Below are 144179 nucleotides of genomic sequence, written 5' to 3'. Positions count from 1 at the left end.
TATGACATTTGAGGGTGAAAATAAAAAGTTGTGAAACATCATTTTTTGTGGTGGGAGGGGGTTAGTGACCACTGGGGGAGTCAGGGGAGGTCATCCCCGATTCCCTCTGGGGGTAATCTGGTCATTTAGAGCACTTTTTGGGGCCTTATTCGTGAAAAAACAGGGTCCAGGAAAAGTGGCCTAAATTCTAGCTACAAACGCATACTTTTCTTCCATTATCGGCAAAAGACGCCCATCTCTGTTCGGGTGATAACCATGCCCCAGTCCCGCCTTCACCACGCCTCCGACACGCCCCCGTCAACTTTGTACGCTTCCGCAATGGAGTGCAGTTGAAAACGTGCAAGTTCGGCTTTCGATTATACCGCGTTATTCATTTTTGGGAAATAAACGTCCATCTCCCGATTTAGGTCGCAATATAGGCGTTTTTGTCTTTCAATTATAAGCTGGATAGTACACTATTTACAGTGTCAACACAATACATAATAGAACATTTTAATTGACAGTGTAGGTTATAAGTAAAGATGGAACATATAGATAGGTAAGAGAGTAAGAGGATTTAGAAAATAAGAGCACTAATTTACAGAAAGTTCTGCATGAGGTCAGAGAGATGATTAAATGTTATCTCAGCTAGGGTAGGGGTGTTATGCTGCAGTATGTGCAGTTTGTGTCACTCCTTGTGTGTGTGTGAGTGAGACTAACAAGTTAGTTACTTATTCCATGAAAGGTCTGGTTGAAGAGCCAAGCTGTCACCTGCTTCCTGAAGTAGAGATAGTCGTGTGTTAAGCGGAGCCTTTCAGGCAATGCATTCCAGAGTGTGGGGGATAGAAGGCTCGCTTGCGGGTATCACATCATGTAATGTCTTTTGGAGAGGCTGTGATTAGTAATAGTCCTTTATAGACTGTGGTGTTTTTCATTGCCTCAATGTAAGAATTATCTAAAAGCAATGACATGTGCCTGATTCTGAGGGCAGCTAGGTCCTTTCTTTAGAGCATGATGTTGTAAAATTAACAATGTGCAGAGAGCTGAAATGGTGGTCTTAGAGCCTTTTGCTTTCCACTCTGGGGTCAGACATGACTTCATTCAATAGTTTCTTCTGGAAGACACGCTGTCCCTGCACACCGTAAGCAAGGATGAACCATACAGTATAGTCCCTTTATGTCAAAGACAGCTGCTTCCAGCTCCAATCTCAAAACTGAAAATATTGTAATGTACTCACCATGTTAGTTTACTTTAAAGATTAATAAAAATAAAACAAAAAAACAGAAAATAAGGTGATACTTTTTTATTGAACTAACCTCCTTTCTCGGGTCAGGACTTTATCAGCAAAAGATGACAATATCAGAATACATATGAAACATAAAAGCATTTCAAGGATGGGCTCAAGGGTAGGATGGGAGTATGGGTGTGGGACAGAGAGAGAGAGAGAGAGAGAGAGGTGAATAGGTGATCGGATGGTGAAAAAGCAGTAGAATTTTATGTTTTATAATTATGATAGGAAATCCAGATCTTTGTTAAGTCCTTTCTTGTTAGTTTCAAAATATCTGTTCATTTTAACATCAAAGCTCTTATATTCCTGTTGTGTTTTAAAATTTCCTCTTGAGTATTTAGATACACAAATGCCATCAGATCCTGAAAGTGATTTAAATCAGGTAAGAGAGTCTGGTGGATATTCAGTGGCACTTAGTAAAAGGGTTCCTTAATTTGGGAACTGCCATAAAGAGCACAGTATGATCACAATTCAAATAAATCTATTTAATATTGGAATCTATTTTTAGGAATAAGATGAAAGGTGATTCAAGGTGAAATTAAATTATACGATCACAGACTAGCTGCCTTCAGGGCTGGCTCAACCTATAGTCCAGGTGAGATACTGGCCCAGGGCACCAGTGATAAAGAGTGCCAAACTCCCAGTCTAGCATCGCTCCATCCCTCTTCCCTTCCCTCTGACCCTCTGCCTGTAGTTCAGTATCCACAGAATAGGAGGGAGGGGAGGGAAGAGAGAATGAGAGATGTTGAACTGGGCTTTTCATGCCCTTTATCATCAGTGTATGGGTGGAGGGTCAGCGGGAGGGGGACTTGAAAGGAGGAGATACTGCTGGATCACCAGTGGGGAAAGAGAGTGGAAGGAGAGATATCGGATTGTGGGTGGGAGCACTTATACAAAAGCTGGATGAGGGTGCCACAGTCCCTTGAGCCAGTCCTGGCTGCCTTAATGAACTAGCTTTCAGGTATTTGGTTTAAGACAGAGCTGGGCCTGGGGCAGGGCCACCGCAGCTGCCCCCGCCCCCACACTTGGGCCGCAGCTGCCACCACCGCCCTTCCACCTGAACTGCCACCGCTACTGCCCCCCACCTCACCGCTCCCTTACCTTCCTGAATCTGCTTCTCCCTCGGTCTGTCACTCTCCTGCTCCTGTGTGCCGGGACCCGGGTTATCGGGTTAATGCAATCACACGAGTCCCAACACATACGAACAAGAGAGAGACAGACCAAGGGAGCAGAACTTTCTGCCTGCCTCTGGAAGCCTTGCCGGCACCGGGCCCCCCTTGGAGGCTGGGCCTGGGGAATCTTGCCCCCCCCTCTTGGCAGCTCTGGAAAGGCTAAGGAAAACCAGATGAACAGCATATTGTGAGAAGGAAGGGGAATCCACCACAGAATATGTGCTGAAGTCTAACCAGGGCCGCTGAGAGATTGAACTGGGCCTGGGGGCAGTGCTGCCCCCCAAAATCATCATCCGCTGCCGCCCCCCCCCTCTGATCTCTGCCACCCTCCTCGATCGCTGCTGCCACTGCTGAAATACCTTGGCTGGCAGGGATCCTAGGCCCCGCCAACAGAAGATGTCTTCTTCTTCCAGCGCTGACTGCTTGCCCCGTGGCTGCTTTCCTCTCAGGGCATGCTCAGTTTCAAAACCTAGCATGCACGCCTGAGAGGAAAATCAGCCACTCAGCAACGGTCAGAAGAACAGCGCTGGAGAAAGCTCTGGAGTTTTCTCTCTCCTGCTCCTGTCAGGACACGAACACTCGGGTCCTGTCAGGAGCAGGAGCGAAAGAGAGAGATCCCGACGCCGGGCCCCTTCTGGAGGCCTGAGCCAGGGGAATTTTGCCCCCTCTTGGCGTCCCTGAATCTAACAAAAGCTTTGTTGCTTGGTTTATTGTCTGGAGATCCTGGGGGGGGGGGGTCCTTTCACAAGGTTCAATGTAGAAACTCTTGGAGATGCTGCCGCAAGATCAACATGCAAAGGATTTTATCTAGAAGGGTTTGGCTAAGTTATTAACTGTGTGCTTCTCTGTGCCCAGCTTCAAAAGAGCTGTGTAACATATTCTGAGATCACTGGGGACCTGAATCAGCGTTTTGTTCACCCTCTCTCTCTCTCTCTCTCTCTCTCTCTCTCTGTCTTTTGCTGTCAGACCATGTGGAACTCTTTCTTTTTTTTTTTACAAACATGGCCAGATTTTTGGAAAGAAACCAGGTTTTACTGTTAATGTGATTGAGCATGCTGTGCCTACAGTACAGGAGCTTAACACATTGTGTTAAATTACTAATCTACTGTACGAAAAAGGTTTTTTTTTTTTGGGGGGGGGGGGGGGGAAGGGGTTGCTATACAATGAGCAATTTACAGACTTTGCTTAGAATTAAATGGCTTCAGAATCAAAAGCCAGCAGTTTGTGTGAAAAGCTGCCCTTGCTGTCTTTCAATGCCTGACATGCCTATAGTTAACATTTGTCTTTCACAATCAAGTATTGCCACTTTCTGTGAGTTGATCACTGTCTGGGGTCTGTGACCTGCTGAAAAAGAGTTTTTCTTTAAACGGTTGTAAACTCATTTCTTGCAAGTCAAATTTTGAGCACAGAACATTTCAAAAATTCCTGCAAAATTCCATGGACCCATCTACCAGGGCCTAGAGGAAGTTTCTTTGACTTGTATGGACCTGCCTGCAGATTGCCCTTTGCCACCTGCCTATCAGCAGCCATGAAACACACTGTGAGCAGTCAGATGGGGAATCAATAGATCATTTGGAGTAAGAACTGCAATGATCTCCTCCCTTCAGGCTATGTGATTCCAGAGAAGATGCAGAAAGGACTGGTATACAGTCCTTGCTAATGGCACTTGATTCCAGCTATTGGGTTCCTATCTTTGTCCATCAGCAGGAACCATGGTTGCTGCCTCACCCCAAATCAACTGAACAGACAGATCCCATTCCTGGGTTTTCCCCACTGCATAAAGCAAATTGAAGTTCTGATTTTTGTTGTTCATTTCCCTAAGTAAATGAGAATAACAACTTTTCATGTGCAATGGAGCAAAACTAGGCCTGCATCAGACTGTTCCTTGGGTAAATATTTTTCTTGTTGATGAAGAAGGGCAGAACCTCAGATGCCCTTTTACTAAGGCGAGTAGATGCCTATGCGCATCCATCGCACGCCAAATTGGAACTACCGCCTGGTTAATGCATGGCCTGGGCGGTTATTCCATTTTTGATGGGCACCCAAAACACATGGTAGAAAATATTTTCTACCGCATGGCACTTACCCGTTGGCCACTTACTGCCTGGTTACCGCATGAGACCTTACTGCTAAGTCAATGGGTGGAGAAAAGATCTCAACCTGAAAATGGACTTTTTAATTTTGTTGTACGTTCCTTTTCGACCACAAAAAAAAAAATGCCTTTTTTTCCAGGTGTGCTGAAAAATTGACTTGTGCACATCCAAAAACACGCGCCTAGTACAGCACAGGCCACTTTTCAGCGCACCTTAGTAAAAGGGCCCCTCAGTGCTTAGAATCAAACACTACTCCACCCACCATGAGAATTTGTCCCATGGGCGGCTAGCAAATATTTGTTTCATGAAAGGACATAACGTGCCCCATTGCCTATGGGGCAAGTTATGTCCTTTCACAGAAAGTGGCTATTTGATATCAAAGTCACATAGAAATAAAGGTCAATGTCCCTTTCCACTTGTTATTTCAGTTTGCTGCTTTACTTTTTGGCGATAGTGATGCTTAGCATTGATTATATACTTCAGCCTATGTTGAATGGTCTTATCTCCTCAACCTTATGAACTTGACTAACAATATTGATATTTTTTTCTTATGTTTGTAATTGCTGCCTACTATTTTTTTCTTTGTGTTACCTGTGTTTAGTTTATGTAAATTAATGACATTTATTTTTAAAAAGTTGTGTTTACTTAGTAAATTACACCCACTCATTTCTCAGAATGACTTTCGATAGGTTCTACAGAGTTTGATTTTGTCTGGTTTGGACTACTGTAGAATTTGTTATGTAAGGTTGCCTGCTGTGCATACATAGGTATTGCAGGAAGTGATGAACTTGACAGTTTGTTTACTATTGGACTCATTTTCGAAAGAGAAGGACGTCCATCTTTCGACATAAATCGGAAGATGGACATCCTTCTCCCAGGGTCGTCCAAATCAGTATAATCGAAAGCCGATTTTGGACGCCCCCAACTGCACTCCATCGCAGGGACGGCCGAAGTTTAAGGGGGCGTATCGGAGGCATAGCGAAGGCGGGACTTCGGTGTGCCTAACACTTGGACATCCTTGACCCATATTGGAAAAAAAGAAGGACGTCCCTGACGAGCACTTGGACGTTTTCACCCGGACCTGATTTTATTACGACTAAGGCACAAAAAGGTGCCCGAACTGACCAGATGACCACCGGAGAGAATCGGGGATGACCTCCCGTTTCTCCCCCAGTGGTCACTAACCCCCTCCCACCCTCAAAAACATCTTTAAAATATTTTGTGCCAGCCTCAGATGTCATACTCAGGTCCATGACAGCAGTATGCAGGTCCCTGGAGCAGTTTTAGTGGGTGAGTGCACTTCAGACAGGGGGACCCAGCCCCATCCCTCCCTACCTGTTACATTTGTGGAAGAGACAGCAAGCCCTCCAAAACACACTACAAACCCACTGTACCCACATCTAGGTGCCCCCCTTCACCCATAAGGGCTATGGTAGTGGTGTACAGTTGTGGGTAGTGGGTTTGGGGGGGGTTGGGGGGCTCAGCACACAAGGTTAGGGTGCTATGTACCTGGGAGCAATTTATGAAGTCCACTGCAGTGCCCCCTAGGGTGCCCGGTTGGTGTCCTGGCATGTCAGGGGGACCAGTGCACTACAAATGCTGGATCCTCCCACGATCAAATGGCTTGCATTTGGTTGTTTCTGAGATGGACGTCCTTGGTTCCGAAAATCGCTGAAAATCAGAGTCGACCATGTCTAGGCACATCCATCTCTAAGGACGACCAAATTTAAGGATTTGGACGTCCCTGACGGTATTTTCGAAACAAAAGATGGATGTCCATCTTGTTTCGAAAATACTGGTTTCCCCCACCCCTGGATCGGGACGTTTTGCAAGGACGTCCAAATCGAAACGTGGACGTCCCTTTCGAAAATGCCCCTCCATATAGGCTAACTAAATATGTTCATGTTACCCCCTGTTTTCAGAAGCTGAGTTGGTTATCTATGCAGGATAGGATTAAGTTTACGCTTCTGATGATGGTTCATCAGTGTGTACATCATGACTCGTCTTCACCACAATCTCTGACAACAAACTGCACATCTTAATTATAGGGTGAGTGAAAACATACTTACTAGGATTTGTTTTAAATAGATTACCTGTTAGTTTCAGATGATGTCTCCTAGTCTCAGTACTATTTGAAAGGGTAGTAACTATAGTTCCTGCTAATGGAAGAGGGCAGGAATTACAGCTGCTTGGGGGCCCTTTTACTAAGTTACGTGAAGGTGCCTATCCTGCTTATAATCGAACGAGAAAAACGCCCAAGTTCCGACCTAAATCGGGAGATGGACGTTTATCTCACAAAAACGAATAACACAGTATAATCGAAAACCGAACTTGGACGTTTTCAACTGCACTCCATCATGGAAGCCTACAAAGTTGACGGGGGCGTGTCGGAGGCGTGGTGAAGGGGGGACTGGGGCATGGTTATCACCTGAACAGAGATGGGCGCCTTTCGCCGATAATGGAAAAAAAGTATGCGTTTGTAGCTAGAATTTAGGGCACTTTTCCTGGACCCTGTTTTTTCACGAATAAGGCCCCAAAAAGTGCCCTAAATGACCAGATTACCACCAGAGGGAATCGGGGATGACCTCCCCTGACTCCCCCAGTGGTCACTAACCCCCTCCCACCACAAAAAATGATGTTTCACAACTTTTTATTTTCACCCTCAAATGTCATACCCACCTCCCTGGCAGCAGTATGCAGGTCCCTGGAGCAGTTGTTAGGGGGTGCAGTGGACTTCAGGCAGGTGAACCCAGGCCCATCCCCCCCTACCTGTTACAATTGTGCTGCTTAATGCTTAGTCGTCCAACCCCCCCAAACCCACTGTACCCACATGTAGGTGCCCCCCTTCACCCCTTAGGGCTATAGTAATGGTGTAGACTTGTGGGCAGTGGGTTTTGAGGGGGATTTGGGGGGCTCAACACACAAGGGAAGGGTGCTACGCACCTGGGAGCTCTTTTACCTTTTTTTTTGTTTTTGTAAAAGTGCCCCCTAGGGTGCCCGGTTGGTGTCCTGGCATGTGAGGGGGACCAGTACACTTTGAATCCTGGCCCCTCCCACGAACAAATGCCTTGGATTTATTCGTTTTTGAGCCAGGCGCTTTCATTTTCCATTATCGCTGAAAAGCAAAAACGCCCAGCTCACAAATTGTCGAATAAAACATGGACGACTATTTTTTTCGAAAATACGGTTCGGTCCGCCCCTTCACGGACCCGTTCTCGGAGATCAACGCCCATGGAGATAGACGTTTTCATTCGATTTTGCCCCTCCACGTGTGCCCAACACACACCAAATTGGAGTTACTGCCCAGTTATTGCGTGGTCCTCGCGTTAATTTCAATTTTGGTGCGCATCCGCTATGCGCGTCTGAAAATTAAAAAAAAATTCTGGCATGCATCAGCTATGCGCGTCAAGTGGCAGTTGATGCGCGTAGGTCATTACCGCCCAGTTACCACGAGAGACCTTACCGCTAAGTCAATGTCTGGCAGTAAGGTCTCATACCCAAAATGGACGCGCAGCAATTTTCATTTTGCTGCACGTCCATTTTCAGCAAAAATTTTAAAAAGGCTTTTTTTGTAGGTGCGCTGAAAAATAATTCTGCGCACCCAAAACACACATCTACATTACCGCAGGCCATTTTTCAGCACACCTTAGTAAAAGGACCTCCTTGTTTCCTGTTTACCCGTTTCACCTCGATTTTATAGGTTTCTATCTTATCTCCTCTGAGACATTTCTTCTCAAAGCTAAAGAGTCACAGTCTATTTAGTTTTCACCTCTTCTTGGGAATCTGCTTTTTGTTGTGTAGCTCCTACTGTCTGGAATTTGCTCCCTTCTGATATTGCCAATGAATCATAATTACCTAAATTTAAAGTTCTTTTGAAAACCTGGTTATTCAGACAGGCCTGGAATTCATTGCCAGAGAATGTGGAAAAGGTGGTTAGCTTAGCAAGGTTTAAAAAAGGTTTGTATGGCTTCCTAAAGGAAAAGTCCATAGACCATTATTAAAATGGACTTGGGGAAACTCCACTGCTTATTTCTGTGATACAAAAAGCAAACGAAAAATGGCTCAGCTTTGTCTGTATATATTTGTAAAAATACACAACTCGAACCAGACAAAACAAATTTACTGCAACAAAGATATGTTGACTAATGAAGGTGTCTCATATCGTCACAAAAGCCTGTTTATGCCAACTTACTTTTCGGCTCACAAGCCTGTGAAAGTTTGTAATCATAGACCACCTCCAGCCAACCAGTAGTGCCCAATGTCCATCTTCTATAAAGGCCTAAGTGTCAAAGTATCTATCTATTTATTCATTAAAACATTGGTCTTCACAGTGCCAGTGGCAGCTTTACTCACTGGCTGCCACCGGCACACCCCAGGCCTTTCCCCCTCTGACCCATCCCATCCCTTCAGAAGACAGGAAGTTGAATCAAAAGGGGTGTGAAAGGTCAGAGGGAAAAGGCCCAGAGTATGCTGGAGGCAGCCAGTGAGTAAGGCTGTTGCTATCACTGGACTGCGAAGACTTCAGGACTTGAGATTACAGATGGAGCAAGTGGGCAGGGCCAGGAGTGGGGAGAAAGACACCGGATCATGTAGGGAGGAAGGGAGGGAAAGAAGCGGGAGGCATAGGCATTGGGGGCCTTGGAGAGTGAAGGATTATGTGGGGATGGACATGGCCAGGAGATAAGCTGGCCATGTGGGGGGGAGGGAGGGTGAGTCTGGATTCTCGGGTGGTCAGCACAAAAATGCGAAGGGTCTAGATTCTTGGGTGGCCTGGATTTCCATCATCTAGATTTCCAGACTTCTACTGTACCATCCACAATGACAATCAGTTGTTGACTGCTATTATGGAATCCAACATTGTGTGTCTATAGTTAGGATTATTTTTCCCTTCTTTGTACACTATTTTGGATTTGTCCATTTATATGTCCCCAACCCCCATCTAGTCTTACAAAAACTCCTTGCAGTTCCTCACAATATGGTTGTGCCTTTACATCTTTGAACAATTTTGTGGTCACTTGTGAATCTGATCACCTTACTTGTTCACTTTTCAGATGATTTCTCCATTGGGAAACTGACCATTTAGCCCTACTCTGATTCCTATCTTTTAATAAATTCTAAATCCACAATAGGACATTGCCTCCTATGCCATGACTATGAGTATCTCATGAGGGAACATTGTCAAATCCCTTCTGAATTGCCATATATGACAACAGGTAATGAAATGATGTTGATAATCTGAATAGCACTTTTCATTTAGACAGGAGCCAGCGTACCCTTTATTAACCTAGTTTTTTTTATAAACATCAATGCAATTATTCCACTCTGTGTTTGATAGCTCTGCATCAATGTTTAATGCTAAAGAATAATGCAGGAGAACTCTCACTGAAAGCTATAAAACCTTGCAAAGCTTGGATACTTGGTGCTGCCTCATAAGAAGTTATGGTAGATTAGAGATGCCCTCTGGTGCTATTTCTAGATTTACTTTAGTAAATTTTGGAGTAGAAGAAGAGGTTTATATATGAATGAGTAGCATTCCCTACCATTTCAGAGTCATTACTTTAGTCAATAATGGCACAATTAGGAGGTCTCAAGGTGCTATTTTGAAGAGGTTGGTTGGTTTGATGCTTGAATAAGAGAGAAATTCACTTGAAAAATGAAGGGAAACTCAATTGCCTTTGGTCTTGCACAGTATCTACTGCTCACTGATTTCTATATTACATAATATCTTAGAGACAACTGAGAAGATAATTTAGCTGAGCTCTCTTATTGAGGCGCGCATGTGCGTTTTGTAAATACAAGATGCATGAGTTTACTCACCACTGGCGTTCATATCCAGTGTTGTCACCTGAGAGGTGAGCAGGTCTACTTCCCAGGTCTACTTCCCAGAAGTACACTGGTGTTGCTATAACAACAAATGCTGCTTTTCCCCAATTTTTTTTTCTCATTATGAAAATGCATGGGCTTTTGTTTAATTTTATCAGCTCAATTCTACTCTTATAGTCTCAAAATCCTTATGTTGAATTCTCCCTAACTGCCAGCAACTGTCAGTTTCAGGACAAAGAAGCAAGATGAGCTGTTTCCAAGCATTGCAACCTCCTAGTTTAGTCGTTTCAAGCAAGAAGTGCATGTGAATGTACAATTCAACAGTTGTCACTGCTCTTCAAATAAGAAAAAAAAAAGTCTTCTCCATTCTGTTTTTGACACAAGCCAATGTAACTGTACTGTCCCTTCATTTACCGGATGAAGACAAAAGCAATGGTGTGATTGAAGCTGAAAGGCCAGATGGATGACATGGAAATGGGAGTTGAGGTAGCAGAGAGCGCAACATCAATTTAAGCTAGAGGTACTCAATGTCTGTCCTCGAGGGCCTTAACCCAGTCGGTTTTTCAGGATTTCTCCAATGAATATGCATGAGATCTATTTGCCTATAATGGAGGCAGTGCATGCAAGTAGATATCATGCATATTCATTAGGAAAATCCTAAAAAACCTGACTGGGTTGCAACCTTCAAGGACCAACGTTGAGCACCCCTAGCAGAAATCCAAAGAAAGAGAGAGAGAGAGAGAGAGAGACTCAGTTTAGGCAGATTTAATGGTCCCTTGGTCAACTGAAGAGAAGAGGGGAGCAACAAAAATAGATTCTTATATTACCTGTTATTCATTTTGAAGAGAGTAAAAGGATACAATGAAAGCCAAAAAGACGCCTTTCCAAAAAAAATGGCAAATGAAGAATATAGAAATGTAAAGCATTAATAAGACAGGTAAAAAGAGATTTGAAAGGAATCTTGCCAGAGGGACAAAAATTCATAATAAATGTTTTCAAGTAAAATCAAAGCAAGAACTCAGTAGTGGGGATAGGGTAATTCTATAAAGAAAGCGCCTACATTTATGCACCAAATGTGCATGCAAACCGGTAGAATACCAGAAGGATGTATGTGTGCAGATACACAGCTATATGCCAAATATGTGTCCATGCTCTATTCTATATTTATGCACATATCATCGATAGTGTGTAGTTTGAGGCTGGACATACACATAGGCGGAGTTTGGGTGGAGAGTGGGTGAAGCACACAGTTATGCCGATGATTTATGCATGCATATCTCTCTCATGCATATTTATTAGGGATATGCTGAAAATCTGATCCATTGGCAGTCCTTGAGGTCTGTGAGTGAACACCACTATTTTAGGTACTTATCTATATTAGATCTGGATGGTTCTCTATTGTTTTGGTATGATTGACTTTTTTGTGATGTACTGTAGGTTGCCCAGTGCTTGTACTGGAAGAGTGACCTATAAATGTGAGTATAAAATAAATAAGTAAATATGGAAGAACTAAGGGGGGGTACTTTCATTGGGCAGAAAAATGAAATCCCATATTTAGGAATCAAAATATCAACACAGATGGGAACATTATACCAGGTCAACATAATAACAACCTTTAAACTACAGCAGAAATTGGAAGTAAGATAACATCTTCATTTTCCTTCATGGGGCCAATGGCACTTTTTAAGATGATCCTTTTCCCAAATATTTTACTTCCCAGGGGACAAGACAATACATGGTTTTTAAAAAGTTTAAATATGATGGTGAAGAATTTAAAAATAAAATGCTTATTATTATTATTATTATTATTATTATTATTATTATTATTATTATTATTATTACGAGACTGAGAGACTGGGCATCCAAATGGCAGATGAAGTTTAATGTGAGCAAAAACAAAGGGATGCATATGGGAAAGAGGAACCCGAACTATAGTTACGTGGTGCAAGGTTCCACATGAGGAGTCACCGACCAGGAAAGGGATCTAGGTTGATGATACATTGAAACCCTCTGCTCAGTGTGCTGCAGCGGCTAAGAAAGCAAATAGAATGTTAGGTATAATTAGGAAATGAATGGAAAGCACAAATGAGGATGTTATAATGCCTTTGTATCGCTCCATGGTGCGACCACACCTCAATATTGTGTGCAATTTTGGTCACCACATCTCAAAAAAGATATAGTGGAATTAGAAAAGCTACAGAGAAGGGCGATGAAAATGATAAAGGGGATGAGACGACTTCCCTATGAAGAAAGGCTAAAGAAGGTAGGGCTCTTCAGCTTGGAGAAAAGACAGCTGAGGGGAGATATCCCTATCGGACTGACTGTTCACTTGTCCTTTAGATTGTAAGCTCTTTGAGCACGGACTGTCCTTCTATGTTTAATTGTACAGCGCTGCGTAACCCTAGTAGCACTTAAGAAATGTTAAGTAGTAGTAGTAGTAGATATGATAGAGGTCTATAAAATATCGAGTGGAGTGGAACGGGTAGACATGAATCACCTGTTTACTCTTTCCAAAAATACTAGGACTAGGGGGCATGCAATAAAGCTACAAAGTAGTAAATGTAAAATAAATCGGAGAAAATATTTCTTCACTCAACATGTAATTAAACTCTGGAATTTGTTGCTAGAGAATGTAGTAAAAGCAGTTAGCTTAATGGAGTTTAAAAAAGGTTTAGATAACTTCCTAAAAGAAAAGCCCATAAGCCATTATTAAGATGGACTTGGGGAAAATCCATTGCTTATTTCTAGGGAAAGCAGCATAAAATGTATTGTCCTGTTTTGGGATCTTGCCAGGTACTTGTAACCTGGATTGACCACTGTTGGAAGCAGGATGCTGGGCTTGATGGAACTTCAGTCTGTCCCCATATGACAACGCTTATGTTCTTACGTTTTTATTTCATTGCTCAAGTTCAGTAGACCCAAAGATTTGATAGAATTAACATCCCAGACATGTGAATATGCAAATGCAATGCAGCTTGTCAGTTTTAGATGCTAGCTGATCGGATCAGAGAAGGAGGAGGATTTACACCTATAACTATAGAAAAAGTAATCATCCATTCGTCCTTTACTGTTAATAGGGTTTGTCTATTCCAAAATACATGAAAACCCCACATTGTAATTGAGCATGTACAGTTAACTTGGACCTATCTACCCCGAGAAATGGAGATTGAGAATTAGATCCTTAGCTCTAATGTCTTTTCTGAGGATTCCTATGTTTATATCTGTTCTAGAAAATCAAATGTTCTATGGATGGAAGGAAAAGAGTATTAAAAGTAATTGCAGATCTGCCAGATAAGGGCAGTTAAATGATAGGTTTGGAAGAGCTATCATGCAGTTCATGAGAAGAATAAAGGACCTACAAAAATGTAGTTTACAGCTTGTTATAAGAAAGCAATCTTACAGAAAATTAAGCTGTCAGTATGGTATAATATTAAAAGAGGCAACACGAAGGCAATGACCTTTGAAACTTACTGTCATAACTGGGCAGAAAATCTGAACTTCCCTTCAGATAAAGATGTTGAATGCCATTTCTAGCAAATGAACAGGGTCCCAGCAGACACACAATTATATAATATACTATTAAAAATTAGTAATAACAGCACTTTTCAAAGTGAAGTTCATTGATTGATATTTGTAATAAATGTAAAGCAGATAATGGTACAAACACCACATTTAATATAAAGACACCATCCTCCAAATTCTATAAAAGTTGCTAAAAATTGCGTATGCAAATTTGAGTGCACCCAATTTGCATGCGCAATTTAATTCTGATAAATAATGAGCCAATTAGCACCAATAGTTGAGATTTTAACAAGCAATTATTGGTGCTAATTGGATTTAATTATAATTTACATGTGGAAATTTAGGCACGGGATTCACTTGTAAATTTTACATATGGGTCCAAAAAGGGGATGTGGCCACAGAAGGGTCATGGGCAGATCAGGGCATTCCTTTAATTGATGCACGTAGAATAAAGGGGATCAGCACCTAATCCCACCCCTCTTACAAAGCCACACGGTAATGCCGATCACTTTGAATGGGCTGTGATGGCATTACCACACTAGCAGCCACTAGAGCGCCTTTGTAGAAAGTGGGGTTAGGATCGGGGATTTACACCAAGGTTTCATTGAAATAAATGGTCGCACCTAAATGTAGTTGTGGTTCCCGGCGCTAAGCACTATTCTATAAACGGCACCTAACTTTAACCGCCATTTATAGAATAGTGCTAAGTGATATTTTTTTTCAGCACTGAGTTTTTTAGACACTATTTATAGAATTTAGTCCCATGTGAGGGGATTAGGGCCTTGTTGGTGTTGCTAGTGTTAGAGGATGATCTAATTTAGTTTAGTTTAACTTATATTCTGCCCAACCATTAGTTCAGGATGGACTACAGAATAAAATAGTTCAAAAAATTATCCACATAATTTATTTATTTATTTTATTTTATTTATTGGGATTTATTAACCGCCTTTATGAAGAGGTTTGCCCAAGGCGATATACATCAGGTAAAGTTTAACTTCAAACTTATAATTTTGTTAATAGTATAACAACAGTAAAATGAACAAGTATAAACCTCCCTAGGCCCACCCCCTTGCCCTCTTATTTCAAGGAAAAAAGGTAAGTGAAGAGAAAATTCAGTGAAATGAAGGGTTTCCCCCAGCAGAGGGCACTGGCACTCACTTATACCAGGAGGAGGGAGAGATGACAGAAGCGGGCGGAATAATCCAGAAAAACCCTGGTGGTACCGCCCAGTGGGGGAGAGGTTTCATAGGGAGGAGCAGGAGCTTATACTCACATTCAAGCAGAAGAGGGGAGAGGAATGAGTGAGCCCATGGAGGTCCAGGAGTATCCCAGAATGGAGGAAGTTCAAGGCTATGAGGAAGGTGAATCAGATGCCCAAAGCCCAGAAGAGGAGATGGAAGTTCAATGTATTTAACTTTCTATAAAGGTAGCGTCACAAGTTTTAAGCAGTGCTTCAGAGAAAGGAACTGAGTGAATAACCTATGATGAAATAAGTTACACCTTTGTTTTGCAAATTTTTGTTTGCTGGCAGAGGGGGACAAGTCCCAAAGCAACATAAACCTGCTGGATTGGGAGTAGAGGATTTAGGGTCTGCCAGTGTTTGAGCCCTATACTTACTAGGAGAGAGGGCTCAAACTCCTTTTCTTGTGAATAATTTTGTTTGATAAAATTAAGAAACGGCTGAGAAGGCTTGTTACCTAATGTTTTGTTTTTTGTTGAAAGACTCTGAACTGTAGTAAATACGTTAGGGAAAACACAAGAAGAGATTTCAATCAAAACTGTTGAATGATTCTGCTTAAAAAAAAAACCTGCCAGAAACAGGTGTGGAAAGTTAGACTGATCCTGGTGGAGGAGGAGAGAAGTGAATACAGGAACATGAACTAATTTACATATGGGTTCCCCCACTCTTTAATGAAGTGCACGCGTGGCTATTTTCCTTCCTTATCTTGGGGAGAATGAAAGGAGATGAACCAGAAAAGTAAGAGCCCTTTTATCACTGACCAGAAAAGAGGACCAAAGCATTGTTTACAGAACCACTCACCCTAAAGTGATCAATTTCCCTGGGGACTTCTTTTTCTGGGGAAAAGTTTCTAGCTTTCTAGCACTTCCTACTACTACTACTCATCATTTCTATAGCGCTACTAGACGTACGCAGCGCTGTACACCTGAACATGAAGAGACAGTCCCTGCTCGACAGAGCTTACAATCTAATTAGGACAGACAAACAGGACTAACAAGAGATAAGGGAATATTAAAGTGAGGATGATGAAATAAGGGTTCGAGTGGCCTAGTGGTTAGGGTGGTGGACTTTGGTCCTGGGGAACTGAGGAACTAAGTTCGATTCCCGGCACAGGCAGCTCCTTGTGACTCTGGGCAAGTCACTTAACCCTCCATTGCCTGCTGCATTGAGCCTGCCATGAGTGGGAAAAAGTGCGGGGTAAAAAAAGTAACAAAAAAAAAAAATATATATATATATATATTTGGCCTGGGCCAAATATATTCCATATACTTGTTCCGAACAAGTGAATAAGGGTTAGGAGTTAAAAGCAGCATTAAAAAGGTGGGCTTTTAGCTTAGATTTGAAGATGGCCAGAGATGGAGCTTGACGTACCAGCTCAGGAAGTCTATTCCAGGCATATAGTGCAGCAAGATAAAAGGAACGGAGTCTGGAGTTAGCGGTGGAGGAGAAGGGTGCAGATAAGAGAGATTTACCCAGTGAATGGAGTTCCAGGGGAGGAATGTAGGGAGAGATGAGAGTGGAGAGGTACTGAGGAGCTGCAGAGTGAATGCACTTCTAGGTCAATAAGAGGAGTTTGAACTGTATGTGGAAACAGATAGGAAGCCAGTGAAGTGACTTGAGGAGAGGGCTAATATGAGCATATCGACACTGGCGGAATATTAGTAGTGCAGCAGAATTATGAACAGATTGAAGAGCAGAGAGATGGCTAAGTGGGAGACCTGTGAGAAGCAAGTTGCAATAGTCTAAGCGAGAGGTGATAAGAGTGTGGGTGAGGGTTCTGGTAGTGTGTTCAGAAAGGAAAGGGCGAATTTTGGTGATATTATAGAGAAAGAAATGACAGGTTTTAGCAGTCTGCTGAATATGTGCAGAGAAGAAAATGAGAAGGCTCTTCACCAAGCTCTGCCTTCGCAAGTGCGGCGATTTATAACTATCGTTCTATATTTGGGGCAACGAACCAATACAACTTGTGTATTACAAAACCACACTTTGACCCCTGAGGCAGGCGCTGATTTGCGCTGAAACACGGCCCGTGTCGGGTCACCTATCAATAAAGAATCTCAGTTGTCCCAGTCTTGAAGGCCCAGTGTTGCTTTTTTTGGTTTGTGTGATAGCCAACATTCAAAATTTAAAATATATCTGTCCTAGATACTAATACTACTAAACCCCAGCTTTCACCCTTAATAACAACCTCATTACACAGTCAAATACTTTGTAAAAAGCCACATTTTCAAATGACAACAAACGATTACGTAGGGCTCCTTTTACAAAGCTGCGCTAATGATTAGCGGCACAATAAATGCGAAGAAGCCCACTCTATTCCCGGAGAGGAGGAATCTGGGGATAAGTTGAGACCAACACGGGGATGGGGCCAATATCGAGGCCACTGGTGGAACATAAACATTGTATCACATATGAAAAATTGGAAGCCCCTATGATTCGACATTGTGTTGAATTGAATCATTGCTTTGAGGATTTAAAATGCATTGTTTTGACCAACTTTTCAATAACAGTAGAGGGGATATTTCTAGACTTTTACATCAGCATGAACAAAGATGGATATATATACTTCAGAATGTTCATCTAGATGGGTTGAATGGGCCCATGGAAAGAGAGGCATTTTACTAGAAGGGATGGTGTATTTTAGGGCTTGGTCCTTCAAATTTTCAAGTCATCGGTGATTAGCTGGGGAGCCTCTTGTTTTAAACATGAGTACCATGTGGCCATTACCACCAAGAGCCCTTACCACCACCTATTTAGGAGGCAATAAGGGAAAGGGAAATGGGACTTGATATACTACCTTTCTGAGGTTTTTGCAACTACATTCAAAGCAGTTTACATATATTCAGAAGGACCGCGATGGACTGCAAAAAGTATAAATGAGATTGAAGTGGATTGAGCACCGTTCACGGAAGAGAGTGTGTATGAACAGCTTGAAAAGCTAAAGGTGGATAAAGCCATGGGACCGGATGGGATCCACCCCAGGATATTGAGGGAGCTCAGAGAGGTTCTGGCGGGTCCTCTTGAAAATTTGTTTAACATATCCTTGCAGACGGGAGAGGTTCCAAAGGATTGGAGAACGGCGGAGGTGGTCCCTCTTCACAAGAGTGGTGATAGGGAAGAAGCTGGAAACTACAGGCCGGTAAGCCTCACTTCGATTATTGGAAAAATAATGGAAGCGATGCTGAAGGAAAGGATAGTGAATTTCCTGGAAGCCAATAAGTTTCAAGATCCGAGACAACATGGTTTTACCAAAGGGAAATCGTGCCAAACGAATCTCATTGAGTTCTTTGATTGGGTGACAGGAGAATTGAATCAAGGACGCGCTATGGATGTAATCTACTTAGATTTCAGCAAAGCTTTTGACACGGTTCCCCACAGGAGGCTCTTAAATAAAGTGGAAGGGCTGAAGATAGGACCCGAAGTGGTGAACTGGATTAGGAACTGGTTGACGGACAGAAGCCAGAGGGTGGTGGTGAATGGAATTCACTCAGAGGAGGGAAAGGTGAGTAGAGGTGTGCCTCAGGGATCGGTGCTGGGACCGATTCTGTTCAATATATTTGTGAGTGACATTGCCGAAGGGTTAGAAGGTAAAGTTTGCCTATTTGCGGATGATACTAAGATCTGCAACAGAGTGGACACCCGGGAGGGAGTGGAAAACATGAAAAAGGATCTGAGGAAGCTAGAAGAATGGTCTAAGGTTTGGCAATTAAAATTCAATGCGAAGAAATGCAAAGTGATGCACTTAGAGGCTCATTTTCAAAGCACTTAGCCTCCCAAAGTGCTTTGAAAATATGCCTCTTAGGGAATAGAAACCCTCGGGAGATGTATGTGTTAGGCGGGGAGAATCTGATAGGTACGGATGGGGAGAGGGATCTTGGGGTGATAGTATCTGAGGATCTGAAGGCGACGAAACAGTGTGACAAGGCGGTGGCCATAGCTAGAAAGTTGTTAGGCTGTATAGAGAGAGGTGTGACCAGCAGAAGAAAGGGGGTGTTGATGCCCCTGTATAAGTCGTTGGTGAGGCCCCACCTAGAGTATTGTGTTCAGTTTTGGAGGCCGTACCTTGCGAAGGATGTAAAAAGAATTGAAGCGGTGCAAAGAAAAGCTACGAGAATGGTAAGGGATTTGCGTTACAAGACGTATGAGGAGAGACTTGATGACCTGAACATGTATACTCTGGAAGAAAGGAGAAACAGGGGTGATATGATACAGACGTTCAAATATTTGAAAGGTATTAATCCGCAAACGAACCTTTTCCGAAGGTGCGAAGGCGGTAGAACGAGAGGACATGAAATGAGATTGAAGGGGGGCAGACTCAAGAAAAATGTCAGGAAGTATTTTTTCACGGAGAGAGTAGTGGATGCTTGGAATGCCCGCCCACGGGAGGTGGTGGAAATGAAAACGGTAACAGAATTCAAACACGCATGGGATAAACATAAAGGAATCCTATTCAGAAGGAATGGATCCTAAGGAGCTTAGCCGAGATTGGGTGGCAGAGCCAGCCGGTGGTGGGAGGCGAGGATAGTGCTGGGCAGACTTATACGGTCTGTCCCAGAGCCAGTGGTGGGAGGCGGGGCTGGTGGTTGGGAGGCGGGGATAGTGCTGGACAGACTTATACGGTCTGTGCCCTGAAAAGGACAGGTACAAATCAAAGTAGGGTATACACAAAAAGTAGTACATATGAGTTTGTCTTGTTGGGCAGACTGGATGGACCATGCAGGTCTTTTTCTGCTGTCATTTACTATGTTACTATGTCAGATACTTATTTTGTACCAGGGGCAATGGAGGGTTAAGTGACTTGCCCAGATTCGCAAGGAGCTGCAGTGGGAATCAAACTCAGTTCCCCAGGATCAAGGTCCACAGCACTAACCACTAGGCTACTCCTCCACTAGCAACATTCCATGTAGAAGCCTGCCCTTGCAGATCAGCAATGTGGCTGCGCAGGCTTCTGTTTCTGTGAGTCTGACATCCTGCACGACTCAAAGAAACAGAAGCCTGCATGGCCTCATTGCTGATCTGCAAGGGCAGGCTTCTTCATGGAATGTTGCTAGTAGAATAGCAACGGCAGTCAAAAAAAGAGTATGGTGTTGTGGTCTAAGCCAATAACAAGAGACAATATGACATTTAACCTGAGTCCCTGAGGAAAGCAGTGAAACCCACGGCGTTGGGCGTGACTAGGGGAAACCTAATGGACTCAAATGTGAAAGATCGGCAGTTGAAAAACTACAAGTCATCATAAAAGGTCAATGAAAAAACAAAGATAATAAAGCTGCAAGACGGAGTCAGCTATTGAATCGCTTAAAAGATAAGTTCGTGGTGATTTTGAGCACTATTTATTAGTATTTTGTTAGCACGTTTGGCCTGTTGCAATAGCACGTATATGCACATATAAGAAATAGCCCAATGAAAGAGGTGCTGTTCCACCAGGCAAAAAAACAAATGATATTGCCTTAAAAGTGGTGGTATATTCTGAGGGCTCTTTTTAACCAACAGCTTGTGATTATTAGCAGTGGCGTACCAAGGGGGGGGCGGTCCGCCCCGGGTGCCAGTGGGTGGGGGGTGCTCCGCTCCCGCCGCCTCCCGTGGCCGTTCCCGCGGCGCCGCACATTAAAAAAAACAGCGAAGCAGCGTCGCAGGCAGCGCCTCGTGCCCTGCTTGTAAAAAAAAAATCAAATCTCCTTCCTTCTCCTCGTCTTGACGTCTTGACGTCGACTCGGGCCTTCCAATCAAATTGATTGGAAGGCCCGAGTCGACGTCAAGACGAGGAGAAGGAAGGAGATTTGATTTTTTTTTTTACAAGCAGGGCACGAGGCGCTGCCTGCGACGCTGCTTCGCCGGTTATAACGGGACTGAGGTGGGGAAGGAGAGGGGCGAAAGGGACTCGGGTGGGGGTGTTCAGAGGGGAGAAGGGGACTGGGGTGGGGATCTCAGAGGGGAGAAGGGAAGGGGAGGGGAGAAGGGGACTGGGGTGGGGGTGTTCAGAGGGGAAAAGGGGAGGGGAGAAGGGGACTGGGGTGGGGAGAAGGGGACTGGGGTGGGGGTCTCAGACGGGGGAAGGGGAGGGGAGAAGGGGACTGGGGTGGGGGTGTTCAGAGGGGAGAAGGGGACTGGGTGGGGATCTCAGACAGGGGAGGGGGAGTGGAGAAGGGGACTGGGGTGGGGATCTCAGACAGGGGAGGGGGAATGGAGAAGGGGACTGGGGTGGGGGTGTTCAGAGGGGAAAAGGGGGGGGGAGAAGGGGACTGGGGTGGGGATCTCAGAGGGGAGAAGGGGACTGGGGTGGGGGTGTTCAGAGGAGAGAAGGGGACTGGGGTGGGGGTCTCAGACAGGAGAAGGGGAGGGGAGAAGGGGACTGGGGTGGGGGTGTTCAGAGGGGAGAAGGGGGCTGAAACTGGGGGCTGAAAAAAGGGGCAGAGAGAGAGAGGGGACAGATCCTAGATGGAAGGGGGAGCGAGAGGGAGGGCAGACCCTGGATGGATGGGAGAGGGAGGGTAAATGGTGGATTGAAGGGGCAGAGAGAAAGGGCAGGCAGTGGATGGAAGGGACGGCAGAGAGGGCAGACACTGGATGGCAGAGAGAGAGAGAGTGAAGACAGATGCTGGATGGAAGGAAGACGGTGAAAAGAAGATGAGGAAAGCAGAAACCAGAGACAACAAACTGTAAATAAAATATATTTTTTAATTTTTTTTTGCTTTAGGATAAAGTATTGTAGATGTGTTAAATGTTTATAATAGAACATGTAAATAAGGTAATCGTTTTATTGGACTAATTTTAATACATTTTGACTAACTTTCGGAGAACAAAACCCCCTTCCTCAGGTCAGGATAGGATACTGTAACAGCACTATACTGTACTGACCCGAGGACGGAGGTTTTGGCCTCTGAAAGCTAAATGTATTAGTCCAATAAAATGGTATTATTTTACTTTCTATATTTGTTTTATTTCTATTTGTTAATTTGTGAAGTGGTGATTGGTACTTGTTAGTTTTTTTCAAATTTACATCTGCTGTCTTTATATTTTGCACAGTACTAGGGGACAGTTTCTGTTTCTGTGGTGTTGCATTGTATGCAGAGTCTGGCATTGGGGGTTCAGTTTAATTTTTGTCTAAATAGAAAGTTTATGATTACTTATTCTATAGTGGATTAGGGTGTATCTGTGTTTGTGAAAAAGACATGGCTTTCAGTTGGCATTGACTGTGCAGGATCTACGATCTGTACTATTCTGTCTGGTTTCGTTTTACAATAGGTAAATTGATGTTCTAGTGCTCACTGTAGTGTTTAAGATGCTTTCCTTTTCCTTGTGTGACTCGTAGAAATGACTGCTTATGGTATGGTAGAATTGCTCTATAGGTCCTGAGTGCTTTGTATTCTCGGCATGCCTAGTACTGGATTTGGGGGGGGGGGGGGGGGGTGTTAAAAAATGACCGGCCCCGGGTGTCAACTACCCTAGGTACGCCACTGATTATTAGTATTAAGTTATTAATTCATTACTTGTTTGGAGAGATTGGTGTCGACAGCCTGAACTATCAGTTTCACGTCTTTTGTTTTTGTATTGATTAGGATTGGTCTACTTAAGACATAGGGGAGGTTAAGTATGTATTGCTAGTAGAATACCAACATTCCATGTAGAATCTCCAATAGTAGCAACATTCCATGTAGAATCTCAAATAGGGAAAGGGAAATGGGACTTGATATACCGCTTTTCTGAGGTTTTTGCAACTACATTCAAAGCGGTTTACATATATTCAGGTACTTATTTTGTACCAGGGGCAATGGAGGGTTAAGTGACTTGCCCAGAGTCACAAGGAGCTGCAGTGGGAATCGAACTCAGTTCCCCAGGATCAAAGTCCACTGCACTAACCACTAGGCTACTCCTCCACTCCAAAGGCTCCTGTACCACTCCTGTGCTAATCAGGTAGTACGTGGTAATGTGCCCGCATAATCCGATTAGCGCAGGTGCACCTTCTGTCCACCCCTGAAAGCCTCCCAATATTTTTACCACAGGAGTAGTGCACACTGATGACCAAACTGCCACGGCATGCCTCAGTACGTCCTGCGGTAGTTCCCTTTTACAATGCTGTAGGCCTGCATTAGGCCTACTGCACCTTAGTAAAAGGGCCTCTTATTGGAGTGTTGAGTATGTCTTTTTTATAAATATTCAATATTGCTTTGTGTGGATTAATTCTTTTTGTAAATTGTAAGATTGAAAAACTACATAAATAATAAACACAGAAAAACAAGCCGATTTTAATTATTTCCACTTACATTTAAATTATAATGAATGAATTTGGCTTGTTTACTGCATCTATTAATTTTGATTATGGTTTTGTTAACAGTAGAAAAACAGAATACATTTTTAAAATTGTTTTCCATTTGATTTGAGGGCTTTGTGATTTTAATTGGGTGAGGGCCAACGGTTGCAAAATGAAGCCTTCCACAGATAATTGCAGCATCGTGCTTTACAGCGATCCCAACTGCGTGATACAGAGGCTCCCCCTCTAATTCCACATAAAATTCAAACTCTCTATACTTGCCTACCAATGTTCTCACTCTGCAAAACCTCATTACCTCTTCTCTCTCATTTCACTGCATACCCCTTCTCACTCCTTGGGCAAACTACTTTGATATAAACCCTTCTTCTCTATTGCTACATCTAAACTCTGTGCCTTCTAGTTTGCTGCACCAAGAGGATAATTCTTTAACAATGCACCTATATACCAGCACATATTCTATAAAGAAACGTAGGCATATATATGAGTGTATGTGCTTAGGCATGAGCACTTACACCAGTCATGGTGCAGAACAATGAAACTTGTATTTGAAAGAACCGCTGAATTGCAGTAAAATTGAGTCGGAAGACGTTGAGCCTGCCCAAAACAGCTTTTTGTGTTCAAACTGTGAGTGTAAGACTCCTGATGCAGATGGGTATGTCCCGTTGAAACATGGCCCCATGTCGGGTCAAGTACACGAGTGGTGCTGAATAAGGTTCGTTATAATTTACATCTGGCTGCGAAGTTTTCCTAGTCCACCCCTACTACTTGGATTTTTTTCTTAGATTATACATAGGGGTCTTTACCTTTACCTTTGGGTTTGGTCTTTGTCTCATACTTAAGCAGACACTCTGAAACTGGGATACCAGAATAAGAGAGACTCTAAGACTGGGCAAGTATTCAGAGTGTAAATAGAGAACTAGGGACTGGGTAAGGTAAATGAGTGGGGACTTGGGGATTAGGTGGGGTATAGTGGGGACTAAGAAACTAAGCAGAGATTAGGAATATGATGAGGACTAAGGGCTCCTTTTACTAAGCAGTGGTAAGCACTCACTGTACAGGAAGTACTGCCAGGCTACCACAGCAGCCCAGTGATACTTCCCACCCCTAGCGCACCATCATTTCTGTTGCTACGTAGTACTGGAGTATACCCAGTGGTAATCAGGCAGTGCCGCGCACTCTCCCCTGAAATGGCTGTGTGGCAAGTGCTTACTTGCTGCCTGGCCATTTCCTGTAGGAAGTTGAGACTTCCCTTTTACCAGCTGTGATAAAAGGGGGCCATGGCCCCCTTTTGCCACAGCTTGGTAAAAGTGGCCCTAAGTGGGGAGTTGAGTAAGACTGAGGATTGAGTCCTGTAAGATGAGGAGAGGATACAATCTGAAGGACTTAGGAGGGGTTGGGAGGCAGAGGGTGAAAGACAAAGGAAGGGGATAGGACTTTAAAGGATGTAAGAGCGGGTGGAAATGGGGAAGCTAAAAGTGGGAATGGAAGCTAGGATAGGTTTAAGACATCCGAAAGAGACTGGAGGTAGAGAAGGGCCAAGTGACAGGAAAAGAGCTGGAGAGGGGATAAGAAGCAGAGGAAGGCAAATGAATCTGGGGAGGTGATAAGTACAGAAGAGGGAAATGAGAGACTAGAAAGTGGGTGAAAGGGGAAGTAGGAGGCTTGTGATGGAATGAGACTGAGTTGGGAAATAGGAAGGAAGCAATGTAAAATTTGCAAGATGAAAAGGGTGATACTAAAGACTGGAGAAGGAGAAAGAGGATTGAAATCTATAAATAGATTTTTAAAAGCCCATTTAAAAAGATGGAGAAAGAAGATGAAACAGAAGGATCAGTAGAGACGGATGAAGGAAAGAAGACAGGAAAAGTAGAGAAACTGAAAAAGGAAATGAGATCCTATAGGAGAAAATCAACAAAAGGAAGTGGTAGAGAGAGACCAGAACCAACTCAACTGAAAAAAAATAAAATGATCAAATAACAAAGGTACATAAACAATTATTTTTAGTTTTTAGAGAATAAAATATGTCAGCTTTAAGTTCAGAAAATGCAAAGTCAGTTAAGCTACAACAACAGGTTCTTTCCAATCTGGGGCCATTTTGTTATGAGATCCTACATGTGGGTGATTAACCCACAAGATTGGCACCAAGATAGGGGACACAAAAGCAAAGGCAGGCTCAGAGCATCACAGCCCCATGAACCGGGCCCTGTTTGTCAGTGCTTCTTATCCACCTTGTCTGTATTATCAGACTGCAAGTTTCAAAGCTAGAGTCTGTATTGTGTCTATACAGCCTTGTGTACACTTTATAGTCCCATAAAAGTAAATGATAGATTGCCAACACTTTAGATACAATTTAAAACATGGAATGCTTAATTCATCCAATGGAACGATCAATTATAGTGAGTGCCAGCAGTCCCTGACAGCAGAACCAGACTGACTGGAAGACTCATAATTACTCTTCATGGCTACCAGCCATTCTTCATCATCTAGCTCTGCCACATAATTATAAGAGATTCCCACAAGCGTGGAACACTGCCTGGATACTTTCCAATACCCCAGAGCAACCAGGACCTCTCTATATTGTTTTATATCACCCATAAAGTCCCTCTTGAAGAAGGGCTTTGCTTGATTACAAAAGCCATGTACATGATCTTAGTGATCTGTTATGATATTCAGATAAAAAGGTACTGTGACGGGAAAATAATTATTTTACTCAAGGATTAACACAGCTGGTAGAACACTGTACACAACATTAAAAAAAACATTTTTTAAAGAGGAAAAACTGATGCAACCAATTTGGCTAGGAAAGAGCAATTACCTTTGGCCTTTGTTTGCTGCCACCTAAACTGAGATGAAAAAAAAAGAGTAGAATGCACAGTAATGAAAGGAATAAAAGAAGAGCATTATGATTAAAAGGAAAGAGACACTTTTTGCATCATCTCGGGCCATTTAAAGACCTGGCTGGGGATTTTGTTCCTGGCACATAACCTCGCTGCACATTAATGCTTTGGAACAGGAAAATGAAACCTTGACAAAATAATTATTGCAGTGATAACATTACATTTTAGCCACTATTAATAATAAACATTACCAACAACGACAACACCAATGTAGAAATACAAACACTTTTAGGAAAGCTAAAAAAAAAAAAAAGATAAATAATCTCAGACATTGCTCATGCACATCCCTGTTATATACTGTACAACTTATTTGTTTTGCTTATTTTCCTATCACAACCCCCCCCCCCCCCCAAAAAAAAAAAAAATACCAAAATATCATTTGTCATTTAAGCATGTGCTAAAGTTAAGTTCTATTTCTAAACCAAAGTACACACGTTACCAAAATGTAGCATGCGCTAAAACGATCACCAATTACTAAGGTGCCCTTTTTACTAAGCTGAGTAAGGGCCTACACGTGTACAGCACGCACCAAATCAGCCGAATTTCGCGTGTGCTGAATCCCACGGTAGAAAAGGATTTTCTATTTTCTACTGTGGGCCACTTACCCGGCGGTAAATAGCAGTTGGCGTATGCTGCATGCTTAACGTGCAGGTAGCGCATGAGACCTTACCGCTAGGTCAGTGGGTGGTGGTAAGGTCTCAGGTAGAAAATGGGCGACACGCCCCCTTTGAACTTTCGCCGGCCCCGCGACGGAAAGCAGTTGAAGCCGGCCAAAATCGCCTTTCGATTATGCCAATTTGACCGATTTCAGGAGATCACCGGCCATCTCCCGATTTGTGTTGGAAAGTGGGCGGCGATCTCTTTCGAAAATAAGCTGGATAGTGACCCTGGGTTCTTCATAGCAGTATGAATGGTACAACAATCACCCAATAACTGATTATATAGACAATATGTTCTGAAAACCTTGGCACATTTACTAACAGGAAAAGAAATCAAAACAAATTTAGCTAGTGTTTGTAGAAGTGGCATATGTGAGATTAAATTCAGCATCTTAATCAATCTGAGAGATGGAATAGATGACTGTCCAGGCTTGGAAACCAATAGCTTAAAAAAATAGAAATCGAAATATAGGCAAGTAGTATATTTATCTAGCTGTCTGATTGATGATAGCCTACCAATTTCCTGTTCACATTTTTCTAACATTCATCTCTCCTCTAGCAAAGATCTATATCTTGATTAAAGCAAGTAAACCACTTTAAAGTGTATCATATCAACATGGTTCATCCACTTATACTTTGGCTATGGCCCTAAGGCCCTCACCCACCAGAACTTTCAGTATATGTGTGAACTCACCCTGCCCTCTGTTCAGTCTCATGTAATCCTCCTCAAGTGCCATTTCCTTGTCTCATTGATAATATACCACCTTAGCCTCCAGCTATCAGATTATTTGCTTTCAATTCACTAAGGGGTCCTTTTACTAATGTGCACTGAAAAATGGCCTGCGGTAGTATAGACGCATGTTTTGGGAGCGCGCAGAATTATTTTTAGCACACCTACAAAAAATGCGCTTTTTTTGCTAAAAAAGGACGTGTGGAAAAGTGAAAATTGCTGCGCATCCATTTTGGGTCTCAGACCTTACTGCAAGCCATTGACCTAGTGGTAATGTCTCACGCAGTAACCGGGCGGTAATGGTCTACGTGCGTCAGAAAATAAAAAATATTTTTCAGATGTGCCTAGCGGACACGCGCCAAAATTGAAATTAACATAAGGTCCATGCAGTAACCAGGCGGGTGTCAGCTATCGTTGTCTAGGGTTTGTCCCGGGGTCCACTTCACAGAGGCAGTGGGTTCCCAAAGAATACGCAATCCACACGGATTTGGATATATAAAGTATATTATATTTGCAGATATGTATAGGTTCACAACATTTAGTACAGGTAACTGGTATAGGCCTGTATCTGTGTGTGTTTAAGGAAGAGAGAGAAAGAAGTAGTGAAAAAGTAATCTGGAGTTCTGTAAAGGAAATAACTGGAAAGAAAGATAAGTTTTGATCTCTTTCTGTTTTTGAGGTATAAATGCAGAGCACATGCTCAGGGCACGGCTCTCTCTCTGTCCCGGGCACTTCTCTATGTCCAGGGCACTAGGGCTCTCTCTGTCTTTCTCTGTGCAGCAGAGCACAGAGCTCAGCTTGGAGTCTACTGCTCCCCCCCTTTCTCTGTCCAGGGCACTGCTCTCTGTCCGGGGGGGGGGGGGGGGGCATCTCTGCCCTCTCTCCCTGCAAGCAAAGCACACTGGGCTCTGCATGTACTACTTCTTTCTCTCTCTTCCTTAAACACACACAGATACAGGCCTATACCAGTTACCTGTACTAAATGCTGTGAACCTATACATATCTGCAAATATAATATACTCTATATATCCAAATCCGTATGGATTGCGTATTCTTTGGGAACCTACTGCCTCTGTGAAGTGGACCCCAGGACCAACCCTAGACAACGATAGCTGACATCGGGAACTACAATTTGGTACGCGTTGGGCGCACATAGGCACCTATGCAGCATGGTAAAAGGGCCCCAAAAGCTACAGAGCACGTCCACACAAACTGAAATCCCTGCTGCGTATTTAATAATGCTCCAAGATGAGGGTGACTCATTGTAACAAAGGAAGGCTAGTCTAATTGATTTTCACAAGGTTGCATGCACTGTTCCTTCTAAGCTGAGCGGGAGTCCTCCAACTGCATTGCTGCCAGTAGGGGGCGATGCTTCAATATCATGTTTTCAATCACTTTTGATACCCCCGGCACCACCGCCACCACTTTTGACCCTCCCCCGGTGCCGCCGACCCTCCCTTTTCAACCCCTCCTCCCGCCGCCGCCACCAGGTACCTGTGCTGGCGAGGGTCCCCAACCCCTGCCAGCTGAAGTCCTCTTCAGCGCCGGTCTCCGGGCTGGCACGTTGCTGCAGCTGATCTGGAAGGATTCTGTTCTTAGTGAGTCGTCCTGCACGTTCCTACGTGCAAACGTGCAGGACATCAGGACGACTCACTAAGAACAGAATCCTTCCAGATCAGCTGCAGCAATGCACCGGTCCGGAGACCGGCGCTGAAGAGGACTTCGACTGGCAGGGGTTGGGGACCCCCACCAGCACAGGTACCTGACGGTGGCAGGGGAGGCTTGTCGGCGGCGGGAAGGGGGGGGTCGAAAGGGTCAGTAGGGGGGGCTAGGGCCAAATCTGGGGGGCCCATGCCCCCGTGGCCCCACGTAGCTACGCCCCTGGCAACAAGTGGTTCACTTACTGCACGGCCATTTCTTTTCCAGCAAAAAAACCCTCTGCAGTAAAATGAGTCTCAGCATGCATAAAACACATGCGCTGATGCTAGCGCAGGCCCCCTTTTACTGCAGCTTGGTAACAGGAGCCCTTAATGTTTTGGACAGGGTCACTTCTTCTAATACTGGGAACACGTTTGACCTTACTGTGTTTTTATGGGCTATATGCCTTATTTTGTTCATTGCTCTACTTTTGTGCACCCTACCAGCCTCCCTTACTTCCCCCCCCCCCCCCCCCCATTTACTAAGCCATGCTAAAGGCTGGTAGGCTGCGTTGGCATTGCCTCGTGGCAGCTGCTAGCACTGCTTAAACAGGGGGGTTAGGTATTTTTCCAGGGTGTGTTGCCAGTGCCTGTCCAGAGATTACCCAGAGAATATCCCTGGACTTTTTATCTTAACCCTCCATTGCCCCTGGTACAAAATAAGTACCTGAATATATGTAAACCGCTTTGAATGTAGTTGCAAAAACCTCAGAAAGGCAGTATATCAAGTATTTCCCTTTCCCTTTGTTCTGTGCACACAGGTGAAGGAAATATTGATATTTTGCCCACAGACACCAAAAGTAAGGTGTGTACACACCCCAGGGGTCATCCTTGGTCCCAACTGATTGGGGGAACTGCAGTGGCGTTCCTAGGGGGGCGGACACCCGGGGCGGCGCCCCGCCCCCCAGGTGCAGCACCCCCCCCCCCCCCGGGTGCACGCCGCTGGGGGGGGTGCCGCAGCGCGCGCCTGCTCAGAGTTCCATGACTTTGCGCGATCGCTGCAGCTCCCTTGCTCTGACCCGGAACAGGAAGTAACCTGTTCCAGGGCAGAGGGAGCTGCAGTGAAAGCGCGAAGTCAGGGAACTCAGAGCAGGCGCGCGCCGCGGCACCCCCCAGCGGCATGCACCCGGGACGGATCACCCCCACCGCCCCCCCTTGGTACGCCACTGGGGAACTGTCCTGAATAAAAATCACAAAAGATACAAACAATACTCTCTACTAACAATATACTATGTTTTTGAGGACTGTCAGAATGTATCCATTTATTTGAATTAACAGAAATGAATTTTGAGAATTGCCTTATCTGTGTATTGCCCCATTTACTAAGCTCTGCTAAGGTTTTGCCTTTACTGTGTTGTATTTGTTAAAATGACAAGCATTGTAACTGCCAAACATCAGTCTTAACTAGGTGCCTGCCCAGCATTTTGCTATGCACTTATTGATTTATTTATTTATTTATTTGCTGCACTTGTATCCCACATTTTCCCACACATTTGCAGGCTCAATGTGACCTTATATTTTGGACTAGATTCTATATATCCTGCCTAAACAAATTGGCACTGAAACAAAATGTGCCTTGGTGTATTCTATAAAGTATGCCTAAATTTAGGCGTACTTTATAGAATAAAACTACATTTCCACGTGGTTTAAAGAATATGCCCAGCACCCATCCATGTGACTAAATTTAGTTGCAGGCAGTTACGCCAAGTAAAACTTGGTATAAATGCAGACACCTAAATGATCCGTGGACCAGGTGTATTCTATAGCCACGTGCTTAGATTTTAGCAACCACAACCCGATCATTCCATGCCCATGGCCACGCCCCCTTTTGAACTATGCAACTTAGAATTTACAAACATCATGTTATAGAATAGGTTTAGACTGTTCTGTACATCAATTCTACTCAATGCCAATTAGTGTCAACAATGGATAACAATCAATTGTTGACACTAATTGGCATTAATTAGAATTTAAGTGGCAATTAATAATTAAGTGGCAATTATAGGTGCTGATTGGCTTGTTAACTAATTATGTTGCACTAGTGGAACCATGCCCATTTCCTCAACAATGAAACAGGCCCTAGGAAGGCTGTCATGTAAGCTTTTTTTTCTCTCTCCCCTGCCCTCCCCTCCATGTCCAGCAATTCTTCCCTCCCCTCCGTGTCCAGCGATTCTCCTCTTCCCTGCCCTCCCATCCGTGTCCCGCAATTCTCACCTCTACTATCTTCCCATCCCATCCATGTCCATCAATTCTCCTCTGCCCCCCCCCCCCCTTCCCTTCCTCCCCTCAATGTCCCGTGATTCTCTCCTCCCCTCGATTTGTACCTGAACGTTCTCTGGCTGGCTGGCACTGGCTTCCATTCCGTTCGTAACATCCTTCCTGACGTCAGCTCACCTCCAGCGTTCCCTTCCCTCTCACTGTTCTGCCCTCTGATGTCATTACGTCTTGACGCGAAGGCAGGACAGTGAGGGGGAATGGAACGCTGGAGGCTGGCTGACGTCAGGAGATGTTACGAACCCAGGCAGCCAGACATGGAATGTTGGAGGTGCAAATTATTATATAGGATGTGCGAAAACAGAATATCACTAAATTTGCATGCGCAAGTTAAGTCACGCTACATCGAATCCGGGGGTCAATGCAGAAGAAATTTTATTACCACATATTAACTGGGTGGAGGATAATGAGATCCATTTAACTGCACCTGTTGAGATTACATTAACTGTTAACATGGCAGATAACATAGAACATGTAACATGCAGTAATGACCTCTGCATTGACTGTAAGACGCAATCCGTGCCCATCACCTGCTTCCTCCTGCATTAGCTGTTTAATGTGGGAATTTCCATGCACTATTAAGATATCACATTAAACTTAGTATGGGGTCTGCACTGCTGACATGCAGTAACTCCCATATTGCAGCTTAGTAAATAGGCATCTCTGAAGCTTTAACAGGATTGCTCTTGAAAGTTTGGTGGTAGGATCATCAAGATTGTGAAAATTTCCCTGAGGGAGTGGTGGAAAATGATGAGCTATAGGCTTGAAAATTAATTGGGGAGAGTAGAAAAGGGCTGATCATTTGTCTACACCGAGAATACCTTCTATCAACTTTTTTTTTTCTTTTTAAAGATATTGTCAGGGGAAGGCGTGGAAAGAATTCTGTAGTTGCCTTAATTCTCTTGTGTAAACTAGTGAGATACAGAACTACAAAGACACATGGGACCTTGACTGCTTGATATTCATTGACACAACAAAACAAGCTTTGCATTTTCTCAGCCTCTGTGTGATAAGCACACTTTTAAGCACCTTACACAACACTCTCACCTGTTCAAAAGAAATGTATGAGCTGTCACTGAGTATCACAGCAGCATGTTAACTGTCAGAAACCCCCCCACCCCCCCCCACACACACACAGGCACATCACCAATGCCACCCTCTAAATGATGTTCCAAAATGAAAATAGACTTTCCTCCCAGGCTGACACACAGCTTCTTAGAGCAGATACAAAAGATGCTGGTTCTGAAACAGAAGCTGAATCTGCTGTCAAATGACGTAGACTAAGAAAAAATCGGGACCAGTAGAAGCTTCTGGATTAGATCAGGACAAAGTAGGGTTTTTCCTTTGACTGCCTGGTTGCAGGTAACACATTCTTCTAAATTGCCAGTGTCTGCATTTCTACCTCACAATTATACGCTACTGTACAAATATAACTGTACTTGGATTACATAGGGCTTTACAGTTACACATTAGAGACTGTCCTTTTTTTTTGGACGCGCTTACAGTTTTGATAAAGTGCCCTAAAAATGACTGTGAGCCTCAGGATAAAATTGCTTGCTTTTTACTAATTGCCTAATTACCAATATAGAATTCATGCTTAGCACACAGAATCCTGTGACTCATTGAGAATTACCCCCCTGAGAGATTTAGAGGGGGAAATTGCCTGTGCTTCCTTTCTGCCAATGCTTCTAAGAGGGGGGCACAGGGGGTTCATGAGGTTGCTGGGATCCAGGGTGCTGAACAAGGCCTGGACCACAGGAAAAGTGAGGTGGTGGTTTTGCCTCCTGCTATCCCTGTGGCTTAACTTCGGCTCTACCCCATGATTTAAAAAAGCATAGATTAGTGTAGTTATTGTACCCACAAGCAAAGTAACATAATTAAAAATCCAGATGCTGCTTCTGATCTACTCGGAACTACCCAGAAACGGAGAGGGCTCAATGGTGGATTTATTATCAAGGGGCCCAAAGCTTAGTGTGTTCTAACAGACATTAGCATTTGCTAAATGCTGTGTGTTCTATTTTATACCTATTAAGTGGCACTTAGTGCATGATAATGTCTGTTAGTGTGCACTAACCTTTAGTAAATGGCCCCTAAGGATGGAATAGCAAATTTTAGAATAAACTAAACAAACCTAAACTTCCCTATACAGCCCTCAGGACCTTGAGCTAGTCAGGTTTTTGAGGAAACTGATAGCATATGCATAAGCAATACTTATACTGGAGTCCCAGTATATGCCAATTTATCTCATGAATATTCTAGATATTTGGAGTAGAAATGCTTGGATGTTTTACTTATATATACTGTCATCTACCACATTTGCTTATTTCCGATCTGACGAAGAAGGGCAACCTTCAAAAGCTAATCAAGAAATGTATTAAGTTATGTCCAATAAAAAAGGTATCATCTTATTTTCTTTTCCATGTTTTATTTTGTTTGATTTCTTTTGATTACCTAGATATTTGGAAAAATAGAGGTGCTTAGCAGCATTGCTGAGGACAGGTTTCGGAGTCACTCTGACTAAGATTAATGAGAAGGTCTTCAGTGATGGACTGAATCGGGGTTTGTTCTACCCCAAACTCTGAATATTCAAACTACCTTCTAGGAACGTTGTAGCCTTTTAGCCCTGAACTCCAGTCACAGGCCCACACCATCCCTTAAGTCTCAGAAAACCATCCAGAGCAGACACATGGTGATCTTACAACTTTTCTTCAAATGCTGCGCAAGCTGGACTGTGTTTCACAGAGATATGCACAGCTAAGGCTGCAAAGGAAAAAAAGTAAGGCAGCATGTGTGTCTGAGAGTTCTCTAATAAGTATAATCACTGAGCCTTGGTACCCTTTGAAAACTGCAGTAGTTGTTCCAAATTGCTTAGTTTGCTATTTAGAAGACCAAGGCTTGCCTACGAAGGGTCCTTTGGAAAGTGCACGAGAGTATGCAGTTGACTAGGCTCAATTAATAAGACTGCTGACACCAGCTATGTTCCAATGATCATTCTGCTCCATGTACCTGATAGTCAGAGTAACCGAGAAAGAAGATGAACACCAGATCCATGTCACATTTCCATTGACTAACTCAAGATAATATCTTGCTTGGGAAAGGAGGCCTGAATAACACGGTGGGGAAACAGGGGCGCAGCCATACCATGATGGGAGGGGGGGGAGCCAGAGTCCAAAGTAGGGAGGGGCACATTTTGGCTCGCCTCCCCACCGCCACCCCCATGCCGCCACTACACGAAGGTACCTTGGCTGGCGGGGGTCCCCAACCACTGCCAGTTGAAGCGTTTATCCTGCGCTGGTGTCACATTGCCTGTCTTGTTCTCAGTTGTGCCATGCACGCTCGTTTTAATGACATTGAGCATGTGCTTATGCTCAGTTTCATTAAAACGAGTGTGCATGGCGCAACTGAGAAAAGCAGGACAGGCAATGCAGTGAGACCAGCGCGGGACAAATGCTTCCGCTGTTGGGGGTTGGGGACCCCTGCCTGCCAAACCAGAGGACCCAGAGCCAATTTTGGGGGCCCAGGCCCCCGTGGCCCCCTGTAGATACACCACTGTGAGGAAGCAGTTTAGTGAATGAATCGGCCATGGGCTGCCACTGGGGGATTCTGGGTATGAAGAGATGGAGAGGAGTTCTTGGCAAGCAAGTGGGTTATCTGACTGCAGCTATCCATGTCTCATTAAGAAAGCCTTAATCATTCAGATGTGTATGGTGTCAGGCATGATTACACTGGATTATCTCTGTGCTTGAGAAATTGGATTCAGGAAGACTACTAAGGAAGCAATACAAATTAAATGTGGCCTCCCACTTAGTCACCTCTCCCCTCTCCAGTCGGTTCAAAACTCTGCTGCCCGTCTCATCTTCCGCCAGGGTTGCTTTACTCATACTACCCCTCTCCTCAAGACCCTTCACTGGCTCCCTATCCATTTTCGCATCCTGTTCAAACTTCTTCTACTAACCTATAAATGTACTCACTCTGCTGCTCCCCAGTATCTCTCCACACTCGTCCATCCCTACACCCCTTCCCGTGCACTCCGCTCCATGGATAAATCCTTCTTATCTGTTCCCTTCTCCACTACTGCCAACTCCAGACTTCGCGCCTTCTGTCTCGCTGCACCCTACACCTGGAATAAACTTCCTGAGCCCCTACGTCTTGCCCCATCCTTGGCCACCTTTAAATATAGACTGAAAGCCCACCTCTTTAACATTGCTTTTGACTCGTAACCACTTGTAACCACTCGCCTCCACCTACCCTCCTCTCTTCCTTCCCGTTCACATTAATTGATTTGATTTGCTTACTTTATTTATTTTTTTGTCTATTAGATTGTAAGCTCTTTGAGCAGGGACTGTCTTTCTTCTATGTTTGTGCAGCGCTGCGTATGCCTTGTAGCGCTATAGAAATGCTAAATAGTAGTAGTAGTAGTAGTAGTAACATGTGATCTAAAACGATTTAATTCATACATCAGCCAAAGTTCTGTTCTTATAACTTTTTTTTGAGGGGGGGGGTTAGGAGGAGGAAGGATACCAATTTGTTAAGCAAGATTTCAAAAAGATAAACTCTCACTTATGTTTCTGTGGGTTTTGGTTGAATTTGTTCAGCTCCTGTGATATATGTTATGAGAGAGTGAAGAATGACTGATAATTTTCTGTTTGTTGTTGATATTTTTATGCCCTTTAATTCAATGTATAAGTTCAGTCTTATACTTACTTGGGAGTCCTTTATAAAGGGAATTAAGCCCTAATGTGCATTTAGGAGTCCTTTTACTAAGGTGCGGTAGGCCTAACGTGGACCTACCGTGCGCTAAAAGGGCACTATCACGGGTTGCGCTGAAGCATCCCTCAGTAGTTTCCTGCTCAGTGCACACTAATCCCATGCTGGAAAATACCATTAAAGAGCTTTATAGATTATATTTTATTTAGGGGCCCTTTTACCAAGCTGCGGGGGAAAAGGGCCCTGAGCTGGCAGCAGGGCCCTTTTTACTGCAGCTGGTAAAAAAGCAGCCAGCACACGTAGCCATGCGGTAAGAGAACTCATGGAGGTGGCGATAAGGGTTCCCGTGCTAACCCAGTGGTAACCGGACAGCATGCACCAATGCCCGATTACCGCCGGGTTACCGCCACACATTCTATTTTCAAGGATTTTCTTTTTTCCCCCAGAAATGGCGCACACTCGGGGTGGGACTACCGCTGGCGGCCACATTGGGTTGGCGACTGTCCCAAAAGAGCGAGTGGTAAGCCCCATGTTATTTATTATTATTATTATTAATTACATTTGTACCCCGCGCTTTCCCACACATAGCAGGTTCAATGCGGCTTACATAGTAAATAGAATTGCAAAGTCTTGAAGGAGAATGATACAATTTGTAGTAAACATAGTAGTAGTGGGGTTTTGAGGATATGTAAACTGATCATGGAGAGGTAAACAAAGATAGGATGAACAAAAGGAGAAGAGATTGGGAGGGGTAAGGAGTAGGAAGGATGGAGAGGAAGAGATTGATGAATGAGCATAAGGAAATTGTGAGACATGGTCAAAGGTATAATAATCGTTGAGGCAGGAATCATGTGAGTGGGTTTAAAAAGTTAAGTTGGGTCATTAGGGTAAGCTTTCTTGAAGAGATGAGTCTTCAACATTTTTCTGAATGGTAGATGGTTGTTGATTGTTCGGATGGATCTTGGGCTTACCGCCGCTCTATTTTGCAGTATTTTGCCCCTTAGCACACACTAAGCATGAGTTAACTACATTTTAAAATATTTTTGGAGGCGGGCATGTCATGGGTAGAGAATGCATGTGAAAATAACTGGCTAATGCCTAGTTTATCTCAAATGAACAATGGTATATGTAATGTACTATAGAAGTGCAAAGACAAGATATGGTTTTTCAATGATAAAAAGATCATAAACACAACTGACTGTAGTCGGCAATTCAGAACATTATTGCGACAGGAAGTGTGTAGTATGTGATATTATAGCTAATGTTTTAGTACACTGTAATTATCTGAGAAGACAAGCACATTAAAGGTTGTTTGGCCCATGATGAAGAGAGGATCATAACGATCTGATTTAGCTCTGTCAGATGCATTTGGCAACGAAGAGCTCTTTGAGGCTTTTTTCCTTTTGAAGAAAAATGTTATCTTGTGGAAATCCCCTTTGATTGTTTTTCTTGCGAATTTGTGTTTCCACACCCCACTGCTGTTTTTTTTTTTCAATGATATAATTCATCAAGAATATAGTTCATCAAAAATGGGGAGGACCATTTTCAGCAAAAAAAAAAAAAAAATAGGCCTTTTTCACAGGCATGCTGAAAAATGGATAGGTGCATGCCCAAAACCCGCGCCTACACTACCGCAAGCCATTTTTCAGCGCACCTTTTAAAAGGACCCCTCGGTGTATATAAATACATAAGTATTGCCATACTGGGAAAGACCAAAGGTCCATCGAGCCCAGCATCCTGTCTCCAACGGTGACCAATCCAGGTCACAAATACCCGGCAAAATCCCCAAAATGTACAAAACATTTTATAATGCTTACCCAAAAATAGTGGGTTTTCCCCAAGTCCATTTAATAACAGTCTATGGACTTTTCCTATTGCAGAAAGATTTTTTTTGTGAGTTTCTCTACACATTACACCAACCACAAAGCCATTTCCATATCCAAATCTGAACTATGCCTGGAAAGGTAGAAAGTCAGAGAAAATACAAATGCTACCATGGGCTTTAAAAGAGTGTCTTTAGCATGCTATAAGCCTTATGTGATTTGGAAATATGAGGAATGGGAAGGGGAAGGACAAAACACTCAGGAGAATGCATTAGAAGGTGCTCTAGAAATAAGAGGTTGGGGGGGGGGGGGGGAGGAAACCCTGCCTATAGTACTACTGAGTGGCATGGAGGAGTAGCCTAATGGTTAGTGATGTGGCCTGAGAACCAGAGGAACTGGGTTTAATTCCCACTGCAGCTCTGTGTGACTCTGGGGAAATCACTGAGGGGTCCTTTTACTAAGCCATGGCAAAAAGTAGCCCGCGCGGTAGTGTAGGCACATGTTTTTGGCATGCGCCGGGCCAGTTTTTACTATGTCTGGGGAAAAAGGGCTTTTTTTTTTTAATGGGCCAGAAAAAGGTCCTGTGGTAAAACTGAAACCAGTGCACACCTATTTACAGCTTGAGTCCTTAACGTCACCCATTGATCTAGCGGTAAGGGCTTACGCACTACACATGCAGTGACCGGTCGGCATGCACCAACTGCCAATTAACGCCAGAAACACCATGCTCGGTAGGCAATTTTAAAAAATTTGTTCTGGCAGTATGGGTGCATGCCAAATCTGAAATTACTGCCAGGGGGCACGCTAGCCTGGTGGTAGTCTCATTTTGGCATGCGCTGTGCACGCATAGAGCCTACTGTTCTTTGTAAAAAGGCCCCTTAACCCTCTATTGCCCCAGGTACAAAATATATAATATGTAAACCACTTTATTATAACCACAGAAAGGCAGTTTATCAAATCCCATTAGGGTTAGGAGTGCAGCTTGGGCAGAGCCACACTTGGTAATCTGCCAGAATACTTAGAATAAGATCTCTCATACAATGACTTTAAGAAAAATGAAAAGCCTGAGTGACTAGCCATCTCTTTACACCCACTTAGAATTTTTTAATATGAGTTGTCTTGACATATGTCTAGTGGAAGGGCATTCTAGGACACAGAGGCCAGATAGCTGAAAGCAGTATTTCGATGTGCATCCAATCTCAGTCTGGTTCAAGCAAGCCCTGGAGTACCTCCCCAGGCCAGTTGGACTTTCAGAATTTTTGTGAGCGATATTCTGAGATGTATCCAATCTTAGCCTGCTTCATGCAAGTTGGACTCTCAGGATTTCTGCGATGATCCGAGGCAGCGTATGCAAATCCATCTCATGAATAAGCATTGTGGATATGCTGAAAATCACACTGCCTAGCAAAGTACTCCAGGACCAGGGTACTTGGCGCTGCAGATGTTACAGAAATTGCTCTCAGGAACCCTTGACACTGTTCACTTTGATGTTTCAACTATCACAATTAGCTATAGGGGACTGAGGATTACTTCAGGACACTGGTGTAGCCAGAAGGAAAATTTTGGGGTGGACCAATGTGTATTTGTTTATAATTAAGAAACTTTATAGCCACCTATCTACAATTCTAGGAGGTTAACAATAAAATATGTATAATTATAATAAACACATAATACACAAATAACATGCAATACAAAGAAAATAAAATTTAAAAAATATGATGTTTGCAGTAGCTTATAGCAGCATTCATTTGCCAAGTATCTGGTAAGAGTTTCATTGGGTCAAAATGCTAGAAAATGTTTGCCTGAACAAATCAGATGGCAGAGAATTCCACTGAGCTGGGTCCACAGTATCATACATAGTTGCTCGATATTCCTCTAGCCTTGACTGCCAAAATGAAGGTACAATTCAGAGGCCTTTATCAGCAAAACACAGTGCTCTAGGTGGGTGATATATTTTCAACAGGGTTGCAAAAACAAGGGTAATTTGGGTGAGCATGCATTTCTCTCCCCACCCCTGCCTCCCCCTCCCGGACTCCTTTGCTGCCCCCTCCCCTGGCAAAAAAAAAATTAAAAATACCTTAGCTAGTGGCGGATCCCCAAGCCCCACCAGCTGAAAACTCAGCAGCCCACTAACCCCCTTCACGAAATTTGGCCACCAGTGGCAGCGCTCTGACACGCCAACACCGGCAGCTCACGCCTGCTCAGTTCTCACACATACCTGCGTTGGCAGCATTTTTTTTATTTTACGGGGTCCATGGACTGCCTAGTCTTCAGCTGGCAGGGCTCAGGGATCTCTGCCAGTTATGCTGAATGTGGCATACTACTACTTAACATTTCTATAGTGCTACTAGACGTACGCAGCGCTGTACACTTGAACATGAAGAGACAGTCCCTGCTCGACAGAGCTTACAATCTAATTAGGACAGACAAACAGGACAAACAAGAGATAAGGGAATATTAAAGTGAGGATGATGAAATAAGGGTTCTGAACAAATGAGTAAGGGTTAGGAGTTAAAAGCAGCATCAAAAAGGTGGGCTTTTAGCTTAGATTTGAAGACGGCCAGAGATGGAGCTTGAGCTACCGGCTCAGGAAGTCTATTCCAGGCATATGGTGCAGCAAGATAAAAGGAACGGAGTCTGGAGTTAGCAGTGGAGGAGAAGGGTGCAGATAAGAGAAATTTACCCAGTGAAAGGAGTTCCCATGGAGGAATGTAGGGAGAGATGAGAGTAGTGAGGTACTGAGGAGCTGCAGAGTGAATGCACTTATAGGTCAATAAGAGGAGTTTGAACTGTATGCGGAAACGGATAGGAAGCCAGTGAAGTGACTTGAGAAGAGGGCTAATATGAGCATAACGACACTGGCGGAATATTAGTCATGCAGCCAGAGGTGAAAGAGGATGGGCCCAGGGGACCCCCCCCCCCCCGGGGCGCACCTGTAATTACACCCCTGCTGCAAGCTTAGAAAACTCAGAGACTAGTCTACCTGGAAGCCCTGCCCTGATGCCTGGAGACTGATCTCCCCCTGTGAATCTCTTCTCATACTGTCCTTTGCATTCTACTTCAATGCATTTGGAGAGATTACATTCTATGAGGCTCAAACTTCCCAGGAGATAAGGTAAATAGCACTTAGGCAGGAAAAATGTAATAAACTAATGACTTTCCATTAGCTGACGCTTAGGGCAAGACTGCCATTCTACCATTTCTTTCAGATTTCTTTCATGCAAATCTCTCAAACCTAATTCCTGCCTTTAAAATTTGCCAGAGCCTTCACACTCTTGATTGTTCTCTTTGGAACATATTTTAATGCAGTTTATCACTGGTGTCCAGATTCACAGTACACAGCAGTATTTGTTTATTATAATTCTGCCCCATTTCAAGGAAACACTGGCTTTCATTTAGAATTTCATTTCTTGGTCAACAATATTAAAATGCAGAGCTTTCTACCCCTAGGACTCGATGGCATATGGGATCGGCCCAGGAACATAGAGGCTGTCACATCAAAGACCGAATGGTTCAGGGGATGGGCACGGGTATACAGAGCTTGTCACTTCTAGGACTGAAGGGCTCAAGAGTTGGTACCACAGATACAGTCTCTGTCACTTCTAGGAATGGATGGCTCAGAGGATGGGCAAAGGAATAAAGAGCCTGTAATCATCAGAACTGTATGGTCTGGAGATGGACAGGCCACAGGAGGATACAAATCCGGTCACCACTGGGAATGAAGGACTTGGTGGAGAGCAAACAATCCAGCAGCTAAAGTGACAAATGTTGTAGAAATGCCTTAAGGTAATTTGGCCCCTTAGGGCTATGACTGTCCATAAAACCTTGTCTAATGGATTAACTGCTACCTGCTCAGCAGACTGGTCAAAACACCAAATTATTTGCCTTGGTTTTAACTCAAACCAGACTAGGCTCGTTAAGAGGATCATTTTAGCATAACATACAGTGGTGTAACAATTTATTTTATATTCAGCAGTAATCCTTACAGTTCTACATGGTTAACAGTGGTAAAAAAAAAATGGACATAACCAAGAATTATAAATCACTTAAAATAATACATTGTATTAAAACAAATACAACATATGAGTCTAATACAAATATAGGGAGTCTAATACAAATATAGGGGTCCTTTTACTAAGGTGTGCCAAAATATGGCCTGTGCTGTTGTAGCGCATGTATTGGATGAATGCAGGTCCATTTGTTTGTGCACCTGCAAAAAAGGCCTTTTTGGGGGGGGGGGGGGATGAAAACGGACATGCAGCAAAATGAAAATTTGTGTGTATCCATTTTGGGCCTGAGACCTTACTGCCACCCATTGACTTAAAGATAAGGTCTCACGCATTAATCGGGTGGTAATGGTCAACACATGTACAATGCTGATTACTGCCAGGTTAGCACCACACACTGGCAAATTTCTAGTGTACCTACTGGATGTGCATTGTAAGACCACAGGGTGTTCTCTAATGTGCAGTGGCCCTCTAGTGGCTCCTACCCAGCCTCACCAGCCCTTGGCTTTAAGGAACCACCTTGCGACCAGAGTTCTCTCTGTCTCCGTTGACTCGGGCCTCTATGTTTGATCCTCCCCTTTCCCTCAGGGTGACCTCTTCATTAACCTGCAGTCCTGGCCCGGCCTCCCCGCTGTATCTCCTGGTAACCGACCCACCTTACCAGTTCGTCTGGTGGGGCCCCCGGTCACCCTTCTCTGGAAATAGCACAGCTTCCTCTGCTTGCAAAAATATGCAAATTAGCTGGTTGCATGTAAATTCATTTATTAGAGCTTGGTTACAATCTTTTGGGAACCTGGCTTTCCAACTCTTATTCTTGGACTGCGATTCACCCCCCTGAGACCATTTACTGGGGGTCATCTGGGTCTCAGGGTATAACAGCCCCTCCCCTGGATAGGACACACTTTATTCACCTTAACCTTACGGTCCTATCCTCCACCCCACGGCTGTTGGTTCTTTTTAAACCCTTCACAGTTCCACCTGCATATTTTGGGGACTTCTAACCCCAGGCTTTTGCAGCCTGCTTTACCTTGTCAGACACACAGTCCTGGACACACAGTCCGTCTCTCCTCAGCACCGGATCACACAGCCCAGGCTTCCGGCCTCCAGGCTCCCATCTTCTCTCATCGGGCAAAACTCCTTCCTCTGCTGAGAGGAAGCTATTTATGAGGTGTCCAATAAACCTTCCACCTCTTGAAACCTCGCCCCTCCGGTTCCAGAAAGATCTGGCCTAGAAGTCTCTTCTCACTCCCCCAGCTATCTCTCTGGAGCTCCCCCTACTGGCCCATACATGCCAATACACAGCTAGATCCCCGGAGCTCCCAGTTTTCCATGGGAGAGCGCCCTCTGGCGGCCTCCTCAAGTAAGGGCAGACACTGTGGTTTATCACAGCATACAAAATGAAATTACTGCCCGGGCCATGCGGTAGCTGGGCGGTAGTTCCAAATTGGACAATTAGACAAAATTGCTCTTCTCAAAATATTTGCAAATACAGGGAGTCTTTTCCAAAGGCGTGCTAACGGTTTTGCTGCATGTGAATGATTAGCACAGCTAAATGCTAGAGATGCCCATAGAAATATGTCAAATTCACTTTCATTAGTTTTTTATATTTTTTATGTTTTATATATATTATAGTGACCTCAGCGATGTTCATCGCCAGCAAAGCAAGTTTTTATGGCAACGTAAACAACATCTGCTTCTTCATTGGTTCACTCTAATACCTTTCTCTACTTTTATGAAAAACTTTTTAATATATTAATTAACTTATCTTTTTCAGTTGGACCCAGGGGTTCTATTGTCCGACATGCACGCTATATTTCTACTTTGCTGAGAAGAAATATAGCAGAGCTGGCGCTGAAAAGATTTCAGGGGTGTGTCCTTGAGACAGCTCGCTTTCGAGCGAAACATGCATGTCGGACAATAGAACCCCTGGGTCCAACTGAAAAAAGATAGTTAATTAATATATTAAAAGTTTTTCATAAAAGTAGAGAAGGTATTAGAGTGAACCAATGTAGAAGCAGATGTTGTTTACGTTGCCATAAAAACTTGCTTTGCTGGCGATGAACATCGCTGAGGTCACTATAAATACGTATATATAAAACATAAAAAATATAAAAACCTAATGAAAGTGAATTTGAAGTCTTTATTGAAGAATTGGTTTCTTTGAGTTTGACTGGATACCTGGGATTTACAGATTATATATACTGATGGTGCCAGAAATAATAGTTTGAATTAAGCCATTGTCTGAGTATTACGTAGAAATATATGGGCATCTCTAACGCTTAGCGCATGCTTATTTTTAGCGCATGCTAAAAACGCTAGCGTACCTTGGTAGAAGGACTCCTCAGTGAAGTTTATGCATAAGTACAAATGCTCTTTTAACCACCATAGTGACTTGTGGAGATGCTTTTCTCTGTGCTGACTTTTTTGCCAGATTTTCAAAACAAAGAATGGGCATATTTCCTCTTAGAAAATTTCCCCAGGAAAATGATGCACATATATATGAGTAACTCCTGTTTGGGATGCACACATTTTTCAGATTAATTTATGTGCATGTGCCGGAATTTCTTAATTATCAGCATTCACTCCCAGAGGGGCTACAACTCAAGACTACCTCTCTACTTCATGTACCATGTTGGGTAGCATCTTCAATAAAGAACTGTATTTTGTGGATTTCCCATCTTGGATCTGTTCCCTCCCCCCCCCCCCCCCCATGAGATGGGCATGGGCATGTCAGGCTGGACCTAGTGTTATGTGCACATGGCACAGAATACTAGCATTTATGCACCTAACTGCCCACAGTTAGGTGCAAGCACTTACACCAGCCATTGACATGGTGATTGGACCAGTGTGTCACAATCTTTCCTTCATACTGGGCTAGATAGACCATTGGTCTGACCCGGTATTACTACTCTTATATTTTTATGTTCTCTTATGTTCTAATTACCTGAGAATTGCCCTCAATATATTATACAACAGCTACTACTACTACTAAGTACTACTCTTACTACTAGTACTAATAAGAATTAGAATAAAAATATCTTGGCTGATATTCTCACATATATGCAGACTTACACTAGTATCTATAATGGCAACTGTTTTGTTCAATTGCTTAGTGCACTTTATCCCATCGCCTAACTTTAGGTGCTCTTTTTTGAATCTACCCCACTAATCCAACCCAGCCCTTTTTCTGCTAATAGTGTGTATGAAATGTAGCAAAATAGCAGCAGCCAGGAAATAAAGACCAGCATGGTCCATGTAGTCTGCCCAGCAAGGTGGCTTGAGTCGTGCCTGCATCTCTGTGTGGGTTACACCTTTCCATGTCATTTGCTTTCCATTGATCACACGCTTTTGGCTAGATAGGGTCATCTGTATTTATTTATTTATTTGTTGCATTTGTGCCCCACATTTTCCCACCTGTTTGCAGGCTTAATGTGGCTTACATTTATGACTTACATAAATTTATCTCACACCTTTTTGAATTTGGTCCCTATTTTTGTCCCAACCACTTCCACTAGGAGGGCATTCCAGGCAGCCACCACACTTTCTGTGGAAGAGTATTTCCTGATATTGCTTTGAAGCTTGCCTCCTTGCAGCTTCATTTCATGTCCTCTACTTCTGCTATATAGCTTCCCTGCCTTTGAAAAAGATCTGCATGCTCATTAACACCTTTCAAGTATTTAAATGTCTGTATCATAATTGAAAGGTAATAATGAGCAAACAAATCTTTTTCAAAGATGAGGAAGCTATAGAAGTACAGGATGTGAATTGATTTTGTGTTGGCAGACTTTAGGCAGAGAGGGAAGGGGAATTTTTAAACTGATTAAAATTCATGTTATTAAAATCTAATTTTAACCACATAGATGTTTTGAATATCAAGCCCTACATATCTAAAAAAAAAATATGCATGACAGTAAAAGGGAAGTCAGAATGCACCAGAAGGACACCAAGCAACTCTGCAATCACATCATGCATTTTTAGGTTTTTTTTTTAATTTTAGATGGAATTTACAGTATTGTGTGAATTATTCACTAGAAATTGAAGGATGATCTAAGTTCTATTTTTTTTTTTTTTTTAATTTTTATTGAAATTACAATTTTACCAACCATGCATCCACTTGTACAGAAAATAATAAAGAAGCAATTATTCAAACTAGTCTTAGGGCCTGTTTTACCAAACCACGCTAGTGATTCTCATGCGGCAATGCCGAGGAAGACAGGGAATGGGGGTGGGGAAGAAAACACTGGCCATTCACAGGTGATTAGCAGACTCCAGCAAATGCATTCAGTTAAAAAAAATTTTTGAGTTGCAGGTATCAGTCATAAAAGTCCAAAACAAACAAGGGTATCATGAAAGCTCAGCAGTATATAGCTATCCGTTTTTTAACAGGTGCTTTGTAGCACTGTAGGGAATAACCACAGTTTTATGTGAACAGCAGTAAACATTTGGTTCCTTCTCAGGACTTTTGGTTTATGAGTCATCTTCCATGTTACAAATCAACGTGCCAGCTCTACTCTCTGGATTCTTTCCTCTACAAGAAGAGGAGTGTGGTAGCCGTGTTAGTCCACTCTTAAGGTTATCAATAGAAATCAAACAAAATAAAACATGGAAAAGAAAATAAGATGATACCTTTTTTATTGGACATAACTTAATACATTTCTTGATTAGCTTTCGAAGGTTGCCCTTCTTCGTCAGATCGGAAATAAGCAAATGTGCTAGCTGACAGTGTATATAAGTGAAAAACATTCAAGCATTGCTATGACAGTCTGACAGGGTGGGAGGATGGGGGTAAGAAGTATGCATGGGACATCAAAGTATATCTTTGGTATTCTAACAGGGTGGTGTGCACCAGTGACTTCACAGTGAGAATCCTCAAAGGTAACTTTAAAACCATACAAACGTAAGACCTTTGAAGTCAGAATGATTGAATATTTTAACACCCAACAGAAAGGACTTAACAAGGACTGGGGTTCCTAGCCCATTATAAACCATAAAGCTGTATGTCTCTGTTGATCACCCTCCCTCACCTATCCACACCCACCCTGTCAGAATACCAAAGAGTATACTTTGATGTCCCCATGCATACTTCCTACCCACCCCCATCCTCCCAACCCTGTCAGACTGTCATATAATGCTTGAATGTTTCACTTATATACACTGTCAGCTAGCACATTGCTTATTTCCGATCTGACGAAGAAGGGCAACCTTCGAAAGCTAATCAAGAATGTATTAGTTATGTCCAATAAAAAAGGTATCATCTTATTTTCTTTGCCATGTTTATTTTGTTTGATTTCTATAGATTCTACATGGAATGTTGCTATTCCACTAGCAACATTCCATGTAGAAGTCGGCCCTTGTAGATCACCAATTGGCCGCGCAGGCTTCTGCTTCTGTGAGTCTGACGTCCTGCACGTACGTGCAGGACGTCAGACTCACAGAAACAGAAGCCTGCGCAGCCTTCTACATGGAATGTTGCTAGTGGAATAGCAACATTCCATGTAGAACTCCAATAGTAGCAACATTCCATGTAGAATCTCCAATGGTATCTATTTTACTGTCATAGTAATGCTTGAAGGTTTCACTTATATACACTGTCAGCTAGCACATTTGCTTATTTCCGATCTGACGAAGAAGGGCAACCCTTCGAAAGCTAATCAAGAAATGTATTAAGTTATGTCCAATAAAAAGGTATCATCTTATTTCTTTTCCATGTTTTATTTTGTTTGATTTCTATAGATTCTACATGGAATGTTGCTATTCCACTAGCAACATTCCATGTAGAAGTCGGCCCCTGTAGATCACCAATTTGGCTGCGCAGGCTTCTGCTTCTGTGAGTCTGACGTCCTGCACGTACGTGCAGGACGTCAGACTCACAGAAACAGAAGCCTGCGCATCCTTCTACATGGAATGTTGCTAGTGGAATAGCAACATTCCATGTAGAACCTCCAATAGTAGCAACATTCCATGTAGAATCTTCAATGGTATCTATTTTACTGTCCATAGTAATGCTTGAAGGTTTTCACTTATATACACTGTCCAGCTAGCACATTTGCTTATTTCCGATCTGACGAAGAAGGGCAACCTTCGAAAGCTAATCAAGAAATGTATTAAGTTATGTCCAATAAAAAAGGTATCATCTTATTTTCTTTTCCATGTTTTATTTTGTTTGATTTCTATAGATTCTACATGGAATGTTGCTATTCCACTAGCAACATTCCATGTAGAAGTCGGCCCCTGTAGATCACCAATTTGGCTGCGCAGGCTTCTGCTTCTGTGAGTCTGACGTGCAGGACGTCAGACTCACAGAAACAGAAGCCTGCGCATTCCTTCTACATGGAATGTTGCTAGTGGAATAGCAACATTCCATGTAGAACCTCCAATAGTAGCAACATTCCATGTAGAATCTTCAATGGTATCTATTTTACTGTCATAGTAATGCTTGAAGGTTTTCACTTATATACACTGTCAGCTAGCACATTTGCTTATTTCCGATCTGACGAAGAAGGGCAACCTTCCAAGCTAATCAAGAAATGTATTAAGTTATGTCCAATAAAAAGGTATCATCTTATTTTCTTTTCCATGTTTTATTTTGTTTGATTTCTATAGATTCTACATGGAATGTTTGCTATTCCACTAGCAACATTCCATGTAGAAGTCCGGCCCTTGTAGATCACCAATTTGGCTGCGCAGGCTTCTGCTTCTGTGAGTCTGACGTCCTGCACGTACGGTGCAGGACGTCAGGCTCACAGAAACAGAGCCTGCGCATCCTTCTACATGGAATGTTGCTAGTGGAATAGCAACATTCCATGTAGAATCTCCAATAGTAGCAACATTCCATGTAGAATCTCCAATGGATCTATTTTACTGTCATAGTAATGCTTGAATGTTTTCACTTATATACACTGTCAGCTAGCACATTTGCTTATTCCGATCTGACGAAGAAGGGCAACCTTCGAAAGCTAATCAAGAAATGTATTAAGTTATGTCCAATAAAAAAGGTATCTTCTTGTCCATGTTTTATTTTGTTTGATTTCTATTGATAACCTCTACAAGAAGAAAATAAATTCAGCCCCAAAAAGCTGCTTGCTTTGCAAAAAATGAACTGGGGTCAATTTAAAGAGAAATGTACTCATAGCATTTATTTAGATTTAGTAGTAGTGCAAGGTGAGTTACATTCAGGTACTCTAGGTATTTTCCTCTTTTACTAAACCACACTAGCGATTCCCGCACAGCAAATGAGAGGAAGCCCATTCAATTCCTACGGGTTTCCTCGCATTTCCTGTGCTGGGAATCGCTAGCACGGTTTAGTGAAAGAGGCCCTAAAGTTGTACCTGAGGCAATGGCAGGTTAAGGGGTCCTTTTACTAAGGTGCACTGAACAATGGCCTGTGGTAGTGTAGACGTGTGTTTTGGGCGCGGGCAGAATTATTTTTTAGCGCACCTACAAAAAAAGGCCCTTTTTTGCCAAAATGGATGTGCGGCAAAATGAAAATTGCCGTGCGTCCATTTTGGGTCTGAGACCTTACCGCAAGCCATTGACCCAGTGGTACGGTCTCACGCGGTAACCGGGGCGGTAATGGTCTTTGTGCGTCACATTCCACTTGACGCGCATAGCTGCCGCGCATCAGAAAATAAAAATATATTTCAGACGCACGTAGCGGATTGCGCACCAAAATTGAAATTATTGCAAGGGCCACGTGGTAACTGGGCTGTAACTCCAATTTGGCACGCGTTGGGTGGGCAAAGATGTGGGCCCCTAAGTGACTTGCCCAAAATCACAAGCAACAGAAGGATTTGAACCAGGCTTCCCTGATTGCCAGCCTTGTGCTCTAAACACAGTTCTGTCTCTTTAGGAACAGGTCTCTCTTATTTTATTATGCACCAGGGGACTGCTGTGGACCAGACTGGCAACCCCTGTGGTCATAGGCGCCCGGTATCAAAGGCTTGGGGAGGCTAAGCCTCCCCAGCCGCAGCGAGCCGGCTCCTCCCCCTCCCTCCGGATCCGTCCCATCCCTCACGTTACCGACCTGACTCTTCAGAGCTCAGCTGTCAGCGCTAACTCTCCCCCACTGGGGCTGCCGGCGTTCGCAGCTTTAAAATGGCCGCCGAGACTTCCAGAGGCGGCCTCGCAAGACTTCTGCTGAAGTCTTGGAGGCCGCCCTGTAAGTCTCGGTGGCCATTTTGAAGCGCGAACGCCGGCAGCGCCAGCGGGGGAGAGTTAGCACTGGCAGCGGGCAGGCAAGATTGCCTGCCCCGAAGAATTCGAAGAGTCAGGGTCGGTGTGAGGGACCGGATCCGGAGGGAGGAGGGAGAGGAGAGAGAATTTACCTTAGAACTCGGGAGGGGGTGGCAGGGGAGAGAAGGGAGTCGCAGGGCATTTGTGGATGGAGGGGAGAGAAGGGTCCTGGTATAATATAATGGGTTCATGCAGGGCAGGGAGAGGAGGGTCACTGCTGGACATGGGTGGATGGAGGGCAGGGGAGAGGAGGGGAGAGAGAAAAAAATGCTGGACATGGATAGAGGGGAGGGAAGAGTGAAGAAGGAGATGAGAAGAGAAAAACCATGGATGAAGAAAATAGCAGAAGCTGCGGACCAGAAATGAAGAAGAAAAGGAGGAAAGGAAAGAAAGAAATGGAAAGGAAGCCCTGGAAACGAAGTTAAGAGGACAGATAGCAGCAGAATCGGATACTGGGCCAGCATGATCAGAAAAACAGTCACCAGACAACAAAGGTAGAAAAAAAACTCATTATGTGATTGGAGTATGGCCACTTTTGAGAATCAGTGCTCAACATTAAAAGTTTATATTATTTATTTACTTATGTATGGCATTTTATCTCACATTAAACATGAATTAGGATGTTTTGTGGCTCTACATGAGAATTGTGATATTATGATCCCTTGTTTCATATTTGTTGACGGTCTGCATTTTCCGTATGGGTGGTATATTGATGTATTAGGTTCTGCCCAGTTGTAATATTATGTACAGTAAGGTTCTGAGTGTGTTTTGCACAAAGTTGTGCATAGTGTTTTGCAGTTGAGCGATTGTGGTTAGTATATGCTTTGAGCAACCACTTTATTCTTTGACATATGATACATATATAATATCTATATTTAATAAAAGGTATTAATTGTGACTTATTTTTATTTATTTATTTTTTCTGTGTGTTATCAGACAATTATGGATTTAAGCTCCACCCCTAACCCCGCCCCCTTTAGCCTCCCCAAACAGTTGGGCCACCGACCACCTATGCCTGTGGTTTCCCTTTTCCCTTTAACCCTTAGAGCAGGGATTCAAGCCTCAGATGGGCCCAATAGTGGGATAACCCACCTCCTGTATTTCTACATCTCTCTTTGCTGTGGGCCCTTCTGAGGAGGAAGATAAGACCATGCAAAAGCTAAGGGGCCCTTTTACTAAGCCGCGTAAGCATCTACGTGCGCCCAACGCACGTCCAAAATGGAGTTACTGCCCGACTACCACGTGGCTCTTGCTGTAATTTCATTTTTGGCGCGTGTCCGATATGTACGTCTGAAAAATAGTTTTTATTTTAGGCTGCGTGTAATGGACACGCGCAAGTGACATTCGGCACGCATAGGTTATTACCGCCCGATTACCGTGTGAGTCTTTACCGCCAGGTCAATGGCTGGTGGTAAGGTCTCAGACCCAAAATGGATGCGTGGCAATTTTCATTTTGCCACATGTCCATTTTCGGCAAAAAAGGCATTTTTTTACAGGCGCGCTAAAAAATGGATCGGCGCATGCCCAAAACACATGCCTACACTACTGCAAGCCATTTTCCAGCACACCTTTGTAAAAGGACACATAAGATTTCAAGCATATATTCTAAGGCCTTTTAGTGTGCAGAAGGAATGGTGTGCTATGCAGTCAGGCCTTGGCGTGCATACCAAACCAGTCATCAGGAGATGTGCTAAAACTTCTTGCTATCAGTTTTGCCAGTTTTGAATGCAGCAGTGCAACATTTTGAGGGTTTCTTTCAGTCTGCTTTTATGAATGTATATGACATCTGACAGAGCCCAGTGAGGCTAACAGACCAGGTCGAAACAGAGGCATCAGAATCAACCACAGCATTGCACAGTGCAGTGATTTCAGTGGGATATTATTTTACCTCCAGTTTCTTTCAGTACAAGAGACCCAAAGCAATATTTTATTACTTTTGACTGAATCTGGCTTGGCTACATTGAAGTGTTCCTATAAACCCTACTGCCTTTTCCTTTACAAATTGAAAATAACAGCTCTGGGTTACTGTTTTCTAAACACACTACATTCAATAATGAATCTCATTTCACAAAAGATGCTATGGAGTCCTAGAACATCAATTGTTTTCCAATACGCAGTATTTACATGGTTCCCACTTTCCTCAAGGCCTCCTTCCCCATCCCCGTAGCGGCTCTGACCTCCACTGAGATTTACAGTGAAAAACAGTGGGTTGTCCAATGTTGGAATTTTGACCAAGAGCAATGATCCCAATGCTCCATAATCTTTCTTACATGCCTTATCTTGTTCACACACCTTTCTTCTGCTGTGGCAAAAACTGCATTGCAGCAAAACTTGTCTCATCATTTAAATCTTCTAAAAGATGGGGGTGCTGGTTCCAGAAATTTCTGAATGTGTCAGATACATCATCATCCTTCACATTCAGAAATTAGTATGGGCTGCACTCTCTAAAGAGCTTCACTGTTGGTATAGGATGCTAGGCTGCTCTTTTTTTTTTTTTGAGGGCGTGATAGCAGCTTTCTCCTGCTCTTTATGATTCTAGCCCTACTACTACTACTACTAATAATAATAATCATTTCTATAGTGCTACTAGAAACTAGAACTGAGTTTCACATTGGACCAGGTGTGTCACAATCTTTCCTTTATACTGGGCTAGATAGACCATTAGTCTGACCTAGTATGGCTACTCTTATGTTCTTATGTTCTCTTATGTTCTAATTACCTGAGAATTTCCCTCAATAGTATTATACAATAGCTACTACTACTACTACTATGAGTACTACTATTACTAGTAGTAGTAATAAGAATTAGAATAAAAATATTTTGGCTGATATTCAGCCAGTAGCAGACAGCATTTTTTGTCTGCCGCCTGTGCAGGCTTTGGCATTGAATTACTAGTTTTTAAAAAGCTGGCTAGCATATGCCTAGTTAAGTCAATATTCAGATTTAACTAACCATGACCTAGTACATAAAGATAGGACAGCTATTTATGCAGTCCTATTTATGTACTAAACATGGACAATTAACTCTGAATATTGGGAACTAACCAGACTCCGCCCCTGAAATACCCCCTGAACACCCCCGACATGCCCCTGTTGTAGCTGGCTTCCACTTTGCTACTAATCGAACATTTTCAGCACCACTAACCAGTTAAGTGCCACTGAAAATAACTGGATAGATGCATACAAGCGAGTTAACCAGTTGCTGGTCGTTCCCGGCTGGCTAACTCGCTTTGAATATCGGCCAGAATATTGATGAAACATCCACTAACAGCATGTGCCACCTGTGCAAAGAAGCCAAAGAGACTATGGACCATCTAATCACTGCTTGCAAAAAGATCACCTAGACTGAGTAAAGTCAGTATAAAGTAGCGGCCAAGATACACCAGAATATCTGCTGAAAGTGGTGGAAAAAAATTTAAACTATGGTAGATAATTAAGCTAAAACTCTCTGAGACTTCAGGATACAGACTGCAAACATTTACCGTACAAGACACGTGATATTTCTGTGGTTGAAAAAAAGCAAGTGTAGATCATAGATGTGGCAATGCCAGGAGACAACCATGTTGAAGACAAACGGTTGGGGAAGATCACAAAATATCAAGACTTGCAGAATGAAGTTGACTGACTTTGGTGAAAACTTACAGTTGTGGTCCCTGTAGTAATTGGTGCTCTTAGAACAATATCAAAAGATCTGGAACAACATTTGAACACACTGGGCATTGTTAAAATTACCCTCTGTCAACTACAGAAGTCTGCACTGTTTGGAGCTGCCCACATTCTGCATCGATACTTCTGAATATTCCAGGTTCTTGAAAAGAAGCATCTGGCAGGCAGTAATAACCGCAATGATAAATATTAATAATAATAATAATAATGAAAGAAAAATATTCCCACCCCAGTCATTGCAACAACAACATCAGGCCTTCTTCCAGAAAACTTAAATGTTCTTAAACAATCAAATCACAATGTCAGATTGAGGGCTATGTAACGGAAGTACATCTACACCCAGAGGTTTTTTTTTACTTTAAGGAGAAACATCTGGCATTTTATTGTCTGCAAACATAGTTGACAATGCAATGTATCATATCTAGAAGAATGTTTCTTGCTTAATTGCACTTTTTTTGGTTGAATAAGCATAGGTACGTAACAGTTATGGGAAAGGAAAGAAGGAAAAACTGTTTTTTTTCCCCTGCAGGTGGATCACAGGGAAAAGTAATTCATCAATGACAGAGCTTTCAGTAAGGTAAGAAGAGATGCAACTGCACCCAAGCCTAAGAAGGAGAGCCGTACATTGAAGAGCAAGGGTCCTAATGGGGGCAATTCTAAAACAGGACATCTCCTTTTAAGCACCCCTTTAGGGGTGAATTCTATATATGGCACCAAAAAAATCAGCACAAAAAAAAAGTGCTATTCTGTAAGCCGAAGTTAAGCATGGTTTAAATAATAGTGCTTGCACCCGGGAATCGTGGCTAACTTTAGGAATGCAAGAGTAAACAACTATTGATCGGATTCACTCTTCAAACGTGTTACTCAACAAAAACTCACTGTGAATCATGCATTCTGTATTCTATAAACCTGCTAGTTGTATTCTATAAACCACACCTAAATCTAGGCGTGATTTATAGAATACACCTAGGCAGAATTTTTTTTCAGCACCGATTTTTCAGGCATCATATATAAATCTAGTCCAATGTGCTTTCCTGTCTTGATCACATTTTGGAGAATGTAGTAGAATGTAGGGAATGTAAAATCAGGCACTACTGTCAGGAATCCAACTGTGATAAGGTAACACGTCTTGTAGTATTTGGAATGACGTTAGAACTAGCTGAAACTGCTCTTCCTGTTCAAGAAAGCTAAGCCTGAAACCAGCCTGAAAATACTGAGAGGCCCTTTTACAAAGGTGCTGGAGGGTTAATGCACGAGCAGTGTGCAACCAATTAGCACAACCTCCAGGGCAGCGCATGCACCCGGCAGTAATTCAGAGTTTGGTGCACGCTGAATCCCACAGTAGAAAATTATTTTCTATTTTCTACTGTGAGGGAAGTTCCCAGTGGTAACCAGCAGGGCGCCCATGTTGGCACATGATGCATGGTTACCGTGTGGGTAACATGTGAGCCCTTATCGCTAGGGCAATGGATGGCGGTAAGGGCTCAGGCTGTAAATAGGCGCACGCTAGTTTTAATATTAGTGCAGAACCTTTTCCTGGCCCATTAAAAAATAGCCTTTGTCCCAGGGGCGTAGCCAGACTGGCGGGAGGGGGGGACCAGAGCCCAAAGTGAGGGGACACATTTTAGCCCCCCCCCCAGCACCGTGGATCCCCACCACCTTTGACTCCCCCCTCCAGCGCCCCTCCCCTTTTGACCCGCCTTCCCCCGTCGCCAACACTCCACCGAGTCACCCACCGCCACCATCGGTACCTGTGCTGGCGGGGGTCCACAACCCCCACCAGCCGAAGTCCTCCTCAGCTGGTCTCTCGGCCGGCGCATTGCTGCAGCTGATGTGCAAGCCTAGGATTCTGTTTCTTCTGTGTGAGTCGTCCTGACGTCCTGCATGTTGAATGTGCAGAACGTAAGGACGACTCACACAGAAACAAATCTAAGGCTTCCACATCTATTGCAGCAACACGCCGGCCCGGAGACCGGCTGAAGAGGACTTCGGCTGGCAGGGGTTGGGGACCACCGCCAGCATAGGTACCCGATGGCAGCAGCGGGGTAGAGTTAGCGGCGGCGGGAATGGGGGCCGAAAGGGTCGGCGGATGTCAGGGCCAAATCTGGGGGGCCTAGGCCGCCAGCAAAATTGAGCGGAAATCGATTGTCCAGTAATCCTGAAGCAGAATATGTAAATTCGAAACGCTGGCCGCCGTTGATCATGTTCAATATTAACAAGAAAACACAGAAATCTACTTAACAAAGCTAAGTTAATTTAATTATTTTTGGCTGAGTTTAAAGTTGAACATCGTAAGATTTAGTGAGTTTTCACCCTATACGGAGTTTTTTCTGGCCGATGATGAGGAAGTCCATGTCCCTTTAGATGTTTTTGAGTGTCAAGGAGTTTCTCGAGGCCTTTTCCTCCTAAGATTAATAAGTGTATTTGCTATAAGTACTGAGAACCTTTCATGCATTCATGTTTATTGTTCAAATAATATGTGGAGTGGCACCTAGTTAGGGTTACCATATGGCTCCAGAAAAAGGAGGACGGATTGAGCCAGCCGGGTTTTACTTCCATTGCTTTCAAGCAATGGAAGTAAAACCCGGCTGGCTCAATCCGTCCTCCTTTTTCTGGAGCCATATGGTAACCCTACACCTAGTTATATGCAAGGCCTAATTTACTTCATGGACAGGAATATGTGCTCTGGATCTAGGAAATTCCTAATTCTCAAGTATCCTAGCTATAAGAAAATTGTTTGTAAAACTTTTCATTCCTCTGGTTTGGCCTATCAGGCATCAAAATGGTGGAATTCACTAACTGGAGTTTAGAACCCAAGGTAATGACAGTTTGTTCCAAAAATTGTTGAAAATTTTCTTAACCACATAGGTGTAGGTGGTATAAAAATTTTGAAAATAAATAAATAATTTTGCAAGTTTTTATCGATAAGTTGAAATGCTTATTGGGGTAATGTGTTTGGATTGTTTTCTTCTCTCTCTGGGGCCCTTCTACTAAGCCGCAACAAAAAAGTGGCCTGAGACAGTGCAAGCACGTCTTCTGCGCGTGCGCCGGGCCAGTTTTTACCATGCCCTGGAAAAAGGGCCTTTTTTTAAGGGGCTGGAAAATAAAAATCAGCGCAGGTCCATTTTCAGCCTGAGACCTTACCACCCCCCATTGACTTAGTGGTAAGGTCTCATGCACTCCTTGGATGATAGGCATTCAGCATGCGCACACTGCCATCTACTGTCGGGTAAGTGCCATGCAGTAGAAAATAGAAACTATTTTGTACTGCGTCTTTTCGGTGCACACCAAATTCAGAATTACCGCTGGGGGGACGCAGGCGATAATACCAATTTGACGTGTGCTGGATGCACGGAGGCCCTTACGCCCCTTTGTAATAGGACCCCTCTGGGTTTTTAATTTTTGTACTAGTTGTAAGCCCTCTAACGACGGGTAATGTGGGATTGAAATGTCAATTAATGTAATGTAATATAAGGATGAATGAACTATAGGCACAAATGTGACCTTGAGAGTTGCCGATAAAGTACCTTTTCAATCTCACCCAAATGACCTGGGCAACCAACTATACCAGTAAGTATCATAACCCTCACTTTATATCTGTGACAAAATTCCACTGGAAATGAAGTCATGTGCAACTAGAAATCCACTTCAACTAGCTCTGCAACCCAGGCCAAACAGAGCTGAGGAGTGGGCAACTATGGTCTCTGAGGGCCACAATCCAGTTTATTTTCAAGATTTCCACAATGCAAACCAATCTCATATATATTCATTGTGGAAATCTTAAAAATCTGACTGGGTTGTGGCCTGTGGTTGCCTACTCCTGGTTTAGCTCATGCCTTTTCAGTAGTAGCTGCAAAGTAGTAAATTTAAAACGAACCGGAGAAAACTTTTTCTTCACTCAACGTGTAATTAAATTCTGGAATTCGTTGCCAGAGAATGTAGTAAAAGCAGTTAGCTTACCAGGGTTTAAAAAAGGTTTGGATGGTTTCCTAAAGGAAAAGTCCGTAGACCATTATTAGAATGGAGGGGGGGGGGGGGGGGGGGAATCCACTGCTTATTTCTAGGATAAATAGCATAAAATCTATTGTACTTTTTTGAGATCTTGCCAGGTACTTGTGACCTGGATTGGCCACTGTTGGAAACAGGTTGCTGGGCTTGATGGACCTTCAGCCTGTCCCAGTATGGTAATACTTATGTAAGATGAGTTATGTACAGGTGCAGTAACTATTGCCCTGCTTACTAGCTAAGCTAGTTCCTGAAGCAGGTGAGAGGTAGGTCATTTGTGCAAGATCATGAGCAGCAGTGGGGTTTAAACCCTGGCAGCCCTGCTTCTCAGCCTGTTGCTTTAACCATCAAAGCTACCCCTCCATTCCTGTGCCTTTGTGAGCTCCACTGTAAGAAGTTCATCTGCTTCATTCATGTGCATTTGCATAAAACAAGTGTATTATGCAGAATGGTAAAACAAAATGTTCTATTATGTTTTTCCCATTGTCCTGCTGTAATGAGCATTAAGAAACCCATGTGGAAGAAAAAGAAATTTGTGACAACTGAATAGTGTGTGACCTAGAAAGCATGATTGAAAAGCTTAATGTGTGCATTAGGCTGGCAGTAGCAGTGAGCTCTCTGTAGATTAATTCTTGGCATATTGCTGTTGTCTCCTCTCCGTCAGTCCAGTTATGAGTTTATCTTCCAATGACACTCTTGTGAAATGATGTGAAATCAGCTAACATGACATAACTCATTTGTCCCCAGTAATATACAGGTCCCATAGATCTCTAAGGCTCTTTTGGACTTCTGGTGAAGCTGTTCCAAAACATTCTGGTTGTACAATGCCTAATAGTGAGCAAGCCATTACTGGAGGAGTAGCCTAGTGGTTAGTGCAGTGGACTTTGATCCTGGGAACCTGAGTTCAATTCCCACTGCAGCTCTTTGTGACTCTGGGCAAGTCACTTAACCCTCCATTGCCCCTGGTACAAAATAAGTACCTGAATATATGTAAACTGCTTTGAATGTAGTTGGAAAAACCTCAGAAAGGCAGTATATCAAGTCCCATTTCCCTATCCCTTATGACATCACAATATCAGAAGTGAGCCAAGTATGGGGCAATCAAGCCATTGTGACATCACTGATAAGGTTGGCTCTTATTGGTGGAATGAGTGGAGGAGTAGCCTAGTGGTTAGTGCAGTGGACTTTGATTCTGGGGAACTGAGTTCAATTCCCACTGCAGCTCCTTGTGACTCTGGGCAAGTCACTTAACCCTCCATTGCCCCTGGTACAAAATAAGTACCTGAATATATGTAAACTGCTTTGAATGTAGTTGCAAAAACCTCAGAAAGGTGGTATATCAAGTCCCCTTTCCCTTTATATCTTATTAGTCGCAAGCATTCCCAGACTGAGTTCTGCGCGGCTTACATTAAGAGATCAAGGCCCCCTTTTGCCAAGCTGCGGTAAAAGAGGGCCTGCATTGGCGTCTGCGCATGTTTTATACGTGCGCTGAGGGCCCCTTTTACCGCAGTTGGTAAAAGGGCCAGTCTCGCTTTCCTTCAGGAAATGGCTGGGCAGCAAGTAAAGCGCTTGCCACACAGCCATTTCGGGGGAGCCCTTACTGCCACCCATTGAGGTGGCGGTAAGGGCTCCCGTGCTAACCCAGCGGTAACTGAGCAGCGCACAGCACTGCCCGATTACCACCAGGTAGTATCCAGCACTACAAATTTGCGTAGCGCTGGAAATGATGGCGTGATGGGGGGGAGTACCGCCGGGCTAATGCAGCAGCCCGGTGGTACTTCCTAAATAGCGAGTGGTAAGTCCGTGTTGGGATTACCGCTGCATAGTAAAAGGAGCCCCAGGTACCTTGTTACATTGTAGTCTCAACACATTTCAAGAAGAAAAACATCGTTACATTTTAGGTGTCATCACAGTTGTAGTTGGAGGATGTCGGGGTGCTCTACACATTATCCCTCATTCCATAATACGTATTTTCTGAATAGATGAGTCTTCAACTGTTTCAACTCTGTGAAACTGACTTGATTTGAATTGCTATGACCCCTGAGGAAGGCTCTGGGCTGAAACACGGCCCATGTGGGGTCTGGGAGTCTGCTTTTTGGCAAACAAACTTTTTGTTGCTTTTGCTGCTGTGTTTGCCTTGGTAATTTGTAACTTGCCTCACTCTCACCCTTGTTGGTGCTGAAATACATGCTGAAATGGATGTTTAAATCACTTCAAGCGCACCAAAGTTTCACAGTCTGGAATAAACATGAAAAATATCAAGCCCACGTATCCAAACCATAATTTTTTTTTCTCATAATTCATATTCACTTGAAAATAAAATAATTTTTTTTGAATGACTATCGGAATCGGTACGTAACAGACCATTGCATCAATGTGTTCCAGATCACGCTATTCTTCATGGGTCATTTCTCATTTTCTTATTTTCTTGTTTTAAATCAATATTATTCAAATCTTCAAATTTCTCATATGTCATTCTAAATGTGTGTGTTTTATGTTAATAGTAGCAGTTGCTGTGTCATGAATATATAGAATTTACTATGTGCAAACTAAGCACTTACAGTACCTTTGAAAGATGAACAGACCAAAGCCGATGTGCATGTTTTGCCGCAATCTATATCAGGGCTGGTCTTATAAGCAGAATACTTCTCTATCATGTTCTATAAATGGATGTTTATGCATCGGTGATGTGTGGCAGGATCATCCATGTTATGAAATAGAAATATAGGGAGAGATATTCAGCTGGTGGCAGTAAGCATTTTTTTTTTTTAGACACTGTGGTGTTATTCCCAAAAATTCAATGCTGAGCCATGTCTGGGCACTGGCGCTTAATATCCAGGTTTATGCAGTCGGCTATCTCTTATGCTATTAAGTGTGATATTCAGCACTTGACTGACTGCCTAAGTGACACTGCATACAGGGGTCCTTTGACTAAGCTCAGAAAAAGGGGGCCTGTGCTAGCGTCAAAGTGTGTTTAGATGCACACTGAGGTCCCCTTTTACTGCAGCTGGTAAAATGCTGTCTTTTTTTTTTTTTTTTTGAAAAGGGAGCATTTACCACCAAGAATCAAACAGTAGAGAAGAAAGAGGAACCTCTCGCAGATGGTGTCCAGGAGGGGGGAACCCAACACGCTGCGTGTTTCGGCCCTAACGGACTGCTTTAGGGGTCTAGGAATCTAACATGTCAAACATATTCCCAGATAAGTTGTGAAACCAAATCTCCTATTAGTAATCTTTCTGTGTTCAAAGAGTTTGGGCACAAACTGACTTGTAAAAACGCTGTGTAGAAGAAAGGAGGTGACAGTAAGGGATCCCGTGCTAACCTGGTGGTAACCGGGCAGTGATTACCGCAGGGTAAGCACCAGCGCTACAAAAATAGAAAATATGTTTGCAGCACCAGAAATGGTGCACGCTGGGGGTGGGAAATACTGCTGTGCTCCTGCAGTAGCCAGGTGGTAGTTATGGATTGGGAAAGCAGCAAGCCCATTACCATACGCCAAAACATTAGTTAAAGGGCCCCTAAGATAGGGCTGACTTTTATGCGGTCTGCTTCAACTGATTTAGTGGCCCTTTTACTAAGTCGCATAGGTGCCTACAAGTGTACAACATGCATCAAACTACCACCTGGCTACTGCGTGCCCCGGGTGGTAATTCTAATTTTGATGTGCGTCCAAAATGCGTGGCAGAAAATTATTTCTATTTTTTACTGCGTGGCGCTAACCGGGTGGCAATCGGCAGAGTACGCATGCTGACGATTACTGCCTGGTTAACACCTGAGACCTTACCATACAAGTGCCTACACCCAGGGGTGTGCTGGTAAATTTTTAACAACAGGCTCTTTCTCCGGACGTAGCCAGCTCTGCAGTTGGAAGGGCCAGGGGTGGCCGGGGGGAGGGGGGGAACAACACTTGCCTCTCTCTCCTCCCTCTCTTCGTGCGGGCATGCTAGGCATACCTTTGCTGGCAGCCAATAAATGGACTCCCACCACTCCCAACGTCTTGCTCAGAGCAGCATGCTGGAACTTCTCTCACATGCTCGAGAAGTCCCAGCCTGCTGCCCAGAGCTGGAAACAAGGAGCGGGGAGCAGCAGTAGTCTATTTACTTGGCTGGCAGGGCTCAGCATCCCCACCAGCAAAGTAAAAGATAATTCAGCAGGGGGCCCAAGCCCACATTTTGGGAGCCAGTTGTTAAAGTAGCCATGGAGGGCCCTACTTTAACAACCGGCTCCCAAAATTCTTAAAAACTTAACAACCGGCTCTTGCGAGCCTGTGAGAGCCTGCACCAGCACACCACTGCCTACACCAGTGGAGACCTTTTTTGCGGCACACCTTAGTAAAAGGGCCCCTTAGGCAGTGAAGTGCTGAATATCAGCTCTTAAACCAGAAAAGTGCCGACTGTGCCCCAGATCACCCACAAAATGGCCGACTTTCAGCTTAGTGATCCGTGATTATATTCATCAGCACTGGCTTAACTGGTTAAATGCTGCTCAATATCAGAAATAGCCCCACACAAGCAATTTAACTGGGCAGAAGTCTTTTCTGGCCAGTTAAATCGCTTTGAATATCAACCCCTATATAGATGTTTATATGCTTGAACATAAATATTGATGTCATCCATTCTAGAAAGAAAATGATTATTTTTCCCAACACTATCACAAAGCCTGGTATCTCTTACCAGTTTTGCTTTTTTTGGAGAGAAGGGACATTAGCCCCTGGGGATTAAGGGGTGACTACCTCTAATCACTCCAGTAAAGAACTGCTCGATAGGAACACTTTTCTGAAGCCTAGATGTCCCAGGCAGCAGATATAAATCTTGACATCTATCTTAAACATTACAGTACTGAGACAGACCGAATATCCATTAAACCCAGTATCCTGTTTCCAACAGTGGCCAATCCAGGTCGCAAGTACCTGGCAGGATCCCAAAAGAGTACCAGAGTCCATGCTGCTTATCTCAAGAATAAGCTGTGGATTTTACATAGATGTTTATTCCTCTTCTAAAATGGGGAATGATGTTTAGTTCTTAGGCTCATCCTAGACCTGCCCAAAACATACCCAGACCACGTCCCCTTGCCCTATGCACATGAGTTGATCACCTTTGCAGTATAAACATCTAAATGCCAGTTTAAACATGCCTAAACCCAATATTGCTTCTAAAATAAGCACTTTAATCTTTCTGTGAATGTGACAAAAGTGAATTCCAGATATTTGCAGAATTCTGTTTTCTAACATGCACCCCAGTCTGTTTCAATCTTAAACTACCAACAATAAACAAAGATCAGATGATAATGGCATAGTGTGTAGAACGGTGAGATTACGTCAAGGGCAGGCCCTTTGGTCAAAACAGGTCTGTGCACTTTGAATACTTATCTGTTGGTTGAAACGAAGATGTTTATGGAAATTAGTACTATATATAATTTAACCTCCATTTCCATTTCTCTCTCCCTTTCCTGTGCAACAGAGCTGAGCTGGAAAGCGACACCTGTACCTACATGGATTTCCTGAACCTGTCCTTCTACAGCGATGACATTAACAATAGGACAAATGGATCTGACGTGGACCAGAAGTTTCAGTACAATTACTATGCCATGCTGCTCACGCTGCTTATCTTTGTCATCGTCTTTGGGAACGTGCTGGTATGCATAGCTGTTTCACGTGAAAAAGCCCTCCAGACTACCACAAACTATTTGATTGTCAGCCTGGCCGTGGCAGATCTTTTGGTGGCAACGCTGGTTATGCCATGGGTGGTCTACATGGAGGTACACCTTTTCATTTCTTCTCTACACACAGTCGCATTTTCACACATCTCGTGCACCGATTTTGAACTATGAAATACAATGAAACTGTGGGAGTGTGTACTGGATGTGGAATCATGTGTGGAAATAAATAAAACCACAAGTCTGTTGTGGTTTGACTGGAAAAGTTGGGCCTTCTGATCACTGAGGGGCCCTTTTACAAAGGCATGGCAAAAAGTGGCCTGTGGTAGTGTGGGTGAGTGTATTGGACATGCGCTGGACCATTTCTTTACAGCGTATGGAAAAAAAGGGTTTTTTGGGGGGGGGCGGAAAATGGACATACAACAAAATGAAAACCAGTGCTTGTTTATTTACAGCCTGAGCCCTTAATGCCACCCATTGGCTTAGCAGTAAGGGCTCATGCATTACCCATGCGATCACCGTCCAGTGCGCACCAACTTCCGATTACCGCCAGGAACGCCCACGTAGTAGAAAATAGAAAATTTTTTTCTACTGCGGGTTTTTGGCAAGCACCCAACTCGGAATTACTGCCTGGTGCATGCGCTAGCCGGGCGATAATACCAGTTTGACACGTGCTGCATGCTTATAGGCTCTTACTCGTCTTTTTAAAAGGGTCCCTGAGTTATTGCTAGGGGAGTATGGAAAACCCCTTTCATCTGCCTTTCTGTTTTCTTTATCTCTGCATATAAGCACCTGCTAACATGCACAAACAAGATGTGATTTTGTTGGGTTTTTTTTTTTTTTGCATCATTTCAGATGGAAAATGACATAAAACAAAACAAAAATCTTGTCATGACTTCCTTGTTGTTGTTTGAAGAAGTAGCTCACCCCTAGTCATGCTCAGGAGTCATAAAGCTGAATGCTCAAATGAGATCCATGTTTGGAAAACAGCACAGATCATCAGCAAGGCGAATCCTCTGAGGTTCTTGGTTAATTCCTTATCAGCGTTGATAGGTCTAGGATAATAGCTGAGTAGGCTAGGTGTTGGCTGATTTCTAAAAATGGGCAGTCAAGTGTGAACAGTGAATGGAGGGGCACCTGAAGATTAATAAATGCATGTCAGGAATCAGCTAAAAGGAGAACAGAGAACGGAGAGTCAAAAGCTCACAAATAACTTTAATTAACAAAAATAAAAATCAATTCTTAAGGCTGAATGGGATGTTGCAAGGAGAGAGGCTCTTGTGGCAGAAGGGCAAGAAAGAAAGAGAAAATTTCATCATCACAGTTCTCAAATTGTTCAATTTATAGTGTTTGAAGGGCAGTTTTAAAGCAGGTAAACTGGCCTGTCACAAAATTGTCCTTCTCAATCCAGCTAAAAGTACATACAGGGTTCTGTAGCAGTGCAGCTACACGGGGTGCAAATAAGGAGGAGCACAAAGATTGCTTCCAGCCCATTTCCTGTTCTCAATGGTGGTGGTAAAGCAAGCAGGGTGGGAATCGGTGGGTGTACCACACAGGGTGCCACCATAGCTCAATATGGTCCTGTTCTGTAGTGTCTACATTTAAGGTGGAATGTGAGCAGGCATTCCCAAGGATGTATCTACGCCTGGAAAGGAAAGTGTGCATGCAATTATATCCCTTCTTAGCCACTCAAACAGCAGGTGCACACATAGGAGACATTTTGGGGGTAATTCTATATAGAGGGGCATAATGGAACAGAAACGCCTATCTCCATGGGCGTTAATCTCCGAGAACGGGTCCGTGAAGGGGCGGACCGAACCGTATTATCGATAAAAAATAGACGCCCATGTTTTATTCGCCAATGTGTGAGCTGGGCGTTTTTGCTTTTCAGCGATAATGGAAAAGGAAAGTGCCCAGCTCAAAAACGAATAAATCCAAGGCATTTGTTCGTGGGAGGGGCCAGGATTCGTAGTGCACTGGTCCCCCTCACATGCCAGGACACCAACCGGGCACCCTAGGGGGCACTTTTACAAAAACAAAAAAACAGGTAAAAGAGCTCCCAGGTGCATAGCACCCTTCCATTGTGTGTTGAGCCCCCCAAATCCCCCTCAAAACCCACTGCCCACAAGTCTACACCATTACTATAGCCCTAAGGGGTGAAGAGGGGCACCTACATGTGGGTACAGTGGGTTTGGGGGGGTTGGACGACTAATAAGCATTAAGCAGCACAATTGTAACAGGTAGGGGGGATGGGCCTGGGTCCACCTGCCTGACGTCCACTGCACCCCCTAACAACTGCTCCAGGGACCTGCATACTGCTGCCTGGGAGGAGGGTATGACATTTGAGGGTGAAAATAAAAAGTTGTGAAACATCATTTTTTTGTGGTGGGAGGGGGTTAGTGACCACTGGGGGAGTCAGGGGAGGTCATCCCCGATTCCCTCTGGGGGTAATCTGGTCATTTAGGGCACTTTTTGGGGCCTTATTCGTGAAAAAACAGGGTCCAGGAAAAGTGCCCTAAATTCTAGCTACAAACGCATCCATTATCGGCGAAGGGCGCCCATCTCTGTTCGGGTGATAACCACGCCCCAGTTCCGCCTTCGACACGCCTTCGACACGCCCCCGTCCACTTTGTCCGCATCCGCGACGGAGTGCAGTTGAAAGCGTCCCAAATTCGGCTTTTGATTATACCGCGTTATTCGTTTTTGTGAGATAAACGCCCATCTCCCGATTTAGGTCGGAACTTGGGCGTTTTTCTCGTTCGATTATAAGCTGGATAGTGTGCCAAAAGTGGAGGAATGGCCTAGTGGTTAGAGCACCAGGCTTCATATCCATCAGTGTTTGGTTCAAATCCCACTACTGCTCCTTGTGATCTTGGACAAGTCACTTAACCCTCCAATGCCTCAGATACAAACTTAGATTGTGAGCCCTCCAGGGAAATACCCAATGTAGCTCACCATAAGCCACTACTGAAAAAACGTGTGAACAAAATCCAAATAAATGAAAGTTAGGAGCCAAACTTTTGGCATGGCAACAGGAGTTAATGGACGTTAGGTGCCAAAATGAGGCTGAAACAGCAGTTAGCTACTATTCTATAACTTGGCATCTCAGGGGTCCTGCAGTAATGTAGGCACATGTTTTTGGCATGCGCTGGGCCATTTTTTTACCGTGGTTAGAAAAAAAGGCTTTTTTCAATGGTGCAGTAAATGGCAATGTGCTAAAATTTAAAGTATCACATAGCTGTTTACTGCCTGAGGCCTTACTGCCACCCATTGACCTAACAGTATGAGCTGACACTCTACTCATGCAGTACTCGTGCAGCGCACGCCAATGTGACCACACTACCGATTCCCACTGGGAATACCCCCATGGTACAAAATAGAAAAATGTGTTCTACCACTGGAAACAGCGCACACCAATTTTGAAATTGCCGCTGGGTGGCAGGGGCGCAGCTACGTGGGGCCACAGGGGCATGGGCCCCCGTAGATTTGGCCCTGGCCCCTCCTGCCACCAACCCTCCCCTGCCGCCGTCAGGTACCTTTGCTGGCAGGGGTCCCCAACCCCCACCAGCCAAAGTCCTCTGTTCCGGGGCGTCCGCATTGCTGATCTGCAAGGGCAGGCTTCTGTTTCTGTGAGTCTGATGTCCTGCAGGATGTCAGACTCACAGAAAAAGAAGCCTGCCCTTGCAGATCAGCAATGCGGCCGGGCCGGAGAAGAGGACTTCAGCTGACGGGGGTTGGGGACCCCCGCCAGCAAAGGTATCCGACGGTGGCATGGGAGGGTTGGCGGCAGCGGGAAGAGGGAGTCAAAAAGGTTGGCGATGGGGGGGGTCAAAGGTGGCGGCGGGGAGGTCAAAAATGGCGGGGGGGGGGTTAAAAATGGCAGGGGGGTCGGCGGCGCCGGGGGGGCTAAAATGTGCCCCCTCACCTCGGGTTCTGGACCCCCCTCCCGCTAGTCTGGCTACGCCCCTGCTGGGTGGGTGTGCTAACCAGGCATATGCTACACATGCGGCAGCCCTACTGCTGCTTTGTAAAAGGACCCCTAAGTGTTCCAGCAGGTAACTGCAAAGGGAGCGATCTCATGGAATGTGCATGGGCGGGTCATGGCTGTTACAACTATTTCAGCACACGCTTGCGTCCCCAACTGTTGATTTTAGGCATCAGCATTTACACCAGCCATAGACAAGGCGTAAGTGCTCACGCCTAAAGTTTGGGATGTAACTGCAGACTTCGCTAGTTTTCCATAACAGATTTGGCCCCTAACTCTGCTGTTACGGAATGCTAGCTTAGCACCCAGTGTTTGGGTACCTAACACTAGGTGCCATTTCTAGAATTCCCCCCTTTATGCTAGCTATATTTTCAAACAAAAACTGTCTGGGTTCTTTACCTTTGGAAAAAATATGCAGTGTGTGGTAAACATGGGCATAGGCTTTGCATTCAATTGGATTACTCCAAAAATTACCCCTCCCCCCCCCCCCATATGTGCAAAAGTCAAAATATGAAAGTTATTTCCCTTAAACATGCACAGACAAAATCTCAAGACATCAGAAACCACCGACCTGCAGTGAATGAACTAGACATATGCATCAGTGTGATAGTCGTGAGTATTCAAGAGTGTTCCCATCTATGCTAATCTTCTGTATGACTGCATCTCCTTGAAGACAAGTCAAAATGCAGGGCCATGTCATGTTCTGATTTATTGTTGCTGTAAATGCTCTTATTGTTTTTTTTTATTATTATTCTCAAATGGCTTCTTTTGTAGATCATTTTCAGTTGTTAGATAGTGTGCAAGTTGGCTTCCATATCGGTCACAGCACTGAAACTGTTTTGGTAGCAGTTCAAGATGAGGTCTTACCTCATAGAGATGAAGTGAGCAGGTGTTTTTAATTCTACTAGGACTCTCATTGGCTTTTGATCTGGTTGATAACAGTATTTTCCTTGAGCATTGTAGCTCATTTGGAATGTATGGACAGTTGCTTCAGTGCTTTTTTTTTTTTTTTAGAAGATTAAAAAGCTTTAGTAATTTTACACGGTTACATGTGCAGGGTTCAACAGGAAATATGCCTCTCCCCACTGTTATTGATCTTTTCCATTACCATTAGAGAAGTACTTCTATAAAATTCTGTGTTTACCATTTTCTTTAAGTAAGATTTTAAAATACTCTTCTATAAAATATCTTTCTACAAGCATTGAAATAGTTATTAGGGGGATGGGGCTTGATATACCACCTCTCTGTGGTTTTTGCAACTACATTCAAAGCAGTTTACATATTATATACAGGTACTTAATTGTACCTGGGGCAATGGAGGGCTAAGCAACTTGCCCAGAGTCACAAACAGCTGCTGTGGGAATCAAACCCGGTTGCCCAGGATCAAAGTCTGCTGCGCTAACCACTAGGCTACTCCTCCACTCTGTTAGTACATTCTCTGGGTTGTATATACTGATTATACGTAGCTTATTTTACCATTGGGGGACTGACTTTTCTCAGTCTGTACAATTGTCAAATCAAGGATTAGGAGCTATTGCAAATGGGCTGACAAGGAATAAACTTTTGTTAAATGTGGAGAAAATAGATATCTTCTTAGAGGTCTAGATTTATTAAAAGGTGCTACTATTTTACTATACAACTATACACTAACACATTAACAGATGTTATTTACTGTGTTTCCCTTTTTATGCAGTGGGAATTAATTATGGGCGTTAGCTGGGAGGGTGGGTTACGGGCATTCCAAAACGTTGCGCAGAGTATTATAGAATATTGGGTTTCTACATCCAACTTGGGCACCGGGATTTAAACCAGGTTTCAGCAGGTGTAAGTCTGGCACCCAGAGTTGGACATGGAAATTTATTCTAAAAAAGGGCAACCCACCCTTTATAGAATAGCACTTAGCAACGATCCTTTCCAGCATATCTTTTTTGAGCACGATTTATAGAATTCTCCCCTATGTGCGGCCCGCCGTGAATTCCTGCATTTATTTGTGGATGACTCTGTAAATAAATGAATACATGCCCCTGTCTTGTAGGTCAGCTGTGACCAGTAAGATATACCTGTGAGGGAAAGAAACAGTAACAATTTATTGACAAGCAGCAAATAAAACTTTCATGGAACCTCAGTGGCGTACCAAGGGGGGGCGGTGGGGGCGGTCCGCCCCGGGTGCACGCCGCTGGGAGGGTGCCGTGCGCCTGTCGGCTCTTCGTTTTCATGCTCCCTTTGCCCCGGAACAGGTTACTTCCTGTTCTGGGGCAGAGGGAGCATGAAAACGAAGAGCAGGCAGGCGCGCGGCACCCCCCCCCCCCCCAGCAGTGTGCACCCAGGGGGTTCTTTCGCCGGGGGGGGTCACGCTGTTCCGGGGGGGGGGGCGCTGCACCCGGGGGGCAGGGCACATCGGCGATCCGCCCCAGGTGTCAACCCCCCTAGGAATGCCACTGTGGAACCTGTCAGACTTTGATCCAGGAGTGCTAAGATTAGGCAACAAAAATCTTCTCTGAATTATAAGAGAATAGACTCCTGCCTTCTCTGTAAATGATTAATCTCATGAGCAATGGAGAAGCTCTGAGAAAATGGCTTCTCTGTCACTTTAAGACTAGAATATAGAATAAAACACAGTAAACTTATTAAAGGGCATGATTAAGCTCATCCAGAGTTCTCTGTGAGTGTTTTTTTTTTTTTAATGATGTCTGCCCAAGTGTGTTTGGAGTAATTGAAAAGTAATTAACCCTGATATGTTCCCTGTAACAAATAAACTTCACTGCCCTTTCTCCCCTTAGAGAATTAGCTGCCACAGCTTATACTTCATGCATTTCAGTATCTTGCAGAAAGAGAAGCTTCCATGTATTCTAGACCTGCATAGCATGTGCATATAGGCAAATTCCACTAATAAAAGAAAAAAGTCACCGCAAATACTGACGTGCTCTGCAAATTGAAGGAGTGTGAGGAAATGTGTGGATTATCTGCAGACAGTAGTTGGCAATCAATAAATGGCTCCATGTAGGCTTCGTCAGACACATGCCAATATAGGATCAAAAATGATGTTTCCCCCACTATTCTTACATTTATGAGATGGCATGTCTCAATGACTTCATGAGAGAAATAATACTGGATTAGTCCAATAGTTCATCAAACCCAACAATCTAAGTTGCTGAGCAGTAGTTTCCAACAGATCCTAATAGGGAGGTCCATGTCATCTTGCTCTATTGTTCACTACCAGCAGTAAGAAATGACGCCCTTTAAGTATATCAAGCAAATAGTTATTAGGGGACATATTTCCAGAATCTTGTCAACCAAGGGATAGAAGGGGTTGTCATTTTTTATACTCTTTTTTTCTAGTAGGGACTATCCATAGAATTAGCAGCTATCTTCTTGCTCCTGCCACAGTTCATCACCCCTCCGAGTTTGACCATCAACAAGAGCAAAAGGGGCCCCCTGATGGATCTCATCACACAGGATCAAAATTTAACCAATGGCTGGATCCAGTGGTAAAAGGAGGGAGTTGTAAGATCCCACTTCTCTACACTAGCTGTCTCTCAAAATGGAGAAAGCTGCAAGGCTCATTCATGAGCCCAGATGTTAGGAAAGCATTGTGGCAGCATGTTAATGAGTATGAGGCCACTTCTATACTACACTAGGCCTAAATATGGCCCTTCCCTCCTGAGTGGAGGAGTGGCCTAGTGGTTAGAGTGGTGGTCTTTGTTCCTGGGGAACTGGGTTCGATTCCCACTGCAGGCACAGGCAGCTCCTTGTGACTCTGGGCAAGTTACTTAACCCTCCATTGCCCCAGGTACAAATAAGTACCTGTATATAATATGTAAGCCACATTGAACCTGCTATGAGTGGGAAAGCGCGGGGTACAAATGTAAGAAAATAAATAAATATAGTCACTTAAACTTTAACACTCATAATCTTGATAGGTTCGGTGTTCCTAACATGCTTTCATGTAGGACCAAGATCATACTCAGGTACAGGGGGCAGTGTCTCCAAATGGATTAATTCTGTGTAGTGAAACTCACTCCTAAGCCAGAGTACATGGATTTCAGTTTCTCAGATTTACTGCTAACACTCACTGTGGTACCTGCATCATGTCAAAGAAAGCTTCATCCTAGAGTTCATGATATAGTGAGGCGTGTTTTCAAAGCACTTAGACTTACAAAGTTCCATAGTAGTCTAACCACCTTATAATTGAAAGAGAAAAACGCCTAGATTTCGACCCAAATCGGGAGATAGACGTTTATCTCACAAAAACGAATAAATCGGTATAATGGAAAGCCGATTTTGGACGTTTTCAACTGCACTCCATCGCGGAAGCGTACAAAGTTGACGGGGGCGTGTCGGAGGCGTGGCGAAGGTGGAACTGGGGCGTGGTTATCGGCCAAGGAGAGATGGGCGCCTTTCGCCGATAATAGAAAAAAAGTATGCGTTTGTAGCAAGAATTTAGGGCACTTTTCCTGGACCCTGTTTTTTCACGAATAAGGCCCCAAAAAGTGCCCTAAATGACCAGATTACCACCAGAGGGAATCGGGGATGACCTCCCCTGACTCCCCCAGTGGTCACTAACCCCCTCCCACCACAAAACATGATGTTTCACAACTTTTTATTTTCACCCTCAAATGTCATACCCACCTCCCTGGCAGCAAACCCACTGTACCCACATGTAGGTGCCCCCCTTCACCCCTTAGGGCTATAGTAATGGTGTAGACTTGTGGGCAGTGGGTTTTGAGGGGGATTTGGGGGGCTCAACACACAAGGGAAGGGTGCTATGCACCTGGGAGCTCTTTTACCTTTTTTTTTGTTTTTGTAAAAGTGCCCCCTAGGGTGCCCGGTTGGTGTCCTGGCATGTGAGGGGGACCAGTGCACTACGACTCCTGGCCCCTCCCACGAACAAATGCCTTGGATTTATTCATTTTTGAGCTGGGCGCTTTCATTTTCCATTATCACTGAAAAACAAAAACGCCCAGCTCACAAATTGTGGAATAAATAGACGTCTATTTTTTTCAAAAATACGGTTCGGTCTGCCCCTTCACGGACCCGTTCTCGGAGATAAACGCCCATGGAGATAGACATTTTCATTCAATTATGCCCCTCTAAGTGCTTTAAAAATACACCTCAACCTGTTCAGATGTGCTTGAAAATTCCTTTAAATCAAGCCTGTGGCTCCCATTACAATGGGAAATATTTCCTTATCCCTCCGTCACATTTTCTTGGTCTCTTACTGTAGCATCTCACATTTCACCAGCATGCTTTTATATTTATCAGCATATTTGTGTTTGAAATGACAATTTAAAGGGCAGGTTGTGAAGTTTTTTTCGTTTGGCCTATGCCATGAGACATGGTGTATATATAGCTTTGCTTCTTTTCCATTACCATTATAGAAGTATTTCTATAAAGGACTGTGTTTACCATTTTCTTTAAGTAAGATTTTAAAATACTCTTCTATAAAATGCAAAATCTTAACTTATGCCACTTAAAAAGCCAAATTTACACAACACAAAGGTCGAACCGGAAGTAGTAAAGTTTAAAGGAAAGTTCACACCAGCCCAGCCTAGACACCAGAGAATCTTGTGCGAAATTGTTATAGCATTCCCTTTGGAAAGAGTGCATATACAACAATTTTTCTGCTCATTTTCATTTGCCAGGCACATTAAATAATTTGGGAAATGTTATTTCAAATGAATGTACATTGCTAGAATGTACTAGGTTATTGAGGATCTCAGTGGGTTCCCCTAGCTAAAAGAAGGAAAACCATACTAGGCCCATAACATCATGCAGTTACGACCAGCTTAAGGATCACCATCATCGGCATAACATAGTAAATGATGGCAGATAAAGACCTGTATGGTCCATCCAGTCTGCCCAACAAGATAAACTCATTTTACACGGTATGCGACACTTTATACCCAAGTTTGATTTTGATTTGTCCTTGCCATTCTCAGGGCACAGACCGTAGAAGTCTGCCCAGCACTGTTCTTGTACTAAGTTCTGAAGCTAACGTTGAAACCCCTTAAAATTTACACTCCAGCCCATCCCTATCTATTCAGTCACGATCAGGGCATCGACCGTAGAAGTATGCAGAGCACCGGTTTTGCTTCCCAATTACCGGCGTCGCCACCTAATCTCTGCTAAGATTCCATGGATTCATGCCTTCTACACAGGATTCCTTTGTGTTTATCCCACACAGGTTTGAATTCCATTACCGTTTTCATCTCCACCACCTCCCGCGGGAGGGCATTCCACCTATCCACCACCCTCTCTGTGAAAAAAATAATTCCTGACATTACTCCCGAGTCTGCCCCCCTTCAACCTCAATTCATGTCCTCTAGTTCTACCACCTTCCCCATCTCTGAAAAAGGCTCGTTTGCAGATTAACACCTTTCAAATATTTGAACGTCTGTATCATGTCACCCCTGTCTCTCCTTTCCTCCAAGGTATACATGTTCAGGTTGGCAAGTCTCTTCTCGTACAGTTTGCAACGCAAATCTCATACCATTTTTGTAGCTTTTCTTTGCACCGCTTCCAGTCTTTTTACATCTTTAGCAAGATACGGCCTCCAAAACTGAACACAATACTCCATAGCTCAGACTGCTCTGCTGTTCCTGTTAAAGAAGTTGGAGCTCACAAAGAATTATATTTTCTCCCAAACTACTAGAACCCTGCATGGCAAGTATGAAGTGGTGTCCCTGATGGGGATTTTTTGAAACGGAAATTTCTTTAGGACATGGATGTGGAACTTCTTGAGAACTCATGGAGTATAATTGATCAAGATTCAGATAAGCTTCTTTCCATTTGTCCTTTTTCCAGTGCACATTTTGCAGTATACTTGTGGTCTTAGTGACCTCAGTCACTTAATTTATAAGAGTTCCTTAAGTTATACCAACAGGTTTTATTAATTTTGTGTGGGCATACATTTACGTTTGTATTTTGATTAAAGTTGCAATTTCACAAAAAATGGGGAAACACACAAAGAGAGTAAAACATAATGTATGGAGCGTGTTAGTGTTAGTGAGCCGCTTTGTGGCCAGACTCACTAAGATCAGCTCGGCTGTGGAAACAGCTCATACTGAACTCTCTGTGTACCCCTTCACGAAATATCAATCACCAATTTAAAGCTTTAAAGCAACGTTTTGGTGTATGTCCTTATAAACCTGTTGAGGGCATAGTGGGATTGACTCTTTACAGTGGATTTGGATATTGTCTCTCCCGTTGGATTTCTTTTTTTGCATTGATAATTTTTGGCAAGTATGAAAGGCATGCCCCTATAAATTTAGTATCGTGTTCAACTACAATGCCAACTGCTCATCCCCCACCACACTCACCAGCCTACTTTCAGCAATTTATTCAGAGTATAAAATCCCTTTGAGGTAAAGCATTAGATTTTTAGAAAGCTTAACTAAATATATTGCTGTCTCTTAGCTGCTATAGTAACTAATGTTAATTAATAATTAAGCAAACACAACAGCTTAAAAGGCAAATATTTATAGTTCTGTCTGTGTTTTGAAAGCAAGCATATTATATATAACACATTTAATCCATGCTAATCTTGCCTTTAGGTTATCTGAAGTACTAATCAAGCAGCTTTTAAACCTTCATTGCAGGAACCCATTTTAAAATGTATAGCTGACAAAATACTAATTACCGAAAGTAACAAAAAAAAACAAACAAACAAACAACTTTTTGATTAGTGGCATAGTTAGGACTGAATGGGCCCCGGGTGGGAAAATTAAAATGGGCCCCCTATAATACTATAATGTCATTTCTCTCAAGGTGGTGAGGACCAGAGGGTACCCTTTCAGAGGTACAGTAAACAAACCCCACAAAAAGCAAACACGTTCCAGACCTATATAGAAAATCTGTGATAGTAACAGAAACTGAAATGCACGATATCAGAGAAGCACATTTCCCACAGCTGACATATTACAATTAATAAATTAAAAAAAAAATACTTTTTTTTAAACCTTTGGTTAAAGAAATTTTGCAATACAAAAACTACATCTCAATGAGATGCAATTTATTTCTGTTGTAAATTTTGCATACCGTATTTCTGTACAGCTCATTTGCTTATATAGAAACGCTGTATAAGAAATTCCTAATCAAGCATGTAAAATGTGTTTAGCTTAACATGCAAACTTCAAATAAGTAGAGCAAGAGAAACTCACTCCCATCTTGTCCCATCTGATATCATAGGTTACTTCTATAGAAAAGAACATTCTATAGAAAAAGAGGATATTTTCATTACAGGCCTTCTGTCTACAGCAAGAAACATGTCAGGCCTCTGAACAGATGTTACTATGAGTGGAATGTCTGCTTTATAAATGTAGTTTTATAGGAAAGGAGAACTAGGGAATGCCATAGAACAAAGTGTCTGATAAAGAAGTTTGATACGGGTTTTAAAATCTAATGTGGCAATCAAGAGCTACAAGTACACTGCTGTGGATGCAGTTCTCTGGCAGACAGCAATCTTAGCTAGAGGTTCAGACCAATTAGGAGGAGCACTGGCTGTACAAACTGTTCCACAGGCAACTTTAAGCTTTCTTAGTAGCATTACTGAGCTGAGAAAGATTCATTTTTGATTGGATTGTGGCCACCGTTGCAAAGTGGTGGTGTTCACTACAGGGCCTATTTATTAAGCCATTTTAGGTATTTAACTTGACTTTTAAAGTACACTAACAGCATAGAGCAACCTTAACAGTTAATGCAGTACACTAAATGAAGAAAAAACAGTATTATGGTTTGGCTTGGACCCTTCAGTTATTCTTCAATATATTAAAGTTAATGACTGTCATGAAATGCCTAGCCACCCTCCTGGGGTTACCCCGTGGACACTCAGAGGGTATATCCCTAGCACAGTTCAGGTCTGCCTGCACCTGCTGCTCATGCTTAACACTAGTACCCTCCTCCCACCGAATGGGTCACAACTGTCTCTGGGCAAGTCTCCCGCTCTTCAATTATCCCCAATGATTTCTAGGTTACTGGGGCCACACTCCCAGTGGTCCCACAGTTCCCAGAAAGCATTCACAGACCTAACACACAAATCACCAGAATTCTTTATCAGTCCAGACAAGCAGAACGAACAAACAATTGTGTTTATTCTCAGAACTTGGAACAGTGGATAAAAATGTGCAATTGACAAACAATATTTGTATACTGGCTAAAGAGGAAGATCAGGACATATAATTCACCGAGCCTCAGCAAAGAGATCTGTTTCTCTTTCTTCCTGGCTAAAACTGAAGGCAAAATCAGTACACTCTAAAGGAAATGAGCTCATGGGCCAATCAGAGCCCAGTCAACAAGATTTTAAAGTACACTGCTGCTTGCTCCTGCTTGTGTTAAAGAAAGAGAACATTCAGGGCTTCTTTTACTAAGTTGCAGCAAAAGGAGGCCTGAGCTGGTGTCGGTGCGGTCCCCTTTTACCACGGCTGGTAAAAGGGAAGTCTCGCTTTCCTACAGAAAATGACCATGCGCTCTTGCCACGTGGCCATTTTTGGCACTAACCCAGTGGTAACCAGGCAGCTCGTGGCACTGTCTGATTACCATCAGGTACACTCTGGCGCTACAAAAATAAATAAACTTTTGTAGCGCTGGAAATGATGGCACACTAGGGGTGGGAAGTACTACTGGGCTGTTACGGTAGCCCAGTGGTACTTCCTGTATAGCGAGCAGTAAGCCCGCGTTGGGCTTACTGCTGCTTAGTAAAAGGAGCCCTCAACTCCCTATAACAGCTTTACAGCAAAGAAACATCACCTGTTAGCCAATTTGGAGAAATACACTTCGGACATATATCTAATACATTTTACAAGCTTAAAATACACAGTTTCTTCATAATGACAAACTTTCAATTCGAGTAGATTGGGAATCTAAGGTGCTAGATGTTATACTTGACTATTCACTATCTATGGAATGTCAGGTAAAGAATAATACAAGCTTAAGCAATTTTGTTTAATATGTTCTTATTTCTTATGTGAACATTTTAGGACTACAGTATAGTGCAATTATTGATTCTTCCCTTATCGGCCTATGGCAATCCTTTGTATGTGGGACTTAAGGCTAAAAAAATTAATAGGTTACAGATGATACAAAACTCGGCAGCCAGGTTGATATTTAAATGTTCGAGGTATGATAAAGTTTCCCTGTTATTGGCTAGGCTGTTTAACAGCACTGACTAGGGTTAAATTTAAGGTGTTATGTCTTGTATTTAAATGGCTTTACAGTTTTTGTTCTGCTGATCTTGTGAACAGCTTTAAGCTGCTAAAAAGCATAATATCATCAAGATCATGCAGCTGGTTAATACTGGCTTTTAAAGGAATCCGTTTTAAGTCCTTTTTTTTGTTTTCCAGTTCTTGTATCTTTTCTGCAGTTCATCTGTGGAATGATTTCCCTTCCGATCTGCACTCTTTACTAAATGTATTTGCTTTTAGAAAGGTTTTAAAAACACACTTGTTTTCTAATTAATTAGTCATGCCTGTAATAGTTCTACTTTTTAAAATTTATTGTTATATCCTGATGAAATGCATCAGCATCTTTTTGTGTCATCTTGCCTTGAATTCTGTAATTGAAAATTTGACAGGTTATAAATCCCATATACCATAACCCGCCTTGGGATAAGGTGGCATATAAAGATGATAGATAAATAAATAAATAATAAATAAATATTTAACACGGACGTTGCCATTAGGGGGCAGGAATGGCAGAGACTGTTCCTTGCAAGTAACATAAAGTTAGCACAGAACAGTTAATACTACCTTAAGAGATATAGAAAACTTCATTCCCCATTATTGGGTCCTTTAACTTGGTCCATGGAAGCCTTGACTCCCAGGGACCAAAGAGGGACAGGGGACGCTAACACCACGTCTGGAAATGCTAACTGTCCTGGAATAGCACAGCTTGTGAAGCGTACCTCTAGCTCAGGGGCATAGCTACTATGGGGCCACGGGGGCCTGGGCCCCCGTAGATTTGGCCCTGGACCCCCCTGCTGACGACCCTCTCAACCCCCCCTCCCACCGTCAACCCACCGTCGCCGTCTGCTACCTTTGCTGCTGGGGGACCCCAACCCCCACCAGCCAAAGTCTTCTTCCTGAGTCTGACGTCCTGCACGTACAACATGCAGGACGTCAGACTCACAGAAACAGAACGAAGCCCTGCAGACCACAAGGCTTAATTCTGTTTCTGTGAGTCTGACGTCCTGCACGTTGTACATGCAGGACGTCATACTCAGAAACAGAATGAAGGAAGAAGAGGGCTTCGGCTGGCGGGGGTTGGGGTCCCCCGCCTGCAAAGGTAGGCGATGGTGGGCGGGCAGGGGGGGTCAAAGTTGTTGGTGGTGGTGCTGGCGGCGGGGGGGGGGGGGGGTCAGTGGTGCCAGGGGTTGGGCTAAAATGTGCCCCCTCACCTCGGGCTCTGGACCTGCCGAAGTCTGGCTACGCCCCTGCAAAGCTGTAAGATTAGATTTGCTTAATAATAAGCTGCTTTGCATTTACTTGTACCTGATGCATCTCATTATTTTTACAACTTCCAATAAAATGGCAACCACTTATTAAGACACCAATAATACCAAATTGTACTCTTCAAGTGTCCAAAATAATATATACATAACACACTTTAAATGCAAAATTTTTTCCAACTTACATAAGTTTTTCATCAACTCATTCAATTGACCTCAGCGATGTTCATTGCCAACTATAATTTTCTTATATGGCAATGTTAATAACATCCATCATCTTCATAGGTCAGCTCTACCATCTTGAGCTTTTTAAATTTTTAAATTTCTTGTCCATAGATTAACGTTAAACTCTTTGACTTATCTTATTTCATTTATCATCGGACCCAGGGGTAAAGTTGTCCGACATATGTTTCGCTCAAACCTGCGCTGCCTCAAGGACTGTCCCCTATGAAACAAAACAGTAATTGTGTTACATTCATTGCTCAGAACCGATATCTTTTAAACGAACTTAAGCAATGAAAAACTCACCCTGAGCATTTATCTCCAAATACAAGGGGTGGCCATGGGGGCTACTTTAGCCCCTTCAGTGGCCACGTTATACATCGCTCAAATTGAATCTAAGATGATATATGTGGCTCAACAGTTTGAATCAGTTCGTCTATGGAAGCGTTTCCTTGATGATATTTTCTTTCTATGGACTGGGTCTGAACAATCTTTAACAGAGTTTGTGAGTTGGCTAAATACACTGGATATAAATATTTCTTTTACTATGTCATCTAGTAAAACAGCGATTGAATTTTTAGATCTATGGATTATAAAGAGGCAGATAAATTATTAACATCTTTATATCGCAAACCAGTGAGTCGGAATACTTTTCTACAATTCGGGAGTTTCCATCCTTATCATCTGAAATTTAATCTCCCGGTCAGTCAATTTTTGAGAATTAGGAGGGTTTGTTCTTCTTTAGCGGAGTTTAAACGTCAATCAAAAGAATTGAAAGCTAGATTTATTTCGAGGGGTTATCCAAAAGTGGCAATTAAGAAAGCTTATTTAAGAGCAAGATTTGCTCATCGTTCATGGTTGTTGACAGAAAATAATAAAGAAGAAATAGACAGCTTGACATGTGTGCTGCCCTTCTCGACTATTAGTCAACAAATAGTACAATGTATTAAAGATCACTGGCATATTCTTCAGTTATATCCATGTTTCCCTGAGGTGCCAATAATATCTTATACAAGAGGGAAATCAATAGGCGAACGTCTAGCCTATAACAAGTTTTATGATCCTGTGACCAAGGTTACTAATGGTATTCATCTTGCATGTGGGCACTGTCAATGGTGTTCACAATCAATTACTGGTAGTTCCTGGTCAGTACCAGGGAAAAATTTGATTTTGAGGTCTAATTTTATGACTAACTGTGATACAATAAATATAGTGTATGCTATAGTATGCCCTTGTGATCTTGTTTACATAGGGAGGAGTGCTCGTTCTATAAAAACCCGCCTTACAGAACAGGAAGTTGTAACAACGAAGGCAGGACTCGCAGAGGGTGAGGGAAGCTCCGACGCAGACGCCAGCCCAGACAGCCTCTTTCAATCGCTGCCGGCTGCATCGTTCGCACGTTCTGAGTCTTAAAAAAAAAAACTAAGTGCAGGACTCGCCCGAAGTGTCGCGGGGGGGAAGGATTGGGGAGAGAAAGAGGGAAACCAACAGAGGGAAGGATTGGGGAGAGAGGGAAAGAGGGAAACCAACAGAGGGAAGGATTGGGGAGAGAGAGAAAGAGGGAAACCAACAGAGGGAAGGATTGGGGAGAGAGGGAAAGAGGGAAACCAACAGAGGGAAGGATTGGGGAGACAGAGAAAGAGGGAAACCAACAGAGGGAAGGATTGGGGAAAGAGGGAAAGAGGGAAACCAACAGAGGGAAGGATTGGGGAGAGAGGGAAAGAGGGAAACCAACAGAGGGAAGGATTGGGGAGGGAGGGAAAGAGGGAAACCAACAGAGGGAAGGATTGGGGAGAGAGGGAAAGAGGGAAACCAACAGAGGGAAGGATTGGGGAGAGAGGGAAAGAGGGAAACCAACAGAGGGAAGGATTGGGGAGACAGAGAAAGAGGGAAACCAACAGAGGGAAGGATTGGGGAAAGAGGGAAAGAGGGAAACCAACAGAGGGAAGGATTGGGGAGAGAGGGAAAGAGGGAAACCAACAGAGGGAAGGATTGGGGAGAGAGAGAGAGAGGGAAACCAACAGAGGGAAGGATTGGGGAGAGAGGGAAAGAGGGAAACCAACAGAGGGAAGGATTGGGGAGGGAGGGAAAGAGGGAAACCAACAGAGGGAAGGATTGGGGAGAGAGGGAAAGAGGGAAACCAACAGAGGGAAGGATTGGGGAGAGAGGGAAAGAGGGAAACCAACAGAGGGAAGGATTGGGGAGAGAGAGAAAGAGGGAAACCAACAGAGGGAAGGATTGGGGAGAGAGGGAAACCAACAGAGGGAAGGATTGGGGAGAGAGAGGGAAACCAACAGAGGGAAGGATGGGGAGAGAGAGGGAAAAACAGATGGAAGGATTGGGGAGAGGGGAAAAACAGATGGAAGGATGGGGAGAGAGAGGGAAAACACAGATGGAAGGATTGGGGAGAAAGGGAAAAACAGATGGAAGGATGGGGAGAGAGAGGGAAAACAGATGGAAGGATGGGGAGAGAGAGGGGGAAAACAGATGGAAGGATGGGGAGAGAGAGGGAAAACAGATGGAAGGATGGGGAGAGAGAGGAGGAAAAACAGATGGAAGGATGGGGAGAGAGAGGGAAAACACAGATGGAAGGATTGGGGAGAGAGAGGGAAAACAGATGGAAGGATTGGGGAGAGAGGGGGAAAACAGATGAAAGGATGGGAAGAGAGAGGGGGAAAAACAGATGGAAGGATGGGGAGAGAGAGAGAGAAAACTGAAGGATGGGGAGAGAGAGAGGGAAAACGGAAGGATGGGGAGAGAAAGAGGGAAGACGCTGGATGGAAGAATAGAAATAGGGGAGACACTGGAAGGATGGGGAGAGAAAGCAAAGCTGCTGGATGGAAAAGGGGAATAGAGAAAGACTGGAGAATAAGAGGAAGGGGCATGGGGAGAACAAGGGTGAGGAAAAGATGAAAAGCCACAGGTAGATGAAGGAAATTAAAGAATGGATAGTAAGAATGAATTAAATCTGGACAGAGAGAGAGCCTGAAAAATATTGAAGAAAGCAAAGAAAAAGGAGACAAAAATGGCAAATGGCACAGAAGAGTTAAGCGAAAATAAAGGAAAGCAGAATCACAGACTGGGACCAATATGGAAAGAAAAACAGTCACCAGACAACAAAGGTAGAAAAAAATCATTTTATTTTCATTTTAGTGTTTGTAATATGTCCAATTTGAGAATTTACCTTGGCTGTCTTATTTTGCACTGGGTATACTGGAGCTGTAAGAGCTTACAGAGATTATTTATCATGAAAAAAAATCACGTTATTTTTTTCTCCTATAGTACTATAATATTTTCAATGATGTCTGTTTATATGCGCCATGGCTGGTATAGGGGGTGTGGTTAATGTGGGTGTGGCTATCATAGGGGTGGAGCCATATGTGGTGACCCCGCCCATAATGAGTACCGGCACCTTTTTTTCTACAAAAAAAGCACTGGGCAAAACCCACCCAGTTGCCCGGGCATGTCCTCAAAAAGAGGACATGTCCGGGTAAATCCGGACATATGGTAACCCTACGCACAGCCCAAACAAGGATGCATGGAAATGGAAGTCTCATGGGTGTTTCGGGGTGGATTGGAGGATGAGGTTTTGCATTTATGTGAAATTGTAGAATAATGGGAAAGGGGGAAAGGGAAATGGGGCTTGATATACTGCCTTCTGAGGTTTTTACACTACATTCAAAGCGGTTTACATATATTCAGGTACTTGTTTTGTACCAGGGGCAATGGAGGGTTAAGCAACTTGCCCAGAGTTACAAAGAGCTGCTGTGGGAATCAAACCCAGTTGCCCAGGATCAAAGTCTGCTGTGCTAACCACTAGGCTACTCCTCCACTCTGTTAGTACATTCTCTGGTTTGTATATACTGATTATACGTAGCTTATTTTACCATTGGGGGCTTGCCCAGAGTCACAAGGAGCTGCAGTGGGAATCAAACTCAGTTCCCCAGGATCAAAGTCCACTGCACTAACCACTAGGCTACTCCTCCACTAGCAATATTCCATGTAGAAGCCTGCCCTTGCAGATCAGTAATGCAGCCGCGCAGGCTTCTGTTTCTGTGAGTCTGACGTCCTGCAGGACATCAGACTCACAGAAACAGAAGCCTGCATGGCCGCATTGCTGATCTGCAAGGGCAGGCTTCTACACGGAATGTTGCTAGTGGAATAGCAACATTCCATGTAGAATCTCAGATAGTAGCAACAGAATCTCAATAGTAGCAACATTCCATCTAGAATCTCCAATAGTTGCAACATTCCATGTAGAATCTCAGATAGGGAAAGGGAAATGGGACTTGATATACTGCCTTTCTGAGGTTTTTGCAACTACATTCAAAGCGGTTTACATATATTCAGGTACTTATTTTCTACCAGCGGCAATGGAGGGTTAAGTGACTTGCCCAGAGTCACAAGGAGCTGCAGTGGGAATCGAACTCAGTTCCCCAGGATCAAAGTCCACTGCACTAAGGTGCTCCACGTCTAAATTTAAGCACAGGCGTTTGCACCATGTTTTCATTAGTGCAAACTGCCATGCCTAAATTTATACGTGGCCTCTCTGCTTAAGCATTAATTCTATAACCCACACCAAATTTTAGATGTGACCATTGGAGCCGACTCTGTGGGTGCTGTGGGTGCTTGAGCACCCCCAATATTGAGAAAATTCCTTGTATATGTCCAGGGAGGGGTCATTTCCATTGGACTTAGCACCCCCAATAATTTTGAAAAGTTGGCTCCTATGGATGTGACTTATAGAATACTGGCTATGTGGGGTTTTTTCAGCACCAATTTTTTTAGATGTCATACTGTACATAGCATCTAGCTCTAAGCACTTAACCAGTTAGCACTGAATATTGGCTTAACTGGTTAACTTGCCGTGGTCAAAAATGAAAACAGATATTCAATGCCGGTTGCTGAAAATGGCCCATCATTGAATATCCAGGTTTAACGCCAGAGCTGCCCACCTCCGGTTGAATATCGGGGGGGGGGGGGGGGGGGGGAGTGTTTTTGGAAAGGCTGTTTCTTGTTTTCCCAGAGAGGATCAGAAAGGTTAGATGTTCCAGTACTGGGTTGCACTAGAATTCTATAATGGAACCTGGATCACCCAAGTTCCATTTTAGAATAGGATCCTACCAGGTGCCCTCAAGGTGCCCCACGTATAGAATCACCCTCACAGTTTTACAATGAAATTCTTTTCTATATGTGTGTAATGGTATATTGGTCAGTCCATTCACTGAGAATTAAATCCTTATCGTTGAGTGGATCTCTGCAATGTTTGTGAAAGGGGAGGGATTTTTTAAATTTTTTTTCAGGGAACCAATGATTTGATCTTGGCATATGCATAACATTCAGTTATGAAGGTTTTGCTTACCACAGCAAGATAAGAAAACGGTGTTTATCTGACTGAAAAAAAAACATTATTACAGTTTTATTTCTCTTCCCCCTGCCTTGCTACTCATTATACACTATGACTCAGTCACCTTATTACTTTCCTGGGATCCAATTGAGTATAATTCACTATTAACAAAGACAAGGCATGTTTTAGAAAGCCCCAAGGGTGAAATATCAGGAAATTTGCTTTATCTGCCACTAGCAACACAATATACCACTTCCCAGCCCATTCACTCCGTTCTTTGAATGATCACCATCTTGTTACCTGGTCCTAAACGAACCCAATTAGAATCTGCCAGACAACTGGACTTCTTTTTCTGTGGGTCCGTCCTCATGGATTCCTCACTCCTTTCTAAAAGAGCTGAATTGTCTTTCAAAAAAATTCAAAACTGCTGTAAAGACCTGGCTTTTTCACCTTGCATTCTCTCCTCCTTAACCTGATTGTGATACTTTTCCTCCGAGTTTATGCCTGTTTCTTCTTTCTTTACCCCTTCCGTGTTAACCCATCTCCCCTGGACCTGCTTTATACTTTCGCTTTCTCTTATTCTGCCCTAGGGTTAAATTACTCTGTGTGAATGAAATCTGTTCTTTCCTGTCAAGTTTTGTAGTTCCTTTTTTCAAACCTTATGTAAGTTTTAGATTGTAAACTGCTTTGTTCTGGTAGTTAGCAAAGGCGGTATAGTAAATATAAACTATAAACTAGTGAGAATGGACTGCTTCTGTGATATCATGATATCCATGATGCTTATGCCCACTCTGTGATACCAGGTGCCATCCTCCTGAGGTCAGCAGCTTATGGCTAAGATGCACAAAGCCTAACAAGCCAGCAACATGGTTTTTATACCAGGTCTAGCCAGTTTAGTGAGCAAGGAGTAAAACGAATCATGAACAAAAGGGTTCTCCGAGCTCTTTTCCTCCTAACACGGTAGCAACTAACAAAAACGGAATGCAAAGTTATTATAATGAGCTAATTACTATACAAATGTGCATACAAGGTGATGCACAGCTGTTTCTGACCCAATGGACAGAAGTAGTCCCTAGCTTTACCAAGGAAAACTTAATGGGTGGTCAGAAGCTGTTGGTACTACTACTACTACTACTATTACTTAACACTTCTAAAGCGCTACTAGGGTTAGGCAGCACTGTACAGTTTAACATAGAAGGACAGTCCCTGCTCAAAGGAGCTTACAATCTAATGGACAAAATGTGCAGTCAAACAAATTGGGGCAGTCTAGATTTCCTGAATAGAGGTATAATGGTTAGGTGCCGAAGGCGTCATTGAACAGGTGGGCTTTGAGCAAGGATTTGAAGATGGGCAGGGAGGGGGCTTGGCGTATGGGCTCAGGAAGTTTATTCCAATCATAGGGAGAGGTGAGGCAGAAAGGGCAGAGCCTGGAATTGGCGGTGGTGGAGAAGGGTACAGAGAGGAGGGATTTGTCCTGTGAGCGGAGGTTTCGGGTAGGAGCATAAGGGGAGATAAGGGTAGAGAGGTAATTAGGTACTGTGTATGACAGCTGAAACAGTAGAGGGAAGGGGGGGTTTCTATATCCACAGTTCGCATGTGTTACATTCGTGTAGATTTTTTTTTCTCCTGGTAAAGGGCCACTAAAACGGACATCACACAGTACACAAGGTACATTTTAGTCATCAATTTTTAAATCGATTGTCTACCTTCCTTTTCTTTTGAAATCAGCTGTTCTAGCATGAGCGAGAACCCGTGATGGGAAGAAGCTTCTCCCTCCGCCACTACATTCCCAAAATTGTGTGGCCGAGCACCATAATCAGCAAGTGCAGGCTCCTGGTATCACAGTTTTTGAAAAGGAAAAAAAATAAGTTACACCGGCTCTCATACGCTTAGCGATGGGCTGCTCTGCGCATGCTCAGCTGGCCGACTGGCTTCCCCCATATCGCATGTAAATGAGTTGGGTCAAAAAAGCAGCTCATTTGCAGAAAAAGAAGCATGGCATTACTTTACATTTTTCATATATAAATGCCAGTGATAAAACATGGACGTGATGATTTCAGTATTTTTCCATGTAAGTGTCAACAGCGCTAAGCATAAGAGACATATTTCAGACACTTATATGTATAAGTGTAGCCAGTTAAGAAGAAAAGCTTCAAAAAGTGAATTTTTATATTTTAAAACTTATGCAAAGTACAAGGGAGAAAGGACCATTAATTGACCTCTCAATCATTTGTTTCAAGCCCTGGCCAAAATGAGCACTTTGAACCTCCTCTGAGATGCGCACAAGCTTCTGCAAAGGCCAACAGAGACATTTTTCATAATATATATATATGTGTGTGTATTCCTATTGTAGAATGGGGAATTACATGCCCAACCACAACCCCCTTGAATTTGCATATCATAACTATCTCCATCAGTAATAGCAGCATTCTGAACATTACCTTTTCCACATCTATGCATTCTGGGGTCCATTTAATAAGCTGCAGTAAAAGTGGCCTGGGGTAGTGTGGGCACGTGTTTTTGGTGCACGCTGGGAAAAAAAGGCTTTTTTCAATGAGGCAGTAAACAGCCGTGCGCTAGAATTAAAAGTAGCATGCAGCTATTTACTGCCTGAGCCCTTACCGCCACCCATTGACCTAGCAGTAAGGTCTCACGCACTACATGTCATACTCATGCACCAGCTGGGCACACTAACTGGGTAGTATAGTCGATTTGGGGCATGCTACACACACAGTAGTCCTACCACCGCTTTGTAAAAGGGCCCCAGATGCATGCAACTGCCACTACTTGCTCATGAGGGTGCTACATAAGTTTTCTAACATGACTTCCAATATTTCGGAAAATCAGTAGAGGAATGCATATTTATAGCACTGGCAGGCTTGTTTTCCTCAGCAACAAAGGGCTGGATATTCAGCCCTCGGCAGCCAGCAATATTTAAGGCACAAACCACCGCAGTAAACTGACCTGGATATTCAATGCAAAGCCTAATCTGGGTTTGGCACTGAATATCCAGGTCAGACCAGCACCCCAGTATCAACCCGGTTAAAGCTACAACAGCTTTCTTACACTTGCCTGGTTAGTAGACTGAAAAATCACTGCTAACCAGGTATATCATGGCTCCAGTCCGATTCTTCCTTCGTACTGCTCCAGCACTGAGCGGATAGTGCTACAGTGGTCCCCATGGATTTTCTGTAGCACTATCTGGTTATGTGCTGCTCGAAATCAGGGATCATCGGGTCAGTGGGAGACAACTGGATAAAAGGCTCTCCTACCTTGTTATCTCCCACTGAATATTGGCTCTAAAACTTTGTATTGTCTTCTACCTACAGCTGTGTCTTTTACATCTTTTCTTCCAATCATGCGGTGCTTTTAGGGGCACAAACCCTCTAATTCTAGAAAATTGTGCATCCAAATTTCTGACTAGTGTGAAACTTTGCTTGCTCAATTTCTACAATAAGGTCAGTTATGCACATAACTTAATAGATTAATTAGATGCCTTCACTACTACTACTACTAATCATTTCTATAGTGCTACTAGACATACACAGCACTGTATACATTAAATGCAGGTATTTTTTCTGTCCCTAGAGGGCTCACAATCTAAGCTTTATACCTGGGGCAATGGAGGGTTAAGTGATTTGCCCAAGGTCACATGCAATTGCAGTGGGAATCAAACCCAGGTCGCCAGGATCAAAACCCACTGCACTAACCATTAGGCTACAATTGGTACTGATTGGCAATTACACACATAACTGCCCTTAAACGGTATTCTATAAGTTGTACACTATGGGACCTTTTACAGAGTGGCAGTATGCCCAACCCAGGCTTACTGCACGCTAATCTGGAGCTACCACCAGCCCTTCCCCAGCGTGCACCGTTTCCCGTGCCGTGGAAAATAGGGCTATAATTTTTAGAGCAGCGCTAGATCATGCCTTATGTCAGCCCTGGTAATAATGATCATCTGATTTTATTATGCATTTAATGTACCTTGCTCTGTACAGTGCATCCAAAAGTGGGTTATAACATCCTGATTGATTTTATGTCCTGTCTTTTTCTCTTTGATACTCAGGTGGTTGGCGAGTGGAGATTCAGTCGAATCCACTGTGATATCTTTGTTACGCTCGATGTGATGATGTGTACTGCCAGTATCCTCAACCTCTGTGCCATAAGCATTGACAGGTAAACATGATAAAGACTAGGAACAGTTATTTGCTGGGCTCACTTTAAAAGATCATTCTCCTCCTCCTGTAGAATGTTAAATCTGGTGACTGCGACCAGTCATCGTTTTTTCTCCCATTGCTACTCAGAATGAATGGTAAAGAACTGAGGCACTTGTTTATTCAGTTAACCCTTGTGAAACCCAATACTGTATACATCTAGTAGCACTATAGAAATGATAAGTAGTTGTAGTTCTTTTTTTCTCAAAAAGTGCATGCTCCCTCGCACACTTCTGAAGACTCCAGACTTCTCTGTTGGTCCATGATAGGCATGTTATTTGTAAGGGTAATATTGTACCAGTAAAAGTCTACACAGATCAAATCCACTGTATTAAAGAAACTGATCAAACTCAAAACCACATACAGTGAAGCGTGACTTGAACAATAAGGGGAAAAGTCTCATCAAACTGTGGCGAGGGATTTCTAATTCGATGCACACAGTACAAAAAGTAATCATCGACAAAAAAAAAAAATTTTTTTAATAATTTATCATGAAATTAGGTTCAAAAAATGTGTAGTAAAAAACTTCACTCACATAATCTGTTAATCCATATGCTCTGTCAAACAGTCCATACACAACAAAATGCTTGGGATGAAAATATCTATATAAATAAAATCCCCCCTCAGACGTTCTGAAGCTCACTCCATCTGTCCTGAACTCCTGTCCTCCTGGTAGGCTAGGCTATTTGGACTACTCACCCTCAGTCTCAGCCACGCCCATCTGGGCCGTAGGCCACGCCCCATCTGCACATAAAAAGCACCCTCAACGTTCTAAAGCACACTCTGAGGCTTCAACAGTTCGTATGTTCGAAGCTCTGTAACCATTTTTAAGCACACTACATCTCTGCCCCGCCCTGACCTATCAGAGAAGGGAGGAGTGTCACAGCTGCACCGCTCTGACCTATCAAAGGGAACTGAAACAGGAAAAGGGAGGAGCGTCACACCGAATGAGGGACCTATCAGAGGGAAGTCAAATAGAAGAAGGGAGGAGCATCAGAGGCCAAGGGGATGGCCGTATCTACGTCTCATAGGTTTCCTTGCTTTCTTTTCAGTGTATTGCAGCTGCAGCCACTTAGGTAAGTCTAGCAAGCCTGTCAGCTACTGAATACAGAAAGCAAAAGATAGCATGTGGGAACTTGCTCCATTTTGTTCTCTGGAATGCAGTGATTATTATACAAATGGTCTTGCTTTCATTATTTTGGTAGGGGCTGCCTTCATGACTGTCCACAGTCCCCCCAGTCCTGACACCTGACAGGGGGGACAGGGAAGGACACTCACTGTCTCACATACGCACTCGCACACACTCATTCTCACATACACACACTTGCACATTCTCACTCTCACACAGTCACTCTCACAGACACTCTCTCAAACATACACACTCCGCGCAAAACCTTGCTAGCGCCCGTTTCATTTCAGCCAGAAACGGGCCTTTTTTTACTAGTCTTTCATAAAACAACTTACCTGATCATCGTTCATCCCATTAAATGCCAGGTAGTAGGTTCCAACAGTCCCGTTTCGCACTGCTTCTTCAGGGAACCACACCGCAAAAAACGTGAAGTTTTTAAGGCGCTGGAGAATATGCTTCCTACCGCTTCCCTCGCAAAATGGCCATTTTGCGAGGGTAATATTATAGCCATCCACCTGCTAAAAAGAATGCATTATCAAAGTAAAAAGAAACACCTACTTTCACTTTGAAAATTATCCCAGGATAAGTACATGCACATACTGGGAATTGGCGCACATATTCTGGTCGAAATGCAAAATGATTTAACTGGCCAGAAACCGCCATTGACTGGTTAAATCACTTCTTTGGAGCTAATGGCTTAAATGCGGCTGAAAATTAGCAGTTAGGGACAGACTCTATATAAGGCGCCTAAAAATCCACGTGGTAAACATTTCCACTTAAGCGTTTTCTATAAGTGGTGCCTAGATTTAGGCGCCATATATACAATTCACTTAGTTGATATCCAAGTGCCTAAAAGTACGCACCTTCATTTACACCAATGAAAATGTGGCGTAAATCCCCGTGCGTAGATTTACATGCACTGGGCCATATTCTATAACTACATGTGTAAATTGGGAACACCCATGAAAACACCCATTTCCCATCCATAGCCATGCCCCTTTTGAACTGCACGCCTTAAAATTTAGGCGCAGTTTATTTCAGAATACACTTAGCGAGTTGTGTGCATAAGCTCTAATTATTGCCAATTAGTGCTCATTTATTGCTTGTTAAGTGCCGTTATCAACGCTGATTAACATGTTAAGCCAATTAAATTATGCGCATTGTTATAGAATACGATGTGGATCTCTAGGTGCACTATATAGAATCCAGCAGTGAATGCTTAAGTGAAAACCAGCTACTTTGGGGGCATTCAGGGGGCAGAGTTGGCACTTGGCTGGTTAAGTGCCAATATTCAGCACTTAACCAGCCAGTGTAACCGCATAAAGGGGAACACATAAATCACAGTCCTATCTTTATGTGGCAACCCGTGGCAAGTTAAGTTCTGAATATCTTCTTAACTGGTTATGGGTTAGCTGGTTTTGCATAAATTGGATATTCAATGCCAAAGCCCAGACATGGCCTGGCATTAAATATCCAGGAGTAATGCCGGTGCCAGTCAGCAAAACGCTTTCCGCCACCGGCTGAATATTTACCCCATTGTTTCTACATATGTGCATATTTAAGGAAAACAGTATGCATGCATTGCCAAATCCCACCCTAACATCATTTCCTGGAGCACTTTCCTTACAGAGAGTAAATGTACACTCAGAATAGCATTATGAATGGACTTTTACCCACATATAGGGTGAGCAAATAAGTCCTTTTTGCAGGTCACAGCATGGTTTGCATGTAGGACTGAAGAGGTCTGAGCATATTTCTCCTACATTGAAATGTTTACATTGGTTACCTGTAAAGTTTTGTGTACCTTTTAAAATTTTAACGTTGGTACATCAATGCGTATACAGTGAGATTCCACAATATATTTTTCAATTGTATGCATATGTATGAGCCATGGCTTGATTTTGCGATCCATGTTGATGAAACAGTTAGCTGTTTTAACATGTTGTTTTGCAGAAACAAGGAACAGTGCTTTTTCAATAGCTGGAGGGAAGTTGTGGAATTCCTTGCCCAGTTATTTAATACTTTGTGCCGATTACAAACAATTTAAGGAATTGCTGAAAACGTTTTATTTTGTACAAACCTATATGGATTAAGCTTAGCTTTGGCGGGTTTTCCGTGTTTTGCATTGTATTGTTTTATATTGAAAAGGAACTATGATTTTATGTGAATATTTTTTGTATCTTTAAAATAATATTTGTATCTATTTTATATTTATTTTATTATGAATGTTCTGTATTGTAACCCACTTTGAATGTAAAGTGGGATATACATTTTTGAAAATAAATAAATATAAAAATCTTGTTCACCGCAGAAATAGATTTGAAAATTACACTTTTTGAGGGTACGAGTAAGTGAATGGCATCATACATGCAATTTATTCACAAAGAATGGCTAATCCTATGAGCTATGTGCATGTGTTCCCCCCTGGATTCCATAAAAGTCACCAAATTGGCGTGCCAAAATTTGGACATGATGTTGAGAAGTACGCACAACTTAAATGGTTAACAAGCCAATTAACAGCAATAATGGGTGACAACAATTTCTGATGTTAATATGCACCAATTAGGCCAAATTCTCTCTCACACAACCCAAAAGGGGGCTTGGCCATGGTAGGGGCATGGTCAGATAATAAACATTCCCAAAAGTTTCATGCAGTGTTACAGAATTGGGAGGATGTGTGCCAGGATTTACACATGGTTTCAGCAGCCGTAAGCCTCGGTGTCTTATTTTAGTTACGGGAATCAGTGTTATGCACTATTCTATACAGGACACTCATTCCCAAGTGTCTTTTATATGATAGCACTGAGCACCGATTTTTCCTGGCATCCAAATTTGGGTGCTATTTACTAAATCTATCCCCATGTCCAGAAGAGACCAATTAAATATAGCAGAGGGGGATGCAATACACTAAGGGGTTCATTTTCAAAAGAGAAAAAACATCCAAAAAGTGACATAAATCTGTATTTGGACGTTTTTCTCTCAAAAATGTCCAAATTGGTGTTTTCAAAAACAATTTTTTAGATGTTTTTCTATGAAGTCCATCAGAAGTGCATTCAAATCACAAGGGGCATGTCAGGGGCACATTAAGGGCGGGATCTGGGCATTCCTAACACTTGGACATTTTTCTGCCATAATGGAACAAAACAAAAATATCCAGGGCTATAAGTTAGGCGTTATGGCCAGTCCTATTAGAGCAGCAAGCAATTTCCTGGAATAGTCTAATGCACTGTAGAGAAGGTGACCCAGGTTCATAATCCACTCTATTACACTTGTGGTGAAAATTGTCAGCCCACTCACCAATAAAAAACAAAAGTGTCAGCTCCCCCCCCCCCCCAAACCTACTGTATCCACATATAAGTGACACCTGCAGACAAAAGGGCTATTATAGTGGTGTATAGTTGAGTACAGTAGGTTTTTTGTGGGTTTTGAAGGGCCCACCATACAATATAAGGGGGTAATGGTGAGGTGTGTATCTAGGACCTTTTATGTGATGTCCACTGCAGTGTCCTGTAGGGTGCCCCATTGCTCTGTATGGATGTCTATGTGGCCAGTCTACTAGAAAAACTGGTTCCTCCTACGTCCTAATGGCTTGATTTTGCTCGTTTTTTCACTTGAATCAGGGCCGATCAAACCCGGTAAGCAGGGTAAGCACCGCAGGGAGGCGCCTGCCTTCAAAGGTGGAGATGCGCCACCATACCACGCCACCCTTGGGGGTTTAAACCTTTTATTTACCTCCGTCCCAGCGGCCGCGTCATTTCAAAGCCCAGACCATCTCTAGCCTTCCCTCCCTTCATGAGTTCGTTCCCGCAGAGTCCCGCCTTTGACGTCATTTCCTCGAGAGCGGGACTCTGCAGGAATGAACTCACGAAGGAAGGGAAGGCTAGAGATGGGCAGGGCTTTGAAATGATGTGGCCGCTGGGACGGAGGTAAATTTTAAAAAGACTTAAACCACGCAGGGTGGCAAGAAGAAAAAGGGGGATGTTGGGGGAAGAAAAGGGCGGGCATGTGGCCATAAATGGGAGGGGGATGGGGGCAAAGGAGAATCGCTGGACAGGGGAAGGGTGGGAGAAGAGAGAAAGAAGATGGGGGGGGGCGCCAACTGATAGTCTGCAGAGGGGCGCCAGAGACCCTAGGACCGGCCCTGACTTGAATGTTTGTTTGTTTTTAATGTCCAAAAAGATAGATGTACTAATCAAAACAACATCTAGGAAATGGTCATTTTCAAAGAATAAAGATAAACGTTTTTTCTGGTTTGAAAACAGACACTTGATTTTTGGACGTTTAAAAAAAAAACATCCAAAGTCGGATTTAGGTATCATATCGAAAATGCCCCTCTAAGTGATACAGCTACAATCAGCAATACAGGGAACAGTTAGGCAGCTTCTTATACACTGTCAAAAAGTGACTGAAAAGTTACAAGGTGATCACTAGAAGTTATCCTGGATAGTAATGAACAGTACATCTTAAAGAGAGCTTTCTAGAGCAGTATCAATACAGGTAAAATTTTTCATGTAGGATCAGGGGCGCAGCCAGACACCCAATTTTGGGTGGGCCTGGGCCCAAGATGGGTGGGCAGAAGAACCTCGCCCCGTCCCACAGGTGATTTGGTCTCTCCTTCTCTCGCCTGCATGCCATATGGTCTCTCAAACATCCCCCCTCTCCCGTATACCTTTTAAATAGCAGATTTTCACCAGCAGCGAGCAGCAACTAATACACACTGCTCATGTTGGCCCCACAGCCTTCCCTCTGATGCAACTTCCTGTTTCCACCTAGGCAGAAATACATCAGAGGAAAGGCTGTGTGGCCGGTGCAAGCAGTATGTATGTCACTGCTCACTGCAGGCGAAAATCTGCTACTTACAAGGTATGCAGGAGGGACACTTGCTGGGCATTTTCAGCTGGTGGGGCTTGGGGATCCCTGCCAGCCACATCATAGGTATGCTGCTACTGGGTGGGCCTGAACCCAAAGTGGGTGGGCCTGGGCCCACCCATGGCTACGCCACTGTGTAGGATGTTGCGTATTCAGACCCATTATTCAAAGGGTTTTTTGCCTGGTTAAACCCCACTGAGATGGCCAGCTATCAATACTCAGCAGCATTTAACTGCGTAGTACCACTGAGTATCAGCTCTAATCTGCCGTTCCTAACCAGCTAGGTTAGGGGGCTGCCTGGGGGCAGACTTTGAACGGAGCTGCAATTGAACTAGTTAGTGACAATATTCAGTTTGGTAACTGGCTAAGTAAGCAGATAAATTTAGAACAGTTAAAAAAAAAAGCAGTTCTAACTTTATCCACCGGGTTAACTAGGCCCCGGTCTGAACATCAGCCAGTGGCTGGTTAACTTCCAGGTAACTGCAAATACCCGGATATTCACTGCCGGGGCATTTCCAGCTTCTGGCGTCTGGTATTGAATATTCAGGGTTATTTCGCCCCACAGATGTGAACGGGATCTACATTTCTATTTGGTGACATCAGAATTACTAGCCAAAAATGTCTTTTTGTTAGTTACTGCAGAGCTATTATGGCAGAGTGTGATGCTATGTTTGTTTTGGACACTCAGAGTAGCTATTTGTTGGAAAGGGAGTTGTTTGATTATTTTTATTTATCGTTTAGGTTTGTAAACTGCTTTGGAATGACTTTGATTAACGTGACATTGTACAGTATATAAAACTAGATGAACTGAGGAAAGCCTGACTGAATTTTTGAAAGTTTACATGTACTAATTGCTATGGATGCATGAAGAAAAGCAGCTTTAATTTTGGCAGTTAGGTTGGCCCTGCAGAGGCTGGAGAGCAGCAGTGCTTTTTAGACTAAACAGGACATGAGACAGAGGGAACAGATCAGTTGAATAGAATAGCCTTGATTTACCAAAATAATTATCTGGTTGGATGTGTTTATCCACTATTACAGGAAGATTCACTGTATGCAAATGAGTGCTACATCACAACAAACAAGGAAAAATCCCTAAGAAGAGACAAGGATAGTCAAAGTAGTAGGGAGTGGATATAGGCCAACCAATCAGCCAAATGTCCAGAAGTTGATTGCAGTAAAATTTATTTGGATAACAGGATACAATAGTCTCGACATGGACCATGTTTCGGCAATAAAATTGCTTGCCTCAGGAGTCGTGTCTTTTATAAGTCACTGTATATTTCAAATACTTTGCAAACAAAACAAAACAAAAGTACACTTTATAGAATACTAGAGTAACATCAGATATGTGCCTATATTTTATGCATGTCTACTTACGCCAGCAGCCTTAGTACTAAACATTTTCCTCACAGGCAAAAAAGAAAAAGTGAAATTATTAATGTTCCAGACCCAATCAATGTATGATCCTGAATGCTCCAGAAAAGTTTCTGAAAGCTGAAAATTACCCCTAGTAGAAGCTGTGAATCAGGGAGCTGACTGTTTTCTTGTACAAAATATTATTTTAAAGATAATTAGGAGGAATTTAATATAGCTTGTAAGATACTGCAGTTATGGTAGGTTACAACCAGTCCACAGATTAAACAGAGAATGGAGACGTTTTGAAGGAATAACAAAGTATGTGTGGGTTTGCTCTCAGATTTACTGTTAATCACGTTCTGTGACTGGCCCTTGAATCTCAAGTTATTTCCCTGTCTGTGATATCAGATAAAGACTAAAATATTCCTCTACTTGATGATATCATAGGCAGAGGAATAGACTTTATAGGGTGTGCACTGAAAATGTTTTTCTTTCATATTATTTAAAATAAAAATGTCAAAGTATCAAAAAAACAAAATGAAATGAAAAACATCAGGTCTGTGGCCCACTTCTCCCCCAAGTTTGAGTAAGAAGCTGCCTTGGACTTGGCCACAGCTCATGCTGGACCCTCTGCTGAATCATATCTTGCTCTTGCCCTGCCAATGCCTTAATTCTAAATGGTGTCAATTGATTACCAGTGCAGCAGGAGCAATTGGGGGAACATGGATGGGAGAAGGAGTTTGGGGGTTCAGAGGATGGCGAAAGGAACTGGCTGGATTTTGAAGGTAGGCGCAGGGCTGCTTGTTTTTCTTTTGTTTTGGGAATGAAATAGAAACTTTTGTGAAATTGCAATTGCTATTTCGTTTCCAATGAAAGCATGTCCCTAGCAGGTTCCACTGATGCATAACTGAGGAGGGTCCCATCTACAGCTGTTTTGTGTGCATGGCACAGCATTGTACGTTCTCTTTTCTGTGCTGCAGGTACACAGCTGTGGCCATGCCAATGCTATACAACACCCGCTACAGCTCCAAGCGCAGAGTGACCGTCATGATTGCTGTGGTCTGGGTACTCTCTTTCGCCATCTCCTGCCCAATTTTGTTTGGGCTTAATAAAACAGGTAAAACCCCACATAAGTGCATCATCATTCAAGGCTGGTATATGTTTTAATGCAAAGCCTCATCATGTGTCTTGTCTGTCCATTCATTTTGACTACATTGTAATCTCTCAAATGTAGGGGCTCTCCATTATCACTTGGATTCTATATATGGCGCTGAAATTTCAGCACGGATCCAAGATATGCAGGCAACTAACTTGGGTAATAAGCCATCAAGTATTAATTGGCCTTGGTAATCAATTATTGAAGTTAATTGACACTCATTTGGATTTGCGCACACATCTGCCTAAGCATAAATCCCATAGCGTGCATCCCAAAAAGGGGTGTGGCCAGGGGAGGGGCATGAGCAAGTCAGGGGTATGCAGAAAGGTTGCACGCACTGTTATAGAATAGCACTATTTATGCACCAAAATGCAATGAGTTGGGCACTGGTTTTACACTAGGTTTCAGTTGGCGTAAATACCAGCACTCAACTTGGAATTCAGCTGTAAGTGCTATTGTAGAAAAGGCGCTCACTCTGGATCACCCTTTATAATGCCAATTTTTTTTCTGGCACCAATTTTTGAGCACCATTTATAGAATTCCCCCCCTATTTGTTTCTGTACTATGCAATATACAGATTATGATGATAATTTATAGAATACTGTATTTGGACATTGTGCATCAAGGGGCCCTTTTACAAAGAGGTGGTAAGCCCACCACGGGCTTACCGTGTGCCAATCTGGAGCTACAATACAGGCACCAGCTGTAGTTCCACCCCCAGCACACAGCATTTCCGGCACTAACAGAAATATTAAATCAGGCAATGCCATGCACTATCTGGTTACCACCAGGTTAGCACTGGAGCCCTTACCATTACCTCAATGGGTGGTGGTAACTGCTTTCCCCAGCATGGCCACATGGTAACAGCAGTATTTTTTTGGCCTTTTTACCCACTGCAGTAAAAAGGACCTCAGTGCAGCGTAGGGCCCTTTTCACCATCTTAGTAAAAAAGCCCCTTAGGGGGAAATGGGAAAAGGACACACAAAAGTGCACCTAGATTTAGGTACCTGGATAGCATCTGATTGGTGCATATTCTGTACAGGAAAGTAGGTGCCTATTTCGCTTTCTAGAATACTAGCATGATAGGGTATATATACACATTGTAATATTCACCCCTTTCAACAGAAAATGACATTTTAAGATCCTATAACAACTTCCCTCATCCAGGAAAAGGTGGCGAAAACTCCAATAAGCTTCTCTCCTCTTTTAACAAGCAATGATCAGATAGCAAACAAGAGAGCCTAAACTCTTACACAAGAAAAAAAAACTTTCTCTTTCAAAGTCAATCGTACTCAGCCATCTTGACTATTGCAACTCACTATACGCAGGCTGCAAAGAACAAATACTGAGGAAACTTCAAACAGCCCAGAACACAGCAGCCAGACTCATCTTCAGGAAACCAAAATACGAAAGTGCGAAACCACTATGAGAGAAGCTACACTGGCTCCCACTCAAGGAACGCATCACTTTCAAAGTATGCACACTAGTCCACAAAATCATTAATGGTGAAGCCCCAGCCTACATGTCCGACTTAATAGACCTACCACCCAGAAATGCCAAAAGATCGTCCAGAACTTTCCTTAACCTCCACTTCCCAATTTGCAAAGGCATAAAATACAAAGTGATGCATGCATCAACCTTTTCCTATATGAGCACGCAATTCTGGAACAACCTACCACGAAACCTAAGAACGACCTATGAACTAACCAACTTCCGCAAACTACTAAAGACTCATCTCTTTGAAAAGATCTATCAAAAGGATCAAAGCACATGAAGTCCACACACACTGTTGGCAACTCATCAACACATTCTCCTAGCACACCTATCCCCATAATTCTAACACAACACATTCTCCTAGTATACCTATCCCCATAATTCTTACACACCCAGCCTTTTTTCTCATCACTATTGTTCTTTCCCCCTTATCGATACCTGGACATTGTTTTAACTCAACTCCTCATAATGTAACCATAATCATGTAATAACTTATTATACTACCATCGTTACAATGTATTGTATTTTAACTCAACTCATCATAATGTAACCATAATCATGTAATAACTTATTGTACTACCATCGTTACAATGTATTGTAAGCCACACTGAGCCCGTAAATAGGTGGGAAAATGTGGGATACAAAAGCAATAAAATAAATAAATAAATAAATAAAAATCTGCAAGGCTCCCCTTTAACGCAGGGTGAATAATCATGACATTTCATGCAACATCCCCCCCCCCCCTTTCTGAAGCCTTCCTCAGTAACTGGTCATAGCTCTGTTACCCTCCTTTGCCACCTGGCACTCTGAATAATACCACTTGACAAACAGGCTTCACAGGATATGCAAATTAACCACTCAGAAGGCAAATCTCTCATGGGCTATACTTTAAATATTCTGAAGGAGTAGTCTTCTTGCACCAAACACTTTAGCAAGCACTCTTGAACTAAGCCCTCCACTGGGAAATTGTGGGTCACTTATACAATACTCGGTTAGCAAGCTTCCAGGTTATGCAAATTAACCATTCTAAATGCAAATCCACTCCAATTAGCTTCTGCCAACCACTCTGTAGGGGTTACTCTTCTTTCAACTAGTGAGGTAATTAAATTCGCCGATGACACAAAATTATTCAGGGTCGTCAAGTCGCAGGAGGAATGTGAACGATTACAGGAGGACCTTGCGAGACTGGGAGAATGGGCGTGCAAGTGGCAGATGAAGTTCAATGTTGACAAGTGCAAAGTGATGCATGTGGGTAAGAGGAACCCGAATTATAGCTACGTCTTGCAAGGTTCCGCGTTAGGAGTTACGGATCAAGAAAGGGATCTGGGTGTCGTCGTCGATGATACGCTGAAACTTTCTGCTCAGTGTGCTGCTTCGGCTAGGAAAGCGAATAGAATGTTGGGTGTTATTAGGAAGGGTATGGAGTCCAGGTGTGCGGATGTTATAATGCCGTTGTATCGCTCCATGGTGCGACCGCACCTGGAGTATTGTGTTCAGTACTGGTCTCCGTATCTCAAAAAAGATATAGTAGAATTGGAAAAGGTACAGCGAAGGGCGACGAAAATGATAGTGGGGATGGGACGACTTTCCTATGAAGAGAGGCTGAGAAGGCTAGGGCTTTTCAGCTTGGAGAAGAGACGGCTGAGGGGAGATATGATAGAAGTGTATAAAATAATGAGTGGAATGGATCGGGTGGATGTGAAGCGACTGTTCACGCTATCCAAAAATACTAGGACTAGAGGGCATGAGTTGAAGCTACAGTGTGGTAAATTTAAAACGAATCGGAGAAAATTTTTCTTCACCCAACGTGTAATTAGACTCTGGAATTCATTGCCGGAGAACGTGGTACGGGCGGTTAGCTTGACGGAGTTTAAAAAGGGGTTAGATAGATTCCTAAAGGACAAATCCATAGACCGCTATTAAATGGACTTGGAAAAATTCCGCATTTTTAGGTATAACTTGTCTGGAATGTTTTTACGTTTGGGGAGCGTGCCAGGTGCCCTTGACCTGGATTGGCCACTGTCGGTGACAGGATGCTGGGCTAGATGGACCTTTGGTCTTTCCCAGTATGGCACTACTTATGTACTTATGTACTTAATTCAGTACACTCTCGTCAACCAAGCCCTCCACTCTCAGATTAAAACAGCCACTACCCCTTGGACAGGACTTTACTTCACCTCAACTTTACAATCCTGTCCTCCACCCCCAGCTGTTAATATCAGAGTCTTATTTCAAGGCCCACAGTGTTCTCTCCACACTGTGGTCAAATCAAAGTTCCTTATTCTTCTCATTATTCTGGACTTCGGGTAAGTACCTTGTCTTTCTTTAGGAATCCTCCTCTGGGGTCAGGGCCCGTGGTTTCCAGCCTGTTTTATGGATCTTTCCTTTGATGTCAGTAGTTACTTGGCATCCTTCATTCTTCTTGGAGGGCTCCTTCTCCTCTCTTCTTGCGGAAAGGCATTTTAAAAATGCTGCTTCCTACCAACCCCACTCTTCTTGGGCTCCTCCTGGGATGGAGGAGAAGCCTAGTGGTTAGTGCAGTGGACTTTGATCCTGAGTTCGCTACTCATCTAAGCAGGCTTCTTTTACTCCTGAGCACCCTCTAGTGGCTCCCTTCAAGCCATTACAGCAGTCTTCCACCATAAGAGCTCCTCTGGTGGCTAGGTCCTGCAGAAGCATATCGTATATTTATCACAACGTGTATGCACTTAGCTATGAGCACTGGCAAGTGAGTGCTTATATTCCAGAGGTGCAAGTGTAACTAATATTATTCTATAAGTTACACATGCAGCTCTATTCCCTGCCCATGCTCTACTGACCCGCTGACCTTCGCATGTATGTAGCTCTAGAATAACCATTAGGCAACATCCAGCATGTACATGCATATGTGCACTCATGTGTGTATATATGCTAGTATTCTAAGTATTTATTCAGTCAATATTCAGCTAGTGGCAGTCAGGGTCATTTTAACTACTTACTGCTACTTGCTAAATTAGATGCCAATATGCAGTGCTGGCACCTATGCAGAAACCAGCACTGAATATCGGGGCTCTGGACAAGACCTAAATCCAGGTGGCCAGGGTTGCCTAGTTTATTAACTGGTTTGTTTTCAGCTAAATGTTTTCACCAATAATGCTACTAAAAGCTATTCCCTCAAGAGCTCCCCCAGAGAGCATCTCCCCTCTGGAAGCCACACACACAGACACACACACACAATATTAGCACTCTTAACTCCTCCCCTATGATCATAGCACTCCTGAACCCCTTCACTCCCACACACACTCATTTGTAGCCCTCCCAAACCCCTCCCTCCAAAATAGCCCCAATCCTGGACCCCCATCCCCCATAGGTTCCTGGGTGGTCTAGTGGAAAGTTGGGGCATCAATGATCCCCACTAGAGGCAGTCTCACGGAACTGGGTAGCATTCTTTAGCACCACTGGGCTTTACAAATATTATCTGATATATAGGGCTGTTATACCTTCTCTCTGTTTAGCTAAACTGTTTTCTGCCATGTCCAAGTGTGGACAGCAGGAAAGAATGATTTTAGCCACATATTTCCTGGACATGTGAAAACCTAAAAGACTTCTAAGAGCATTTTGGCAGATGAAAAAATTAAAAATTGGAATAGCTCAGGCCAGTAATGCTGAAATGGGTTTAATATAGCTTTTTCTTCTTTGACATTTTCAATTTCATTATTCTTTTCATGACACATAAATGCATCACTTTGGATTAGAAAAATGCAAAGACCCTTCCCTCAATACAGCAGTGTGTTAATGAGTTGAAGACTGCTGCTTTACTTGCAAAACACATTTATATTCCGAGAAGCCCAGCGTATAATTTCTAAAAGGTTTAGAAGATGAGAATTAAAGATATTGGCTAGTTAGCCAGTAAAGTGAGTTTATGAAGTTGCATATTCAATAACAGAAATGGTAACTATGGTATACAGCTTTTGATAATCAGATCTCCACATCAGGTTCCAGGGTGATTTATTCTAATACTTTATTTATGATTGTAATTAAGTGTTGCGGTACTCAGCTTAGCTGACCTTGGTGAATTGTTAGTTAAGAAAAGCTGCACTAATTATACATCTGTGGTGGGGCTTGCATATGTTCATTTGATCCATGGCAGGTGTATTATATTGTATTAGCACCCTATTCACCGAAAACACTCTGTGCACTCAACCCCTAAGACTTTTTCCCTAGTTGTGATATCCAAGGGCTACAGTTGTCAAAGGGAGTGACAACTTTGCTTCCCTTTTGAGTTGTCACAGGTGGAATGGAAGATGAACTGCAGGGCTCTACATTCTGTGAACACTTTACATGGAAGTAGCTCTCTTCTACTCACCAAAATAAGGCCAGATCTAGCCCGGGTTTTGGCTGTTTATATAAAAAGAGAAGGTTAGATATTCAAAGAGGTTTAAAACCCACTCTATAAACCAGGAGGGGATATTTAGTGATCTAACTGGGTAGTACCGCTGAACTTTTCCCCTGACTGCTGCGGCACTGTCTGGTTAATGCCGGAGCGGTCCATGGGATGGAGACAGGATGGACCTGGAAGATATGCATGGCCTCTAGTGATATTCAATGCCAGTGTCTGCATACATAACCAGACAAATAGGACCACACAAAAAGCAGTCCAATCTATGTCTGGTTAAGTATGCAGCACCCACATAACGTCTGGGTTCACTGAGGACCTGGATTGTCAATGCCGGTGCCCAACATGGTCTGGCATTGAATATCTGGGTCGAATTCAGCCTTCAGCTGCCAGTGGTTTTAAAACCACTGACTGCTGAGGGCTGAATATTGCCCAGAAAACCTTTACTGTGTGATTAAATGCAGAATAAAAAGCTGTTATCTTAACAGAGAATGAAAAACAAAGGTTTTGAAACACATGGAGATATCTCTTCATTTCTCTCCTCTTTCCAGTCTCCTGTCCAGGCTTCCTCCTGCTCCATTTCTCTGGAATGCTCTTCCTCCTTTGCTCCACTCTCAGTCAGGAACTCCCTCTTCTGACCTGCACAACACATCACAGCTTCTCTTTTCTCACATCATAGATCCATAAATCCACTCAACTCGCTTGTAAGACACCTCAGAGAAAGCTTGTCCAAGTTCAGTCCTCGAGGGCTGCAAGCAGACCAAGTTTTCAGGATATCCCTACTGAATATGCATGAGAGAGATCTGCATACAATGGATGTAATGGTCATGCAAATCTTTCTCATGCATATTTATTAGGGACATCCTGAATACCTGGCCTATTTGCAGCCCTCGAGGACTAAACTTTGACAAGCCTGCCTTAGAACATCTCCATACTCCAACTCTCTCACAGGATTCCATGAACCCAAGAAAACATCCCAATGCATTATGGACTAAATGCTATATCTGGAGCCGTCAAAATCAGTGCCAGAAAAAATAAGCCTAGGCATATTTGATAAACTTAGGTGCGGTTTATAGAATACGCCTAGGCCCCATCCGCATGATTAAATCTAGTAGTGGGAATTTATGTCAAGTAAAACTTGATGTAAATGCTGGCAACTAAGTTAGGTGCGGAGCAGGTGTATTCTATAACACCCACGACTCGCCTATTCCACACCCAGGGCCACACTTCCTTTTTGGCTGCATGCATTAGAATTTACGCACATCACCTTACAGAATATGCTTAGTAAGTTGTCCATATAAATGCTGATTAGTCAATTAGTGACAATAATTGCTTGTTACGTGGCAATTATTGGTGCTGATCGGCTTGTTAAGATAATTAAGTTGCATGCGCACTAATCAGGATACGACCTGATTTGTGCACGCAACTCAAGTCACACTATATACAATCTGGGGGCATGTGCATAAATGTTTAGAATAATGGCATATGTGTGCAGATATGCAGATACCCTGGATTCTATATATGACCCCTGAAAATCCGCGCAGAAACTGAAGTGTATTCTATAACAATGCATATAACTTAATTGGTTAACTAGCTAATCAGCACTGTTAATTGGATGTTAGCAAGCAATTTTCAGCACTAATTGGCATTAATTGAGATTTACTTGCACAACTTGCTAAGTGTATTCTATAACGTAGTTCGCCTAAATTCTAAGTCACACAGTTGAAAAGGGAGCATGGCCATGGGTGAGGTATGGGTCTTTCTCAAATCTATGTGCATCATTATAGAATACACCCGATCAGCATCTAATTTAGATGTCGATATTTACACCAAGTAAATGGACGCGACCAAACTTGGTCGCTTGGTGAGCCGCTCAGCGTATTCTATATATCGCGTGGAAATTTAAGTCTATTCTATAACATTTAGAAGTACTTTAGAGAATATGCCTAGGTGTAATTTTTTTCTGCAAGGATTTTTTAGGCGCCATATATAGAATCTGGCCTTTAATGTGAAAATTCTGCCTAAGTGCTATTCTGCAATACCCGCTTAACCTCCACAGCAGATATTTGCAAGGAGGGTATACGGAGAGGCGGAGCATGGCCAGGACATAGGTGGGGCTCTAACGTAGGTGCATAATTTGCCCATCCCTGCTGCATATAGGTGCTCACATTTACAGCAGTTCTATGCTTGTCATAAGTACAAGTGTCTAAATGATAGGTGCATCAATATTGGGTTAGGTTAGTATTTGAAAAGGAACGTGCCTTCCAAGAATAGGATCCTACTCCATGCCCTCAGGGCTCCTAAATGGAGATTTCCAGTTATAATTGTCCCAACACTTTTTAAAGGCCATGCTGGGAGAAACTTGAGATGAACTGGAAAACTAAGATCAGGGGTTAGAATGGTGAACAAAAGATTCACAGTGTGCACAAGTAATTCCAAAGGGCTTGGAAACAGCCCAAGCTAAAGCTGACTAGATATTGAGAAGACCCTTTCACTTACTTGTGAGGACTAAAGCAGTAGTTATTTCAACTGGCAAAGGTAGTCCATATTAAAGGAAGAGCATCTTAATAGAGCACACTCTGTTATTAGATGTGTTCATTATTTTAATCAAGAGCCATGCAGACTCAGAGTGAAACAATGGTACCTCCCAACAGGTCGGGAAAGATTCATTCAATGTATCTTTTGTTTTTCAGATATTAACAATGAGTGTATCATTGCAAATCCTGCCTTTGTTGTCTATTCCTCCATCGTCTCTTTCTACGTGCCATTCATTGTCACCCTGCTGGTATATGTTCAGATATACATCGTTCTCCGAAAACGCAGGAAGCGTGTCAACACCAAACGCAATAGCCATGGCCTGGAGGCAGAATTGAAAGTGTCACACAAGGTAACGTCACAATATTTGATAAACATTTTCACACAAGATAAAGTTACAGCACTTGACAAATGATTTCTTCTGTTTCCCTCTCCCCTTTCTCTACATGCCAATGGTGTAGGAACACCTCTGTTTTACTACAAACCTCAAAAGAACTTCTAGGCATCAGGAAAGCATGAGCAGAGTTTACTTATAAAACAAGAGAGCATTATAAAATCTTCAGTATAATTTGTTCTCAGAACAGAACTGGTCTGTCTTATGAAGCATTTTCCTCACAAATTTACTTATGAGCTTAGGGACAATGTTCAGAGTAGGATGTAAATCAGTCTCTCACATCACATGCACTTGTAGCCAAAGCAAAATCAGGCATGCCCCAAATACTTGCATTCTATTTTGTCCCCCTGCGTGGCCATCTGAAGAAACAGCAGGGGCATATTAGTTACAAAGTCCACTGGTCCAAAGTGCTTGTTCACTTTGCAACACTAAGAGCTATTCATAATTGCCCCCAAATTACTAAGCTGTGCAAATGTTGTAACTGCTAAGAAGAAAATGTCTCTCTTGTAATCTGTTTGCTGCTTGCTTCTTAGGACAAATGCACCCATCCGGAAGATGTGAAGCTCTGTGCAGTCCTTGTGAAATCCAATGGGAGCTTCCCAGTTAATAAGAAAAAAGTGGTAAGTGTTATCCCCCCAGATTCTATATAGTGCGACTTGAATTATGCATGCAAATCAGGTTGTATTCTGATTAGCGTGTGAAACTTAATTACCTTACCAATTAGCGCCGATAATTTCCACTTAACAAGCAATTATTGACACTGGTTGGCATTAATTAGAATTTACACGCCAACTTTCTAAGCGTATTCTGTAAAGTGATACGCGTAAATTCTAATATGCAGATCGGAAAAGGGTGTGTGGCCATGGGCATGGAATGGGCAGGTCGTGGGCATTTCTAAAACCTATGTGAACTGTTACAGAATATACCCGGTTTGTGTCTAACTTAGGCATAGACATTTACACCAAGTTTTATGTGGCGCAAATGCCCACAATTAAATTTAATTTGCACGGTATCAGTATTATATTTATCAGAGGGGGTTTCTCATATACAGTTCTTCTATTATTACCCAACTCTCAAATTATCTTATCACCTACTTTATACAGGCTTACAGGGTATTTTTGTATCGGATCTATCAGATACCCATGTCACCACCATTCAGGCTGTAGTGTGAGCCAGGCACTTTTTATGGTGGGTATGTACTCCTCATTGATCCATATTTTTTAATATTATTAAACTTTTCATTCATTATTTTAACTTAATCTATTAGTCAAATTTGCACTTAGCTTTAAATGCAGTATCTCTATATTTCTTCTTTCTTTTTCTATTTTTCTGCTTTAAAAATCAGTCATCTTGGAGACCTCTTTAAATTTAGTCACATGGACGGGCGCTGGCATATTCTATAAACCACACTTAACTTTATGCGTAGTTTATAAAATACAAGTAGGCATATTTTTTGGCACTGATTTTTGAGGCACAATATATAGAATCTAGCCCTATAAGACAGCAACTTGTCCTCAAGAAAGATTATTCTTTGCTCAGAGCACCACCACAAAATGAAAGACCATGTCCTGATCTACTATACATTTCAACCTATTGATGTGGACAGAAACAGTTGCAAGAAATAGGTCTATCATAAGGCCTTCCCAATCACCAGCAAGTATACATATAAGCAACTATTAATACATGGAAGAAGTCAATGCAAAATACTGGAAACATGATTGCAAATTTCTCCATTCTAACCTATAAAATTTTTATGGGGTAGGGGAGTAACCCAGTGACTCAAGGGGTAAGGGCTGTGCACTGCCATGCAAAGGACCTGGTGTTGATTCCAAGGCTTGGTTTCTACTCCCTGAGCTAGTCAGAGCTATGAATGCTGTGGAGCCAACACTCAGAGCCCTTGGGGGGAGAGAGTTCCTGTCACTGTACAACAGGGCCACCTACTGGTGAGGATCCATATTAATTGGCTCTGGAAGGAATCGTTACTTGTGGCTTCTAACCAAAGACTCTAGCCCCAGGTAATTGCATTAGCAGCTGTTCCTGGCTCCATAGCCCAATAAAGGCTAGTTTTAATTTATCTGGAAACTTGGAGAAACCTGAGGAATTGCTCAGCAAAAAAAAAAAAAAAGATATTTTTCTTGCTTTTCTAGATTGCATCATTTTCTATTATTCAGCTCTAGAAAGCCTACTCCTCCTTCCCATGCAATCTCCATACAGAAGCCTGCAATATCTCCATACCTTTGGGAATTTCAGGGTGAAAAAGCTTCATAATCAATCTAATAGGTAGATGGAATGATCGTTAATTGAACTTTAAGAAACAGGAAGAATTAGGAAGCAGAATGAGTTACTTAGTACCACAAAATCAGGAAAATCAATCCACAAATGTGGTGTTATATCACTTGCACTGCCACAGAGGAAACCACTAAGTACAAAAGCAAAATAGTCCATTCTGAAGTTAACACACTCATGGGGACGCAGTTACACTTCTATTCTAGCTAGCAGTAGAGCCTGAATACCAGTTCTCCGTGAGTAATCATTCATTGCCCTCAAACACCCATATTCACGATGTTTGAAGAGAAAGAGGATAAGTGATCACCATCCTAAAATTATATACAAGATAAGCAGCTTTAAGACAGAACAAAAATCAAATTAATCTCATTAACTGAAGTGCAAGTCCATTCTTTACAAATTAACAAAGTTGTGACATTTTTTGCTGAAGAAAATACATGCATTTAATTGCCTGATAACTCTGCCAATTAAACTCTTGAAATGTGTCGATATGGCTGTTCCTGCTAAACAAGCTCTTTTCATAGACAAGAGAGACTTTCCAGGCACAGAAAATGGCAGATTCTAATTTGCAAAACCTTTCAATTGTCTCTGTGATTATTTGATATATGACTGGAGGCACGTCAAGAGATAAAATACAGGAACATTTTGGCATGTGATCAACCATTCGATTCCTCAAAGTCTGTCTAGCTCATAGCTAAGTGCTTCTGTCCAAGGAGGTTAATTAAACAGAAATGTCTTGAAATTAGCATGCAATAGCCAACCAGAGACCTCAGTGTTTAAGTGCAGTAACTGCCCAAAGCATCCCAGCCATGACTGCATTCTAGAGGGACCTACCTTTTTGCATTCAAATCATTATTTAATCTTTGCTTTGCATTGGCTCAATAAAAAGATCTACATTCACTCAAATAACACAAGTAACACTTCACTTATCTATGCAACAAGGAATATGTCTGAAACCACCAAAGTCAGAGCTCTTGGGACCCCAAATTGGATTTAAGCCATGTTCTTAAAATGTGAAAGATAAATAGTGTAATCAGTGACAACGAGACATCTAATACTTCTTCCATGCCCTAAGGGCTATAACAATGGGAAACAAATGTCCAGATCTAGAGTCTGTAATGATAGAAGCCGACTTGGATCTAGTGGCAGTCATGGAGATGTGGTTCACAGAGAACCATGACTGGGATATAGTTATACCTGGCTATAATCTATTCAGAAAGTGCAGGGTAGGAAAAAAGTGTAGAGGAGTGGCATTATATGTTAAGAATAGGGCCACACATCGATTAAAAGTTTTAATTGCACAATTGATCACGCTTACAATTTATTGAATTGCATGATTCAATGGCCACCATCACCTCCCTTACCCTCCCCTGGCACCATCTCCTCCTTTACCCTCCCCAGCATCATCTCCCCCTATCTCCCTTCCCTCCATGTGCACCATCTTCTCCCTTACCCTCCCCTGGCACCATATTCTCCCTTCTCCTCCCTTGGCACCATCTCCTCCCTTTCCTCCATCCACGATCACCATTTTGTTTCCTTTTCCTCCCCTCCCTTCTATGGCCACCATCTCACTTCATTAATTCTTATATCCCCTACTTCTAGTATCTGTTCCTCTAGCACCTGCCCCCCCCCATCTCTCTCTCTCTCGCTCTCTCTCTTTCTTCTTCCTTTTTCTCCTGCAGCAGGCCATTCCTCCACCTGCAGTCATCTCTCTCTCTCTCTCTCTCTGTTTTTTTTTTATCTCAGCCAAAGAGGCTCCTGGCATCTCTTCTAGTTCTACCACTCCCCCATGGACCTGTGGGTCTCACCTGGCAGCTCCTCTCCATGCTCATGGCAGCTACTTGCTGCGCGGCAACTTGTTGGCCCAGCAGCTCTTCATATATGGCAGCTTCTTAGCCCGGAAGCTCTTTCTTCCTGCTTCATCTGCCTGAAGCCTCTGTAACAGGAAGAGGAAGATCCGCCCCCTCTGACACAACTTCCTATTACAGAGGAGTGCTTGGAGTGCACAAAGGAGAGAGGGCTGCCGGAGTGTCAGAGAGGTAAGGTCTTGGCAGGAAGAATAAAAATGGAGAGATACTTGGCAAAGTGCTAAATTAACTCTCGTTAAAAATTTTAATGCAAGTTAAACATTTAATGCGTTAATCAACTTATTAACATGTTAAATGTGCGGCCCTAGTTAAGAATAATACTAAAGTGGCAGAATTGCAGGACATGCGGAGTAAGGAAGAAGTGCTGTGGGTTAATCTAGAATGAGGTCTGGTCCAGTAACAGATCAGGATCAAGGCTGGAGTGGGCTTCGACGACAACTCCAGTCGTTGGGAAGTAGGACTGGTGCTGGGCAGACCTCTACGGTCTATGCCCCAAAATAGGCAGGGAGAGACAGATTAAGTACACCAGTGTTAAATCATGAAGAAGTGAAATCTGTGCAAGAGTGTTAGATTCAACTCTGGCCACCTTATTGGGCAGACTGGATGGACCGTGCAGGTCTTTATTTGCAGGTCTTTATTTCCATAAGAGCTGTTTGGTATAATGGTGATTAACCACTTAAGGTTGATGGTCTTTATTTGCCGACATTTACTATATTACTATGTCTAAAAATAATTTTTTATAGTTTGCTGACTCTAAGGCTATACAACAGCAATTTACTTAGTCTGGTTCTTTTAATATTTGTATAAACCAAAACAAATAAACCCTAGAAAGAGATCCTCAATTAATAAAAAAATATTCCAATAAACAAGACCAGGAAATATGTGTAATTTTAAGTGAGGAGGAGAGGTCTCAGTTAATAGCAGCCAAATCGCTTAATGCCACTCAGCATGCCGGGCTGACTTAGCTTCATGTGCATGCCTCAAGGCTATTTATGCTGCTTTTTCAACCATAGGACAACTTCCTCCATATGTGTTCATATGAAATTAAATCTAAATAAGAAATGTCCCAAACTGCCAAGATCAATGTGAGCAAAATGGTGAAGCAAATAACACCGAGTTCAAACAAAACACTTGGCTGTCACCAATGGAGCCGTCACTTGCACCCGACTTACTGCTTCAAGAGCTGAAGACCACATTTATCATTCCTGGAACAGCAACTCTGCTTTGCCACTACTGGGTCAACATGGCTCCTCAGTGTTTTATGTATGTTCCCCCAGGCATTTCCATCTCCTTTTAGCTACAAATCGAATGTAACTTTATAAATAACTACAGTAGACAAAAAAAGTGTGCTAAAAGGGCCGGATTTAGTAAATGACGTCTAAAATGTAGGCGCATCAGAATAATGCACAAAGCATTAGTCTATAAACTGCATCTACAGTAAAATGTGATTTATAGAATAGCACATAGGCCAGGGGAACGCACATATATTTAGGTGCAGCCATTTAAACCACCGAAAACCTGGTGTAAATACCCACACCTAAATGTACGCGTGCTCCTCCAAATTCTATAACAGCACACATACATTTTATTGGTGCCCCTGACATGCTGTGCTTCCTTTACAGCTACGTGCATTGGAATTTATGCCCAGCTCTTTTTAGAATGCGCCTAAAAAGAAGCACACATAAATTTCAACTATTGCTAATTAGTGACGATAATTGGTTGTTATTGGCCAATTATCACTAATTGGCTTGTTACTCAATTGAGTAGCGCATGTAAATTGACCTTGTGCAAAATTTAACCCATGCTCCTCACCGTGCCTTGAATAGAATCTGGCCCAAAATGCATGTAATACTTCCCAAGTGCTTATTAATATGCATAATAATGTTATATAAGGATATTCAATTCAATATCATCATTTAATCCTAAGGGGGCTAAAGATTTTGAATGAAAGATTCAAAGTCAGAATGCTGACATAAGAGGAGAATACAAACTCAGAACAAATCAGTTCCTATGGTGTTCCATTGTTTAGCAAATAATCACAGCTTTGCTGACTCAGGTGGTTTATCATTGAACACATTCCAGTTTTAAATGGAAGGGGTGATCATTCAGCAAGGCTTAACTTCGGGGCACATTTTTGAATCTTTCATTGAAAACCTTTAGCCTCAAGATCACAAAGAGCATCAGTGGCATTTGAATCCACTGGTTGTCAGCCTGCTGCTCTAACCATCAGGCTACTCCTCCACTCTCATAGTATACGTACGATTGTCTGGATAAAAGAGCACCATTCCCATGGATTTGCCAAGCTAGTAGAGGGGGATGAAAAGTGAGCATATATGGGATTTTCAAATATATACATGCTCTTTAGTCCTTTCTTACCTGCTCACAGAAAGAGGTGTAACGGCACCCAGTCATAATAGCCCTGACAAAACAGCCTTGTAACAAAATAACCCTTGACATTTCACACCCTAACAAAATAGCCCTTGACAAAATGGCCCCTCCCACAAAACAACCCTTGACAAAATAGCCCCTACACAAAATAGCCCCCTTAACAAAACAGCCCCCTAAGAAAAAATAACATATCACACAAAATATAATAAACTACAAGTGAAATATTCACTGATATAGACTCCTACCAGCATTCAATTGCATAAAGCATATATAAATAAAATTCTATAGCTACAAACTGGTATTCATGATCTGTTCTGCTGTTTAAAGAAACTATTCTTCCATCAACATGCTAATTAAAAAAAACAATATTGTCACTATTTTCATAGTGTTACCAACCTTATTCTGTTTGGCAAGGTAAGATTATTAGGAAAAAAATGCAGTCCCATATTCTGGACAGTCTGATCGGGCCCTTTTGTCAGGGGGGGGGGGGCTAACTTGTCAAGCTTTATATTGTGGGCAGGCCGATTTGACAGTGGCTGTTATGTCAGGGTCTATTTTGTTGGGGCCATTTTGTTGGGGCTATCTTGACTAGGTGTAACATATGTGATTGCTTTTAGCATGTGTACTTTGCAGCTACAAATTTTCAAAAGGAAACCACATGCACTGCTTCTCTTTTAAAAAAATGGTTGCAATGTGCACAGCCTAAAAATGCCCATGCACACTGAAAACAACAGTGGGCTATTGAAAATTATCAAAGCTGGGCCACAGCATTCTGTTATCCTATTGCTTTATTTTTACCCTATTTCATTGTGGGATTTTTGATCCTTGTCCAGGAGGCAGTGAATCACCCTGAAGAAATGGAAATGGAGATGATGTCCAGCACCACCCCACTGGAGAAAAAGAAAAACAAGTCAACCTCTCCCAATAACCATCTAGCTGTGCCAGCCACGTCTAACCAATGTAACCACACCAATGCATCTTCCCCAATAGACAGTCCAGTGAAAGCAGAAAAAAACGGGCATCCGAAGGACAACCCCAAGACTGCTAAGGTCTTTGAGATCCAGTCAATGCCCAATGGGAAAACAAGAGCATCCATCAAGACCATGAGCAAGAGAAAGCTGTCTCAACAGAAGGAAAAGAAAGCAACCCAGATGTTGGCCATTGTACTTGGTAAGTGTTCCGTTCTTTGATCTTTTGCAGATGGCAACTACTAAAACCATTGGATTTCCATACTGTGAGCCTAATAGAAAAATGTTATCTGTTTTACACCTGGATAACCATAACCCACCAATCCAAAAATAATATTTTAGCAAAATTTAACAAATCATTTGACCAAGCACCTCAGGATCTGATAAATAAAAGGCTAGATTCTACTTATGACACCTGAAAAGTTGGAGCCAAAAAAATACACCTAGGTATATTCTATAAACTATGCCTAAATTTTGGCAAGGTTTATAGAATATGCCTAAATTTAGGTATAGTTTATAGAATACCCCCCTCCGCCCATTTCCAGTGATTATATTTAGTTGTGGCCATTTAAGCGAACTTAAACCTAGTGTAAATGCCAATGCCTAAGTTACATGTGGAACGGGCATATTCTATAACACTGTGCATAAATTCTAGGAATGCCCATGACCAACCCATCCCCCTCCCATGGCCATGCCCCCTTTTACAGATCTGTGTCTTAGAATTTATGTGCATCATTTTATAGAATACGCCTAGAAAGTTGTATGCATAATTTCTAATTAAAGCTAATTAGTGGCAATTATAGGCACTGATTGGCTTGTTAAGCAGTCAAAACATTTACACGTGTAATGGGTGCGTAAATATCAATGCCTAGTTTATAGAATTGCCCTTGGTGTGACACACTCTCTGGGCATCAAAACTCGACAGATCAAGCCATCTCAGCATGTCCTTGGGTTATATTTCCAAGTCCCCATACCTGCTAATAGCAGCAAAAATTAAATTAAAAAAAAAAACCTCACTCCACTTCTAGGAAAGGGATGCACCTGGTTAGCAGGTCCTTTCCACTCAGCTGAATCATCTCATGTTCATCAGGGATACACCTGAAGGCAGGTCCCTCTCACACTCAAAAGCTTTTTTTCTCCCTCTCCAGCAGAAGGAAAGTGATTGCCTCCTTCTTCTGGTCTTGGTCCATTGACATTCCTTGTCCATACTCTCTTTTTTTATTTTGGCAAGTCTAGCCAGCTAGAGTGCTTGCTATCTTCCAAGCTGCAACCTGAATAGCTACATATAAATAGCGGCACTCTGCTATACTGGGCTCCCTTCCTTTCCTCTTCATTTCCTGTGAAGGAAGACCCTGGATGTGGGCTTATATATCCTTTTATGCTTCTGTCCAAAATGCAAGAAGGCACCTTCCCCATGACTGACAGGGAGACCCTTTCCCATTGCATCATACCAAAATGGGATTCAAGTAGGAGCATGGGCTCCAGAATGTTCCTCATGAGCCATATGGCGGATACATTGCTGAGGCTTATGCTACATGTTGATCCAAGTGAGTGTTGCTTTCAGGCTAACTACAGTGCAAAGACAGCACTATGGATAGTCTTAGATAAGATGCACTTGACAACAGACGATTGATACTGACATTTTAATATTATTAGACCTCTTGGCCATTTTTAACCTGGCTAATTCTATAAAGTGGACCCTAACATTTATGTACCAATTATTTACCTAAATGATTAGAATAATGGCATATATGCATGTGAATGCCATAATTCCACCTAAGCACTATTCTGTAAATATGTGCATATCTTAAATAGCGCATATTTTACACGTAGAGCTATGCATGAATGGAGTCTGAGCAGAGCACAGGCAAAATTCATCCTCAAGTTATACACTTATCTCTGGCATTTAGGCGTGAGCTTTATGGCTGGTGTAAGTGTTTATGCCTAAATTATGTTAGTATTCTACAAAGAAAAGTAGGCTTATGCTCCTTTGTAGAATCAGCACCTAAATACCAAACTGTTATAGAATTACCCCCAGAGGGCCATATGCAGTAAATGACATTCAAAGTTAGGTGCTGGAAAGATCCTCACTAAATTAGTATTCTATAAAGGGTGCTCCATGTTAAGCCACCTGTATAGAATACTAGCTTAGTAAGGATTTCCTGCAGGATTCTATGTAGCACACCTAGAGATCTGTGCCAAATTCAGGTGTATTCTACAATAACGTGCGAAACCTAATTGGCTTAACAAGTTAATCAGTAACAGCACTTAAGCAATAATGCACACTAATTGGCAATAATTAGAATTTATGCGCAAAACTTGCTAAGTGTATTCTGTAATGAACTGTGCCTAAATTCTAATGTTCGCAGTTAAAAAGGGGAATGGCTATGGGCGGGGAAATGGGTGTTCCATGGGTGTTCCCAAATGTAAGCACGTAGTTATAAAATATGGCCCAGTGTGTGTAAATCTAACGTGGGGATTTACACCACATTTTCTTTGGTGAAAATGGAGGCACATAGTGTTAGGCGCTGGGATTTCAACTAAGCGTTTTCTGTATACCACGCCTAAATATAGGCACCGCTGATAAAATACGCTTAGGTGGAAATGTTCTCTCTGCGGATGTCTAGTGTCAGTGCCAGGATAAAAAAAAAAATAACTGCGGCAAAGAAAGCTAAGTTAAAACTTTATTTTCGATAAGAAATAAGCACGTTATGGCACATAAAAATCTCATAAAAATATGCGATGATTAGTTGCCTTGAGACATTTTTAGACCTATTGGTCTGTGACAGTCCTCATGAAAATTTATGAGCACATTTAATAAAATTAAAGAAAGAAGAAAGTAGAACATGAAAGTGTATTTCTCTATGGGATTATTGATAGTCATGCTGGGATAAAGCAAATAGCAGACTTAACTTTCCTGGATAGTTATCCAGGAACTAGCACAGAATATCAGCCGGCACCTGGATAACTTCCAGCGGCCTGACAAGTCCTGATATTCAGTACTGGTTTCCCAGATTAAGCCCGGAATTGAATACCCAGGTCAAATTCAGCACACAGCAGTCATGCCCCGATGCTCAGAAGCAAACGCGGGCGCAAGACACCATTAGCACCAAAATGGCACCCACATTAGTGAGCACAGAATGCTCAGACACTCTAGCACAGGAAACAAAGAGTGCACCAAAGATTAGCGTAAATACTACTACTACTACTTAACATTTCTAGAGCACTACTAGGGTTACGCAGCGCTGTACAATTTAACAAAGGGAGTCAGTCCCTGCTCAAAGAGCTTACAATTTAATAGACAAGTGAACGGTCGGTCCGATAGGGGCAGTCAAATTGGGGCAGTCTGGATTCACTGATCGGTAAATAGCATTCTAATGTAGTCAACAGTATGTTAATGAGCTCATCTCTCCCAATGTTCAGAGAACAGCGCACAAAACAAAGCCGCTTTACTGCTGTAAAAAATAACGCCAGTTCAGGGCAGGCATTGGGGGATTTGAAGAGAGGAGTTTTCATGATTCTTTCTCTAAAATCTGCCAGCTTTTCTTTGATTTGGAAGCAGAAGGAAAGCCCTTGCAAACCCTTAAGTGGCAGTAGCGAGAAACAAATGTGCGCGTGTCTGAAAAAACCTGAAAGTGAAAGCGCGCATTGTCGCCTGTTTCCTGCATTTAAATATAAGCTTTCAGAGTAAAAAAAAATTTGAAAAGCTTATATTTAAAGGCACAGAAAACAGATGCCACTATGTGCTTCATGTTAGGATTTGCCTGACGCATGTGCACAGGAGCTGCACTTACTGCGCTAACTCTTCTGCGCATGCACCAAGCACATCCGTCCTACTTGCTTTTGCTTTAACAGCACACATATCATTTGCGTACCATTTCCTTTGAGCATTTGCAAGCTAATTTCCTGTGCTGTTCCGGTGATATTTTTTCAGCGCTGTTGGCTTACTTCAGGAGCTCTGAGCATCGGGGCACCAGTGCTTTATCGATCACTGAACACCACCAGCTGAACGCCTTGAATTTGTAAGCTCTTAATGCTTGGTTTGGGTTCATTTATCCTTGAATTGCTCAGAAGGAAATTTTTCATTTGGGTATTTGTTAATGCTTCTGTTCTGCTTTATATTATATTGATGATTTTCACATGTCAATTATGTAGTTTACTTTGAGCAAAGTGCAAAAGAGAGCAATAGTTAGAATATGTGCCATGGAATTAAATAAAAATCAGAAGAGAAACTGAGAGAACGAGTACATTCAACAGAAAAGCACATACCTTGGCAATCTCCATGTCTCACAATGACTATTGTATATTAACGAGAGCCTTGAATCAAATAGATTGAAAATTCTGCAGGAAGCAAAACACTCCTTGGAATCACTGTGGATTGAAATTCCATGTGCAAAGGGGAAAAGGATAGTGATAGGAGTGTACTACCGTCCGCCTGGCCAGGACGAACAGACGGATGCGGAAATGTTAAAGGAAATCAGGGACGCAAACAAACTGGGCAACACAATAATAATGGGGGATTTCAATTACCCGCATATAGACTGGGGTAATGTAACATCTGTACACGCAAGGGACATAAGATTTCTTGATGAAATCAAGGACAGCTTCATGGAACAGCTAGTTCAGGAGCCGACAAGAGAAGGAAAAATACTAGACTTAGTCCTTAGTGGTGCTCATGATCTAGTGCAGGGGGTAACGATACGAGGGCCGCTTGATAACAGTGATCATAATATGATCGGTTTTGATATTGGCATTGAAGGAAGTGAAACTAGGAAATCAAGTACGCTAGCGTTTAACTATAGAAAAGGTGATTACGACAAAATGAGAAAAATGGTGAAAAAAAGACTGAAAGGAGCAGCTCGCAGAGTAAAAAACTTGCATCAGGCGTGGATGCTGTTTAAAAACGCCATCCTGGAGGTTCAGGACAAATATATTCCACGTATTAGAAAAAAGGGAAAAAAGACTAAACGTCAGCCGGCGTGGCTAAACAGTAAGATAAAGGAAATCATTAGAGCCAAAAAACAATCCTTCAGAAAGTGGAGAAGAGAACCAACTGAAAGTAACAGGATAGATCATAAGGAATGCCAAGCCAAATGCAAAGCGGAGATAAGGAGGGCAAAAAAGGACTTTGAGAAGAAATTAGCGTTGGAAGCAAAAATACATAGTAAAAACTTTTTTAGATACATTAAAAGCAGGAAACCGGCCAAAGAGTCGGTTGGGCCGCTGGACGAAATGGTGTTAAAGGGGCGATCAAGGAGGACAAAGCCGTAGCGGAGAAATTAAACGAATTCTTTGCTTCGGTCTTCACCGAGGAGGATTTGGGGGGGACACCGGTGCCGGAAAGAATATTTGAAGCGGGGGAATCGGAGAAACTAAACAAATTCTCTGTAACCTTGGAGGATGTAATGGGTCAGTTCAGCAAGCTGAAGAGTAGTAAATCACCGGGACCTGATGGTATTCATCCCAGAGTATTAATAGAACTAAAAAATGAACTTGCGGAGCTACTGTTAGAAATATGCAATCTGTCCCTAAAATCGAGTGTAATACCGGAAGACTGGAGGGTAGCCAATGTTACTCCGATTTTTAAGAAGGGTTCCAGAGGAGATCCGGGAAATTATAGACCGGTGAGTCTGACGTCGGTGCCGGGCAAGATGGTGGAGGCTATTATTAAGAATAAAATTGCAGAGCATATACAAAAACATGGACTGATGAGACAAAGTCAGCACGGATTTAGTGAAGGGAAGTCTTGCCTCACCAATCTAATGCATTTTTTTGAGGGGGTAAGCAAACATGTGGACAATGGGGAGCCGGTTGATATTGTATATCTGGATTTTCAGAAGGCGTTTGACAAAGTGCCGCACGAAAGACTCCTGAAGAAATTGCAGAGTCATGGAATCGGAGGTAGGGTATTATTATGGATTAAGAACTGGTTGAAAGATAGGAAGCAGAGAGTAGGATTGCGTGGCCAGTATTCTCAGTGGAGGAGGGTAGTTAGTGGGGTCCCGCAGGGGTCTGTGCTGGGTCCGTTGCTTTTTAATGTATTTATAAATGACCTAGAGATGGGAATAACTAGTGAGGTAATTAAATTCGCCGATGACACAAAATTATTCAGGGTCGTCAAGTCGCAGGAGGAATGTGAACGATTACAGGAGGACCTTGCGAGACTGGGAGAATGGGCGTGCAAGTGGCAGATGAAGTTCAATGTTGACAAGTGCAAAGTGATGCATGTGGGTAAGAGGAACCCGAATTATAGCTACGTCTTGCAAGGTTCCGCGTTAGGAGTTACGGATCAAGAAAGGGATCTGGGTGTCGTCGTCGATGATACGCTGAAACCTTCTGCTCAGTGTGCTGCTGCGGCTAGGAAAGCGAATAGAATGTTGGGTGTTATTAAGAAGGGTATGGAGTCCAGGTGTGCGGATGTTATAATGCCGTTGTATCGCTCCATGGTGCGACCGCACCTGGAGTATTGTGTTCAGTACTGGTCTCCGTATCTCAAAAAAGATATAGTAGAATTGGAAAAGGTACAGCGAAGGGCGACGAAAATGATAGTGGGGATGGGACGACTTTCCTATGAAGAGAGGCTGAGAAGGCTAGGGCTTTTCAGCTTGGAGAAGAGACGGCTGAGGGGAGATATGATAGAAGTGTATAAAATAATGAGTGGAATGGATCGGGTGGATGTGAAGCGACTGTTCACGCTATCCAAAAATACTAGGACTAGAGGGCATGAGTTGAAGCTACAGTGTGGTAAATTTAAAACGAATCGGAGAAAATTTTTCTTCACCCAACGTGTAATTAGACTCTGGAATTCATTGCCGGAGAACGTGGTACGGGCGGTTAGCTTGACGGAGTTTAAAAAGGGGTTAGATAGATTCCTAAAGGACAAGTCCATAGACCGCTATTAAATGGACTGGAAAAATTCCTCATTTTTAGGTACAACTTGTCTGGAATGTTTTTACGTTTGGGGAGCGTGCCAGGTGCCCTTGACCTGGATTGGCCACTGTCGGTGACAGGATGCTGGGCTAGATGGACCTTTGGTCTTTCCCAGTATGGCACTACTTATGTACTTATGTACTTATTGTCTGATAGTTCTTTTGCCGACTGTACACAATACGGTTAATGTAGCATGTTTGCCCAATGAATCTCGGAATTTTTTTCAATCAGCACAAAATGCGGAATTAATTGGCTTCAGCTGAATCTGCTCTTTCAAATTCTATCCTCATTCTGTTCCGAAGGTATTGCAGTACCAAGCAAAGCAGTAGACAAAAGTATGAAAAACAATTTGTCCTGTTTTGCCTTCATGCTGAATGTCTTATTTTAGACACTATCCTTGGAAGGGTAGTTCTTTGCCTGGGAAGTTGACAGCCCCTTCTTCTGCTCTTCAGATCTTGTCTTACGTTTCTGATCAATTTAAGATGCAAGAGTTGGATCTACTGGTCAGATTGCAGGAGGTCCAGCAGAAGGTGATTTAAGGGGGGAATCCATCAAGTGGTGACAAGGGCCTAACGCTTGTTATTTAGCCCTCAATGTGTCCTAAAGGACCCTAATGCTGCTTGACTTATCATACCGTGGAAATATTTAAGTTGCCACAAGTTAGCTAGTAATGAAATGTAAAAATGCAAGTGCATGATTTGCATCTCATTACTATGCAAATTCCCTAATGCAACTTAGTCTGATACAATGTGACTCACAAGACTACCACTAGAGATGCCATTTTGCAGGAGGGAGCCAAATTGAACAGGACCGACTGGGCCTTGCTCCTGCCTAAAGACTCTTGGACCTTCTGGACCTGGATGACCCCCACCCCTCCCCGGGACCACCAATGCCATTTCACAGATAGCCCCTGGGGGGCCAGGACTGGGGGGACCCTCTCCATGCAGCCTGGGAGCATTGGTCATCATAGGCGGTCGGTGGCCCAAATGTTTGGGGAGGCTAAAGGGGGTAGGGTTAGGGGTGGGGCCAGGGGTGAAGCTTAAATCCATAATTGTCTGATAACACACAGAAAAAAATAAATAAATAAAAATAAAAGTCACAATTAATACCTTTTATTAAATTTAGATATTAGATATGTATCATATGTCAAAGAATAAAGTGGTTGCTCAAAGCATATTCTAAGCACAATCGCTCAACTGCAAAACACTATGCACAGCTTTGTGCAAAAACACACTCAGAACCTTACTGTACCATAAATATTACACTGGGCAGAACCTAATACACCAATATACCACCCATACAGAAAATGCAGACCGTCAACAATATGAAACAAGGGATCATATCATCACAATTCTCATGTAGAGCCACAAAACACCCTAATTCATGTTTAATGTGGGATAAAATGCCATAAATAAGTAAATAAATAAATATAAACTTTTAATGTTGAGCACCTGATTCTCAAAGTGGACATATTCCAAACACTATAATGAAAATAAAATGATCTTTTCTACCTTTGTTGTCTGGTTGTCCGATTCTGCTGCTATCTGTTCTCAGTGCAGGTCAGGAAGTCATCCTCCTTAAATATCTCCCTGGCAACCCAGCCAACCCCCCCCCCCCCCACCTCCCCCTGCTCTCCCAGCAGTAAGGTAAACAAACCATAAACCAATTTCTACAATTGGTTACACAAGGCTAGAGGGCTTTCACTGCAGCTCCTGCTGTGAGGATGGAGGTAAATCAACAATTTAAACCTCTCAGAGCACAGCAGGGGAGGCTTAGCCTGTCCAAGCTTCTTATACCGGGCGCCTATGTTGGTCATGGTTTGCAGCCTGATGCTCCCAGGCCAGCAGTGTCATTCTTGTAAAGTGGGATTCAGCAACCTGTGGTACCGGGATCCCACAAGTTGCTGAATTCCACAGGGAATCAAAGTGCAGTAAAGGGAGATTTTGTACTGCACTTTGATGAATCTCTCCTTAATGTTATTAATTTAAAATGTGTTCATTTATGGACCTAGTGCCCTAACCATAGCAGTGTGTGTAAACAATGTACCAGTGGACGTCATATTTAAGTGACATCTACTCATTAAAAATAAGTCCCCCACCCAATTCAGTACTCCCGTTTATTAACCCACTCCCTAATCTCCCAATCCTTCCATCAAACCTTTCCTCCCCCACCCCAAATTTTCATTCGTACCCCAAATGTATTCATCTAGAACACCCACATAAATCCTAGCACAGGGTTGTCCAACGTGCATCCCATGGGCCAAATGCAGACAGTCTGACCTTGGGATGTGGCCCACTTGAGAGTTTTAGCCAAAAATGTTTTGTACTTAATTAGCTAGTCTAACATGCTTCTCCAAAAGGGTTTGGGCTGAGGACAACCCCAGAGGCATGTACACAACAATTCAATGGTGTCTGTGGCAAAAACGGTCCAATCTCCTCAAAATCATTCCCCAAACACACAGATTAGAATAAGAGCATAAGAACAGAAGAACAGAAGAATAGCCATACTGGGTCAGACTAAGGGTACATCTAGCCCAGTATCCTGCTTCCAGGTCACAAGTACCTGGCAGAAACCCAATTAGTAGCCACATTCCATGCTACCTATCCTGGGGCAAGCAGTGGCATCCCCCAAGTCCATCTCAATAACAGACTATGAACTTTTCCTCCAGGAACTTGTCCAAACCTTTTTTAAACCCAGCTACTCTAACCATCGTTACCACATGCGCCGGAAACAAGTTCAAGAGCTTAACTATTCTGTGAGTCAAAAAAATATTTCCTCCTATTTGTTTTAAAAGCATTTCCATGTAAATTCATTGAGTGTCCTCTACGTTTTGAAAGAGTGAAAAATCGATTCACCTCCACCTTCTCCACACCACTCAGGATTTTGTATCCCCCCTCAGCTGTCTCTTTTCCAAGGTGAAGAGCCCTAACCTCTTTACCCTTTCCTCATATGGGAGCAGTTCCATCCCCTCTATCATTTTGGTCACTCTTCTTTGAACCTTTTCTAATTCCACTATATCTTTTTTGAGATACGGAGACCAAAACTGAACATAGTACTCATGGTGAGTTTGTTCCATGAAGCAAAACAGAGGCATTTTAATATTTTTTGTGGTGTTTCATAAGAATATAAGCATTGTCATACTGAGACAGACATTTCCAACAGTGGCCAGTCCAGGTCACAAGTACTTAGCAAGATCCCAGAACAATAACTATCCAGAACTTTTAAAATCCCTGCTAAGCTGAAACATGGCTCGTGTTGAGTCCTTTTGAAGGATTCTGCTGCATTGAATAAAGATGCAATTAAGAACCGGGTCTTTTTGACCTCTGTTTTTGAAGTTGGTGTGTCTAAATGTAGAAACTTACCCTACTATTCTATAATGGATTTGACACTCGATTTTTGGCACTTAGCATCCTCTATAGATGTGCACCCTATGTGGTTATTTCAGGCTCAAAATGATGCAGGAAATGTCAAAAGCATATCGCATGTTGTTTCAAATGACTGCACATCCCTAACAGTGGTGATAGCTCTTTCTTGGCTTTCAGCTGCCTTGAATGTGTCTAGACATTTAGAGGGTCTTTTACAAAGGCGCACTAATGATTAGCATGTGCTAAATGCTAGAGATACCCAAAGGAATATATGGGTATCTCTAGCATTTAGTGCATGCTTATTTTTAGCACACGCTAAAAACACTAGCGAGCCTTTGAAAAAGGGGTCCTTGGAGCGCTACTTTATAAAGGATGCTATAAGTTAGGCACTAAAAATCTGAGCGCTAAGCTAGTATTTTATAACAGCAAGTTTGTATGCCAGATTCATTATAGAATACTAGCAGAAGCTACCAGTTAGTGCCAACATTTAGGTGTACCCACAATAGTAGGCATAAATGCGCACATTTAAACGTGGTATCCTTTATGCACAACTGAAATTATTCTATAAGCTGTGGATGTCACATGGCAACATGCCCATGGTCCACCCATGCTCCCCCCAACATGAACATCTCCCCCCCCCCCCCTTTGTAGTTACGTGCTAGAACGCATACCGGTCAATATTCAGCTGGCAATGGTCAGTGGGGTTTTTTAAATGCTGGCAACTGGAGACAGAATTAGGGCCAAATATTCAACAGCAGGCCAGGTTTGGGCACTGGCATTTAATATCTGGGGCCATGTCAGGATGTGTTGGCCACCAGAGATTATGAAGGTTCTGGTCAGTATTCAGCTGGGACCCACACAGACCATTGTGCCCAATCCTAATTTCCTTCCCTCCCCCCCCCCCCCCCGGACCCAATGCTGCCACAAGAGAAGCCCCACCCCTATTGCAGTAGGGCCCCCCCCCCCAGCCTACATTAGTATCATCAGTGATCCAGTGGCTAAATGCACCTCACGCCTAGAATAGACTACCCGAGCCTCTACGTCTAGCCCCATCTTTGGCCGTTTTCAAGTCCAAACTTAAAGCCCACCTCTTTACCACAGCTTTTGACTCCTAACCACTACTCTCTTGTCTTGTCCTTTTATCCTCACCTCTTTATTCCCTTACCCTTATTGTTCTGTCTGTTTACCTGTCTTATCTAAATTGTAAGCTCTTTGAGCAGGGACTGTCTTTTTTGTGTATGGTGTACAGCGCTGCGTATGTCTTGTAGCGCTATGGAAATGATAAGTAGTAGTAGTAAATGGGGCAGAAGTGATGTCCACTTGCTCTTCCTCTAAAGGCTGTGGCTTAAAAATGGCAGCCTCAGCCTCTAGAGGTAGTCTCGTATTACTACTGCTAGGATCAGCTCCTTTAAGAGGTAGATTCTACATATGAATCTAACTTCAGCTGGTAGGTTGCCTTTGTTACTGCAATTTCCAAGCCCAAAAGGAGTAATTTATAAGACTATATTTAATGGAATTTCTTTTAGGCACCATGTATAGAATCTCCCTATTAGCGGCAACATTCAGTCCACTAATTGGCTAAGTAGGGGGATACAGTTAGGACAGCAAAAAGTCAGTCTTAACTTTATCCACTAAGGGTGATCTGAATATCGGCCAGTGCCCGGTTAACTTCTGGGTGACCACAGATACCCAGCTATTCAATGCCAGATGCTGAGCATTCCCTGGCATTGAATATCCAAGATTATTTCAGCCCTATGAGTGGCTTATAAGCTGTTTACCGCTGTACTTCACCCTCTCTCCATTTCCTCTCTACTTCCAAACCGGCTTAACCATCAGTTTTTGGATACACTAGTTTATCTATCCTAAGGAACAGCGTTACATAAGCATCCTGTACTGCAGCTGAAGCTCAGCTCCCTTTTGCCTGCGTTATAAAAGCTATGGCTAGTTATAATCTTTCCTAGCTGAGATTCACAATAAGGAGCCTTTCCCCACTAAATGCTGGCTGTAGGAGCTGCAGCTGGGTTTAATTATTTGGGATGAATACAGTGTTGTCAGGGTTTTTTTGTTTTTGTTTTTTGTTCTGGCTACACATCACAGGAAATAACCGAATAAAACTTCCTTTGAGGTTTGTGTTCTTTTATCTCATGAGCTAGAAAGGATGAGCAGTATTTCAAGTAATCCTCCAAAAACATGACATTTCATTTATCAAAGCTGTCAGAAGAGCTCCTTGAATAAACCGACGTGTGTGACAATTAAGATATCCATTCACATGGCGAATGGCAGTGGGGTGAAATAATAATGATTTAAATTACAGTGCAGTGCATGTTAGCTGGAAAATAATTCTCTGGTCCAGCAGCTGTGAAGAGAGGCATGCAGTGTTGCTGATTAGGTCTTGCATTTTGAAGGAAGGGGAGCAGGCCCAAATTTATGGGTAGACAATACAGGCAACTGTCTCCGGCACTAAATATTCTGGGTGTAGAATATTGCTGATGTTATCATACCTTGGTCTAGAGACAGAAAACAACAAGGCAGGGAGTCCACCAAATCCAACGTGGAAGAAGTAAAACAAGGAGGCAGATCACATAAAAAGACAGCCTTTAATGAAGTAAAAATGCTCCCAGGTTACCAATCATTTGTACCCGGCATGTCCATGTTTCACCAGTAATAATGGCTACTTCAGGGGTAGAATAAACTATAAACAGAAATACAGAAATTATACATCCACTAACTTTAAAAAAACATCTCAAAAACATTTACATCAAAACACAGTAAAAACATAGAGAAACTGTGTCTACAACAAACTTCATAGTCTTAAAAAACAGTAGTAACAGTCTAGAAATAGCTGTCTTAAAAAAAAAAAAAAAAAAATATATATATATATATATATATATATATATATATTCTGAATATTTATATAGCAAACCTTCTGTTAAATGCCAAGAGGATGGGGGAGGGGAAATAGAGAGGCTTTGAAAACTACATGCATTTGCTGTTCGGAGTTGAGAAGTGACTGTGAGGAAGATATCGTTTTGACGCATAAGCGCGCTTTGTTTTATTTTTTCTATTAGCGGCAGACTTCTTTAAGTGGATGATACAATCCAATATCATTGAGAATTTTACTGCCAACAATCCAGGAGACTCCTGAGGCAGGCCTTATTAACTGAAACACAGCTGTGTCCATTCGGTTCTTATACAATAAATTCATAGACCTTTTGAAGCATTGTCTATTTATTTTTGAGTCATTTTCACTACTTTTCCCGAATGCTGTTTAGACTTCAGGGGACTTGCTTCTTTTGTGTGTACATTAACCTACCCATATTATCACACTTTAACCCCACTGGTAACCTCACCCAGTGGATATGGCAGACACTTTTGTATTCCTTGCTGTTCAGGACTTCCTGTTGCTTTGGGAGGTCACTTTCCTTCTTCTTATAGGTTGAATGAGCCAAAAGAACAGAATTGAAGGCAGTCTCCGCCCTGATCACATTATACAGATATCAGTAACATGTAGATGGAAATGCTAATTTAAAAAAAAATTAGATTGTGGCAGATTCGTACCCAGACCTCAAGGTGGGGGGGGGGGGTCTATAGCTCAAAGTCAGGGAGCACATTTTGGCCTGCTACTGCCCCCCCCCCCCACCACCACCACGCCACATACCTTGGCTGGTGGGGTTCCCCAACCCCCACCAGCTGAAGCATTTCTCCAGCGATGCTCTCCTTACATTGCCTGCCCTGCTTCCCCTCATATTGTGCATACTCGATTTTAATGAAATTAAGCAGGTGTGAAGTGTCATGCAAGCTAGGTTTCACTAAAACCGAATACGCGTGTGACGACAGGGAAGCAGGGCTGGCAATGTAAGGAAAGCAGTGCTGGTGGGGGTTGGGGACCCATAGCAGCCAAACCAGAGGTTCTGGAATGGATCCATTTGGGGGTGGCCCCAATAGCTACACCACTGGATTGTGGATACCATCAGTTATGGCCTTAATTTATTTATTTATTTATTTATTGCACTTGTATCCCACATTTTCCCACCTATTTGCAGGCTCAATGTGGCTTACAAAGACCTGTTATGGCATCACCATTCCAGGGTAAAAAGATACAGTTGGTGTTACAAAGATATCAAGGATGATAGGAAGATGTAGTCAGGCAGTTATGTAAGGAAGATACTCAGAATAAGGGTGAAATGGTGGTGTGTTATAGTTAGTTATGGATTCTCGAGGTAGGCCTTGTTGAAGAGGAAGGTTTTCAGAGATTTGCGAAAGTTGGTTATTTCGTTAATTGTTTTCAGGTGAGTTGGCAGTGCATTCCACAGCTGCGTGCCCATGTAGAAAAAGCTGGACGCGTGTGTTAGATTCCTGGATTAGCAGTGTCCCCCACAGTATAAACCTAGAATTTGCCACTAAACAATTAACATACACGGTTTTAAAAATTTCCTCCTTGGATTTAGCTCACACCTTTTTAGTTGTAGCTTTGGACAGACATAAACCCCCAGATTCTATATACGGCCCCTAAAGTTACAAGTGCATGCAACTTAAATGGTTAACAAGCCTAGGGGTGCTGATAATTGGCCATTAACAAGCAATTATTGGCACTAATTGGCACTAATTAGAATTTACGCACACAACTTTCTAAGTGTATTCTTTAAAGTGGTACATGTAAATTCTAAAGTGCGGATCTCAAGAGGAAACATGGCCATGGGAGGGGCATAGTTGGGTCATGGATGTTCCTAAAAATTATGTGCACTGTAATAAAATATGCCTGATCAGCGCCTGTTAGGCGCAGACATTTACACCAGGTTTTAGTTGGCATGAATGGTCATGCCTAAATTAAAGTCATAGGAACTGCACTATGCATATTCTATGAACCATGCCTAGCTTTAGGCCAGGTTTATAGAGTGGAGCTAAGTGCGATTTTTTTTTTTGGCAATGATTTTCTATAGAATTCACCCCAAATGCTACTGATGCTGCATATTTAATCTGGCTCTTGTTTTCCAGGTGTGTTTATCATATGCTGGCTCCCTTTCTTCATCACCCACATTTTGAACATTCACTGTCACGACTGCAACATCCCACCAGCCTTGTACAGTGCATTTACTTGGCTGGGCTACGTCAACAGTGCTGTCAACCCCATTATTTATACCACGTTCAACATCGAATTCAGAAAAGCCTTCATCAAAATCCTTCACTGCTAAGAGCAGAGGGAGACTTGTCAAGTCTCAGTAGCCTACGATGTGGAGGAAGTGTCTTGAGGATTTGCACTGGACTCCATCAGCAATGGTCATGCAGTAATGGATACAACAGGAGGCTGAAAGTCAGGCACAGATATGAGACTGCGCACGCCCTGTCTTGGGAGAGATGGCTGTCACATTTGAAGTGTCAAGTGATGCTTTTCTTTCATGTCCGGTGGAGCAGCAGTAGAAGCATGAGATCTTTTCACTCAGTCCTGTACTGTGGCTAAAATAGCCTAGCCAAGATGATAATGTCACCAGCAAGGGGCATTTGTTAAAGTTTCTCCGAAAGCAATGCCATTTTTCTGCTTTCCAACTGGTACAAAAAAAAAAAGGTCTGGTAAACTGGAGCTATGACCAAGACTAAATGAATCAACTTTTCCATCTGAAGTGTTCTGATTTTTTCTTAATACTGTAGAAGCAGATTACATCGAAAAAGAACAACTAAGTCCCACATGGTGAGAGATCAGTTGCAGGTTATGTTAATTTTAGTTCAGCACTTACATAGGTGATCTATAATGCCAAAACTATAAGTAAAATAAACAAAAGCCCTAGCCAAAAAATGTACAAGTAAATATCTTCCATGGGCCCATGTAATATTTCACAGTGTGCCCAGTGTCATACAGTCATTACAAACAGCAGCTCATTTTCATCTCCTCAGTAAAAATGGACAACTTTCAGAACACCCAATAACTTGCACAATTGGGGCTGATGATGTGGAGAGCGTGATGTTTTTGTGTCCTTTCAGCAGAAGAGGTACTGCAGTATGCTATAGCCAGCACTAGCCCATGTGGCTCTCTTGTGACTTGACTGAAACCCAGGCTTCTTCTCTGCCCCTGAAAAATTCTTCCTGGGAAGGAGATCTGCTTTACAATAACAGTCGGCAGAAATCCGCTAAGAGTGAGTGTGGTCTTTAAATGTCGTCTTTTCGTGTAATCCTCAGTCTAACTCAGATTCAACAGCAGCTGCAAGATGCTTCCATTACCGACTTTTCCACAAATCGTCATACAGCCCAGTCACTGGAAAAGCTGTACTAAAACTTGAGGTTTTATTACAAAAGGTATCTAATCAAGTGCTAAGTAATAAGACCGTTCGCCTCAAAGGTGGTTGCTGGCTACATGTAAGTGAAGCTTCTGATACAAAGCATTAAAACAAATCATCTTATTATTATCCTTGTGCTCTGTGATGCCAAGCTAAAGATTGAGGTTTGACTCTTGACCAAGGTTCCAGGTTCCCGCATTGGCTAGGATAGATCTAGCACTGCTGCAAAGGGAATGCTTCCTTCAAGCTTAAAAAAGAAAACAATAAAAAACAAGCCACCCAATATTTAAAGTGATTTAAGCTGGCAGGAGAGGGCCCCACCCGCTTAAATTGCTCTCAGCATGCTGGACGCAGATATTCAGCGGCACCTAACCTGGCATAGACGCAGCACAATTGGTCAAGGATGTGGTAGGGACCCAAAACACTCAGAAGGGAATGAGTGGTATAGAGGCAGATGTCCCTAAAAACACTCCCTCACCTTACGGCGCTAACCTGCCATGTCAGAGGCTGAGTCAGAGGGGTGGGGCTCAGGCCAGGAGATGGTTAAATACCCTGATCAGGGAGGCCCCGGGGTAAGAGGTTTCCAGGAGAGAGATCCCAAGTGCAGAGATCTCCTGAAAGCAGTGGCGATCCTAGGTCGGCTGCCACCCGGGGCGGATCGCTGCTGCACAACCCCCCCCCCCCCCCCCACCCGGGGTGCAGCGGCATCCATTCCCCCAGGGTGCAGCACAACCCCCCCCCCCCAGCGCATCAAGCCACCCCCCACCCCCCCCCCCCCCGGGTGCATTCTTGGCTGCTGGAGGGTGCAGAGAGCAGCTGTGCGCCTGTCGGCTCTGCTGGTTCCCTGCTCCCTCTGCCCTGGAACAGGAAGTAACCTGTTCTGGGGCAGAGGGAGCAGGGAACCAGCACAGCCGACAGGCACGCGGCTGCTCTCTGCACCCTCCAGCAGCATGCACCCGGGGTGGACCTCCCCCACCGCCCTACCCTTCCTACACCACTGCCTGAAAGGAGGTTCCAAGTGAAGGAACCCTCCTAAAGTGTTGCTGAGCTGCAGTACCTGTCGGGGAATCCCAGGGAAGTGAGGAGTGGCCCTAACTCAGAGGATTGCACCCTGTGTTAAGAAGTAGATGCCCAGGAATTGCATGAGAAGAAACAGAAAACTGCAGCTAGGGGGAGAAGTAATCAACATGAGTTACCGTTAGGACAAGTTATTTTATTGTTAACCCCAGTTAATAGTAACTAGGCCTCACTGCATAAAATAGAACCTGTGCTAATATAACTAAAGTTAGTGGTAGAATAACCTGTTTTAACAGTAACCACATTGATAACTACACCCCCTGTCACTGCACCATACTGCAGATATTGTGGTTGATGGTGGTTAAGCCAGATACAAAAGCAAGCAGGTGGGCAACTGTTTTTGTGGAGAAAAGAGTGGGGCTGTGGATTTCTATGGGCATAGGCCACTGGTTGATAAAGTGGTCTTGCATTTCGGAACACACTGTACAAGCAACCACAATCCTAGAAAGAAAAGAAAAGCTATTAATGGGTTTCTATTTTCAATGCCATGCAGGAGACAAATTAAATGTAAAATATGTATAGAGAGCTAAACCAAATACATTAACAGCTTAAGCTCTTCCTATGGAGGTGGGTGAGCATGACCACTTTTACTTTGCCAATATTTTGAAGAGTAGATGTGTGCAACAAGCCAGAGTTCCGACTGCTGCGATTATTAGTAGGCTCCAATTAATTCCACCAGTGTTCTGTCAAAGTCAAACTTTCATGAGCCCTGACTTTTTGGAAAAGGGGAAAAATTATTCTTTATTGTGGCAGTGATTTTTTTTTCTGGGATAGTTTGGGAAATAAACTATCCACCTCAAAATTATAGAAATAGTACCATCTGCTATATCAAGGAAAGCTCTTGAGAGCGGCCAAGAATATGCTATATGTTCACGGGGTGAAACATGTCTAATTGTGTCATAAATGTCCATAATTTCATCATCGCATGGTCTGATGTGCAGAAATGCTCTGAAGAAAGAAGTTTAAGACTGCCACATGAATTCTACATGGAAGATGAGGTTGTGTGTTATTAATACATATTTAAATCTCTCCTCCCCCACCTTGATGAGTATCAACTCTCTTGCATCTGGTGGCCCTGCAGCTCTTCATGCATTTAAGAAATCTATTGTCCCATTCAGAGAACTTGTACATGAAACAAAAAATGTATTGTAATCAACTGTAATCAGCTCACAATATATTTTATAATATCAATGTAAATAAAAATAAAATTAAATGGAAATTAACTTCAATGGACTATGCAAGGTGGCAGGTTAAGTTTACAGAACATCACATTCAAATACAAATGTCAACATATATTCCACTAATTGTCTTCATGGTCCAAGCAGGATTACAAGAGAAATTGTACTAGCTATTTCTAGCGTGTACAACCAAAGCAAAAATCTTGCTAAACAAAAATGTCTTCAATTTGTTATGAGAAGTCATATGATCCCCTGGTGATTTAATCTCAGATGGGTACATGTTCCACAATAATCAAACATCTGGATATGATAAAGAAATCTATAGCCACAGTTTGGATGGTTCTCCTAAGACATAGTTAATTAAAAAGGGAATGTTTGGGGCCAGTCCACTGACTTAGTGGCAGTAATATGTGCTGTCAAGTGGTAAGTCTCCAGTTTGAACCTTGCGTCAGGTTATCCACACACAAGCTCATAGAGCAAGAGAGTCATGATCATCATTAAAGGCTACATCTACTGAATGCATTTAGAGTCCATGATACAGGATTATGTAAGGTACTCTGGTACAGGCTCCCAGCCTCAGGACCACTGCTACAATGACCAGGTTAGGGACAGTGGGAGGGCGGGCTCCCCCAAGTAGTTGCGACTGAAGGTCATGGCACCAGGATCCCAGTACTGATCTCAAGAAAAGGAAGAACTCCCAGACCAATTTTAAAAAGCAGTATTTCAGCAACAACATAGGTGTTCACAGGTAAGTCCTTCACCAAATCTACTTTAAGCATTTATAGCACTGTGCATTGCAATTTGCAAGTGGAGGAGTAGCCTAGTGGTTAGTGCAGTGGTCTGTGATCTTGGCAAACTGAGTTCAATTCCCACTGCAGCTCCTTGTGACTCTGGGCAAGTCACTTAACCCTCCATTGCCCCTGGTACAAAATAAGTACCTGAATATATGTAAACTGCTTTGAATGTAGTGGTATATCAAGTCCCATTTCCCTTTTCCCCTCAATAATTACAAAGCCATAAGAGCAGTGGCCTCCTGTTACCTAATCCCAAAATCCCTGGTCTCCTTACACAATAGCAGGCAGGCACAGCTAAACAATCTGGTTTGCCCAGTTAAATCACTGTGTGGGGCTATCTGGGGATATTCAGCGGTACTCAGCCGAATATTCAATGCTGTGCCTAGATATGGCCCAGTATTGAATATCAGGGAATAAAGCCACTGCCAGGTAAAAAATTACTCACCTCCCCTGGCTGAATATTTACCCCTCAGAGTTTATATGCAAGATTAGTTTGCTGTTTGTAACCTTTGTGCTCTCTTTCAAAAATGTTTTGATGCTGTGTCTACCCTTAGCCTCTGAATAATTATAATGTGATTTTTACTGTGATTCACTGTGGTCGAAATAGATTGTTTTATAACCTACTCAGTTTCCAAATAAGGATTCATGGCGGATTACATAAAAGAAACCTCATCAAGAGGAAAATAATAAATATAGAGAGCAGAATGGCTGAGTATAAATATTTTAAATATGTATTTGCATATTCAGGAATCCAGGCCAGTTAGGTGTGTCTCCAGAATGAAGGGGTTGGAAAACACTTTTTAGAGGACAAAGGAGCCTATATTTTCAAAAAAATGGTGTGCCGCTAGCAGGACATGCCACCAGATGCGCAGAGGTTCACATAACACAGAGAATTCTCAGAGGCACAAGTAAAGCATCTAAGGACAAAGCGTAGAGGGCCTCAATAAGTCAGCCATTTACAACTGGAAACACTAATGCCCTAGTTCTATTAAAGTTGCTAAAAATTGTGTGTACAAATTTGGGCACACACCCAATTTGCACGTACAATGTAATTAAATAATGAGCTAATTAGTGCCAATAACTGGCTTGTTAACAAGCAATTATTGATACTAATTAGATTTAATTGAAATGTACATGCATACATTTAGGTGTGGATCCATGCATAAAATTTAAGCAAGAGTCAGAAAAGGGGTGTGGGAATGGGAGGGTCATGGGTGGATCGGGGCATTCTTTTAAGCTACGTGCGTAGTTAGAGAATAAGGAGGAAACCCAAAAGAGTGATACCGGATAGGAGGGGAGAGATTGGTAAGCTCGACTCAGGAGAAGCACCTGGGGGTGATGGTGTCTGAGGATCTCAAGGTGACAAAACAATGCGACAAGGTGGTGCTGCGGCCAGAAGGATGCTAGGCTTCATAGAGAGGGGTATAACCAGCAGAAGAAAGGAAAAGTTGATGCCCCTCTACAAGTATTGTGTTTTTGAGGCCATATCTTGCTAAGGTTGTAAAAAGACTTGAAGCAGTTCAAAGAAAAGCTACAAAAATGGTATGGGATTTGAATTGCAAGACGTACAAGGAGAGACTTACTGGCCTGAACATGTATACCCTTGAGGAAAGGAGAAACAGAGGTGATATGATACAAATGTTCAAATATTTTAAAGGTTAATGAAATGAGTAGTAATAGTATAAGGCATTCACTCTTTATAGAATCCACAAACAAACCTTTCCCAGAGACGGGAAGTTGATAGAACCAGAGAACATGAATTGAGGTTGAAGGGAAGGCGGACTCAGGAATAATGTCAGGAAGTGGAGGAGTAGCCTAGTGGTTAGGGTGGTGGACTCTGGTCCTGGGGAACTGAGTTCGCTTCCCACTTCAGGCACAGGCAGCTCCTTGTGACTCTGGGCAAGTCACTTAACTCTCCATTGCCCCAGGTACAAATAAGTACCTGTATATGTAAGCTGCATTGAGCCTGCCATGAGTGGGAAAGCACGGGGTACAAATGTAAAAAAAAAAAAAAAGTATTTTTTCACAGAGAGAGTGGTAGATACTTGGAATACCCTCCCATGGGAAGTGTTGGAGGTGAAAATGGTAACGGAATTCAAAACTGCATAGGATAAGCACAAAGGAATCCTGTTTAGAAGGAATGGATCCACAGAAGCTTAGCAGAGATTGAGTGACAACACCGGCAATTGAGAGGCAAAGCCAGTGCTGGGCAGACTTCTATGGTCTGTGCCCTGAAAATGGCAAGGTCAAATCAAGGACAGGTATACATATAAAGTATCACATACAATGAGTTTATCTTGTTGGGCAGACTGGATGGACCATACAGGCCTTTAATCTGTCATCATCTATAATGTTTCTGTCATCTACTATGTTGCATCAACATCGTAGTTGGTGCAAATGGCCATGCCTAAAGTTAGGTGTGATTCCGAGGTGTAAATGCTATTCTACTAACTGTGTCTAACTTTAAGCGCATTTTGTAGAATAGCGCATTTTTGGTACCATAAATATAATTTACTCCTAAGGGGGCAATTCTATAAAGTGGCGTCTACAGGTAGGCACATTTACATGTGTCAAAGGTGCCATCAAATTGACAGGTGCCTATGTCAGTTAGGTGCTACTCTATAATGGAACACCTAAGTGCCATAGTGCCTAACTGCTAGGGGTGTACCTGTGGGTGGAGCATTGGCTGGCCATGGGTGTGTCTCCCAGTTACATGTGGTTTATAGAATACTATAAACTATGCACATTACTTGGCACACCTAGGTAAGAACATAAGAATAGCCATACTGGGTCAGACTAATGGTCCATCTAGTCTAGTATCCTGCTTTCAGGATACTGGGCTAGATGGACCATTCTGGATGGATCATTCTAGAATGTTGCTACTAATTGGGTTTCTGCCAAGTACTTGTGACCAATCTAGGTCACAAGTACTTGGCAGAAACCCAATTAGTAGCAACATTCCAGAGTCCCAAAGAGTAGCCAGATTCCATGCTACCAATCCCTCATGTCTGTCTCAATAGCAAACTATGGACTTTTCCTCCAGGAACTTGTCCAAACCTTTTGTTAAACCCAGATATGCTAACTGGTGTTACCACATCCTTTGGCAATGAGTTCCAGAGCTTAACTGTTCGTTGAATGAAAAAAAATTTCCTCCTAATTATTTTAAAAGTATTTCCATGCAATTTCATTGAGTGTCCACTGGTCTTTGTACTTTTTGAATGAATGTAAAATCAATCCACCTATATCTGCTCCACACCACACAGGATTTTGTAGACCTCAATCACATCCCCACTCAGTCGTCTCTTTTCCCAGTTGAAGATCCGTAACATCTTTAGCCTTTCCTCTCATGGGAGCAGTTCTATCCCATCTATCATTTTGGTCACTCTTATTTGAACCTTTTCTAATTCCACTATATCCTTTTTTGATACGGTGACCATAATTGAACACAATACTCAAGGTGAGGTCGCACTACGGAGCAATACAAAGGCATTATAATATTTTTGGTGTTATTTTGTATCCCTCTTATGCCTTCCATTGGCATGGCATAAAAGAGTATGCCTACACATTGATGTACCAATGCCAACCTTACATCAGTATTTTATAATAGAATCTTGGCACACTGATGCCATTATAGAATTGGCACTAAGCACATGGTATTAGAGAGCCTAGATAGGTGCCAATTTATTCCATCACCCTGTAAATCAATTCTTCATGCATTTATTCTTCCAACATGACCATACGTTACTGCACATGTATTAACTTCCTAACTAGGCATCTTTATTTTTTGTCTATTAGATTGTAAGCTCTTTGAGCAGGGACTGTCTTTCTTCTTCTATGATTGTACAGTGCTGCATACGCTTTGTAGCGCTATAAAAATGCTAAATAGTAGTAGTAGTAGCATCTGACTTTATTACTGAAGCTGATATTCAGAATGAGCTTGCAGAAAAGAATATAGACGAAAAATGTAGGGAATTTGTCCACTTGCAGATAGAATTGCTTACTCTTGGAAACATAGCCCTGTATCTTGTACTTGTAAGGGCAGGAAAAGGGACCAGCAAATGTAATCAATTACAACATGAACAGCTGTAATATATTTGGATCCTTGCTTTCCCTAGGCAAGCTGTAGTTAGAAAGTGAGGACCTGTTTGAAATGTGTTATAGCTGAATAGCAGCAGCTCAATTAATTCAAATCCCCAAATCTTGCTTTCCTGCCAGCAGTTGCAGACAACATAAATTAAATGCACTGAGAAAAACTGCCACCCACTGCGGTCACTTGTTTTACAAAGGAAAAGAATAAGCACAAGATTGAAGCTTGCAAGCAGTAACACCAGGCATCACAGGTCAAGATTTGTTGTATCCCATGATTCTTCCTATATTTCTGTGACTTTAGTTTCAAGAAGGACTGCTGCAAAAAGTATTAGACGTCCTAGGTGACCCTTCACTCTTTGTTCCTCTCATGTAGCTTACAGACTCCTATCCCCGGATTCGGGCAACCAAATTTAGGTGTGCTGCCGAGATACACACGCAACGTAATTGGTTCACAAGCTGTTAACCATCAATGATTGGATGCTAACAACAAATTATTGACATTAATTGGCACCAATGAGGATTTGTGCGCACATCTGGCTGCACGCTAAAACGCTGGGTGCCTAACAGGCTTATTTTCGAAAGGGATCACCGGCGATCTTCCGACACAAATCGGGAGATCACCGGCGATCTCTCAATCCCGGCCAAATCGGTATTATCGAAAGCCGATTTTGGCCGGCCCCAATTGCTTTTTCGTTGCGGTGCCGGCCAACCTTCAAGGGGGCGTGTTGGTAGGGTAGCAAAGGCAGGAAGGGGGCGGGGTTACCAGATGGCTGGCTTCACCTTATTATGGAAAAAAAGGCCCGCTCAAACGAGCATTTCGCCGGCCGAACTTGGTCCATGTATTTTTAGGACCAAGTCCCAAAAAAGAGCCCCAACTGACCAGATGACCACTGGAGGGAAGCGGGGATCACCTCCCCTTACTCCCCCAGTGATCACCAACCCCCTCCCACACAAAAAAAACAATTAAAACATTTTTTGCCAGCCTGTACGCCAGCCTCAAATGTCATACCCAGCTCCCAGACAGCAGTATGCAGGTCCCTGGAGCAGTTTTTAGTGGGTGCACTGCACTTCAGGCAGGTGGACCCAGGCCCATCCCCCCCTACATGTTACACTTGTGGTGGTTAATGTTGAGCCCTCCAAACCCCCCAAAACCCACTGTACCCACATGTAGGTGCCCCCTTCACCCCTTAGGGCTATGGTAATGGTGTAGACTTGTGGGCAGTGGGTTTTGGGGGGGATTTGGGGGGCTCAGCACACAAGGGAAGGGTGCAATGCACCTGGAAGCTAATTTTTTTTTTTTTTTAAGATTTTTAAAGTGCCCCCTAGGGTGCCCGGTTGGTGTCCTGGCATGTCAGGGGGGCCAGTGCACTACAAATGCTGGCTCCTCCCACAGACAAATGCCTTGCATTTCGCTGGGTTTGATATGGCCGAGTTCGGTTTCCATTATGGCTGAAAATCGGAGCCGGCCATCTCATCTAAACCCGGCGATCTGCCGGCGATCCTATTCTAAACCCGGCGAGCGATTTGGCCGGCGCCAAGCGTATTTCGAAAATACGTTTGGCTCCGCCCACTTACGGTGCTGGCCCCGAAGATGGCCAGCCATCAATTTTGCCGGCGCCATTGAATTATGCCCCTCTAAATCTCACAAACCAGGACTCAAAAGCCACCTACTGCGAGTAAGTGTAGTAATAAACAGTTATTTCACCAGTATGAGATCAATAATTTTTATGTGTAGAGTACCCTCAGATATAAACCACCGTGACTGCAGTCAATAATGCTGCTACAGCGTGGCATAGCACTTCTTTCATTGGGTAACTCCTACTATATTTTTTTTTGGGTAAAGAGCAACCTCTGCTCATATTTTTTTGCATCCCAATCACCACAGTGCTATAAAATCACTTATTCATTTGTTTAAAAGATTACATATACTAGGGCGGATCCAGGGGAAGGCAATTGCTAATTGTTTCAGCAAGGCAACACAGTTCTGCCAGAGAGGCAAGAACTCACGAGATAAGTGTACAGTTTTTTTCACCTAGTATATGTAATCTTTTAAACAAATGAATAAGTGATTTTATAGCACTGTGGTGATTGGGATGCAAAAAAATATGAGCAGAGGTTGCTCTTTACCCAAAAAAAAATATAGTAGGAGTTACCCAATGAAAGAAGTGCTATGCCACGCTGTAGCAGCATTATTGACTGCAGTCACGGTGGTTTATATCTGAGGGTACTCTACACATAAAAATTATTGATCTCATACGGGTGAAATAACTGTTTATTACTACACTTACTCGCAGTAGGTGGCTTTTGAGTCCTGGTTTGTGGTTATTAGCAGTTGAATGTTACCAGAGACATTGATATTGTGAACTCGTCCTCTAAATCTCACAGCATGCAGTCTAAAAGGGGTATGGCCATGAAAGAGACACGGGCAGGTCATGGGTGTTCCACAAGTTGCATGCAGTGTTATAGAATAATGGGTCTCCATGCCCATCTTGGGCACCAGGCTTTACACCAGGTTTCAGCAGGCATAGGTTTTGTGCCCAGAGTTGGTCACGGAAATCAGTGCTAAGCACTATTTCTTATGAGGAGTGGAGGAGTAGTCTAATGGTTAATGCAGCAGGCCTTGAGACTGGCTACTACTACTACTATTTAGCATTTCTATAGCGCTACAAGGCGTACGCAGCGCTGCACAAACATAGAAGAAAGACAGTCCCTGCTCAAAGAGCTTACAATCTAATAGACAACCTGGGTTCAATTCCCACTGCAGCTCCATGTGACCTTGGGCAAGTCACTTATCTCTCCATTGCCCCAGGTACAGAAACTTAGATTGTGAGCCCTCTAGAGACAGAGAAAGTAGCTGCAGATAATGTGTACAGCACTGCATACATCCAGTAGCACTATAGAAATGAGTAGTAATAGTACAAGGCATTCACTCTTTATAGAATAGAGATCAACCACTGAAGTGGAGAAACCGGATCTGCTACAAGCAGGATAAGGTAAAAAAAAGGAAGTAGCGTGACCAACAGAACTCTTCCAATGAAGCCCAGGAGACAAAAAAAAAAGTTTAAATGGCTTTATTTCTTCGACTCCTGCCCTTTATAGAAGAGCAGTTTAGCACCAAATGTTTCCAGCACCCTAGAAACTTTTTCAGGTACAGATAACAGAGATTCCTCTCCAGTTATTGTAGTCCAATAAATCTCTTTTCTTCAGCAGCTTTACAATTATACCTTTCTTCCGGTCATCTACCCCCAAATTTTATAAAACGTGCTAAAATTTCCACTTATAAATTTGGGTGCGTGCCCAATTTGTGTGGCACTTAATTGAATAACAAGTCAATTAGCACAATAATTGAGATATTAACAAGCAATTATTGCTGCTAATTGGAATGAATTAAAATTTACATGTGTAAATTTTGGCACAGGATCATGTGGGTCCAAAATGCGGGCACAGTCATGGGCAGATCAGGGCTGTTCCTTTAATTTATGTGCATTGGTACAGTATAAAGGGGATCCACACCTAATTTAGGCACAGGGATTTACACCAATGTTTCACTGGTGTAAATGGTTGCGATCAAATGTAGATTTGGCTCCTGGCGCTAACTTTAACTGCCATTTATAGAATAGCACTTTCCACTATTTTTTTGGTGCCAATTTTTTAGGCACCATTTACAGGATTCAGTCCCTAGTGTTTTTTCCTCTTTCCTATATCACATTACACAATTGTAGTAGCCTTTCTATCACTGGATCTGATCCTTTCTTCATGAGTCCTGTACAGATGTCTAATCCAGTGGCGTAGGCCACGGGGGCCTGGGCCCCCGTAGATTTGTCCCTGGACCCCCCTGCTGATGACCCTCTTGACCCCCCTCCTGCCGCCAACCCTCCCACGCCACCGTCGGCTACCTCTGCTGGCGGGGGACCCCAACCCCCGCCAGCCGAGGTCCTCTTCTTCCGGTGCAAAGCTTCGTTCTGTTTCTGTGAGTTTGAAGTCCTGTTAAGCGAAGCCTTTTTGGGAATGCATTCCAGAGTGTGGGGGCTACTCCGGAGAAGGCTCGCTGGAGGTTGGAGAAGGTGTGGATAGGGATACTGCTTGGGAAGATCTTAGTGACCTTGGAGGTGTGTAGAGGGAGATCGTATTCTTCAATTACTGTGGGCCATTTCCTTTAAGGGCCTTGAAGATCAGACATAGAGTTTTATATTTAGCTCTATATTGTACTGGTAGCCAGTGAATTTTTTGCAAAAATGGTGTGATGTGGTCACGCCACTTACAACCTTCTCTTAGACTTGCTGCAGCATTCTGAACCAATTGGAGCTGGTGTAGACCCTTTGTAGTCAGACCAGTATAGAGTGTATTACAGTATCCAGTCATGAAGTTATCATGGCATGTACAACTGTGACCAGACGTATCTTCTCAATGTAAGGAGACAGGCAGCATAGTTGTCACAAATGCAGCTCAAGGCAGATTACAAAAGAGTAAACAATTGGGCCTTACTCCCAAATTATAACAATGTAATCATTGGACAAGCATTTGCATCTGGATGATTAGGTACGAGTAGTCAGTAAGAGAATGTTCAATGCAATGTGGAGGCTTTGGCAGGTTAGATATTGCCTAACTAGAGAACTGTTTCGCACCCTTGTTCATTGGTTAGTGCTATCTCACCTAGATTACTGCAGCGGGATTTACGCAGGTTACCATGAATATCTTTTGAAAAAATTCCAGCCTGCACAAAACACTGCGGCGAGACTAATCCTGGGAAAATCAGGTTTTGAGCATGCTCAACCTCTGCGTTTCCTTCTCCACTGGTTACCCGTGAGGGAACGTATCTCTTTCAAAATTTGCTCACTAACTCATAAAATCATTTACGGGCCAGCTCCGGAATATATGCTTCGCCTTATCGACCTCCCTCCCAGAAACGCAGTAGCCACCTCACGCTCGTATCTCAACCTGCACTTCCCAAATTGTAGAGGCGTCAAATACAAGAAGATCTTCACTTCGTCTTTCCAATACTCCTGTGCCAAGACTTGGAATGTTTTGCCGAAATATCTAAAACTACAAATGGATCACCAACTGTTCAAAAAGCTGCTGAAAACTCACCTATTTGGATTGGCCTACTCCCCGTACACTCTTACCGATTAATAGTCCCACTTACTTATCCCTGATACTGTTATGCCCCTTCCCCTTTCTTGCCTAATTTTGTCTCTTACCATTTCTCTTACTGTATTGTTATTTTACTTAATCCTATGTGAGCCACATTGTGCTGCATGCGTGGGAAAATGTGGGGTAGAAATGTACTATAAATAAATAAATATACAGTGACTGACTAACAAAACTTTACTGTATTTCCAAGCATGGGGTCAGTGAATGAGAATATAGGCATTACCAAAGACTAGATTTAGATGTACACCTTATTACTCACCTTTATAAACACAAGCTCAAGGCAAATTACATTCAGGTACACAAGTTATTTCTCTCCCTAAAGGTGGGGGGAGTCCACAATCTAATTTGCACTTGCCCAGTAGGATAAGCAGGATAAGAACATAGCTTCCCTCTCTCTCTCTCAGCCCACTGCTCTAGCCCTACTGAGTCCATCATGCCCAGTATCTTGTCTCCAACAGTGGCCAATCCAGAACACAAGTACCTGGCAGGATCCCCAAAAATAAATAAGTCGAATGCTGCTTGCCACAAGCAATAAGCAGTGGATATCCTATCCAGACCTCTATACCCAACTACACTAACTGCTTTCAATAAACGCTCCTGTAAATTCCAGATGAAATCCATATGAATTTGCTGCCTAGAAAATATTCTACTTATTCCTAATGTTTCTGGTTTGGATACCTCTGAGGATTTGTTTATTCCAGATTTTGAACAGAAAAGTACTTAATCTGTGTTCTTAGTTGTATTAAATGGGCGAGGATTAGTGTCAAAGCACTGCATGGACCCAAGGATCAGGTATGAATGAATCTGCCTAGTGTTAGGAGCAATCAGAGCTTCTCTATTATGATTTCATTTTACTTTTGATAAATGCTTTGTACTTTGGAGTAACTGAATTATGGGGTGCTCATGAGAGATGAGCAAATGGACAGTAGCTAGGATTGAGGCTTTGACAATAGATGGTGCAATTCTCAAAATATGAGCTACAGTACTTTGACAAGCTTTGGGGCCCTTTTACCAAGCTGTGGTGAAAGGGGCCCTGCGCTAAAGTCAACATGTGCTTTTGTTGTGCGCTGAGTCCCTTTCTACCGGAGAGGATAAAAAGGCCAAAAAAGCAAATGGCCGTGCTGTAAGTTCACACTTATTTATTTCTTTATTAGGATTTATTTACCGCCTTTTTGAGGGAGTTCACTCAAGGCGGTGTACAGTAAGAATAGATCAAACATGAGCAATAGGCAATTACAGCAGTGAAAATATTTGAAAACAATACAAAGTATGACTTGCAGACTTATTTTTGAAAGAGAAGGGCGCCCATCTTTCGACACAAATCGGGAGATGGGCGTCCTTCTCTCAGGGTCGCCCAAATCGGCATAATCGAAAGCCGATTATGGGCGTTCCCAGCTGCTTTCCGTCGCGGGGATGACCAAAGTTCCTGGGGGCTTATCGGAAGCATAGCGAAGGTGGGACTGGGGTGTACTTAACACATGGGCATGGCCGTTTCTGGGGGGGAGCACTTACCACTACCCTCTGAGGTGGCAGTAAGGGCTCCCGCGCTAACCAGGC

General features: G+C 43.0%; 1 protein-coding gene across 2 annotated transcripts; it reads left to right on the top strand.

Moving 5' to 3' along the window:
- Window positions 1-63575: 63575 nt before the first annotated feature.
- Window positions 63576-129256, top strand: DRD2 (dopamine receptor D2). Of its 2 annotated transcripts, XM_030221591.1 has the most exons (7): window positions 63576-63842; window positions 88804-88913; window positions 97286-97422; window positions 106024-106217; window positions 106793-106879; window positions 113635-113971; window positions 129060-129256. In XM_030221591.1, exons 1-7 carry the CDS (start codon window positions 63576-63578, stop codon window positions 129254-129256), a joined length of 1329 nt encoding a protein of 442 aa, XP_030077451.1. The 2 variants fall into 2 exon arrangements, with proteins under 2 accessions (XP_030077451.1, XP_030077453.1); XM_030221593.1 differs by lacking the exon at window positions 106793-106879.
- The last annotated feature ends 14923 nt before the right edge of the window (window positions 129257-144179 follow it).

The sequence above is a fragment of the Microcaecilia unicolor genome, chromosome 12, assembly GCF_901765095.1.
Source record: "Microcaecilia unicolor chromosome 12, aMicUni1.1, whole genome shotgun sequence".
In the NCBI taxonomy this organism is placed as follows: Eukaryota; Metazoa; Chordata; class Amphibia; order Gymnophiona; family Siphonopidae; genus Microcaecilia; species Microcaecilia unicolor.
Note: the sequence above shows the minus strand (reverse complement) of the source record. Positions and strands in the feature narration are given on the sequence as shown.

What these genes read in the sequence shown, in the direction of transcription:
- DRD2 (XM_030221591.1), top strand. Translation starts at nt 63,576, where the DNA reads ATGGATTTCCTGAACCTGTCCTTCTACAGCGATGACATTAACAATAGG. An exon ending in GTTTGGGCTTAATAAAACAG is followed by an intron (nt 97,423 to 106,023) that starts GTAAAACCCCAC and finishes TTTGTTTTTCAG; the next exon opens with ATATTAACAATGAGTGTATC. An exon ending in AATTGAAAGTGTCACACAAG is followed by an intron (nt 106,218 to 106,792) that starts GTAACGTCACAA and finishes CTTGCTTCTTAG; the next exon opens with GACAAATGCACCCATCCGGA.